General features: G+C 39.0%; 8 protein-coding genes, 7 long non-coding RNA genes and 3 other non-coding genes across 29 annotated transcripts; 11 read left to right on the top strand and 7 right to left on the bottom strand.

The window, feature by feature from the left end:
- Positions 1-1,655: 1,655 nt before the first annotated feature.
- On the bottom strand, positions 1,656-2,651 carry LOC124204057. Its single transcript, XR_006878732.1, has 2 exons — positions 2,305-2,651; positions 1,656-2,224 (listed from the first exon to the last, which is right to left on the bottom strand). It is a non-coding gene; the product is annotated as an uncharacterized LOC124204057 (long non-coding RNA).
- A 491-nt stretch (positions 2,652-3,142) lies between these two features.
- On the top strand, positions 3,143-6,335 carry LOC124205379. Of its 3 annotated transcripts, none has more exons than XM_046602814.1 (6): positions 3,143-3,303; positions 3,367-4,703; positions 4,794-5,168; positions 5,234-5,543; positions 5,615-5,809; positions 5,887-6,335. In XM_046602814.1, exons 1-3 carry the CDS (start codon positions 3,278-3,280, stop codon positions 4,940-4,942), a joined length of 1,512 nt encoding a protein of 503 aa, XP_046458770.1. In that variant the 5' UTR covers positions 3,143-3,277; the 3' UTR covers positions 4,943-5,168; positions 5,234-5,543; positions 5,615-5,809; positions 5,887-6,335. The 3 variants fall into 3 exon arrangements, with proteins under 3 accessions (XP_046458770.1, XP_046458753.1, XP_046458762.1); XM_046602797.1 differs by having other exon boundaries at positions 4,791-5,168; XM_046602806.1 differs by lacking the exon at positions 5,615-5,809 and having other exon boundaries at positions 4,791-5,168.
- Positions 5,318-6,163, top strand: LOC124207826 (heme-binding protein 2-like). The gene is made up of 2 exons (XM_046605460.1): positions 5,318-5,532; positions 5,887-6,163. The coding sequence occupies exons 1-2, from the start codon at positions 5,318-5,320 to the stop codon at positions 6,161-6,163; spliced, it is 492 nt and encodes a 163-aa protein (XP_046461416.1).
- Positions 6,336-18,607: 12,272 nt separating the features above from the next.
- LOC124204869 lies at positions 18,608-20,914 on the bottom strand. Its single transcript, XR_006879149.1, has 2 exons — positions 20,370-20,914; positions 18,608-20,287 (listed from the first exon to the last, which is right to left on the bottom strand). It is a non-coding gene; the product is annotated as an uncharacterized LOC124204869 (long non-coding RNA).
- A 32,885-nt stretch (positions 20,915-53,799) lies between these two features.
- LOC124206015 lies at positions 53,800-54,953 on the top strand. Its single transcript, XR_006879537.1, has 3 exons — positions 53,800-54,324; positions 54,395-54,615; positions 54,688-54,953. It is a non-coding gene; the product is annotated as an uncharacterized LOC124206015 (long non-coding RNA).
- A 904-nt stretch (positions 54,954-55,857) lies between these two features.
- On the bottom strand, positions 55,858-56,843 carry LOC124204874. Its single transcript, XR_006879150.1, has 3 exons — positions 56,487-56,843; positions 56,196-56,416; positions 55,858-56,123 (listed from the first exon to the last, which is right to left on the bottom strand). It is a non-coding gene; the product is annotated as an uncharacterized LOC124204874 (long non-coding RNA).
- A 4,874-nt stretch (positions 56,844-61,717) lies between these two features.
- On the top strand, positions 61,718-63,966 carry LOC124204488 (N-acetylneuraminate 9-O-acetyltransferase-like). Its single transcript, XM_046601558.1, has 4 exons — positions 61,718-62,648; positions 62,755-62,953; positions 63,122-63,350; positions 63,426-63,966. The coding sequence occupies exons 1-4, from the start codon at positions 62,148-62,150 to the stop codon at positions 63,655-63,657; spliced, it is 1,161 nt and encodes a 386-aa protein (XP_046457514.1). The 5' UTR covers positions 61,718-62,147; the 3' UTR covers positions 63,658-63,966.
- A 2,233-nt stretch (positions 63,967-66,199) lies between these two features.
- Positions 66,200-67,482, bottom strand: LOC124203005. 2 transcript variants are annotated; one of them, XR_006878392.1, is made up of 4 exons: positions 67,162-67,482; positions 66,973-67,115; positions 66,680-66,891; positions 66,200-66,582 (listed from the first exon to the last, which is right to left on the bottom strand). It is a non-coding gene; the product is annotated as an uncharacterized LOC124203005 (long non-coding RNA). The 2 variants fall into 2 exon arrangements; XR_006878388.1 differs by having other exon boundaries at positions 66,973-67,101.
- Positions 67,467-74,522, top strand: LOC124202991 (dual oxidase-like). Of its 2 annotated transcripts, none has more exons than XM_046599555.1 (9): positions 67,467-67,905; positions 67,971-68,220; positions 68,631-68,711; positions 68,936-69,097; positions 69,463-69,650; positions 70,046-70,250; positions 70,327-70,493; positions 70,570-72,304; positions 72,381-74,522. In XM_046599555.1, the coding sequence occupies exons 2-9, from the start codon at positions 68,061-68,063 to the stop codon at positions 74,258-74,260; spliced, it is 4,578 nt and encodes a 1,525-aa protein (XP_046455511.1). In that variant the 5' UTR covers positions 67,467-67,905; positions 67,971-68,060; the 3' UTR covers positions 74,261-74,522. The 2 variants fall into 2 exon arrangements, with proteins under 2 accessions (XP_046455511.1, XP_046455519.1); XM_046599563.1 differs by having other exon boundaries at positions 67,579-67,905; positions 67,976-68,220.
- Positions 74,523-76,515: 1,993 nt separating this feature from the next.
- On the top strand, positions 76,516-78,366 carry LOC124202495 (N-acetylneuraminate 9-O-acetyltransferase-like). The gene is made up of 4 exons (XM_046598831.1): positions 76,516-77,333; positions 77,446-77,647; positions 77,774-78,002; positions 78,077-78,366. The coding sequence occupies exons 1-4, from the start codon at positions 76,890-76,892 to the stop codon at positions 78,294-78,296; spliced, it is 1,095 nt and encodes a 364-aa protein (XP_046454787.1). The 5' UTR covers positions 76,516-76,889; the 3' UTR covers positions 78,297-78,366.
- Positions 78,367-80,642: 2,276 nt separating this feature from the next.
- Positions 80,643-80,715, top strand: Trnar-ccu. Its single transcript has one exon. It is a non-coding gene; the product is annotated as a tRNA-Arg (tRNA).
- Positions 80,716-81,358: 643 nt separating this feature from the next.
- Positions 81,359-83,434, top strand: LOC124206697 (glutamate receptor ionotropic, kainate glr-3-like). The gene is made up of 9 exons (XM_046604171.1): positions 81,359-81,528; positions 81,609-81,715; positions 81,786-81,873; positions 81,937-82,095; positions 82,153-82,300; positions 82,393-82,613; positions 82,676-82,804; positions 82,880-83,022; positions 83,116-83,434. The coding sequence occupies exons 1-9, from the start codon at positions 81,361-81,363 to the stop codon at positions 83,327-83,329; spliced, it is 1,377 nt and encodes a 458-aa protein (XP_046460127.1). The 5' UTR covers positions 81,359-81,360; the 3' UTR covers positions 83,330-83,434.
- Positions 83,435-84,964: 1,530 nt separating this feature from the next.
- Positions 84,965-85,037, bottom strand: Trnar-ccu. The gene has a single exon. It is a non-coding gene; the product is annotated as a tRNA-Arg (tRNA).
- A 1,188-nt stretch (positions 85,038-86,225) lies between these two features.
- Trnar-ucu lies at positions 86,226-86,310 on the top strand. Its single transcript is given in 2 exon segments — positions 86,226-86,262; positions 86,275-86,310. It is a non-coding gene; the product is annotated as a tRNA-Arg (tRNA).
- Positions 86,311-92,249: 5,939 nt separating this feature from the next.
- On the top strand, positions 92,250-92,696 carry LOC124208824 (segment polarity protein dishevelled-like). The gene is made up of 3 exons (XM_046606710.1): positions 92,250-92,305; positions 92,376-92,503; positions 92,564-92,696. Exons 1-3 carry the CDS (start codon positions 92,253-92,255, stop codon positions 92,611-92,613), a joined length of 231 nt encoding a protein of 76 aa, XP_046462666.1. The 5' UTR covers positions 92,250-92,252; the 3' UTR covers positions 92,614-92,696.
- Positions 92,697-93,829: 1,133 nt separating this feature from the next.
- Positions 93,830-95,033, bottom strand: LOC124204219. The gene is made up of 3 exons (XR_006878791.1): positions 94,254-95,033; positions 94,079-94,191; positions 93,830-94,011 (listed from the first exon to the last, which is right to left on the bottom strand). It is a non-coding gene; the product is annotated as an uncharacterized LOC124204219 (long non-coding RNA).
- Positions 95,034-96,620: 1,587 nt separating this feature from the next.
- LOC124188993 (protein O-mannosyl-transferase TMTC2-like) lies at positions 96,621-125,533 on the bottom strand. 2 transcript variants are annotated; one of them, XR_006872566.1, is made up of 11 exons: positions 125,240-125,533; positions 108,761-109,598; positions 103,990-105,058; positions 103,789-103,903; positions 103,615-103,700; positions 103,287-103,531; positions 102,741-102,881; positions 102,320-102,401; positions 99,251-99,429; positions 97,045-99,118; positions 96,621-96,971 (listed from the first exon to the last, which is right to left on the bottom strand). XR_006872566.1 is itself a non-coding variant. In XM_046581934.1 (10 exons), the coding sequence occupies exons 1-10, from the start codon at positions 125,323-125,325 to the stop codon at positions 98,924-98,926; spliced, it is 3,036 nt and encodes a 1,011-aa protein (XP_046437890.1). In that variant the 5' UTR covers positions 125,326-125,533; the 3' UTR covers positions 96,621-98,923. The 2 variants fall into 2 exon arrangements, 1 of the variants encoding a protein (XP_046437890.1); XM_046581934.1 differs by having other exon boundaries at positions 96,621-99,118.
- LOC124188994 lies at positions 114,568-116,523 on the top strand. 7 transcript variants are annotated; one of them, XR_006872571.1, is made up of 7 exons: positions 114,568-114,960; positions 115,025-115,210; positions 115,272-115,324; positions 115,406-115,527; positions 115,597-115,766; positions 115,832-116,023; positions 116,095-116,523. It is a non-coding gene; the product is annotated as an uncharacterized LOC124188994 (long non-coding RNA). The 7 variants fall into 7 exon arrangements; XR_006872572.1 differs by having other exon boundaries at positions 114,573-114,960; positions 115,272-115,315; positions 115,425-115,527; XR_006872569.1 differs by having other exon boundaries at positions 114,573-114,960; positions 115,425-115,527.
- Positions 125,534-130,114: the final 4,581 nt, after the last annotated feature.

Here is a 130,114-nt window from a genome sequence, read left to right as displayed (position 1 = left end):
CATCAATTCCTAATGGAAATTTAAGATTTAAACAAAGTTAAGTTGAAAGTGATTTCAACTTAATCACACTTATAGGTCTTTATGCAAGAAATTACTGTATACAGTAATTGCTCAAGGATTTTCTTTTACAGTTAAACAAAACTAAAATCTAAAACAGACTGAAATAAACAAAAGGACTATACTAGATGGCTAGGTTCTTATCGACCAACGAAGGAAGTCGTAGTGCAATATAAGCCTAGCGGCTATAGCATTCGATATATATAGCGATGGCGGGTACAAATCATCGTAAACAGGATAGGAAAAGCTTGTGACTAGCTACACTCAATGATCACTGATCAGTCGAGAGCAGCACCCAAAAGTGACCTCTGAACTGTCCTGCAAGTGAAAAACAGTGATGCAGTTAACAGTGTTGAGAAACTTATAGTCTCAGCCAGCCGCAGTGAATAGACACGAGCGTTGACCGGGCTCCGTTCAGCCCGTGATTACTCGTCTGGGTCGTCACGATAACAAAGTCACGAGATAAATCACCATAAAGCAAATCCCAGTTTTCAGTCCAAAGAAAACGTCTGGATTTTATATGGTGCTTCGGCTTCCTGTCTGCTTTTTTATTTAACATTTACAGCTTCTTTTTTTCTTTCTGCTGTTGTTAAACTGATTGAAATCTCGCAAGTCAAAAATCACTAATGAATCGAAGCCAAAATTTAAGAGTCCTACCTAGCGCATAGTTCAAAGTAGCTAGGGGTTTTACCACAGATGGCGGACGATTCGGGTACTACTGTGTTCCACCTAATATGACGTTAGATTTGTTGTTGGATGCCAATTTATGATTTAAAATACGAAAATCACCTCTTGCTGCTTCAGTGTGAGCAAAGAGCAACCCACGCACCGGGATCAATATAGGGCGAACGGGTTCCGTACGGGGTATATAGTCGCCACCACCGCCGCCACCACCGTCGTATCCGGCGGACGCACCGTCACTCGGAGAACAATCGATGGTAGCCTACCACTGATACCGTCTGCACCGCCATTAACGTAGCCTTGGTTTTCCGTCACTAAAGATGTCAACATAACAAGGCAGATGATTGACCGATCAAAATATACTACGTATGCTATATGATTGTTCTTCTTGTTGAATAATTGCAGTATAAAGCATTTTTTAACTTGCTCACCTGTTTTCCCTTGTTTACAACAACTATAACATAACAACGTAGGGTAAAGAAAAAAAGGAAAAAAACGCCAAAAACGGAAAACAAAGCTATAACAACAACGAAAATGGTATCCATAGTGCAGTTGAATAGATGTCCAACTCGATAGGAATAATTCGATTCGCTTGTGTACTAAATAGTTTAAATTCAGACAAATTGATGTCAAAATTCGCTACGTTTGTCTCATTGAACTGACTCGGAATCCTTCAGTTGGTTAGTCTATTTATGAATGCTGTCCGTACCGAGATAAAAATGCTTCAATTGAAGACGTCATTGCCCAGATTTGAAGCTAGTTACGTTATATGTATACCTGACGTATATATACGAGATTCTATATATGACACGGTACACATGATGACTCACAATAACTGCTCGTTACGTTGTCCTACCAGAATAGATATAAAACCGCGTCAACCAAGGCCAAATGTTATTATCAGATCCCAACACAAGTTATTAGGGAAATAATTTATTAAAGCTATATGACCATTGAAAACACATACACGTTATAAGTTGCACAATGCCGGGTTAATAATCTGGTTCTAGTTTTATTTGGCGATCCATTTGTGCTGTCGGCTTGTTCAAATAACTTTGTCCTCTTATGATGATGACTAACTGACTGGGGGATATTTCACGTGCGTTGCGATCGTTGCGATAATAGGTGTGTGATGCAATAATGAAATTCTCAGTTGCCACATTATGTCAATAAATTTACAGATTATTGCTCGTAAGCGGCAGAGTTTCTTTCTTAGTTGCAGTATATAAAGGCACAGAAAAGTTCGTCAAATGTCAAATCATTCGTCAACCAAAAATTACCGAGTCCAGCAGCACTTTAATCAATCCAAGTCCAGCAAACGGGAGTCAACCAGTCGGCAACGCTGTCGCCATTTCGTAACTTGGCGGGGGATCGTTCTCTTTGTGAACACACGTTTCATAAGAAGGAATAGGGGACAAGTTGGTGCACTGGCCATCGGATGGCAGAGTTATAAAAGCAATTCCGTCGGCATTTCCACTTACAGTCACTAGAAATGTAAACAACACAATCTATAAGTTAACGACCCTTTACAGATACTATTGTATTAACTTTGACTAGAGTATTTACCGTGATCAATAACAGGTGCTTCCGTTTGTTCAATAATAGTTGTAGTAGCACGAATACGTTTTCTGTAGAAATAATAGAAAAACGAAATCAACGAGCTGATCAAGAAGAGCAGCAATCCCCAATAAACTTCCATCATCCAGTTGGTTATGGAATCACTGCACAACTCTGCTGGATAGGAATTCTTGTAATGATTTCTACTTAATCAGACAAAAAATCGTCTGCTACAATTGTCTAAATAATATGGGAAATAACGACGAGTTCAACTGGCTTTGAATCTCTCAGTTGGTTGTTTGTTAATGCCTCCCGCACCGAGATTCCACTTCAATTAATGAAGCCTTTCTCCGATTATCAAGCCCGTGTATGTTAAGCGTCTGACCAACCACACTTGTTTTGAAGTTGGCTCAAAACAGTCCACAACCTCATTTTACAGCGGTACAGATACGCAAACCCTAGTCCAAGAGATAAAATGTAGACATCAGAACTTGAAACCGCAGGTTATTCCCCAATTGAAGTACCGGGCTAGTTAAAGGCGGTTAAAGGCATAAACCATACAACGTCATCGCCAATTATGGTAGTTTCTGGTCTAAAAGTAATTATCTGCTGATTTTTTTGCTTTTTTCTTGTCTGGGAGACGAATTAGACTGGAAAGTTGAAACTAATATTATCCTTCAGCAGGTGAGAAAACCACTTTAATTGTTTTTGATCGGTGTGTTTAATTCAATATTATGTACAGGCTACCAATCGAATCTTTTTAAAAATGCTGATGGCCAAGTTGTATCGGATAGTAACCAGATCTCGACTTATCTTTGATCTTGTACATGCCATCACATGTCCGTGAACTTTACGACGGGCAATAGTTTGCGTGTGTCTCTCCATCGATCGAGATTCGCCATATTGGTGTCAGTTGGATGTTTGAGTTTCAGTTAGTTGGTATTGCACATACTGTACATATCGCTCCTTCCAGCGCCGAAGGATGGATCCAAACCGGAATTCTTATAAGTAAGTTCATGTTTAGAAGCTTTGTTTTGTTTTTCTGTTATATCAAAGATTTTATTACATAAGGTGCTGGGCCTTTTTGTTGTTTTTACTCGTCGTCGAGTCGGCCGTCGTTAACGGCCGAGCGGATGCATCGAATTCCGGACTTCCGGTAGCTTTCGACACTGTGCCGCTTGGCGATTTTCACATCCGCACCTACGAGAAGGAACTTGGTTCTTTGAATCGATTCTACTTCGCCCCGTTGGCTCTGCTGGAGCACACGAGTGCCTCTAGCGGCCGTAATAACTTGACCGGCGAAAATCAGCTGGCCTTCCGCGTCGAGATGTGGACGGAAGAGCTGGTCCACGTCGTCAAAGAGCATCTGAGCAACGTGACTGGGCTGGACGTGGCCGAGAACAAAGTGAGCGTGTTGCCGTTCGAAAAAGTTTCGATGCGCTGCCGACGGTGCGGCAGCAGCGGGACGGGCCGGCCCGATAGCCACTGGCGATCCTTTTCGCACGGACCCAAACAGATGCAATTCCGGCTGGTCTGCCCCACCTTGGAAGAGTGTCGAGATCTCGGCCAACAAATGATTACCCATCCGGAGCAGTTCTCCTCGCAGCTGACGCTCTACTTCCGATTTGATCATAAAAGTTTGACGTCCGGGGGCTCCTTGAGGCGCAAGTCCGCCTCCGTGTCCGGCGAGCACGTTTGGAACGGTCCAATTATGGCGGATTTGAATAGGAGATTTTCCAACTCTTCTTTCGCTTTGGTGACTGCCCAGGATCGCGCCAGGATCGTTTCCGAAGCTCTGGAAAATGTTCTGACGGATGTCGAGGTGTTGGAGGATTCCGACAATCTCGGACTGGAACCCGAGGACGAAACGCGTTTGCGGAGGATTTTGGAGAATCTCATCTTTGAAAATCACATCATTCCGCTGGAGGAAGATGACGAATCTTCGTGGAATTCTCTCTACTGGGACTACGAGAACGCCGGATCGGATGTGAGGCCAGACGTCATGGCCCGGAAACTCAACAAAATTTACCAGAACGCGGATGAGAAGGAGCGCAAGTGGATGGTTCAACAAGTGATGCAGGATGAGCCTTCCGGCCTGATGGCGTCGGCGAAAAATGTCGTCAGTGATGAGACACTTCGGGCTCTGACGAACGTCTTCCAAACTTCGCCATCACGTCTTTCGAGTAGGCTGGAAGAGAGCAGAAGAACTATCCAGTGGGAGAGAAATCATTTCGCTCCCAGGCTGACGAAATTGTACCGAATCAATTTGGACAAGCTGCGCAACAGTTTCAAGCCCGTGCGGAATATTCCCATCAAATATTCGGTCGTCGACTTGAAATTGGATCTAAACGTTCAACCGACAATGTCGCGAATTAATTTCGACAGAAAACCTCAGATTCCTAAATCCAGTAAAATATTTATTGATTTAGTAAAATTTATTATTGGGTGCTTAATTGTGTAATGATGTCCTCTTAAATTCGATAATTTTACGACAGCAGGAAATGAGGAAATTCAAGAACAATCGCAACCAGCGCCTACAAGTGACCCAACAGGAAATGAGGCCGACCCTGGAATATTTCAAGGTAAGTTGCGAATTTTGGCCGCTAGCTGCCGCTTCCTCCTGTTGACAAGGTTGCTATGGGGATAGTGTTATGTAAATACCCCGACTTACATAATTTAAAACAAATCGCGATGACAACATAAAACTTTCTAGTCGTTTCCTGTCAAACGACCTGTGGTTGTAGACTTACTCTGCACGAATAATCAGTTCTTGTCATTCTTCGCTATGGCACTGTCAGGTCTGTTCCAAACGCGGGGCCATCACCGGCGGAGGCATAGAGACTGCTCCCTACACCGTTCTGAGAAAAGAAAAGGTATTTCCATTATCAGTTAAATATTTTAATTTATTTTTGCAATTTCATATGTGTGCGTTCACTAGTAATATGAGGAGAGGCTTTATCCAGCTCAGAAATGGGTGAAGACCCAAACCGAGAGCATCTCGAAAGATTCTGCTTCTTCTGCCATGTTCTGGAAGCTGTTCAACTACATTTCAGGCAAGAATGATAAGAAAACCAAAGTTCCCATGACTGCTCCAGTCTCTGTTTTCATTGAACCTGCATCTGGTCCCAACTGCGAAAGCACTTTCACTATGGCATTCTATGTTCCGGCTGCTTTTCAAGATGACACACCACAACCCACAGAAAGTGGTGTGACGATTGAAGAATGCCAAAGTTCAAGGTTCTAGCAAGGTAAACTATATCAAATTTGCCTTAGGTAATAGCTTCCTTCTGAGAGAATTCTTGTTCTGTCTTCTATTTAGAGCTTTTCAAGGCCCTTCTGATGAAACAGCTTTTGTGCAAGAGGCAGTTCTTTTCGGAGAATTGATTCAGTCAAACAAAGAAACTGGGGTTGATTTTGATACTTATTTTTCCGCGCAATATTATAATGGAGATCCCGGCTCTGTCGAGATCGAAGAAATATGGTTTAAAAAAGCGAATTCATTCCTAGTATAATTGTGTGTAATTTTTGTATACTCTCCAATTTATCAAGTGTTTACAAAATAATCTAATGATTTTTTTTTTCAAATTCTAGAACTTGTGGGGGCTTTTCAAACGACCGCGTCACACAACAGGAACGTCAAAACCTGTTTGATTCTCTGGCTGAAGAGGATAAACAATTAGTCAACCAAACCGGACCATATTATTACGCTGGATACGATCCCCCATTCAAACTTTTTTATCGCCGCAACGAAGTATGGATGATTCCCCAATCTGAATTGAACTTGCCTCTTGATGCAGAATCCCAACAGCACACAACTGTCGCAAAGCCCATCAGCTCTTGCGACGAGAAAAATGAATCGGACAATTGAAGCAATTCCAAAAACTATTCAAAATTTAAAATTCTCTTAAAAAATTTCGTTCATTCTTTTCCGATCTTTGCAAAAATTCAATCTGGCTGGTTTTTGAGTAAATCCAATACTATATACGATACACAATTGTCGCTTTCACACGACAAAATAAATAAAGGGTTTCTGAAAATTATTTTTATTATTATTATCTTTTCGTTTAAATACGAGAAATTATCGAGATGACGAGTTGCTGATTGTAATAATAAAGTAGAGGTATTTCCCTTCTTCCGGACGTTTTCTTCCAGTCACTTTTTTCACGTTCTTCTTCCGGTCATTATTATTCCAGTCCCTTTATTCCATGCTCTTATTCCGGTCATTTCTTCCGGTCATTTATTTTACTTGAAAAACTGGTCACTGCACTTCCGAACAAAATTCCCTTTCTCCCTTCCCTTCCTTGTCGCTTACTTTTTCTTATTTTTTGAAAACATTATCGTTTATTTCTCTTTGGCCTTGTACCTTGTAGCCTTGGCTTTCGCCGCCGCTTTGGCTTTTTCTTTCACCAGGTTTTCTCTTTCAATATATCAGTGTTTTCTTTCATTTTATCATTCAATTTTTCTTTAGTAGCATCGGTTTTTTTCTTCACCGTATCCTTGGCTTTTCCTACCCGCCTTTCGGAACCATCTTTTGCCGTTTGTTTTACCTTGTGGGCAGCTTTTTTCAATTCTGTTTTCATTTTTTTCGCTAGTTTCTTGTCTCTTTGTTTTTAAGAAATTTGAAGCCGATCCCAAAATCCCTTTTCTGCTGCTTTTTTATTGTTGGAATCGGAGGCGTTGCATCAACGCGTGAACCTGATAGATCTATGATAACTTGTCGCTGCCGGTCGCTGCCATGGAGACATCTTCGTCGTTTTGATCGTCCGCTTCTGGTACGTAGACATCTTCCTGTTGATGTACCGAGTCTGTTCCTGGCGCAATATTACTGCCGTTGTGGAACTAAATAAATTTTACTTTGCCCACTGCATATTCATCCTCATAGCAGCTCAAAGTAATTCTGGTTATTCATCACAAGCCGTATGCAATCCCGTGAAGAATGAAAGAATATCATTTACGAAATTGTTTGTTTGGTTCGCACGTAACTTCATAAAACAAGATATTTTCTTTCACCAAGATGCGATGGGAATGAAAAGACGGAACAATTCTTAAGTGGACTACTTTGGTCATTAATGAACCAGGTTTTTATTTGTCCGGCCTCTCCATCGAAATTTAAGATAAAGAGAAATTAAAATGTGACAAACACCTAAAAATGTAAGCCTTGATGCAATTATCTTCAAATAACTTTAAAAAGGCCATTGGGTGTCCGCCTTCGAGATTTGGAGGCCTGTTCTCCGCCTGTCCCAATAGTGAATACTGCGGGGCAACGACCCGCGTTTTCACACATTGCATTCATCTCAAAAATTCAATTGAACGTATGAATTCCTTATTATGAATACAAATAATCATTTCTCATTCTTAATCATTTCTCATTCATTTTACGCATCGATACAAACTATGAGGTAAAACGGTGCTGCGGGGCAATGCCCCGCGTTGATGCGTTCTCATGTTGCATTCGTCGCAACCATTAAATTTATTAAATTAGTAGTTAGTAAGATCACAAATAAACAATTAAACACCCACAGTCAAATTACAGCTAATAAATTCATAAATTCCCCTAGACTGTGTCATCAAACAATGTGTCAACCCCCAATTTACACTACGCTAGATGTCAGCACGCGAAGGACTTACTACAAAGTTGGCTAACGTCCGAAGTTGCGAAAGCGAAGAAAAAAAATGTGACACGAACTGGGTAATAGATAGAGGAAACTAGAGTCATCATGGTTACTGCGCTCAACGTTGAATCATGGTATAATAGGTTGAAAGGTACCTCCACTGGGCCCTTCCCGGTTGGGCCCGATTTTAGGACGTATGGTGGCGCTAGTTGATAGTGGAGTCGTAAGTCGTAACATGGGATAGATAGGAAATATCATCGTATTTTTTATTCTGTTAAGTAGGAAATTAAAGTTTTTCGATAATTGAATTTTTTTATTGTTAAAAATATTTGTATCAATGTGTTAAGTACAATATTAAAAAAAAATTAATTGTTGGGTTTTTTCGTTTTTCCATGATGAAGGGAGGGTATTAGCCGCTAGATGGCTTGCCGAAAAGTCTCCTTATCTCTGCTCCACCCTTCTCTACCGTTCTTCTTTATGATGCTTGCACAGACAAGAGAGGGGGCGCACTCTGTTTTCTTCCATAAGGGAGGCAAACTTTGTAACTGGATAGACCATGACATCTTCCAAAAGTTTAAATTTATTCCAGGCTGTATTTCAATTGTTGTCCGTCTTGTTTTGGTGACAGCCTGCAAAAACCAATGCAATGATGGCTTCGGTTAACACACTACCACGTTCAAGGTTCCAGTTTAGTAACTCATTCAACGGGAATAAAGACATTTCCTCCAATGTTGGGGGCCTCTATCGTGCTTATCCACGATATTAACATCCACACTCGCGAAGGGCGAAAGGAAGACGAATCGGCTCTTGCAATCACGATCACTAAAAGCAGCATTTTTGATAATTCGGCTTGTGGGGTGCGATTTGATGAAGCCGTTGGCTGGGCTGAAATTGTCGGAGTTGAACTGCTGGAATTAACGGCGCTGTCCACAGATTTGGCCAAATCTTCTTCGACGGTCGGTTCAGCCTCATCAGCATCAGCCATCAGCAAAAAAATCACTTGAAACATTCGATCGTCCACGAGAACCTATTCACAAGATTTTTTTAGCAACATTGGATTTTTTTTCCCCATTTTTTGTACAATGACACATGAAGAGAAGAGAATTTAAGAATACATATATTATAAGGAAACATCCACAAATCCACTTACTCCTTGGACTCCTATTATTTGGAGGCATGTAGGGACTCAGGATCTCTTTCTTTCTTTTTGAGAAAGCAGCATTCGTCAAACTTAAACCTTTTTTCTTGCACACATTCCGTGAATTGCTTTTTTCTTTATTCTTCCAAATTCCATTTCTTTGTTTTCACTCGCGGTTTCTGAATAACACTTGGATTATGTAACCTAGGATTAGGATTTTTGGAATGATAATTACGATTATTTGTTGAAAACTTAAATAAAATTATGGAACAAATTATGTTTAATAGGTTATCACAGAGGGTTTTTTGAAAAAGTAGCACAGTTCGCGCACGTCACAGCGCTGCAATGCATGAACTGTTTCTTAACAACATCACAGCAGACGAGGCATAGTTTGTGTTGTTGAGTTTCCATTTCTTCTTCGTGTTCGTCTTGTTAATTCTCGAAATTTTCAGGACTTGAATCTCGTTTGGCTACCTCCAATTTTGTCGACTCGACTATCAGGTTCGGCTTATTCGTCTCCTGCTAATCAAAGTTAACACGATTATAGGCCAACCATAGACAAAACCATTTTCAGCACAGACCATCTGTCACACTAGCTATAGCCGTTTGTTAAAACAGCACATTAAATGGCAAAAGGAGACAAAGAACATAAATGTTTAAAGTTGAAAAGATATTGAGAGGGCAAAAAATACTTGAGTAATAAATACTTAGTTGGCAATCTAGAAAATCTAGAAAAAAACATGCCAAACAGGAAAATTAAAGTAGTTATCGTATAAAAAATAAATACAAATAAGAGACACAGATCCAACATTAAGTAATACTGCACGTGTGAAAGGACTGTAAAGGAAACCAGTAAAGAAAATATCCAATCGCGTTGTTAGTTAATATTATATGCTCACAAAGACATCCACTAAAAAACCAATGGGCTCACAAAACTCCTGAACAGGAGTTATTTTATTGTTAAAATAGTGTTCGAGCACAGCTAAAGAAATATTAACAATTCCAACACAAAGACGTTGAAAATAATACCAGAAAGGTTGAGAAAAAAGTTGGTTTCATGCGCGGAATAAATCTTCTGTGAACCTTGAAATTGAGTTTCGTCCTCTATCCGTTATCACTTTGAAGGGGCGCACCGTGTTGAAGAAGCACACATGTCAAGATGCAGCTGAAGACTCCATCGAGCTAGACGGCTGGCTAGATTTTTCTTTCGCAGAAACCAACATAAGGCATGATGAACAGTGACCAACTTGATCTGAATTTCCCAAATAAAGATTTTGAATTTTTGGACGGCCCAGACCAGAGCGAGGCATTCTTGTTCCGTGGTAGCGTAGTTGCGTTCACCTGGACTTAAAGGGCGACTGGCGTAGGCTAGAACTCTCTCTTTTCACTCCTGTCACTGAACGAATACTGCCCCAATTCCGAAGCCGCACGCGTCACAATGAATTTCCATTGGTAAATTATAATTTGGATGCCCCAGAACGGGAAGAGTTATCAAGGCATTCTTGAGGGTGTCGAAGCTCTTCTGCTGTTCAGCGGTCCACTGAAAGGAAATACTTTCTTGGTAAGTTCAATTAAGGGGCCCGCGAGGACGGCAAATTTCTTTATAAAACGTTTATAATAGGAGCAAAGTTCCGTGAAACTCTGAATTTCTTTAACTGAGTCGGGTATGGGAAACATGGATTTGGCATTCACTTTAGCTGGATCTGGCGAGATTCCAGCACCGCTGACTATATCACTTTAAATTTGTAAAGACCGTTGACTGTGCTAAAAGCTGTTTTTTTCCTTTATCTTTGAGTTTCATCTGCACCAGTAGCCGCTTTGCATTTCCATGATGGAGAAGTATTTCGATTCTTTCAGGAAACTGAGGGCATCCTCTATTCGGGGTAGAGGATAGGTGTCCCGGATCGTGATAGCGTTGAGCTTTCGACAGAAACGCCACATTCCGTCTGGCTTTTGAATCAAGATAACTGGGGCGGCAAACGGACTCTGTGAGGGCTCGATGACATCATCTTTCAAAATTCGGTCCACTTGCGTGTCAATTATCTCTTGCTGTTTCCAGACGCTGTTATAAGGAGGTTGGTGTATGGGTGGATGTTGTCCTAGGTTGATTTCATGCTGTACAAGGTTGGACGATCCCAGTTCACGATCCAAATCAATCAAAAATCATCATCATCACTGTTTTCTAGACTATCACAAACGGAGTTTATTGAAGTAAAGTTGGGTGTTTAATGATTAAGTTGGGTTAATTAAGATTAATTGTTATTAATTGACAGGATCCTCTGAATGTGGTTTCTTTTTGGTTAAGGATCATATTTTTCTTTGTCAGTTCTTGTAGTACGATTGACATCGCAGATGCAATATCAGATCCACCAGGGACTTGTTCCTTGGCGGATTTCATGACGAGGAAAGCAGAGTAGAATTTTTCCACACAACTGAAATATAAAAAAAAAAAACAATTTTTAGCAATTAAAAGATTTGCTACACTTAACGTTTTCAGAACTTACCTCTAATTGAGAGTGATGTAGCAACTTAGTAACAGTTCTTTTACAGTTTCTACAGCACACATATTGTTGCCAGCTTCCACGCCGTGGCAAACATACAAAACATCCAGATTCAAACCTTAAAAGTGATTGAGAAAAATTATATTTAAAGATTAACAGGTCGGCATCACCATGTGTTTCATGCAAAACATGGTGATGCAACAGAGAAATAATGTACAAATTTTAAACAGCTCACCTGGAACTGTGAGTAACACTTTGTACCTTGGTCCCACCTTCAAAGCTGAGAGCAGAAATTTGTACAGTTTCTCCCTCATGTTGTCGTTTGGATTCATTCTGAAGTGCTGAAAAAACCAAACAACGTTAGTTTAGATTTCGTTTCAAGTCTATGATGAATTCTATAGTCTACGATGCGTCTGTGATAACCCTATGATAAATTGCATCTCAAATATTACTAAGAACTAAATGAGCTTGCACATACGAGATTCTTATACAACAACGTAACGGAAAAATGTCTTGCTTGATCTTTTGTGAATGAAAATACGACATAATAATAGAACAAAACATAATGTAGACAAAAAACTCCAATTAAAACACTTATAATTGAGTGGATATAGTTGTAATCACTGGGAAAAGGGCAAAATTTCTGTAAAAACTCTCCTGAGTTATCAGCTTAGTTATTTCCACCCACGCTTACAGACTTTGGAAACCTACTGTGCAAGACCACTGTCAGAGGAATCTTCAGAAATATATTTTAAGGAATTAATTCTAGTATGTTATAAAAGTTATTGGAAAGTACCCATAACAAGTAATTTTTTAAAGTTACAGATTTATTGTAAACAATAAAATGATTACTTCTAATTTTGCGCTGGTACAGCTGTCACAGCTGTTGTAAAACTCAAAACTATGGCAGATGACACCACACGTTGATTAGTGAGTTTATGTATTAACAAAAAACCGAATTAAATTAGGGATGGAAGCTTAATTCAAAACGAAATTTAAATGTAAATTTGATTTGAAAACATTTTTACATCTTAACAATCTACGGTACTTAAAATAGGAAGAGACTAAAGACAAAGCCCATCAGTAGACAATATTTTACTCCCATACGTACCCATAGTAAAATAAAGAAAAATCAATAGTTGACCAAATTTGGGAGATTTTCAAATGGACAAATGATTTTTAATAAAAGAATTACATTCTCACATCAGACTTTGAAATGAGTATAATATAATATCAATGCAGAAAGTATTATTAAAAAAAAATTATATTGCCAATTCTGACAAAGAATTCTCCAACAGATATATATTTAAAAAAAGAATTCAAAATTACCATTTTCCCTATGCCATAAAACCAAATGACATGGGATCACAACATTTTTTTTTAACTATTTCAGCAGCAGTTGCGAGCTTCTTGAGATCTCGAATGAAGAAGAAGTTGTTGTGCAATTCTTCTTAGAACGTTTTTCTATATAATTGTCGATGGCAATTGTATCAGTGATGACACCATCTTCAAGACATATCAGCCTACGTTGGGTCAGCATATCTAGCATAGCATAACTAAGACGTGTTAAGGCAGAGGAAATCAACCTTGAAATTAGACTTTCAAATTCCGCATTGTCTAGTATCTAGGGAAAAATGTTGAGGGTTAAATATACAAAATTGTTACGGCCTTGTCTTTCCTGAATTCTTTGTCATGCCTAATCGACGAATAGATGACTGATACTTTTGGATTGTACCACTGATTTTGCTCATGGATTTCAACTTGAACAGTAACAGTGTCGTTTGAGCCTTTTCCAACCTAAATTATAGTTGTGTTGCTACTTGTTACTACTTCGTCCCACGAAGTAGTATTTCAAAGCTTTGGTGAAGTAAGCTGGCTTAATTTGATTTGGATTTGGTTTGATTCTGAAACTATAAAGAAATGACTTAAAATGAAAGACGCAAAACATATATAGCTTGCTTCCAGTGGAAAGTACAACCAAAATGATGAACCCCTGGAAAGCACTTCTTTACAGCTTTAAATATTGCCCTTTTAAAATAGGAAACAATTTCTTCGACAGAAATAATGAGCAACAGATTTTTGATAAGTTTGAAAACCTTCACGTAGTTGACAGCTCTCCGTTTCCTCATCGAACAAAATGCCAACGTGACTTGAACAATTTCGCTGCTTTCAGCTTTCAAAAAGCCGTTAATTGAAAAAAACTTGCGTAAAACCTTTTGTTGCGATTTCAAATGTCCCATCCATGAACCACTGCCGACAGCTGCCTAAAAGTTGACGCTGTTAATTTGTTATGAAGAGATCGTGGCGAAAACGTGATGACGAAGGTCCAGTAATGACAGGAACGTGTGTAAAACGGTCTCCGTATAGTTTCGTTTAAACATTTGTTTTTACTTTGATGTAAATAATAATACATTAAAAATGAAGAGCAGTTAATAATTACCTTCAACTGCACTCCAGTTGATTTTGAAGTTGGGCTCTGTCATGTCGATCTTATGAAATCGATCTTTTTCACGGTTGATGGCCATTACAACATGATTGACAACCGAAAGTTGACATTTCAAAGCAGTTGTCCGTTTCGAAAAAAAACAAGACTTGACGATCTCTCCGGCCGTTGCAAAAGGTTGTTTACGTGATGCCTCTTTTGCTTCTCTGACAAACTCTGATCTCACTTCCGTTCCAATATCTGCTGCGTTGTTATGGGATTGCTCAGCATTATTGCTAAGCACTTCCTAGAATGGTACACTTATTATGTAGACTGTACAGTGGTTCAGTAAGAACTTTTTCAGGGATTTCCGGTAGCACAATTGGGTTTTTAACTGCATCAGACCGGCCAGCACTTCTATTTTCATCACTAACGTAAGAGTTGGTTCGATCACTACCACCGTCACTTTCACTATCGGATTCTAGAAGGGATGCACTGGAGACAAATACGTCATATTCTTCTTCAAATGTTTCCTGAATGCAGATCTAACACTAGCTTCTGTCCGTGGTTCTTGCTGTGATGACTCAGTTGTAGATGAAATTTCATTAAGCTCTTTATACTGTCTCTTGCGGGTGATTGGCTTTTAATAATACTAAACAATTTGGCTAGGCCCGTGGGATCTGTTGTCTTGAAACGCTTTGCCACTTCTGGATGCCACTCACCCCTCTGTAAATAAACAGTTTTTGCAGCTTCGCTGATTCTGTGAAATTCAGACTCGGATGAACCCTTGGAAACTGAAGTATGGGGTTTATCTTGATGGGTGACGATCTTTTCATTCTGATAAGAAAATGAAAGTATAAAGTAGTTAGTATGAAAAGTAAACTTTTTAGAATAGCAAATAGCTAGTAATGTACCATACATGTACCGTGTGTCAACTTTATCTATCAACTGTTGATCGTCATTATTCGATGCAATCATAGAATTGAGCTGTGCACGTATGAAATTAAAATTTAGTTAGTAATGTTAAGCAATTTCGTGTATTCAAGCTTATCGCAATTACCGGTTTTCAAGTAAATTTCTCTGCCTTGGATATGGGACCATTTTTTTCAACTGCTTCACTTGTTTGATTCATTTCTTCATCACTTCAATCGTAGCTTCCACCCGTGGAATTTTTATCTTGATATAAACAAGCAGTTTGACCCTGGCAAAAAGTTAGTGTGAAGACTAAAACACCTTCAATAAAAAATGATGTTATTTAAGACAAAATTTTTACATTTCGGTTGCGGTCACACTGACTAAAGATGACTGTAGAAGCTTCCGCTACTTGTACCACTTCATCGGTAGGAATATCCGGTGTTGAACTATCTCGAGGAATAAATGAATCTAATCCATAGACGTTGTCTAATAGAGTCGAATTGCGCACCAGCATCTACTGAACTAGACGCACTAGGTTTCTCATATGTCTGCATGTAGAACATATAAAGTTAACTATCTTGTCTTCCTTCATTTCAAATACATAGGTTCATTGTAATATTCCTGAAAAAAATCATAACATACATGAGAAAATTTCCATATTCTTGACCATCCTTTTTCCTTATAAATCAGGTTTCCTTAATCAGGATATTGAATGAAAAGGTAACAGAATTAATTAAGGCATTGTGGGTAGTTCAGTTTTTGATTTTATTTTCGCTCTCTCATAGAACTAAATGCCCATTCACCTTGAGTTTTCTTAACTCTTGCCGATGAGTGACTCAATACTCATTCCTGAAGGTGATTAATAGTTTTTTAGTAGTTAAGGCACACGTTGAAAACCCAACAACAATGATTTATGTTTTTCAATAAGCTTCTTTCAATATCCAGCCAACCTTGTTTTTGTCTCGCTCTCTCATAACACTAGGTGACCATTCAGCTTGAGGTTTCTTAACTCTAGCCGATGAGTTACTCAAGGTAATTTATACGTTATTAATATAGTTAAGACCCATTGAAAACAAAAAAAATACCTATTAATGTTTTTCAATAGGCTTATCGCAATATATGAAGCCAACCCTAGTTGTTTCTAGCTCTTTCATAGGACTACTAGGACTAATTCATATGCAATTATTCAGTTTTCTTAACTATAACTGAATATGCCTAAACATGGGAAATCGGTTGCTGGGTGGAAATCAAGATTAAGGGATAATGCAGCTGGCAAATTCAAATTCGGCCAATGCCAGAAACCGTGGAAGAATTCTAGTTGGGCCAAAGAAATTTGTTTGATATACAAATGCCCAGCAGTTTTCTACACCAAAAAACCTATTTGGCGGTATTGTGACGTGTACTTATGGCTATCATTCCAACGTATCGCTCGAAAAATGCTCTATGAGAACAATGGCAAGTCAAAGGAGGGATATAACTGGGAGGCTAAGTGATTATGTAAGTTTTAAAGTTTACAAAAATTTTTCCCTTATATTCATCAAATTTCTGTGTTTAGGTTAAGCTAGTGGTTGCTTCAAATCATTGCCAATCACCTAAATAATTTCTATTCCCTTCTCTAAAACCACTCACAAGCCAGTACCATCAGCTTGCAATGGGCAGATTTCAGTTCCGTTCTCTCAGCCCCTTCAGAAGATAGTAGGAGCAGTTTGTACTGAGGACATTTTTGTTCCACTCTCTCATCCCAGTCAGAAGCCAACTGAAGAATTCACAACTATAGTCATGTCAGTGTCTGGTGGTCTCTTGTCGGCTGAACTTAGTTCTAAGGATCAGTTAGAAAAGGTGACAATACAAACAACCTGACAACAAAAAAAAGCTTGTATGGCTTCCAAAAAGGTGTAGAAAATAAGAATGTAACGGTTATCAACTTTCGCTTTCTATTTATTATTATTTTTATTCGTTACAGTCTTTTACCAATTCGCTCTTTTCCCTCATTATTGTGCTTATTTTCGTTTGTTCGAACGAATTTTTACCATTTTATTATTACTTTTCTGTTTAATACAGCACAACTCAAGGTTTATCTGTACTTTTTCATTTTTAAAATTAATTACTTTAAAGTTTCATATTCAGGTAAACACTTTATCGCAAAAACATTTGTACTATTCGTACTGAAAATCTGATATCCAATCTGCAATAAATCGGTAGTAAACTGTGAGCTGAAATTTGTGTTGGTTTACTCAATTTATATCGTTTAAAAAATACGCAAAAAAAGTAAACAATGAAAAAATGAAGAACGCCATCCGAATTTTTTCGACCCTCTTCTTATCTTTCCCCTTTTCTTCCCCCTTTCCCCCCTTGTTCTACCCTTTCACCCCTTGTTCTACCCTTTCCCCCCGGAAAACCTTTGAGCGTAAAGTCTACCGCCGTGTCACCAAATTTTATAAAGTCTAGTTGGTAGACTCTAATCAATTCTTAAAAGTAAAATGAGAATTTAGTGTGGCTTCTTGGATGCTTTCTGACCGAGAAGCTAGATTAGGTTATGACAAAGAATTCACCACTTATGATTACACTAGTCAAGAAGCCAGTGCCAGAAACCCAGTGGCTTCTTGGATGATCTAACAGTGGCTTCTTGGTACTTACTTCTTGGGAAAGTAGCTTCTTGACCATCTACCGAACGAAAGACAATTAGATTACTTGACATTTGGAATCAAAATGACGATGGATATTGTATTGAATTGAGAGAAAGAGAAATATAATTAGAAATACCGTTTATTTGCAATACCGTTTATTTGGTGCATTACATAAGCTACACATTTATTTGGAAACTTGAAACAGATTTGATGGATCCCACCAAAATTACCTGTATCAAAAGCAATGCGTTATTTACTAACATTTTTCTATTAACTTGATTACCATTTAACAATTTGACTCCTTACAGGGCAATGTGTAGTTAACGCTTGAAGACAGGTTGATCCAAAGGCCAAACTTCAATTCCGGATGAAAAAAAAATGTGAGAATCGATGTTTTAGTTTTTTAAATTGCGGTTCACAATCTTTCAACTATAATATTTTTACCTTTGCTTTCCCTTGGTAAATTGTGCACTATCACTCTTTGTGGTGTTCATGATTTTTTGAAGCAGCCACAACCACATGAGTATGGTCCATTGTATGGTTCATGGAAAAAAAAACTGATGTTCGGATTCCAGATGGAAATGGAGAAGTTATTTTTAAGTGTCTAATCACAAAATTAAAAACGTGATGAAAACACCAAAAAAGGCGAAAGCCACAGAGGTCAATCTAGAGGATGACCAAGAAGATGAACCGACGGTGAAGAAATTGACTAGGAAAAAATACAAGAAGTATACTCAGAGATAAAAGAGCACGTAAGAATGATATCAAAACTGAATGTGGAGGTAGAAAAACAACACAAGAAACTTAAAAAAACAAAAAACAAATGTCCTGACAGTGCCAAAAATCAATCCGGTCTCGCGGCTTGTGCTGAGCAGGTGAAGGCGATCGATTGGTACATGCTTGACCCCAATCAATCCTGTTTATCTGATAGATCCTGCTTACTTTCTTAACCATCTTAAATGGATTCAAGTAAATTTACGACACTCCAGCCTTGCCCCGGCCTTTCTTGCTCAAGTCATTCACTAATAACCCCCACATTATAATATTCCACTAATAACGAACGGTATTATACTATCAACATCATATCACCATCAAACCATCATATTTGCTATTTATTTATAAATAACAAAAAATGTTTTGTTAACAGAGCCACTGATTGGGATGACTGGGAACCAGACTTGGGATATGTTGAGCAATGTGTTCTTGATAATTTGTGCTCAACACCCAACTTTTCCGTGGGCCGCCGTTGCTCCCAAAGCTAGTACGAATTCTTTGAGATCAAGGGAGTGCTCTTTTGCACTCTCCGCTGATATGTCAGCCTTTTACCATCGAATCAATGTCCCGAGTAAGCATCAATCTCTTCAGCGATTCATTTTTCGTGAATTTGGAATTAAGAAGCCGCTACAAACATATCAGATGACAACGTTGGTTTTTGGAGCAGTTCATGCGTAAAAAGCAGCCATCTGGACTCTACAACACGCTGTCAAGGGTCCCATTTGATTCTTTAGTCAGTTGCTTGCAGACAGGCGATCGCTGTAGTAAAACCTCCAGTAATGGAAGCTTCAAAAGCAGCTCCGTTGATACCAGCTTAAATCCAGGCTGAATCAAATTACAAGAGACACAGTTACAAATCATATATACTAAATAACTGCTTGAAAATAGTAGTAAGTTCGTTGCGTAAGAGATGTCCTACCTTAAAGTTGAAGATCAGCAGTCGTCAAAGAAACAGCCGGACGGTGGGTTGGGCGCAGATATAACTCGATAGTTCCAGTTGCGTCCATTCCATTCTTCGGACCAGAATGACATTTTAAGGTTACTATTTAAGTTTACAGACCTGCAACCACAACAAGGAAATAACGAGCATTTTGTTCATCGGGAACTGCACTAATGCCCAACTGTCATAGAAGACGTCTATGAATAGGTGCCATTTTGAAAGTAATGGTGACTACCCTCATACCTCCCTTCTACCTCTAGTAGGTGACGCTACCGCATGTGGGCCCTATTGTAAAATTTCCTTTCCAGTCTTAGTTGGTAATTTTTATGACAGGATTGCTTGCTAGAGCACAGGCTGTGCGGGAGTAAAAAAATATTTGAAATCCGCTTTTTCTCTATCTAGCTTTAAAGTTCCAATGTACTGGTGCTGCTACTACTGTTGACAGTGAGTTTATCATTTTAAATTAATGAGATGCAATTAATGCAAGTTTTGCATTTCAGTTTTTTCCCCCTCAGATGATTCTGACTTCAGCAGAACTGTTTCTTGCTTTAACCATGATTGGATCTTCCGAAGAATAATTATTATTTCAGGGATATCTTAAAGAAGCAAAGACATGTGAACAAAACAAGACGAACGAGACGAAAACAAGAAAGAAATGTTTGACCACCGCTGAGTCGTTTACTGACGGCTGGCGTAAACATTAGCAATGCATGAATGCACTAAGCACTAATTAAAGATCGGAATAGACATCCACAAAGCAGAAACGAGTGAAAAAAAAAACGACAAACCAGATGGACTACTATTTGGATGGAGAGACTAATTAAAAAAAAAAAAAAAGCGCACACCCAGCATTCAATTAATTAAGCTCCAAAACACCCAAGTTTTTAGTTCTTTACGGCGATAGGCAGGGAAGGAGGAAAGAATGAAGCAAGCAAGCTGAACGGTCAATGACTCGATCTCACCTTTGTTCTGCTTGCTTCCGAAAAATTTCTGGTTCCAATCACTTTGTTGTTGGGTGGGCGACTTACTCGCACCGCTGGTCACGGAGACGGCCAAACTAGAACTGGAAAAGTAAAGTAAATAAAATGTCGATGAAAATAATAATCTGACACAACAATCAATTATTCTGAAAATGGAGCACTCACATTGAAGTCGAGGGTTGAATGGCTCGGTTTTGCAAAGTAGCTGACGAGCCGGAACGTTTCATTGAATTGTGCCGGAGTAAATCGCCGCCCCCAAGTGGATAAGGGAGAGGTGAGTGACAGTTGTAACAATCACTTACCGACTACTCTGAGATGCACAAAGAGGCTGTGATGCGGCGTCGTACTGATCTGACATTCGTAGATGCCGCTGTCACGCGGCTGGCTCGAGTGTATTTCCAAGCCCCAATCGGAGTAAGTGTCTGTCAGACTCTCCAGATCGTCACTTTTGAGGTGCTGGACTTGCTGAAACGGTTTACTGCTGCCGCCGTTGCTGCCGCCCGAACCCGATGGCCCGGAATGCGACGCTGACGGCGGCTGCTCTCCGAAATAAGGTTTGTGAACCGCACGGAATCGCTGATCGGACGAGTACGTATGACTGGCCACAGTTAGAAAACTAATCGATAAAAAGAAAGAAAAAATGATCGATCGTTTTATTTTGTAACTGTCAGTCAAGTTTAGTCTTACCTGACGTCACGGTGCCGCACCCAAGACATACCTATATTTCAAATAGAACAAAACAATTCAATAGTTAGATATATAAAAGAATACGGCATTTGAACGTAACAGCGAGATTCTTTGACGCACGTCTGTCGAATTTATATGTCAAAAAGTCTATTTTACTACTAATTTAAATAATTATATAATAAAATATAATAATAATAATTTTTAACTTGACATGTCCTGCCTTTTTCCGGCGAAAAAACAATTTCTTGAGGGAGATGTTATTTCAGGGAATAAAATGTCAAAATCTCTCAGAGATTATGTGTCAGGGATGCCATGTCAGCTTTTACTTTGATTAAGTAATCTCCATTCGTGTTACACTTTAAAATAATTTCAAATATACATGAAATTCTTACTGTACCCATATTATTCTTTATTATATTGATTATTATATTGGTTCTTATACATTAAGCTTATAAAGTATTCAATAATATTATATTCAATAATATATTAAATTCGTTTAATTTTCCTCAAAATTCACACACGGTAAATAATAATGCGCTGGAGAGAATTAAGAAAAAATAAAGAAGAAGAATTACGAAACTAATTTCTGAATTATGCCTCGTGTATTTTGTAAGAATGTAAATAGGAGATTTTTTACTACAATTTATGTAAGAAAAAAGTAAATAGTTTGGTGAAGTAAGCACACACTTCCGCAATTTTAAAGAAACTAATTGCTGCTGATGCCTACTCTCTATCTTACCCACGATACAAGATTTTTGAAGATAAAATTTTGCAAGATGAAGGGATATGAAATTTACTCGAAAAAATCCCCGGAAGATTTTCGGAATTCCGGCCTATTTCTTGTTTGACCTTTTTTGAAAAAGAGATTCGAGAAGAACAGGGTTGGATGCTTTTGTTGTCAGGAGCTATCTGTCAAAGGAATATATTGGGATATTCTTGTCAAGATGGGAAACCATGGAGCATAAAGTTTTCTCAATAGGTAAGTCACTACAGTAAGGCTTAATTTCAAAAGTGGTCTGGCAGATTTAAATAAGGTATTTCATAAACATATTTAAATTAGCTAGAGTTATATTTTTGACGTACAGATGACAAAGACGCTACACAGACAGTGACGTGAAAAATAAGAAAAATACAAATCTACTATGCAACATTGCCAATTTTTTTATATAGAGCTGGACTGCTGGAATTCTTCAAGACGGTTTCCATTGGCCTGCTGCAACGGTTTATGTCGATATCCTCTATCTCCCATCCTCCTACTTAAGAAATTTACACTTTACTCTGCTGCCAAAAAGCAGTAAAAATTTGCGCTTTAAATAAACTGCTCCCTCACCCCTGCCTTCTAATGGGCAACCCCAAAAATTTCGTTTCCACGCCTCTTTATTCAGATGACTTTCGTTGTTCATTGACAAAATTGTTTCATTATGCACAATTTTAACCAGCTAAAAGTTTATAGGCATCTATTGAACAAGAGATTTATTTCTATTTGTGCAGCTTTTTTCAGGTGCAAAATTTTGTCATGGAAAACATTCCTCCAATTATCTTTCTTTTGATAAGTTCTTCATCTAAGAAGAGTCCATTCTTCCAGTTTGCCCTTCAATGGGCTTTGGAAGGGCCATGACGACATCAAGCCTCTTCCTCAAAACTCGCAACTGGGTAACAAAATCTAATAAATATTTTTTATGTCTGCTGCGAGATGGTAGCAGAAAAAAATTTTAGTGTTCAAAAGGAATAAAAGGAAGGAAAAGAAGGATGGGAAATAGGGAGGATCATAAATTGTATTTCCACAGGCCATTGGAAATTGATTTGTCGCGTATTGTGGAGTTGATCAACCTTAAGCTTAACATACAGAAAATTTAGCACATGTTGCCTACTAGCTTTTGTATTTAATTTATTTTCAGCGTTACTGTTTGTGCAGTGTATATACCGCTTGATCTTCAAAATAATAACTCCAGCTAGTTATTACATATGTTTATGAAATTCCTTCTTTAAAATCTTTCATCCCACTTTTTTACACTCTTTTACTTCTCCCAATCTCTGCAAAGACGGAAAATTGGTGTCTACGCTGTTTCTGGTTATTTGGAGGGGGTGTAACGTCGGGAGATGAAATGTCCTCAACTCCTCATTTAACTTGAATATTGCATCCATCGAAGAACAAAGTTATATTTCTACCAGACTAACACATATTTTCAGTAGAGAATCGAAGAGCATCATTAATTGAGGAAATTAGTTTTTGCCAAAAGAGCAACAACCACATTGATTTGTGGTAGTTGGAAAGTATTGCCATATAATAATTATTTTCAATAACTCTGTATAATGCAAGTGAAATTGATATAAAACAAAGAATAAAAACATGGCATCTCAACAAGAAAACATACCTTCAAGTTACTTGTATTTTCCAAAGTAACCCATACCGATTCATCACTAAAACATTGCATTAATTTTTTGAAGCCCCAGGATAAAAAAATAAAATGTTGGTTCTTTTTTCGCTCTTAACGGATGTGTTTACGGGTCTGTTTCTTCTACTTTTATTACACATTTTAATATCTAAACATAAAAGAGATTGTAAGAAATGTATTAATAGCTATATTCCAAAATTACCTTGAAAATCTCGGATAGAAACGAAAGCCATAACATTTCCTTAATTTTTTACATACATTTCCTTTTATTTGGGTGGCAATATATCTTCCTCTGGGGATTAGCTTGAAAATGTGTTCTTCTCTGGTTTCTAATACTTTATGAAAACCTCCGTGGGCATAGAGAGCCACCGAATATTTCACTAAAATTTCACCTCCCACAACTGAACATCAAAGTATTCTACGTACAGGGACAATCGAGGTTGACAGTTTTAGTAAAAGGTCCTTAGCGAATTCAAAACCTTGCAGCTTGAATTGTAAAAAAGTACGTCTTGGATCCAATTGCTGCGAATTCGAATGCTTTTGACTATAGAGGATGCTTGGGACGAGGGAGCTACCAAAAACAGCCTCTCTACCTCCAATTAAAGGTATATTTTGTAGCGGAAGATGAATGGTTAAAAGACGTTTAGGAAGGGTATTATAGAATCAGAACGAGGTACATTAGGGGGAGGGATTAAATGTAAAAACTGTAAACGTTAAAAAAGAGAAACTGTGTTTCTCAATTCCGGGTTATTAAACACATTGTTGCTGCATTATTCACATGCTTTACAGAAAACCCATAACAAGTCGAATTATTAAGTACTTGTGCAAAACACACACTTGAATGAGGCGTTTAACTGAAAGTACAAAAATATGTAATGATGTATAGTTAGGATTGTAAGAAAGTGTATTTTAAATACCAACATTTTAGAATTACATTTAAAATCTTGAACAGAAGCGGTGGGCTTGAAAATGTGTTCTCGACTGGTCTGCATATAATACTAAAACCTCTGATTCTGCTTAGTGATGGTAACCTAGTTTTTTAAAAGTAGGTATAAATATAAATAACTATTTTTTTTAAACTATGCACAACTAAGATACTTATCTAGTTTTTGCTTAAACTATGTACGGTTATTACTAAAACATTAGGTATTAGGTAATAGTAAAAGTAGTAAAAATAACTAGGTAAAGTTTTTAACTAGGTAATTACCTATTTATTTATGTACCTTGTTTGAAAATTGTTCTTCAAATATCTTAAATTTCTAAGGAAAATAGCAATACAAGCTGCAGTACCCACACAAAATCTAAAATTTACCACTGACTTCGATGTTTATTCTCTTTGTGTTCACTCTTTCAATTACAAAAAATATGAAAAAAATTAGGAGTTTATTTCAAATTTCTTATTGAATCAGAAAAGAGTTTGTGATTCTAGTAAAAGTGATGACATTTGTTCTTTTAAACTCCAAGAAGAACCAGATGCATATAGATAGTTCACAGGAAAACAAGATATCACGTCAATTTTTAAATCTAGCAATGGGCTTAAATCTTTATTATGTTGTCGGTGTTACTTGGCTCGGGAAGAGGTGTCAGTTCTAAAAACCCAGTAATTTCGGGAAAGGTAGTGCAACGATACACCAAGCCGTAAACGCCTTTCTGATGGTATCGCTCACACCCAAAATGTCAGTATGACCAGCAATAAATTTAAGAATTGCTCTAGCAGGGGTCTGACACACGAAGAAAGATAACTTAATTGAATAAAAAATTTCTTCGAATTGAAATCTTCAATTTGTAAAGCTATCAGTTCTTCTAGAAATGATTTTATAAAATCTTAGAGGTTTGGTGGGTTTCCCTTACCCATAAAAAGGCTGACAACAAATGGCCGGTTATCAAGTGAATTTGTTACTCTAACTAGAATGGGCCATAATCCAAGGAGTTAGTTTTGAAAATAGAGTTCCATGGATGCTGGTTTTCATGAAACTTGATTCCTTCTTTATCATTTATTTTTTTAATTTGGCAAGAAGACGTTTTTTTAATGAGAAGTGATGAAAATGCTTGCTTCGTCGAGAATATTGTCTATTTTAGAATAGTTATAGAAGAGGTTGGTATGTCGTGCCCTATTTTTTTTTTTAGTTTTGCTACTTATCCTATGCCACTAAGAGAAAGTTTCTATTTCCCTATAGCATTGCAAGTTCTTTCAAAATATCAGACTTGTTGACTAGCAATACATTTTTAAAAAGTTACCGGGTGATTTATTGATTCCTCTTACCACCAGGTGGCTCCCGTTGGTCCAATTGGAGAAAGGGAAATTTGAGGAAGTGACCAATATGTGCTTCACTTTTCCCACACGGTAGAGAATATCCTTTCGGCTTCCTAAATAGAGAAGGCTATGAGTTGATCCAACTTCAGCTTTACGAATATGCTGGAGCTCTACATAAATAAAGCAAATTTTGCAATGCTGCCTATACTAGCTTTAGTATTTTGTTTATTTTCAGCGTTCACTGTTTATGCAGCGTATATGACGCCTGTGCGTCAAAATCATAACTCTAGCTAGTTTGAATATTTTAATAAAATTTCTTCTATCAAATCTGTCAGACCACTTTTGAAACTTCGCCTTTACTTCTCTGAACCTCTTTAGTATACCCCTTTACTTCTCCGAACCTCTTTTAAGACGGGGATGTCATGTCTAGTTGTCTACCCTGTGTTTAGTTTTTTTTTGGTGGGGGGGGGGGGGTCGTTGAGGGTGGATGTAACGTCGGTGATATGCGATGTCCTTATTCTACTTGAATATTGATTCCATCGAAGAATAAAAATATATCTTAATCATACCAAGAAATATTTTCAGCAGAGCATCTATGGGCATCATAGTTTGGGGAAATCGATTTTGACCAATGGAGTGTAACATTGATTTGGGGTAGTTGGGAAGGATGGTCATGATAATAAATTAAAATAAAATGGTATAATACAATTGATTTTGATAGAAAAAAAATAAAAACATAAAACCCTAAAAAGAAACACGAGCGCCTTTATTTATAGTTTCCAAAGTAATCCAAACTGGCTCATTACCAAAACATAGCATTGCGACAAGTATACATTTTATTAAGCTCCAGGATCAAGAAGTAAATAACTGGTTCTCTTATTGCTCTTACCACATGTGGGTCAACCGACCGATGTGGTTTGATAAACATACAACATGTGCCGACCGTCTTCTCCCAGCGTCGTCAAACAGACACGGACATTAGATCTCAACATCAATCCGGTCAGAAAACCATACATACCATATTTTTTGACACGCACATGTGGGTGACGTTTAGGTATTCGATCATTTGTTCTCTATCGTATTTTACGGTAAAGTTGCAACCCAACATCACGGCGTAATCGACAGTGTGTCCAACACTGGTTTGTTGCGGGAAAACACCATCGTCGCTGGACCCATTGTCGATTCCTGTTTCTGCGGTGTTGACGACCGTTGGCGACTGATCATCATCCACTAGACCTTCATTTTCGTTAGCTTCAACGTCGTCGGTGTTTTCGACATTTTCGCCTTTTTAGATGACGGAGGCAGTTTCCTTACGTTGACGTAACGTTTTCGGACGTTTACGCAAACTTCTTCTTGTGGCCTTTGGGGTACCCTATTTTGTAAAACAGTCGTCGCTGCTGGCGTGTTGCTCGCTGGCTTATTTGACGTTGTCGCTTTTAGAGATGGCGGAGGCAGTTCCCTTCCTTTGGCGTTCCAATTTCTTTAACCGCTCAGTTTTTTCATCAAACTCTGCTAGGGTAAAGATGAACTGGATTAGAATGTACTTTGTATTGGGATGCCCTTAAAGCAAGTTTATCACATTCTGTTGTGATCTTGCGATCACATTACACCTATCGTAAAGTAGAAACGGGATGCTCAATGTCTGTATAACAATGTGGTTAAAGTAAGTCAATCAGTCCTTCTCTATCCATTACAGTCGCGCACGATTTTCACATTCAACGTTTGCAGCGTGGTGTTAGGTAACCTGCATTTTCAGTTCAGCCCAATTTTATCCCAGTTACGACATGCCGTTGTTTTGATATTGAATGGGGAATTTGGCGATGTTGGATAAGAATATTTTCCCTCGTTTCCGTAGACCAGCCAAGCCGAGTGTCATGACCACCATTAGCCAAGAGTTTGCACAATTGGGGAAAAGTTATTGAGCAGCCAAAAAAAAAATTCTAAAATCGGTGTGTTAAAAGTAGCCATGATTGACGGAAATAGGTAACAGTGAAACTCGTTCAGTGAAACTCGTTCCTGTTTCTACTTACAGGCTGTAACATATATCCGTCGTCCCGTTCCGCTATCCGATTTAGCCCCCAACGACTCCCAAAATCCGTGTCGCAAGTCGCCGACAGTCCTGCAGTCAACTACGTAAATAAAAATTGCCATGAACTGTTCTTCTAGAACATCATCTAGAATAAGTTTATGTATGAGTGTATAGGCGTCTTCCTTGGACCAACCATTGCCTTTTCCATACATGGCAAATTGTGTTACTTCTAAAATTAATGTAAAATCAAGAATTTTAATTTCTATAAAAAATATACAAATTAAATTACCGCCAGTATAGATTCCCCTTTTCTTGTCTCAGCGAGAAACGTCAGCTATAACATTCACTGTGAAGTTAGTGTTAATACACGTCCAAATTGATCCTACGACGTCACGAACTTTTATGATACAATAAACTTCGACGTATCTTTCCTAAATTAAAATTTAAAAAATTAACAATTTCTATTTGTTCCTAAGATATAGTTAGATTTACGTTAGAGCTGAAAATGTAGATGTAAAGTAGAATCAACACTGCAGGTGATGTGTTTTTCATCGAGATAACGGACAGTACGATTTTCGCAAAAAGAAACAATCTATTTAAGATTTGCTACCTCCATGGATTTAACTTCTGCCACTTTGGTGCCCAGGTGGACTTTTCTAATTTTTGTAAAAATACTAAAATTAATAAATCTTATTACAATATACAACATTTACCATAGTAAATTAACTTTTTCTGATCGTAGGAGTCTTTGTAAAAAATGATGCAAGAAGCCATTGTCCATCCCGGCCACCTCTGCCGCATTCGTGATAGTATGATTCTATGGATTTTGGCATTGACATGTAAAAAACAAACCTTACGTCTAGAACACAAAACATTATTGTCTAATTGAAATAGACATTTAAAAATGTTTAAGCGTTATTCACGATGATTTCTAATTTCCACAAATTAAGACATCCCGTGTATTTATTAGAATTACTAATGACTGCGTAACAAATTTACAACAATGAATACCATAATTTTTTATACCTTCAATTCGTCAGTCATCCATTTTTCTTGAGTCACTTTACACTGATCCACTCTAATCCACTATGATAAAATGATACCGAAAAACCAGATGCAACAAAGAAAAAGTTTTACGCAATTTTCTTTCGTGGTATAATATACAAAGCCACACTGGTTTTGAAATTCCGTTGAAATCAAATCTTTCATTTGTTCCATACCAATGTCATTAGATGTTTTACTTAGCACGACAGTTTAAGATTGCCAGAAACACATGGGAATCTAGATTGAAGAAGGAAACGAAAAATCTTAATTACAATTACCAATAAAGATTTCATTAATATATTTACAAAAAAGGCTCTCTCAAGTGAAGAGATGCAAAAATGTCGCGTTGCGTTTTCCAAGTGGCAGTTCCATTAAATGCAGTTATTGGCACATCAGGAAAAATAGTGCACAGTAAATATAATTTCCCATAATCCTTTCTAATATAAAATTTAATTAAAATCAAATTTAACTGTAATTTTAACGAATTACGGAAAGTCTAAACCCCAGGTTGTTACGCAATGGGCGTACGATTTTTCACCCTCGTTGATGACAGATCGTAAGAGTACACCATTTTGGTAGAGGACATTTAACAAATGTTTTAGCTTATTACCAACACCTTGGTCATTTAAGACAAAACATAATTTTTCTGGAGAGCAAAACAGAAATGAGAAACCTATAAAAAAGTATTGCAATAAAGACTTTATATATTGCAATATTCAATTAGAAAATAACAATGAAAGATATCACCGTCAGGAACACGTGAATCACGTCACTCATTGACGCGTTTCTGACGTAAATGAATCCATCTCAATTGCGTCGATCACAAAATTGTCGAAAATTCCTTTAACCCAATAAATCAAAAATCAATTTAAAAAATAAATAATTGAAATTATCAATTATTTCAATTACTCCATGTGTCTTGAGGTAATTAATCTTGTCAACAATCAAAGCATATTCAACGGAGATACAACTAGCGTTTCTCCAGTCTGAAGCAAACCCGGGATGAAATGGCAAGCATACTACCCACAGCCAGAAGGCATGACTGCCAAACAATCTTTACCAGCTAATACTGCATCGATCACCTTTTTCTGCTGTGGCTTCAAAATGCTAAAAAATTGATAACAATTACTAATTTATAAATTTTTGGCAGAAAATTTAGATTATATGATGAGGACAAATATGGAAAGATTACCTAAATCCGAATAACTCTATTATTGATGAAGCCATCGTACACTTTTCATCAATCGACTTTTGATCATAAAATGAGAGACAAGCTTCGATAGATAGTACATCATCTTCGTCAATCTTTATTGGTGATAAAGAATTATCTTCTTCCATAAAGACACTGCATTGAAAAATGTAAATAGATTTTAATAGATTTTTCTAAGAAAAGCAATTGCTTCATAGTAATGAGACAACATATTGAGATATTACCCACTATCTTCTTTTCCGTCAGCAGAGATGACTCTTGTTGAATTCATAGAGATCCTCTTTTCAAGAAGCTTATTCAACAGTAATGAAGAAGGCACATATTTTAATAATGTCGAAGGGAACAGTGAATTTTAAGCCACAAGATTTACTGCTACGATATGCCTGTCAAGTTCCATCATGTAGTGTTAAACCAGGCGTAAACTGATGAGTAGCAATCAAACTTTTTTATCACAGTGCCCTGAGACTGTAAAACCAACATTAATTAATATGTTACATTTCAACATCAAAAATTATACAATAAACATATAATTTTCTAAATCAAGTCAAATTGTTTTAATAATTTCGATTCCAACACTAAATCAAAATTGGCTAATCAAAGTCGTCTCACAACCTGAGTAGATACTGGAGAAAAATCGTAGTCGTCATCCATCTTCCTTGTTATATTAAAGAACCAAAAATAATATAGCACACGTTTGCTACGCTTTTCAGTTTTGTAAAATAATTCTGATCACACTTGAAAAATCAGTAAAAAGAAATACTTTGAACTTGAAAACCATAGACAAAAACACGATAGACTGATTGCTATTGCAACCAAGCAGTTAACGAGAGAACCCCAGCAAAGAATAAAAATTTAAAATATTATTCTGTTATTGGCGTAAATAAAACTGGACTGCGTTTTAGGAAATCAATAAAACCATGTTTCTTTTTAGACCATCACCTTTTATCTATCCCCTGAGAGACAAACTTCATGAGGGCGATTATCCCAATTGCGGAACTCTGAATTATTAATTTGTGAAAGAAATTGAGGATCGCTGATCCAGTCCGATGGATCCTAATTATGGAATTCCAATCCTTCAGCTTCGAAATTGTTGTCAACAAATGCCTGTAATTATTCTTTGGTTGGCTTTTTTTAAGTGTCGGTCATGAACTATGAGAAACTAGTTGAGACTATTTCTGGATTTAAACGCAATTTTGTATCCAAAATTTTTTTGAACCTTTGTATAACTCCACGTTTTGGACAGCATGCAGCAGGGGTCCATAGCAATAAATTTCGCTTAAATTAAAACTTAATTCTGGTAATAAAACAATTTCAGGCAGGCAGTTGAAAAGTTTAAGTTGTAAAGGTCCAAGCAATTATTGCTAAAACGGTAATTAATCGAGACATTAAATATGAATTTAAAATGTTTTGCTTAAAATGAATGTAAAATTTTTGAGAAACGTTAAGCATGGAGCTAAATATGCAATGAGCCAATGACTAAACGAAAAAAAAATACAAATTACTAAACGGAAACTGCGTGTTTCGTAATCAAAAGGCTATGATAGATCAAAAACTATCAGTCTTTTTTTTTCAATGTTTTTCATTACAGGTCAGATGATTGAACATTTGAAGTTTTGAAAATACATGATGACTCCCCACATAGCAAAAAGATTTCTTTTTTGGCCCTAAAGAGGTCCACTTGTCCAAAAGACGTCTTAGTCGTTAAAAAGATATAATGAGGATATTCGAATTTGTCGCAATTTAAGATGACTTCAAAATTATAACTATAAGACATCCTTTACTTGTCCACTCACGGACATCTTTTTAAAGTCAAATTTGTTACTTAAAACTGATATCCAAATTTGGCGCACTTTAAGGTGACTTCAAAATGACATCTTAGGCAAAACCATCAATGAGAGGATTGTTCATGTGCAAATGAGTCAAAGAGATGCAACCTTTTTCCAAATTTATATCGCTGGAACGTACGAAATTGCGATTTTCCTCGTCTAAGCGTTTCACTAGTTGCTGTAGAGGTTTATCATTTTTTCTAAGATACTTATTCATGAAACCGTAATGATTTTCAAATCTGTAAGCACTAAAAGAGTAAAGGGGTCCAAATCATCGTCAGCTACATGAAGCAGGGCATGAGTATTATAACATAAGAATTTTCTCCATAAAGTCTTTCCGATTGACAAACAAAGCCATTTATAAAATGTATGACTGTTCGTTATCTGTTCTGCACCACTCAGCACACCACAGCAATTTTGTGGCTACATGGAGGCAAAGGAAGTGATCATAAAAGCTTTCGGGAGATAAGGTTTTAGAACAACTACCCCGACATAGTGTAAAAACAGCCGCAATTCTGTAGCCTTCCAGCGACATAAGTGTTTGATTGGCTGTGGTTGCCGTGCAAAATCAATCCTCGAAATGTATTTTCGAAGCGAAACCAAAAATGCATCTACAGAAACTTTAATATGGTCAGGAAGAGAACCCCACGTATTTTTCTGTCCTTCTTTGTTCCAAAAAGAAAACTAAGTAATCTCCGCATAGTTCCGAGATCAAAGAGATGCATAGGATCAATCGGCACATCTTTCAACGTGTCTAAGTAAACAAGGTTTTCTACAACTGATCTCTCGTGATGATGTTCCCGACATTCTTTGTCTCGTAAACTTTGATTAGTCCTGAGAGTTGGCCAGTGTGGCAAGTTTGTGTGTGGCAAGTGCACAAACGCCGCAATTACCTGGCTGGATTCTGCAAATTGGTTGTTTACAACGTGCTGCCCATCCAATCTGCGGCCGAAGTTTTCCAACAGTACGTCAAGTATTACAATTATTACGGTGGCATCATTATGATGACGTTGGGAAAAGCCCGAGAAATCAACACAGTTAGCTGTCCTAGGACAATGTTTCTTAGTCTCTCCATGCTTTTTCATGATTTAAGTAGAGATACCGGAAGTCACATTGATCGACAATCTGAAGATTTCTTCAGCGTGAAGGTATAAAATTTACCCATCTCATTGAGAGTAAACTATAGTCAATACTTAACAATTTGTTTTCTTCATAGGAATTGGCCAAAAAATTTGCGCTTTTTTTTAACTGGACGTGGAAAAAGATCGCGAAGCTATCACTTACCTCCATAGAGATGCCATTCTTTTTGCAACCGACTCTCAAACTCAACCTCCACCCAATTTAGCATTTTTGGAAATCGCGGACGAGTTTACATTTCTGATGCTGAAAGCAGAAAAAATCTCTGTCATAAAATTTTTCTAAGACTCTTTTTTGTATTCCTTGAAAAACAATCCAATTACTGGCAAAGAAGGGGAACCTCTTTTACAATATTTAAATTCTTTGAAAAATTTCTAGCAATCTATAGGTAGGAAAATTTCTTCGTCTGATGAGATTTGGCATCATTCCGAGTGAGGATGCGACGTAGGAGTATTGGGCGAACATTCAAATTGTATTCATGTCTTACGTAAGCAACGTTTGCGAAATGGCAACTGAGCTTCTCTCGGCTTCTCTACCGTTTCCCTTAATCAGCTGATTGTCTTGATTTTTATCGTCATTTGATTTGCCATACAGTGGACGACACCTTTTCTTTCTTCTGTTCAGAATCATAAATTCTGATATTGAATCATCTTTTCCAACTGACAGGTATAAATAGTGTTGTGTATGTTATATGTATTCTCGATTTGATATCTAGAAACGCCGTTTAACTTGGAATGTGCATTCTGGTTTGGTGCACTTGTGTTAATTTGTGTTATCACAGTAATGGCATTCAGTTTCCTTAAATAGAGTATGTAAACCCGATTGTGTGTATTCATGTTGCCATATTTTCAATACATGGCTTTGATGAACATCAGCCCGCAGTTGTTTTGCTGTTGTATGTTCTTTGACTTGTCTAATCCATTTTTATCAATGTTTTGGAAGTTGCTGTCGTAAAAATGAAATCTGGAATTCAATATGCTTCTTATACCCTATCTTTTTAATGAAAAATCTCGAATTGACTGAATCTCTGATTTTACACAATCAGATAGATTTGTAGTTGTCAGTCTACCAAAAAAATTTTGAACGAATTATGCTGAGTAGATGTTTACGTGAAAAACGAAAAATTGAAAATTCACCCATTACAAAAATAATAAAAAAATTGAAATCTCATATTTCTCGTCGATTCTTTAATTCACTAAGGTAAGCAATCACTAGTGAAAATCGACCATTTCTTGTTATTATATGCTCAAGTATCTTTTTATTGAAATAGCCTACTTTTCACTATAGCGATTAAAGCTAGTGGTTTCTTAGCCTGAACAATTCAGAGAAGCGCACTATATGTGGAAATCGTGAAAGTCTATAAATATTTGAGTCGATGTATGGATGTTTGATTTTTTATTTACAAAAGAAATGTGATTTTCTTTAGTGGTTTTTTAATTTGTCTATTACAATGATTCAATTTTCCAACTAATAACAAGTCTATAAAATTAAGTGATACAAGCAACCCAAGATAGTATGGCTAGTGTTAAGACGCTTCTTTTAATTTAAATTTATTTCAAAATAAAGGAATTCTCAAAACTCATTCGGATCAAGTTTTTTTCACGTGTTTTCCAATGTTAAGTCCTTCAACGTGTTTCTGGTTAACAGCTACTGGTTGTATATACGCAGCAAAAAGGAGAAAACAATGAGAGTTCAGCCACGTAATTTATTATACAGATGAACAAATTTATTGGAAAATTGTGGTTTAACTTCTTCTTGGATACATAAATAAAAATTGGAAAACGGATCGACAGAGTAAAATGTTATTGCCAAGATGGGATGAGATGGATTTGAGACGAAATGAAAAGAAAAACAGAAAAAGAAACAATGTGGTCCAATAATTTTATTACGGTATTATGGTCGGAAGTGTTGGAGCAATTAAACGCGTACGGCGGACGCCTGACATTCCAAGGCTTTTTTTGATAGGTGGTCGAACGACATTTCCCGTTCCCGTTGACATCGATTCCTTGTTTCTGGCAAAAGAAGTCACGGTTTCTTGTAGTGGCACATAGATGGATGTTGTTGTTGGAGCTTCGTCACCTCCGAATGGGCCGTCGATGCCTTTGGTAGTTCGTCCAAGGTGCTCGTCATCTCTATGATTTTCTACTTCTTCACCTTCTGCAATAATGTAGTATTTCGAGTATCTCACGTTAAATATGTACACATACATACATGCAATATACATATATATATATATGATATGACATCACCTTCACCAACAGAAAGGGCAGCTCTTCCTACGTCCTTCACACTGTAATAGTGGTTGTAGCTGTTGTAGGCCACTTGTACGGTGGGATGAAGACTTCCTGGATGGGGAAAGGAAATGTGACTTCCATCCGGAAAGAAAACCTTCACAGATACCTGCCGAAATTATATGCATTATATATTATTGATTGATAAAAAGTAATACAAACAAACATTTGATTTAAATTTCGTAAAAAGGCATAGTCAATTGCGTTGACTCTAAAATATTTTAAAAAGACATTAACTTGAAACTACTTTACGTATTTAGAAAAAGAAAAAGAACTCACTTCGAATTCGTTGGAAAACGCAGCAAGCACGTGATTGTCACCGTACGTTCCGTCTTTTCCAAGTTCTTTAACTGTTTGCAAGTAAACAAATTTTATAATGATTTGGCAAAATTTGATTAAAAAAAGAAAACCCAATACCGTATTTGGTAAAGGGTTCATCCGATGTATGAAACTCTTCATAAAGGGCCGGGTGCAATTCCATTTGTTCCACGACGGATTGTCGGATAGAGTGATGGAAGTCCCTAACACCGTAAAACTGGAGTGCCAGAGCAGAAAACAAACAATTTCTTAAAGGAAAAAACAAATTATTAGTCAGTAGGAAAGAACAAATTGTTATTTGTAATGGATATTTACCCATCAGCCGGAACATTAACCAATTCCAAGCCAATAGCTCGCAAAGAGGTCGACAACTGCGTTTCGAATTGCATAAACTTGATGCGGTGCGCTTCGGAAGAACTGGACGAGGGAGAAAACTGACGGGAGACGGACGTGTTAGAGACGGCAGCGTGGCCATCACCAGACTCAAATACCACTGACTGACTGTCGGGTCGCACGTACCCTGAATAAGATAAATGGTGAGATTTTGAAGAAAAACATGTATATGTAATAATACGTGGTGACTAATGACAAGGAAGGAAAAGAAAACGCTCGTGTAAAGACTAACTTGAGCTAGAAGAACTGCTGGACACATCCACATCATTTCCATCCACACATTCAACATCTTCGGCTACAGGCGAAGGAGTCTGGTGAGAGGTGACATTGGAATTGAATGATCCCGTTGGATTGCTGGACTCTTTTTGGGCAGCATCCAGCCAGTCTTCCCACGTTTCACCATTCCAGATTAAACCACGATCATGTGGCAAATTTTTGGATATTTGGCCAGACTTTTCTCCCATATCAACATCTACCAATGTGTTATCTGACACGTTTCGAGAGTCGTCAACTGGCATGCGTACACCTGTTAATGTTATGAAATGTAACAAATTTTATCAAATACATGGCTCTATTGACAATGGCGGGCAGTTTAGAAAATAAGAGGCGGTGAAAATGTTCAACCCACAAAAATTGATGACAGAGAGAGAGAAAATATAAATATTTTCTTGTAATACAAAATTAATGAAAGAAAGTTGCCGAGATGTGCTGGCCCGGCTGCTCCTGCTGTTTGCCCTTTCTTATTTAAATTTTAAAAGATTTAACCAAGACCGCCAATCGCGTGAACTCTCCCACATATCACCGAGTTCATTCCAATTATTTAATAACAAATGAAAACAGAAATGAAATAAATTCAGGTTGAAATTTAATTCAAACTCACAGGTGAGTAGCGGCATGACGGCAAGGCTTCCATCCGTGCAGCATTTCGATTGTCCGTGGCAGTCGTCTTCGCTGGAACACGCGTCTGTTTGTTTATTCTCCGCGGACGTGTCAGGTGGGCATCGGAATTTACGCGGACATCTGCCCGTCACTTTTAACCCGCCTGTTATACGACAAGCCAAAAATATAAAATTACGTGATTAGATTGAAATCAAATCAAATGATCAAAAAATCAAATTAATTGGGTACGAAACGGCCTTTGGAACACCGAAGCCGGGCGTAATGAAAAATGGTCCGCGGAGCCCCAAATGGACAAGAGGAAAAAGGAGGGGGGAGTCACTCACCAATTGTTTGACGTCTTTTCTTGCGGATTTGACCCATGTGGATGAAGTTTACCACATCTATGACTGGGCAGTCATTCCCGTCATCAGACGTTTCCGTGACGGAGGCTTCAGTCATCGATTTACTTTCTGCCACCTTAATATGGACACAAAAAAAAATTTGATTATTAAACTTCAATACGTGCCAAAAAGGGGGAAAAATATCATATGAGCTACCAATTTGGCACGTTCCAGAGCTGCAATTTCTTTGTGGTGGTTACAATCAGTAGGAATCAACGCCTGCGATCGCAATTCTGATACACGTCCTTTCCAAGTAGTTGAGAAAGTATTGTGTAAGAGACTTACGTGATTCCTAATATATTGAATTTTAAATTTTAGAATTTGCGCAAAAATAAATTCTATGGCAAATCAATTCCCAGATCCCATAGTGTTCACCACTAAAAAAATTTCATGCACCTAGTCCGAAAGAGGTTAATTTTTAGCAAATTTTAAGTAAAATACGCAAATTTTAGCAAAACACGCAAATTCTATGTAAAAATAGCAAATTAAAAAAAAATACACAAATTACGCAAAAAATGTGCAAATTAAGCATAAAGACGGAAAAAATAAGCAAATTACGCTAAAAATTGTAAATTAAGCTTAATATACGCAAAAAACGCAAATTTAGGAGTAAAAAATTTACGGAAATCAATCAAAAATTATGCAAAATTTAAGTAAATTACGCAAATTTTAAGCAAAATATTTTTGCTTCGTACACCCGAAGCCCCAGTGGTGAACCCCTCGCCGGATCCTTATAAAACTATTACCAAAAAATAGAATCGTCCGGCTTCAGTTGATCCTTACGTCGGGGGGGGGGGGACGAATTGACTGACTGTTACTGTTGACGTGACTGGTGACTTGAACTCATCAGACAATTTTGCTTTGTCCTTCGTCAACTCTTTGTACATCTTACTGTATTTCTGCTTGGAAATTATGTTTCATTTCATTTTATCCTCGGGAGTTTGTTGCTAGTAAAGAGAAAAATTAATGATTCCCAAAATTGGAAAAGTAAAATCATTAGTTTATTACTTTCCAGGAAATCGCTAGTGGTTTGTTTACAATAGTCTTCGAAACCGAAAAGGCTTTATCAGGGTTTTGCCTCTGATCAGGAAACATTCGTTCGGCACACTGGAAGAGAATTTGCTGGTAAACTCCAGCCGCAGATGGCACTGAAAACGTGTTTTCCATTTTTTTTAGAATATTCCTAATGTTGTCTGTACCATGAAGTATTCTAAAAAAATTATTTCAATTCGCAAATTTTGATTAGTGTCCGTGAACTAAAAAAAAAAACTCAAAAAGCTAATAAACTCTAAAAGCTATACAGTAATCAGTGTCTAAGCTATAACAGCAGGACTGATGTTGCTACTAATCCGGTCTTCACATTTTTCATATCAACAATAGACAATTGCCCAGCGCAACCTTCTAACAAAAATCGTCCAGCCCAAAAACACTTGACAATATCGCGTAATTTCGTATAGCAAAATTGTAGAAAAACAAAGAGAGACTCGGCCACACTCGGCCATATAGATGAGGTTGGAGTGAGTGTTGGGAATTTGCATTTGGAAATGAAACGACTGTAGAGAGTAAGTCTTGTTCTGTAGGGGGGGGGGATAGATGCATGAATAGATAGAGACTCGCTTGTTTCTTTTACACCAAGGCATCCCCCACCAATTCTCAATTGCAATAAATCAAGAACAAACAAAAAAATCAGAAGCAGAAACAGAATACGAGGAGGTTCGGGGAATCTCGGCTCGTTCCCAATAAGGTGGTGCAGACAGCTCGTCTACGGCCACAACGGGTCACGAACGGAGTAAGCTCAGGAAAAGCCCAAAGCAAAAAATCGAGAAAAAGAGATTTATCTATCAGAAGTTGCCCATTTTGCAGCGGCAGCAACAACGGCAGCAACAGTTGATGGAGAGGTAGGACGGCGTGTGTGGCCGCGGGCGGCTAAACGTCGTCGGCTCAAAAGACTGAACGAACAACCACCCAGACCGGCAGACAGACAAGACAGACACACGGCAATAAATATGGAGAAAAGAAACGCCTGCCCCTCCACAACAAAACATAGCTCAATTCACCTTGCGATGATTTGCCACCCAAAAGGAGAACGGTACTCACATTGTCACCGGGTCGAAATTTAAAAACAAAAATAAACACACCAAATTTTACACTCGAACGAGCCGAGCGCACAGAGTTTTTTAAAAGTTTGGACCTCCCGATGGGTACGTACTAAATAAAATAATACAAGTTCTTGTTGCATGTTACTCTCAACTGACGACTGGCCTGTGGTAACCTGCCGGACACTACTACTACTATAACGACAAACCCCAAAAAATATAACAAACCTAACTAACCAAGAAACTAGTCAGTTCTCTAGTTGCTCCCGTTTTCTTATTGTTGAACAAGAAAAAGCGCCGATTGCGCTGTGTCGAGAAAGAGACAATCAGCAGTTTTGGAAAAGAGGAGCGAAATCCATGGTCGGTTCCGCGTCGAAGATGGCCAAAGATGGCCAAAACAACAACAACAACAGACTAGGCGGCCATCGATCCATCATTATGGTGAACATGTGTCTCGCGTCAGATTGGATGGACCGGCCCATCACCACTGCCCACTCAAACAAATCGACTAACCGTTCATTCGACGTTCCATCTACACAGGGTATGGGTGGAGGCCGGAGGACTTGACGTGTCAAATTCTTGGAGGCTTTAGACGGCTGGACAAGCTTGGCCTTAGAAGCTGTTGGAGTCTTGGAGGCTTTAGATTGCTGGACAAGCATGGCCTTGGTAGGGGTTGGAGTCTTGGAGGCTTTTCCTTTTCTAAATTTAGAGAGAGAGAAAAATTTGAATATTGAAATTTATACAAAGTTCTCAGTTACGTAATGGTGAGACAAAAGGTATAGCTCTGTGTATGGAAGTATTTAAAAAAATAAATAAAAATAACGGCAACTGCAACCCACTGAATGACATGCAGTTAATAGTTGCCTAATGTGGTATGTAGATGGGCAAGGGCTGAAATAACAGACGGCCCTGTTTCCAGTCAACAGAGTTGGCAGGGACCCGTAGTAACCAAAAAAACAAAAAAAAGGGGAACGTATAGCCTAGTATTTATTATAAGCCCTTGCATTATGTAACATGACTTGCTAACATACCGTAAAAAATAAGAGATAATTGATTTATTCAACTCGGCTAGTTAATTTTAAAAATTGGGTTGAAAAGCCAAAAATCATAATTGCAAACGCAACCTGGCGGTGAAAAAAGAAAGATGGTGCTGATTACCCGCCAACAGAGTTGACAGCAACAGAAAAAGAAACCATTACTTGTAGTAGCCAAGTATCCGTGTGTGTTTTTTTTTTTATTCTGCCTGATTCAAAAAACAAGTTTGTGTATTGTGTTGGATTAGTTCGTTCCGAAAATGTTCTTACTGGATGCCTTCATCAAAAATTTGCCCACCAATGTTCTTGAATGCATTCTTGGACTCATTTCGCTTTAAAGTGATTTGCAATCTAGCAAACTTTTCTGCAAGAGATGGTTAAATCGTCTAAGGTATTCCATGTCGTCTTTGATTGTTGTTCCAGCTTGCTACAATCTTAATTTTTACTCAAACATTGATGTGGTCATCAAATATCCAATGAGGTTTCATTCAAGTCTCAACGAAAACAACATTCACTGGAAAGCCCTACAGACCACCAGTGACCTAACTACGATATTCAAGACTCAATTCACGTGCTGCCTGCTAAAATAAATTGTGTTTCTTTAAAAATAAAAAAAATTAACTTTAATCTGTTTTCAATTCCCTACACAGATAATTTCATGTATGTATTTAGAGGGTGCTCATTAACCAATACTACATTTAACGACTTGTGAAAATTAAATCTCACAACAAGAAGTTTGTTGAGGCCGCTTCCTACAGGATCCCTATACTTCACCCAAAGCTTCAATCATAAATAATATTTTTATACCATAAATCTCGTTTAAGGCCATCACATGACTGTTTTTAGAGGCATCGACGACGCCTCTGAAGTTTGTTTGCTAAAAACGCTAATAACATCCACGTGTAGAAAATAAATAAAAAAGCTTGCACTTACGAAGGCCTTTGAATTTCACTGATAAAGTCATCGTCCTCCTCCATTGGCGCCATATTTGATGACCGTTTTTTTACAGGAATAAACGCGAGCAAGAGGAACACACTGCAGCATGTGCTGAATTCTACTTATGACCATGAGATTCAATCGTAGGCCGTAGGCGTGATGCGGTTTATCATCGGTGGTCGAATAAAGCACCCACCCACCCCCACCGTGGAGTTCATTTCAATAATCTCTGTAGCTAGATAGCTGTTTGCTATCGGCTAATGGCAAATCTATCATATGGTCCCACCCACCCCCAACAACCTGTTTCCACCACACCACACATTTTTTTCCGCCAACCCACCACGTGTCAACAGAAATAGTCACATTCTGTCGTGCGCCAAGTCAACATTGATTGCTCGTTTAAAGTGAATTTCATTTCTTTTTTCCCTTCTTTGTGTTTGATTGACTGAATGTTTGTTTGCCGATGATTGATGTCCCATTGCTGCAGTACGCCCAATTTTCGTTGTGAACATCTTCGTCTGTGCAGTTCGTCACTTTAGCCGTGTCTTCGCCACCCCACTCGTGTCCAATTGCTATAGTACGCCCAATTTTCGTCGTGAACATCGTCGTCTGTGCAGTTCGTCACTTTGTTCAAGCCTTGTTTTGTTCACACCCGAACCAGTGCATTTGCTACATAAGTGAAAGTCAAACGAGTGACTTTTAGTGCCCGTCACCGTGGCTCTAGCTGGAGCATCGCAAATAAGAGCGGCAATTTCAACTTTTACATTTTCTCCATGAAATTCAAATCCCGAGTCAAACAAAAGTAAGACCTCAGTTCGAAATTGGTCAAGACTCAAGAGTGTGTTACTGTTTTCCGCTTTTGAGTAACAATGATAAACACCAATTTCAAAAGGACGAGAATCGGGAAATAATGGAATGAATCCAACAATGACTGTGAATTGGCTGGTAGAACTCTTGTTCAATTTAAGATCGTTAAAGCCAACATATTGGGTAAGCGTCTGATGATTTGTTGCCCGCCGAACTGTGTAAGTAATCGTAACAACCCATTTTGTATACCAAAATGCCTATAATAACCAGGTTAGACCGCAAAAAGCTGTACTATGTTTCTATCGGTCTGCACTGATGTTCTTGCACTTATGGTAACTCTGGATGAAATCTTTTGAAAATGCGTAGCACCTTATCCCAGTGAATGTGATGCATTTGATTTTCAACTTGCCAAGCTAATTGTTCCTTCAGTGATGCATTACAATTGTTTGGCCAACCTTCAATGTCAGATTAGCTCGCATCTTCACTGCACGAACTGTGCGAAGAAGCCTCTGATGTACTAGAACAGGCTCTACTCGTATTACTTTCACTCACAGTAGAACACATAAGAGAATCCGTCTGGATATCAACATGATATTGTTAATGAAGGTAAAACCAAATGTAACGCAAAAACAACCCTATATACCTCGCTGTAATGTAAAATAGCCTATCACTACAATCAAATAATTCACATTCCCTCAAAGTCGGTGACGCTGGATGATATGTCTGGATGTAGATAACTGTATCGTTAATGAAAAAGCACACACGCACAAAAATCACAACCTAAATACCTCGGTTGCATTTGGAGTTGGTGGCCTAGCACTGTAATCTAGTTCACATTCTGTGAAAGTGTTATTGATTGGCCTTGTTACTTGTGCAGGGGGGATTTCACAAAAATCTAATGAACTCTAACTATCAAATCCATTGGCAAAGTTAAAAAATGAGACTTGTTTGTTACTCTCCCTACGACGTTTCCTGTAGCCATTAGTTATGGAAACAATGTTTGGGCCCCTGTTTTAACAAAAATTAGTTGAGTAAAAAAATAATTTGTATTTTAAAAATTCGGTCTGAACAAGTTATCTGTAAGTATGATTTTCCAAACATGAAAACAGAATTCCGGAAACTAAAACTTAGGCCACTTTTCAGCTTTTCGTCTTTTCGACTACTTTTTTTCTGTTTTTCGTCGCGTGATGCGTTGCAAAATGCATTTTTTTAAAGAAGACCCGTCGAAATTTCCACGGAGAAAAGACAAATGACGTAAACATTTAAGAAGGAATAGTGATCTTTAATTACGTAAACCTAAATGTGGTTACAGTCCACAATTAAATAAAATTTGCGTTTACAAGAATGATTCATGGCCTTCACATGTTTTTCAATCCCATACTTTACTTTGTTAAAGTAGGGAAGTGGTAAGAAACGTTTAAGAAAAGGGGAAATTTTGATAGAATGATTTCAGTATTCAGGTCTAACTAAGTAGCATTACACGTGTATGGGTATTTCACAAAGTGCTCAAATTGGAATTCTGCGTCAAAAAGACAACATTCAAAACTTGTTGTCTTCGAAATGATTTATTTGGTCGTGAAATTTACTGAGATTGGTCGTAACGAAGTGGTTCCAGAATGTTGGACGTTGAACTATGGAAAATGTTACTGGCCAACGAAAGATCCCCAAGAAAAAGTACGTAGAGGCGAATTGCTGAAAACTACTTGGCCTCAACATTCTATACAAAAAATTTCCGCACACACCGTAAGTTATTGTGCGATGTGAGTGTAACAAAAGCTAAATCAGGAGAAGAGAAATTTTGAAGTCTTCATAGGAAACGACGTTCAACTCAGGCTTCACGTGAAAATAGCACATAACACAAATCCCTCCCCCTCAACCCGGGACAGCAGAAAAGTAAAGGTTTCCTTTTGAAATTCTTTCATAAAAACGCATCTATTAATTCCCATTATCCTCCCATTACATGTGCGGAGAGTTAGAGACAAAGAGGAAACAATAGAAACGAAATTTCATAGTTGAAAAAGAACCTGAATCGGAAAAGCGTAGCTTGACTTCCCGTGATATATGTGTGGTATTTGTGCAGGAAAAAGCAAACGTTGCCTTGACTCAAAAGGAAAAATTGTTTATGGATTACTTAAAAGGTAACTTTTTTTGGCCTTGGTCTTAGACCAACAACTTTTTCTCTGTTATTCGTATCTGATTCTGTACTATTAGGCATTGAACATTATGTACGAACTAGAGCACAGTATGTTGTTGATGTGAAGCTAGAACAGCGAGATCAAAGGAAAATTCTCGTAAGTCTTAAAGATTACGAACGAGCATGCATTTCTTCCAGCAACGATTCAAAGATGCTGGACCTAGTGGTAAAAAACGGCACCCTGTATTCCATAAGGATTTGACTATGCCACTTCGTAAGATGAAAGATTATAGAGTATTTGAACAACAACTTGATATGCCTGAAATAAGGAACAATTTGGTAAGCTGCCGTGTCTCTTTGAATGCCATCGATGTATTATAACAATGAGTTACTCTTTTCGTTTGCAAAATTGCCAAACTTAAGATATAAGAGGCACAGGATTTTTAATCCATGGAGGTTAAAAGTTAAAGGCAAACTGTAATAGGTGATTCACCAAAAGGTGTTGTCTACATTTATATAACATTCCAGAAGTGCAGGACGCCTTTTAATTTAACTGTGGTATTAAAAGTATGTACCTTTCGGATTGCACTGTTTACATTCAAAGAGTAGTAAACAAAAATAAAATGTTAAAATTTTTTATTTATCTTTCAAAATTTTTTTTAAAGAAATTTCTAAACCATAGAGCATGGAGGTTGACAGTTGAATGATGCCCTGCACTAACGGAGCTAGAGCCAATTGACAAAGACAATGACAAAGACCAATTGGAAGAGCAACGAAGTGCAGTTGGCGCTAAAAACCAAGAACTGGTTGCAACCCAAGATCGTCTGACGTTGGCTTTGACTGCTTCTTCTAATTTGAACGTATGTTGGAAACGCGCAATGGCTACTCTATATGTCATGCAAAATCACAGTTTTCTTGTCTTGACAGGAAAAAGAAGTACGAAGATTTGATGGAAATTCAGAAAACTGGAATGGAAAAGAAGATCTTAGTACTAAGCAAGCTTGTTGAAAGCGAAGAAACCCGGTGAGTTAATCTTAAATTACTTAAATTCCACGAAATCCTTTTAACTCGTATTAATGAATTGTGTAATTTTAAAAACAGTTTGAATGTAGCAACTCAGAAAGAATGCTCATCAAACGTGTTTTACGATGTAAGCTACAATGTTAGTCCTATCGACCATATTAGAATCGACGAAGTTAACTTAGACGGAAAATACATCCGCCTATTAAATAAGAGCGAAAAGGTAAAAAGGTTTTCTTTATATAATTTTTAATTTATCCTGAAAATTTTTCGTCAATTTGCAGGAGGATGTTTACTTGTGTGTCAGTGCAGGTGTAGAATTCCTTGTCGATTAACCGCCAAAATAAGTGTGAAAAAGAACCATTGTCAAGAGCTTTAAATCCTGAGGCAGGTGAAGGTGGCTCTCACGGTACAGTTAACGAACGAGCATAAAGGTGCATGCAATAAATATGCATAGTTTTGTTTCAAAAGACAATAATAATTCTTTATATTTTGGGCAACAACAAATCCCATCTGCAATTGGGCGAAGCAATTGATCGGGAGTCAGGAGACTTTTTAGACGGTGGTCAAAATTGAGGAAGTAAACTACAAGCCTGATGAGAACCCGTTCAAAATAAAGAAAGAAAAATTGGAAACCGAGAAAGTTGTGATACAGTGTGGTGTTGAAGTGGATGACGATTTCATGGAATAGTTACAAAAGTAAAATTTGAATTCAAATTTTTCCAGAAGAACCATTTACTACCAGTTCACTAACCAAAAGAACTTCACAAACTTCAAAACTGACATTATTTTGTAGTGAACTAGATGATGTATCGATTACATAGTCCATAGACCTAAAGCAGCATTTAACAATAAAAATGTTTATTTCTTGTGAAATCAGTAGCTAATGGACATTTAATTGTTTTTAAAAAATCTGGAAAAAAGGTCACTGTTGTGTCCGGGTTGCAATCGTCAGATTGCGACTTTATTCAAGCAACACAACCAGATTTTACGATTAAGATTACACACAGGAGGGAAGAAACGAAGACATGAAGGGGGAACCTTAACGCACGGAGTCGCGAGCCTGAATAACCGCCTCTAAGCGTCTCTCTCCATTCTCGCCCGTCGCGACCGTCGCGACATCTATTCCCACGTATGGCAACTCTTGAATACATCACAACCCTTCCCGAGCCGACGTACGCTGCCGATGGCAATCAACAGCCGGATGGAGGCTCCATACATAATAAAACAAGGGCGTAGCCCAGCGGCCGTGTACACATATAGCAGAGGAATGTAGATGTTCAAATGGGTACGATTTAGAACATGATGGTTGACCAATAAAACACATTAAAGACAAAAATGAGATGAAATAGACGGGGGGAGGTAATTAGAAAAGTTAACACGGGGCTTGCGCGTTCGGGCGCTCCTGCCCGGGATGGTGGGGTATCCGCTGCCGGCTGCTGTCCGACGTCAGGAGGTTCCGTTGCCATCGCCGCGTGTTGATCGCTCAACCATGATCTATAAATAAGAGGTCTACGAACTGTAGTCTGCTAGACCCGATTTTGACGTTTCGTCTGCTAATTCTTGAAAATAAAATTGGGCATCCGCTTGGTGCTCTGGCTGTCCCGGTCAGTCATACTTTCCATGGGGAAGTATACGGAAAGGAAGGTTTTTTCGCTTAAATTTAACATTTTACGTTAAACTAATTGTTTTATATGAGCATCCATCAACTTTATTAAGTGTATCGTTCATCTTTATTATAATATACAACAGTTATTGACATTTTTCGATGTTGATGTCGAGTATATTTAAATTTTTAGAGCGCTTTTGGGCTGAATTCAGCTGAATTAAACTATTTTTCCTATATTCCGCTGTGGTGTACTGTAACTTTACCAAGGAAAACGTAACATTCATCAACAGCAATGATGATGTACACTAAATATCTGTTTTCGCTCCATTTTTTAAAAATAATTGTTGGGTGCTATTATTTGCGAGATTATTTGTTGCGTATGGTGGGCGGAAACGGCGAGACACGATCTTCACTTATATGATGACAAACTGCTTTTGTAAAAAAAAAAAAAAAAAAACTTAGCTGCTGGTTAGCTAAATAATTTACGATTTCATTGTGCAGTGCGTGATATGGCGGCGGCGGCGCTAAGGCGACGTCTTTGGTAAAAACGTCAGAGAGAGTTTGAATAATATTGGAGTATTTGAATAATAATAATCAGAAATTAATAAAAAAACCCGAATATACTAGATGGCTCGGATTGCACACGAGCGGCGTCACATATTATTGTAAGCGCAGCTCACCCGGCCGGGCTTCAAAATGTACACAGACAATCGGAGGCCAGCCGGAACACTAATGCCATTCCATTACCTATTAAGCTAAATGCGAAGCTATGTAGAAGAAAAGAGAAAAAATAAGAAGGTCCAGCCGTTTTGGTTTGAGAGATTCTTTTTTTTTCTTTTGGCAAGCTACGCCCGCATTAAAGCATAAGATGCTATGTAGTAACAGACATCATAATATGCCTTGTTCCCTTCCAGTCTCTATAAATATACAGAGTAAAGAGCGCTGGCCAACAAGTAATATTATCCATTATTATACCATATAGCCTTACATGCAAGAAATGCATGACTCTCTGTAGCATGCACTCGAATTAATAAAGCGTTCTTCTTATTCTCAGGTCTTAGCCGCCGTCAAACGACTATAATGTAATTTCATATTCCCCATGACTCGCAATGGGATTAGAGATTAAATTGCATAATCGTATAATTGCGCTCCGCCAAAAAGCGCTCTAAAAATTAGAATATTCAAAATCAAAACCGAAATATGTCAATTATGGTTGTATGATATAATATAGATGAACAATACACTTAATAAAGTTGATAGATGCTCATATAAAACAATTAGTTTAACGTAAAATGTTAAATTTAAGCGAAAAAACCTTCCTTTCCCTATACTTTCCCATGGAAAGTATGACTGACCGGGACAGCCAGCGCACCAAGCGGATGCCCCAATTTTATTTTCAAGATTTAGCAGACGAAACTGCTAGCAGACGACAGTTCGTAGACCTCTTATTTATAGATCATGGCTCAACTCTCGTGCCGCAACGTCTTCTTCTTAGGCCGCTGCCTGGACCATGGGGCGGAGAAAACGTCTGTTGTGCCAGAGCACGCTACCGCTGGTAATAAATTTCACGCGGTATGATCGATACTGGCCAACCGCGACGATCACCCCAACCTAGATCCATAATTTTGTGTTGGTGTCTTGAACACGTACCGGCACCCCGACAGGAAGAGGGGAAAGTGGACGAGCTCGTGAATCGAAACGGAATTTTGCGGCTGCGTTCACTTTGGCCTGTCGTTCTCGCACCGCCATAACCTCTTTCCATTGGCTTGTATAGGACGAGGTGTGGGCTGGCACGATAGAGCGGAGATGATGGCCGAAGACAATTTGAGCCGGCGACAGTCCCGTCACGAGCGGCGTATTCCGGAATTCCAGCAATCCAGCGAGAAACTCTTCCGATGATAAATCTCCCGACGGAGCCAGCTTCAGCACCAACTCCTTCACCGCAGCCTCGGTGTGTCCCTTGCTTTGGGGATAGAGCGGGGTGGAACTACCCAACGCTACCCCCCAGCGTTGAAGGGCCGCCTGAAAAATTCCGTCGTCAAATTACGGGCCGTTATCAGAGCGAAAACGCATTGGAACGCCTTATTCCACGAAGTTGCTGATGACGGCTTGCATCACCTCACGAGCTGTTGGGTCGCGCTTCCACTGGTGCACCACTGTCCATCCCGAAATTCAGTTCACATAAACCAGGACGTGGAGGGATTCATGTTGGAATAGGTCAGCAGATACGTCCTCAAAGACGTACGTTGGCAGTGAGTCGGCCATCAGTGGCTCCTGGCCCTGGCTCGCCAGCCGTTCCTGGAAGGTGGCACACCGCTCCACCAACATAGTGATGTCGTTGGTGATCCTAGGCCAGTACTCCGTCTGCTGCGCGCGTCGTTTTGTTCTTACGATTCCCTGGTGAGCTGTGTGCAATTTGGTGAGGACGTTGCGGAATGCGATAAATTTAATTAATTTTAAAATTCATTTATAACATTTTAAAATTCATATTCAATATTTTAAAATAGAATTAACAAAAATAAGTAATAAAAAAAACATTTGATTTATACATGCCGCTTTAGCTTTTCCGCCACACCGGCTTGTAAATGCGGTTATGCTAACGAAACAACAATCCATTTTCTGTTTGAACGTAAACTTTTTGCTCGCCAAAGACTCCTTCTATAGGAATCGGTAGAGGCCAGCTACGGGTGCTGGACACCCTCACTTTCAGAGTTTGCATCATCCGTCAAATTCTGGAAATCCCTCATAACTTACATCACTGCCACTAAACGCCTTGAATTCAAGCGTGCTGTTAGAGCTCTTCCAGCCGATCTACCTCGAGGAATGTCTATATCCACCTAAAACTCTCTGCTGCTAACCCTTCTCGGTTTAGTGTTTACGTCAGTCATCCCGGCTGTTGCTCCTGTGCCCGAATTTTTTTACATAAAAAATCCGTCAGGTCACCGGCAACAGCCTGCAGGAACGGCAAGTGGTTCATCGACGTCCTGAGAGACGTGGAGCGCAAGGACGTGACCAACGTGCAGCAGATGCACATCTTCATCTCTCAGTTCTTCCACAAATTTGATTTGCGCACGACGATGCTCTACATTTGCGAGAACCACTTCCAGCGCATCTCCAAGCGCAGCATGTTCACCGGGCCGAAGGCGGTCAACCATTTTGGTCGACCGGACAAGACCCGCGTTTTCACATATTGCAATCATCTCAAAAATTCAATTGAAAGTTTGAATTCCTTATTATGAATAAAAATAATCACTTCTCATTCATTTTACGTATCGATACAAATTATGTTAAACGGTGCTGTGGGGCAATGCCCCGCGTTGATGCGTTCTCATGTTGCATTCGTCGCAACCATTAAATTAGTAGTTAGTAAGATCACAGATAAACAATTAAACACCCACAGCCAAATTACAGCTAATAAATTCATAAATTCCCCTAGACTGTGTCATCAAACAATGTGTCAACCCTCAATTTACACTACGCTAGATGTCAGCACGCGAAGGACTTACTACAAAGTTGGCTAACGTCCGAAGTTGCCAAGTCGATTAAAGCGAAGAAAAAAGAATTGGACTCGAACTGGGTAATAGCACAGTTAAAAACCATTGGTTGATTCTCTCCATAAGAGAATTAACATGGCCAACTGTCGCCAACATTCTTGCTACCCTTCCTCCGTTTCCTCCAATCTTGGACTATTTTTCCTGACCTCTCGGCCGATCTTGTCCGTCGAGTCGGCCAGCTACGCCAGGCCCGGCGACAGGAACAGCAACATGGTAATGCGCGCACAATTTTTCAGCGTTGCCAAAAATTAAAAAAAATATATACAGTACCCACCACAGGTATTGGATCACCCCGGTCCAAAAAAGGCGTTTCATCCCGCGCGAGATAGGCCTAACGGTGTCTCGCGCGAGAATTTTTAAAAAATACTTTGATTGGTCGTACTAGGTTTATTTTTTTTAGCAGAAAGAGCAGCGTATTTTTAATTTTAAAAAAGTTTTAAGGTTATGTATTTAAATTCATCGTTCATAAATATTGGTCACCCAAAAATTTATCGCATGGCCTGTCCCTACCCGCGGCATGGCCTTAGGATATGGCAGACATAGGATTCCTTCGCGCCTTATTTTTTTCCCTTTCCGATTCCTATCCCCCTGTATCTTTTTTTAATGTTTCCTTGTTTTTTCTATATTTTAAAGCGAAATAGATGGAATGACTAGATTCTGTAAAAAATGCAAGTTTTGTCACATTTTTTACAACGAAATCTGAGTTTGTTTTCTATGGCAAGGACTTAGAAAAAAAAACGTGTTCAAACATGTTTCAGGAAAAATCCGCAAGAAGTCACTAGTGCATGCAAGGGAGACTGCTCGGACGAAGCCCTCATGGAGAATTCCTACAGGGTGGCGTCACCATCCTCTCTATCACTCTGATTTAGTTTAAAAGCCTAATTTTTGTTTCATATTTAATGTAGTCATTTTTAAGTTAAAAACATAATTTATTTGTTTGCCAGCGTTTGTCCCTTTCTTCCCCCCCCCCCCATTTCCACCCCGCGCGCCTTTTTCTCTGATAAACAGAGAAATCGCGCGCTTATGAGGGGGTGACAACCCGGCGTGGGTGGAAATGGGGGGGGGAAGGACTAGAACGGGCAATAAAATCAAAACCGTTTTCAATTCACAATTGACTAGATTAAATATGACGCAAAAAATCTGAAAATGAAGAATGTTGTTCAGCTTGTGAACCTCTTCATTTCAGAGTTTTCCGCGTCAACCTACCTCTAGCGCGTCAACCTCGTTCTTTAGTTATTCCCCTTCAAAGTACCCTAATTTGCATGGAGCACTATAGAGTGTTCCCAAACTTAGGGATCCATTTTAAACCTTCCTATCCCTCCCCTTGATAGGAAAAATCTGAAAAAAATCAGCATATTCCTACATACTATGGTTACGGCCAAAAAAATCATCGCGATCCGACGAAAATTGGATTTTTCGGATTGCAGAGAAAAAAAGCCAAACTTCAAAAGGTTCCCTCTCGCACGCGCGCGCGTTCCCAAACTTTAGGTGGGTTCTGTATCGGGGAGAGGGGGGCTAGTTGGCAGGTGGGGTAAGTTGGCATTTTGTTAGACCATTTACAGACCAAAACAAATCTAGCCTTTTACACCAAATATGAAAGAAAACACCCAGATTGTTCATACAAAATTTCAAAAGTATACGACTTCCCCAACAGGAGCTATAGCAAAAAGAAAAAAAACGGCAAAAAGTTTTTTTTTGCCTCTCAGCACTTTTTATTTTTCTCGTAGTATAAAACTCTAAGAGTGTCAGAAAACCTATATTAGCAAAAAAGAATTAATGTTTGTTTTATTTTTAAAAGAAACCCGACATTTCTACATTAATAAGTTATTTAGTTATCAATTTATTGTTCGAAAAGCACCCTGTGGGGTTAGTTGTCAGAAATTTGGGGCAAGTTGACAAGTGGCAAGGGCAAGTGGGGCAAGTTGACAGATTTTTTTGCAGTTTCTCTCAATTTCACAATTTCGTGTAAATGAACATTGTAAACAAATACGATCAATTCATAGAGAATTGAAATCTGAATCGGATTCATTCATTCATTTTACCAGTAGTGTACTCAAAAAATTCAGAAAAATTCCGAAAAAAGCACCTGCCAACTAGCCCCCCTCTCCCCATTCTTGAAATTTCCAATATTAGTACGCTTTTGCACACATGGTTAAAAGCTCAATTTTTTAAATTAAATACAGAGCTAAATAATTAGAAAAGAGCGACCTGCCCCAGGCCTTTTAGCCCCACTCTCCCCTATATTCCTTCTTGAATCAAAAGTGTTTGGATAAGCGTCGCGATATCCCGAAACCTGTTGTGCAGAGTATAAAAGGATGGATGAATTCGAAAGTTCAATGATTACTGATTCGGGATCTCGCCTATTAGTATGTACCAGCAGAGAAGGAACGTCGTTGACGGCTTTTAACCTGCATTTAACACAAGAGCCAAAAAAGTGGAAGGACCGGTAGGATGAAAATGAAAATTTTACACTAAGAAGCGATACGCATTACATATAGTGCTTCTTTTTATTTATAGTCTGAAGTCTACCCCGTCTACCCGTCGGAAATGAACTGTGTGGGTCTCATTCGACAAGAAACAAAGGTAATTGCTGGCCTTGTTAACGGTAACATGTACATCTTTGAAATGGAAATTATTTTGATACCACAGTGCCGCTTTTGGAGACCATCCGTCAGCAGCGGTGAACTGCATGATTCCTATCATGGACAGTGTCCTTATTACTGGTTGTGATGATGGGAAAATCCGGGCCATTAGTCTATTTTTACACATTGATTCTTGGAGGTAGGCCTAGTGGGTCACCACAGATTTCTAATTGAACGTTTAGACATTTCAACGTGTGGTCACTACATAGCATCTACCTCCCACGACGGACGCGTGCGGTTTTGGAATAATTCTTACTTCGAGGATCCCGAATCCCGATAAAGGTCGACCACTAAGAAATATGTCCGCAACAAGAAAGATTCGGATTTCAGCTCTAAGAGACGCAACAAAGTTGATTTTTTTGCGAGACTTGCCGAACCTGAGCCTATATGGACATGGATTCTGAAACGGAGTCGGTAGTTAGTTCAGACAGCGAAGAATAATTTATACTTTAAAATCTTTACGTGAATGATGTATTCTAAGAGTCGGGACTAATATTACAATCGCAACGTCGAACTGGTCAAAAGTGTTGATGAATTAGGCTATTTATGTTAAACATATCGTTGCAATGAAGGTTTCTGTAAACCTTTTGAGCAATCTTGTTTTCCCTTAGTATCGTTCAGACTACAGCTTCTTACGTACTACGTATAACGTAAATTTGGTTTCAGCAACCGTAACGTGGAAGGCAACCAACTTTTCGTTGTGAAGAAACGGTTGCTTAAACCAAAAATACGTTATACGTAGTACGTAAAACCACGGTCTACCAGGAGAGGTAGACTAACGCCATGGCAGCAGAATAATCAAGGGACTTAGAAGGTTCCTTAAAATGCCGCTTAATCGCGGGCGTAGCTTGTTCACCAGCTGTTGTGTGTGTCTCCCTCTCCCCCCTCCTTCCAACATGGTCTCCACGTACGTACGGGCATGTCCGTACCAAAAACCGTCGCATTTCTAGCCTTCTCATTGGCTCACAGGCCTCAGATGGACAGTCCCTCAGCAGCCAGCATCGCATTGCAGTCGGCAATTGTTTTTTTGTTTTGTTTTCTTTCTCGGTTGTTAATGGCCGCCTGCTTTCATGAAAAATGGATGGAAACGTCAGTTTTAAAAAGGGGCTTACTGCTCGCGAGTTAAGAAGAAATGCACACAGAAGAGGAATAACTAAAATAAGAAAGGAAGATAAAGCTAAAGCCCAAGGTGAACCCTCGTCAAGACCTCGTTGTTTGGGTGCTTTGCGTTCACCAGAAAATAGTGAATCTACAAAAAGGAAGAAAACAGCTAAATCATTAGCTACAAAGAAACCTCGCATGGATAATCCTGATAATAGTGTTAGTTCTCCTTCTGCAAATGTGTTTTCAACTGCATTGGAAAGTGATATTACCCAACTTGATGATAGGTTTGATGTTTCCTGTCAAGAAAAGCTTGCACAAAGTGAGTTTTAAGTTATCTTATTTGTTATCCATCGTATTCTTTTTTAATTTGTTTTTATTCTTGTGCCCAGGTGGTGAACAATTGTTGAAAACTTTATGCGTATTATGCTTTTCATTTAGGAGGCTATAAACTCTCACCGGTTAAGCTCTCCTAGAACATGATTGGATTGATTGGCCATTTAAATGCTGTTTGAAATCAATCACTCTTTATCAATGAGAATGGATATTCTACTACGGATACATGGTTGCTGGTTTATGTGTGTGGATTGATTAATCACCAATATTGAGCTAGGTATCTTGTCTTAATTTCATTATGTTGTTGATTTGTGTTGTCCCCTCTATTAATCTGTTTTTCTTTTTGTAGTTACGTGACGCTCACGGCAAAGTCTTCGTTTTCATTACAACACTACATGATTGCTGGGAAGGTGAAGACTTACCAAGCTGTTTTTAGTTCCGTCTTATTATGGAATCCTGAAGAAACTTCGAAAGTTGCGTCTACTAGATGGGATTGATTAATTAATTTCTTAGACTAGAAGTACGTGTCATATCTGTCATTCTGTGTTGTTCAGTTAACAAGGCTTGTCGCTCGATTTCACGCGAATAATTCATGAGAAATACAAATTTCGTAACACACAAATGTATTGTAGTTTGTACTGTAGGCTAGCCGTGTAAGACCCAAACAGTAGACGATAGAAAAGATGAGCTATTAAAATAATTATAATCTTAAAGATAATCACTATGCACATAAAATCAACTGTTTTTGAATTCATATGTGGTTTCCTCATGAAAAATGGAGTATGGTTCATTTTTTTCTGGCGGAAGCCAGCATAGCGTTACGTAAACAGGGGTTAAAAATCGTTCGGGGTAAATTACACGTATATACATACACAATAGACTGTTTTTGAATACATATTTGGGTTCCGCGTGAAAAGTTGAGCATAGAACACTAGTTTTATTATTATTGGCGGCAGCCTGCATGGCATTTATGGGCATCAGCGTGAAAACTCGTTCAGCGTTAATTATATGTACATGCGTATAAAATAGGGGGTTTTTGTATTCATATTCGGATTCCGCGTAAGAAGTTGGGTATAAAATATTGTTTTTTATTGTTGGCGGGAGGTTGCATAGCATTTATGTGCGTCAGCGTGAAAAATCGTTCGGCGTGAATTACAGGTGCAGGCATGCCATGCAGGCTGCCGCCAATAATAATAAAACTAGTGTTCTATGCTCAACTTTTCACGCGGAACCCAAATATGTATTCAAAAACAGTCTTTTGTGTATGTATATACGTGTAATTTACCCCGAACGATTTTTAACCCCTGTTTACGTAACGCTATGCTGGCTTCCGCCAGAAAAAAATGAACCATACTCCATTTTTCATGAGGAAACCACATATGAATTCAAAAACAGTTGATTTTATGTGCATAGTGATTATCTTTAAGATTATAATTATTTTAATAGCTCATCTTTTCTATCGTCTACTGTTTGGGTCTTACACGGCTAGCCTACAGTACAAACTACAATACATTTGTGTGTTACGAAATTTGTATTTCTCATGAATTATTCGCGTGAAATCGAGCGACAAGCCTTGTTAACTGAACAACACAGAATGACAGATATGACACGTACTTCTAGTCTAAGAAATTAATTAATCAATCCCATCTAGTAGACGCAACTTTCGAAGTTTCTTCAGGATTCCATAATAAGACGGAACTAAAAACAGCTTGGTAAGTCTTCACCTTCCCAGCAATCATGTAGTGTTGTAATGAAAACGAAGACTTTGCCGTGAGCGTCACGTAACTACAAAAAGAAAAACAGATTAATAGAGGGGACAACACAAATCAACAACATAATGAAATTAAGACAAGATACCTAGCTCAATATTGGTGATTAATCAATCCACACACATAAACCAGCAACCATGTATCCGTAGTAGAATATCCATTCTCATTGATAAAGAGTGATTGATTTCAAACAGCATTTAAATGGCCAATCAATCCAATCATGTTCTAGGAGAGCTTAACCGGTGAGAGTTTATAGCCTCCTAAATGAAAAGCATAATACGCATAAAGTTTTCAACAATTGTTCACCACCTGGGCACAAGAATAAAAACAAATTAAAAAAGAATACGATGGATAACAAATAAGATAACTTAAAACTCACTTTGTGCAAGCTTTTCTTGACAGGAAACATCAAACCTATCATCAAGTTGGGTAATATCACTTTCCAATGCAGTTGAAAACACATTTGCAGAAGGAGAACTAACACTATTATCAGGATTATCCATGCGAGGTTTCTTTGTAGCTAATGATTTAGCTGTTTTCTTCCTTTTTGTAGATTCACTATTTTCTGGTGAACGCAAAGCACCCAAACAACGAGGTCTTGACGAGGATTCACCTTGGGCTTTAGCTTTATCTTCCTTTCTTATTTTAGTTATTCCTCTTCTGTGTGCATTTCTTCTTAACTCGCGAGCAGTAAGCCCCTTTTTAAAACTGACGTTTCCATCCATTTTTCATGAAAGCAGGCGTGTTGGGAATATAATGACTCCCAACAGTGATCGACACTTTACTATTGTTATTTATGTGTAATTTGTAGGGACCTCAACAGAGGGCCCCAATTTTACCCACTCTTCCCACTCAATCTATTGTTCCCTAACCTACTCAACCCTAAACTAGCTATCGAAATCCCAAAATGATGTATATAGATCAGTGTGAAATATAAGGATCTACTAGCAACAACAAAAAAGGTGTCATCTCTCTTATCTCATTCTTGGAAGTTGAACGGTCGACACCGCCAACAAGAGTTCCATTTCCAACATGGTCCTTCGAACATTTGTTTTCTCCAACCAGTGTTAAGTTTATCCTATCACACTCAAAATTTTCTCTCGTTCTTTTTCCTTTGATTGTCATCGTCGTCACCTCTCGTAAAAATTTTTTATGATGGCTGATCAATCACTTATCAGTATTCTTATCTCTTTCTCTGAATTTAACTTAATTATTCTCGGGGTCTAGTAAGTAAATAGACCCCCTTCAGTCAGTAAATTAAATTTGCTCTCTCTTGAATTAAAGCTGAAATCTTTCAGAAATTTCGTAAAATTTAAAACACATTTTCTTAGTCAAAATTTTGAGGGGTGAATTTTTTTTTCACGCAAACTATCATCGCCTAAGTTGATTATTCTCTCTATTCTCTCGTTCATTAATTGAGCTCTCTACCTCTTCAACGTGTTCACCTCGTGTGAGCCCTAGGCGATATTCCCTCTCTCTCTCTATTGATAAGCCCCACGGCATTGTCATTGTCAAACGAATCTCAGCTGATTTGGGTTGACTTCCCGTTCCTTTAAACTGGGATAACACGGGAATCTCTTCCCTTTCAAGAATTTTTGGGGGGGCTTGCTTCCCTACCTCTTAGATTGGGAAAAACGCGGGAACGAGTTCGCCTCGTGTGAGCCTCAGGGTGAAAAGACTTTAATAGTTTCTCGATCTCTTTGCTATGGCCTTCTGCCATTTCCCGAAACAAATCTCTCTCTTATAATTGTTTGCACTTGTATTATTTAATTTCAATACTGGTGCGTGAATATCTCTCTGTCTCAGAAGACACAACGCTTCCTCTGAGTAAAAAAAAAAAGAAGAAAAATTTTCTCTCAATTTGGGCTTGCTTCTCTTCCCCTTTAAAACTAGAAAAAGCGGGAACCCTCCCTACCCCTTCAACGTGTTCGCCTCGTGTGAGCCTTAGGGTGAAAAAACTAAAAGCTCTCTATCTCTATTTTTCAAAGGCCTTCCGCCATTTTCAAAACAAATCTCGCACTCATTCTTACGCTCTTGCATTTTTTTTTGCGTAAAGAAAAATCCTTCCCTCTTTCTCAGAAGGCATAACGCGCCCTCTGAGTACAAACAAAAAATTGGGAATTAAAAGACGCCCTCTTGCGTCAAAAACTCTTTCATTCTTTTTCTGAATTGTTATTATGCCGTTGTACAATTGTGCGGAGCTTGGAAATTACCCTAGCTCCATAAATCAATTAGTTCTTGCAGATATCTTCACATAAAGAAATTCAAATAAAGTGGAAAAGAAAGCAGGATATAATTCGGCACCACGAATCTCCGAAGACCGAGCAGAACAACAAAAAAGGCTAATCAACTCAATCAAAAATTTTTTTTTAATTATCTCCTTCTTCTCGTACTCAACAGCTCTTGTGGAGCCAGTTGTATCAAGAATGGCTCCGAAATTCGCAAGAACTATAATCAAAAGGCATCTCACCCGCATTATCAACCTCGCCGAAGCGTACGAAACAACCGTTATGACGTCGGAAGCATTCAGCGAAGCCGAAAAACTAGAAAAAAAGCTAAATGGATTCCACAAGACTTATGAGATATTCTCAATCAGGATCCTAGAAGAAGAAGATTATATAGACGAAGCAACGTTCGAAGCAGACGTCAACACCATGGAACAAACAGCAGACGAGGTTAGAGCCGCCAGAATAATCGTCAAGACGAGACGGCGGGAATGGTCAAATGCTGAAGAAGTGAAAAAACGTGAGGAAGAACAAAGAATCAAAAACGAAGCTGAAGAAGTAAAATGGCGCAACGAACTCGAAGCCCGCAGAGTGAAATGCGAGAAAATAGTTCTCGAAACCAAACAACTGATGGCAAACCAGGCAGCAAACCCAACAGTCAATCAAGATCAACTAATTCGTGACATAGCCATTCAGAAAATAACAGCCATCTATTCAGTGCCCGTAGTCACTCCAGGAGCTGTCAACCAATTGCCAGCCGCCTTTCAAAATCTGAACTCACTACAACCAGTGATTGATCTGAAGGATGTCGCAGCTCTGCGAAACCTTCAATTTAAAATAGAACCACCCGATTTAAACCTCACCACATCTCAGTTTGCAGCAGCGTATATTCCAGACCCAATTCAACCAGTTAAGTCGTCGCTTGCGACAGAAAGCTGTTGTGTTTCAAACTTCCCTTCTTACCAGTCAAAAGAAAATATCCAGAAGGAAGGAATGGAGACTGGAACGACCAGTCTTCCCCACCCACCGAAAAAAGGAGACTCACTCTCGGAGTCTCCGGATGGGCCAGAAGGATATCCAGACAACAAAAGGTTTGAAAAGGATGAAATCAAAGAAAATAATTCTTTTGTTTTGAAAATAGAATACACAGCAAAACTGGATGGAGCAAAAAAAAACCCAATGGAAGAGGAGGCTGGAAGTACCAGTGTCCAACAACGACCAAAGAAGGACTATCAATCTCAGAGGTTCCGGTCGTATCCATTGAAGATGGTATGGAAGCAGTGGAGCCCGAAATTCTCTCGAGCTCCTCTAGCAACCAAAAAACTGCCTGCACGCTCAATCAGCAAGAAGCTCCAGCATTTCAAGCAGAAGCTCCTTGTTCTCTCATTTTTCAAGAAGCTCCAGCTACACCAGCAGAAGCTCCTTGGTCTCTCATTATTCAAGAAACTCCTAGTTCTCCAATTTATCAAGAAGCGTCCTCCAAACTGGCAGAAGCTCCTTGTATTCTCGATTCTGAAAAAGCTCAAGCCAATCAGGCAGAAGCTCCTCGCTCTCTCATTCAGCAAGAAGCTCAAACTTACCAAGAAGAAGCTCCTTGTACACTCAATTGTCTAATAACTAAAGATTCATGCATTAGAATTACGCCAGCTGACTCCAAAGAAGAGGCTGATTCTGTTCCTTTTTTTCCCCCGGGAAGGCCAGCTGCATCGCTGGAAGCATTGAAAGAAGATCGTCAACAAGCCGCTGCATTTGTCAACTCAACAAGTGCAGCAAGTAACCAAAAAGTCGTTCCGAAGTTTAGATCACCGTGCAGTCAAGCAACAAATCTTCCGGAATTCACTACTCATCAACATTTACTGGAGCCAGTAAAACCAGCTCCTCAACGCATCACAAGGTCACTAATCAAAGAAGAAGATTTCATCGACCAGTCGTTGTTCTCAAAATGGTTAACCCAGGTACCTAACAAAAACGTTTCACTCCAACTAAAAACTATTCTTATGTTGAAGACCATCAAAGAAAATTCCAGCACACACCAATCGGTATGGGATCCTGGTGGCAAACTTCCAAAGAGAGTCAGCCAACTCTCACTCGGAAACAAATGGAATGGACGATTGACTGAATCCGGAGCCAGTTGACGAAACAGCTCCTCGTAATCCAGGCCATCCATGTTCACTCAAATTCTCAATTCATCACAGCTCTCCTATCCAACGGATAATCAAGTCGATCAGGATGTCGAGCCAATTGAACGGGCTCTGCCGGGGAGTATGTTGGGAATATAATGACTCCCAACAGTGATCGACACTTTACTATTGTTATTTATGTGTAATTTGTAGGGACCTCAACAGAGGGCCCCAATTTTACCCACTCTTCCCACTCAATCTATTGTTCCCTAACCTACTCAACCCTAAACTAGCTATCGAAATCCCAAAATGATGTATATAGATCAGTGTGAAATATAAGGATCTACTAGCAACAACAAAAAAGGTGTCATCTCTCTTATCTCATTCTTGGAAGTTGAACGGTCGACACCGCCAACAAGAGTTCCATTTCCAACAAGGCGGCCATTAACAACCGAGAAAGAAAACAAAACAAAAAAACAATTGCCGACTGCAATGCGATGCTGGCTGCTGAGGGACTGTCCATCTGAGGCCTGTGAGCCAATGAGAAGGCTAGAAATGCGACGGTTTTTGGTACGGACATGCCCGTACGTACGTGGAGACCATGTTGCCTCCTTCTATGTATTCGGGGAATTCCACCCTAAGCCTCCAGCGGCAATTGGCGGCAATGGCAGCATTGAAGAGTTGTGACCAAGCTACGCCCACGATCCAAGCGGCATTTTAAGGAAGCTTCTAGGTCCCTTGATTATTCCGGCTGATCAGAGGGATAGGGCGTTAGTCTACCTCTCCTGGTAGACCGTGGTAAAACGCTCAAAAACCCTGTAGTCTGAACGTGGCTTTATGGTATACATACGCTAAGTATATTGTGTAAAGTTAAAGTCGATCGACAAGTTATTTAAATTAGGTTATCAATCAAATACGATAATAAATAACGAGAGCTACAATTTGCAAAAGAAATTTTTTTCTGAAAAAACGCATTTTAATTATCAAATTTTTCCGGAAAATCAGCTATTTCCAACGGCGATAGGTTTTCGGCGTCAGATGCAGACAGCGCAACGAAAGCTGCAACAGAAACGAAGTGAAAACAGATAGCAGAGTCTAGCTATAAAGCAATAAAAATTCGTTGCTTGTCCTTGAAAGTCAAACGTGAAATAACGGACATGTCCCGAAGCTTACGGCGCTGTTGAGTTGAGTTTCTGAAATGCTTTGGACCACATTTATTTATGCTTGATGTCGGTGAATGCGGGTGAATGTATCCACGTGTAGTGGATATACCCATTGATCTCATAAATGGTTAAGGATATTTGTTTCGATGATCAATGCAAACCGCCATGAACAGTGACAAGGCATGAAATTAATTGTGTTGACGAGGGCTCTTGCGGCTACACAGAGTCTCCGTATTAAGAGCGTTTTGTTGTATACAACACACAACCCGTATGAAATCCAATTCCGCATTCAACACAACAGGAGTAAAAATAGAACGCTTTCGGCTAGAAAAGTTTACGTTTGCTTTCAGAAAATAGCATTACTTATCAAACAATTTAAACCTTAGATATTTTTTCGTGGTGCACAGTCTGCAAACGGCGTTGCGTAAAATTAGATACCCACAGACGGACGTGAACAATACAACCAGCTGATCAGTTATCTGACTTTTAATTTTTTCGTTGTTATTCTTAAAGAAACCACGGTAATTGTAACATGTTTAACCTAGAAGACAATCGCGAATCGCTTGCACCGAAGCGTATACACTATTTCAATATGTCCAACTTGCTGTACTATTTCAATCCGAAGGATTTCGTCATCACATCCAAGTGCAACGTATTAATGTTGTTGGTCTTATTCAAATTGGTATTGGCCGTGATTATTGTGACCATTTGCACCCGAAATCATGTACAGTCAGGAAAAGAACTTCCGCTTTGCTTGGGGAATTTACTAGACAACCGGGAACACCATTATGCAAAAGATTCAGATGGATCGTACGATAACAGTCGAATGATATCAAAATTGGGATCGTGCCAGCTGACACGTTACACTTTTGAACGAGTAGTTTCCTGTTTTAATGCGCTTAGTGAGCGACATTACTTAGCCCAGAATAACTCTTCTAATAACCTTAATGTCGTCAACAGATTATATAAAAATTTACACTTTGCATTTATAGGTGATTCCAGGATGCGTCAACAATTTATAAACTTTCTCAAGGTAAATGCGATATAGTCAGTAAAAAAGTTTTTAACAAAATTCTAAATAAAAAAAATTTATTAATTAAAAAAAATCCATCAATTTGACTAATTTTTTTATTTGTTAGATTATTCCAGATTACGATCGGAAATCAAAACCGAGCCCCCTCCCATTTGTTTATCACGGTAATATGGAAGTTACAAGTGAAATACTGAGATTGCGATTATCCTTTCAATGGCAACCTCTCGTTAATGACACGATTATCGATACGATACGCCAGTGGGCAACTGATAGTCAAGCTGATCGACCAAACTTGATTTTTCTAGGTATAAACATCTCTGTAGAAATTTGTCGTCGTGAATTTTTTAAGCCTAAGCTAAATGAATTTTTGTATAATGTGTCATCAGTCATAAACTGACGCCATTCAAATAAAATTTAATATTACCAGACAACGTAAACAACATCTTAAATAAGATTATATGTCCGATTAACAGGTATTGCTTTGTGGTACATGATTCAAACACCCGGGGAACATCAACCTTTCCAAAAACAATTAGAGCGACTCGCTCCGTTGCTCAGTCAGTTGGCGAATGTCAGCAAGGTTATTTGGCTTAATCAATACCCAGTCATGGAAACGTATGGCGATAATGGCGCTGTGAACACGGCGATTTTTTCGGAAAAGATCAATCATTACAACGAAGACGCTCGGTCTGAACTGCAGCAGTGAGTCCAATGGCGGAATGAATTAAACACAAATCTATATAGATGTAACTAAAAATGCCTTTCTTATTCTTTCAGGAGTTATTTACCAATCATATGGGATTCAAGTAATTCGTTGGTTGAGGAATACATCCGCGGATGCATTCTCTTTCGGCAGCGCGTGCAACTTGGGATGTATCTGCTCACGGATCCGGATTATTCGTACATTAACTGCAACGACCACACACACCCGGCTTACTCGGCCCTATCGCAAGCCACTCAACTTCTTTTACACGACCTTTGCGACGCTCGAAAATTATTCTCCCCGTGACATTTGAAAATTGAGGATCATATTCAATTTTAGTAGCCTACATATGTATCTTGCACTCACATTCGGATTGTGAGCGCTATATCGACTTTTCCTTTGGTAAATGGAATCTCAAACTTTAGCAAGACCGTCAGAATCACATACAGTAGGCTACCAATTGGCAGCTATTAAATTATAATCCCAGGTGATATGGAGAAAAAAGAGAAAAACACGGAAACAGGAAACCTCTACTAATTTACTTTACATCCAGAAGGTCTCTTCTTTCTAACGCGAAATTATAGCGCTGTACCTTGCAAATTTTTAATACAGAAAGAAACGGAGACTTGATCAGCAAATTTTCATCAGTGATTTTTTTATTAAATAAATCCACTGATTCGGAAAGTTTATTCCGGTTAAAATTATTTTTTTAAATCGGAAAGGAGAAGGTCCTAAGGAGAAGAAGGAACTAAGCATATTAGATCCTTTCTGCTGGAGTGTCCTTCTCAAAACATACGCTGTCAGTTTTCAATTATATTGGAAAATTCGTTGTCGAGTTACGGTATTTTAGTCATATGTGAAGGAGAAATGGTAATATTATCTTTCGTTGTTTGTTTTTTTATTTTTTACCTTTTTTTTAACTATTGATTTTTTATTTGAATTCCAGAATCAATCGCGTCTAATAAAATTACTGATGGAATCGTTGCATGCTGGATAAAGATGTCCCTGATAATTGCAAAACGTGCTCGCAATTTTTGTATCTCCTATCAGCTTATGCAAATATGGTATTTACTTATTTAATTATCTATTTATTTATAAAATTAGTTTTTAAAAAATTTATTTTCAATGGAGTTGACAAGTGTCAACATTTATTTCAACTGGGTGCTTTCCGTAAGCTCCTAGTGTTTGTGTTGGGAGCGGACAGAGTTGGATTCAATCCTCCATCACCAGTTTTATCCCCCCGAGAAAATAATTCGAAGCCAACACCAACCGGACAAAAAAGTCTTGCCAAGCCTTTGCCAGCACCTTCCCCTACCTTTGCACTGTAAAGAAGTTGGAGTCAAACGCAAGCAAAGGATTTCCATGATCTCCATACAACGATGGCAACAATGATCCTTCATTGTGATTTGCATGCCCTTCCAGCATCACAACATCTGACAATACTGGTAGGCTTCCTACACCCCCGGAAGTAACATCAGTGCTGTATGCCTGTATGGTCAAAGTTCCGTATTTTACTTTCAGCCAGAAAAAAAAGGAAAAACATAGATTGAATGTTATTTACGATAAATTGTGCTAATCATCCAGGATTTAGTCGTTGCGTGTTGCCATTTAAATAACATAAGTAGTGAATCATCATTAATCTGAATGCTGTTGTATATTGCCCGGGGTCAGCTAGATTTCTCGCGGACTCTGCGATCTATGACTAGATTTAAGAAAAATTAAGTAACTCTGTGTATTGTTTATGTAGCACCAGTGCGCGGTTGTTTCGGGATCATGAATTGAAATTTGGCACAGCTTCTCCAAGAAATTTTGGTACTTAATGACCATTTTTCGTCTTAATTTATTATCAAGGACTTATTTTTTTTTAAGTACTTCTGCCTTTCATGAATCTTCTAGGTTTTTGAGGATGGTCTGCAGTTTAACCGACTTCAGTGCGTTATTGATGGTTTTACTGACAAGGACGGCCAGTCTGTTGAAGGCGTTTTAGGTAAAAATAAAAATTAACAAATAGCATGTAGTCCTTAATTTCAACAGTTTTTTCGCCAATAGTGTACGCATTTTCTCTTTTTCTTCTGTTAGTCCTTTTTAGTTCTGTTAGTCTTGCAAATCGCCTTCAAATTGCAAAAGACTACCTGTTGCAATCACCATATGCAAGTGGTTAAATTATGGTTAGTTAATTGGTTGAAGCAAAAAATTAAGCAAAGCTATTGGTCATCCCACGCTGATCTAAGCAATGAGATTCCAACACACGAATATTTCAACGAACATCTGCTCAGGTAGACAAAATTTATTGCTGTGTTAATTCTTAAGTGATATTTTACTGATTTTTTGTCCTTTTAAAAATTAGGTTACATTGGAAGAGGCTACAGCACTTCTGACCGAGTTTGAGTCGTCGTAGTTGGTTAGCGCAGTCTATTGAAACTGATGAGACATCTACTACCCAAGAATCTACTTCTAAATCAAAGTGTCGTTTTAGCTTAAGTGCCTCTTGAACTGGCCACGAAACTCACTTCAAGTTGGGTATAAAATGATGCTAGCAATTGTCGATGTTGTGAATTTCATAATTCTTGTTGACAAAGCGCATTTGCCTTTTGTTAAACAGTCCAAATCCTCCCCCAAAAAACTGTCTGAACATGTGCCAATTACATGTCCGCCTCGGTTAAGACACACGGATGTGAAACCCTTTCTTTGGAGATACGAATTACCTTCTAAGTAATGAAAAAAAAAAACAGTTTTAGGAACTAATGACGAAGCTCGTTTTTCTTTATAGAATTTCATTTTATCCAGAATTTATTGAATAATTACGTAAGTGAAGGCGATTGTAAAAAAACAAACAATAAAAACAAACAACCATTTGAATTCTTTTTTATTTGTTGTATTTCAGTGAGATGATTTGCATTTTACGGTTAACGAGGTTTCCGCCCCGCACGAAAATTTGTTTCAGTTTCAAATTGTTTTACGTCAGCCCGTTCTAGAAAAGCTTGCCTTCCCAAAATCAAAATTTTTTTGCCTATGATTAAAAGATTTCAGATCTTCCGCAATCCCTTCTTCTGTTTTAAATCGATCCCAATCCAGCTTTGATTTTTCCAATGTACTGAGCTTTGCTTTTTTACTTGATAATTGACTGGTAATGCTAGAAAGGCCACCGGATTTTATTTTTAAGTAGGAAGGTTTTTTCCTTTCATTTATTGGGAATTTAAAGGTCCAGTTTTCTTAACTTCTTCTGGGATTCTAAATGTAATAATATTGAAATTAGATTACACAAAAAGTGTGTGATCCAGGTAAAGCCCAGTCACTTGAAATGCATATAGACGTATAAAAAAATTACTCAATTTCTTCTCCAGCAAATTTTTACAGGTTGTAGATTTTGTAGGTTTGGTTACAATAGGTGCAACAGTCTCTTTTTGCTTCTTTTGTCAGTTTGTGTCAGTTCCCTCCTTGAAACTAGCCCACATACAATCAATCCTTTGTTTTTTATCTTCATCATTATTGGTATTTTTAAATTTATCTCCTTTGTCTGGTTCTTCAGAAACTGTTGTTCTACAAAACAAATAAAATGACAATGTAAGGCACAACATAAAACCATAAATAACGAATGAATTATAGTTATAGATAGCCTACTTATTTGATTTATTCTTTTTTAAGGGACGTTTTCTCTTTTTGGAAGAGCTTTGTTCTACAGTCATCACTTTCATTGCTTGAAATTTGTTCAGCTTCATTGGATAATTCTTCAACATCACTCTCAGTCACCTGGAAAATGTAAACTAAGATATTGTGATATAGCCTAGGTATACACTTTGGAGCAATTACCTGTAGGAATGTAATCATCATCACTGGAATCTGAGTAAAAATCTTGTTCATTCAATCAATCGCTTAACAACAACTAACTCATCACGCGAGACTCGAGTTTCTATCCACGATAACGGATAACCGTTCGCAACTGAACACGATCCACACTGTAGACAACAGTCAATTTTCGCGCTCCTAGACCCTCAGGTGAGCTGGGGAGTGGGTGATGGCCTCGGGTTACCACCTTCCCCAAAAAATGAAAATGAAAAGCTCTTTAAGAACGTTCATTGGCATCTAGCGGAAACTCATGAACTAAACTTCAGTGCGTCGACCACACTGGAATGATTTGTTTCTCCTTTATTCTTTTCCATGACAATACGGATTAACGCAAGCAGACGAATTTGTAGGCCTACTCATTTCTCAAGTTTAGATCTTTCGGCGTTTCTGCCATTGGAGGCGGCTAGTTTAGTAGTTTTGTTGAAGCTTAAGTTCAGACTGCATTGTTGGATATTCAATACCGTCAAGACTGTCATAGTCTTCTCTCTCAGGTCTCAGCTGTTTCATTTCAAGAAAAGATCTAAAGATGAAATAATTGTTTGCAAGTGTGAGTGTTTCTACGAGCTTGCCCTGATTGAGTGTTTTCTTGTCTGTTTTGTTATATTTTTTTGGGAGTGGGGGTTACGAAACATTCTGACTCAACATTGACAAGGTGACTGATCGTCAGCAGCAGGGCACCAATCCACTAACCAACCAACCATTGACAAGGTAAATTAATAATTTTCATTTGTCGTTTCTGCTCAAGAGTAAACATTATTTGTGTATTTGTGTAGAAAAGCCAATCATAGGAAGGAAAAGTTAGCGATAGCGTGTCGTACTAGTAATCGGTCAAGCAGTGATCGAGTTTCCCCCACGTTCACGCCATGGATTGTACAGCAGACCGCGGAAGATCAACACCTCGCACCGATAAGTGGCCTAGACAATGCACGACCAGCATCGTAACAAAGGGCACGATCATGTGGTTGGATTATGGATTACTCATGTTACTTCCCTTCTCCCAATTTGTTGGACAGACACATGCAGGTGAGTTTTCGTTGGTTTAATTCCATTTTTTCTTTTGGGTGAAAGCGAAGAGACATGTGTGGCAATTGTAAAGAATTTTAGTTTGGCACTAAGGACATAGGTAAAGAAGATGTGATAAAGAAGTGGTCTTTATCTGTGCTAAGGAGTCAAAAACTAAATTCAACGATTATTTTATCTCGAAAAATAAGTAGAGTAGAGTACTCGTTCTAAAAAAAAATCTGGTTTTGCACAATATTTTTATAAATGTATGCTTTAATCTGGGGCAATCGATACAGGTAGATTGCTAATAAGATTACACACGAGAGTGCTTTAATGTTAATACCGGTAGGTGAAATCCGTGGGCATTATCTCCTTTTTCGCAACCTCTAATGTAATACTAAATTCTTGTTTTTGTTTTTTTCTTTTGACAGAACGGATTAAGGGCACCTACGAAAAACCACGATACGATGGATGGTACAACAACTTGGCTCATCCAGATTGGGGATCAGTCGGTAAGTTAACGGTCTGAATTTTTTTTTTTTAATTAATAGCTACCAATGCATTTTTTTTTTCTATTCTATTCTTATGCTGTTGTTCACTTCAGTTTTCACCTGAGCGAATAGCTTAAAAGTAAAATTTTGAAATCTAAATGCCTTAAATGTGTAGATAACTTTTTTTTAAATTATTAATAAAAATGTTTTGGAACTAAATCAAATTGTTGCCATTTGTATTGCAGACAGTCACTTGACGCGCAAAGTCCCAGCTACCTACGCTGACGGTGTCTACATGATGGGAGGAGATAATCGGCCCAATGCAAGGAAACTCAGTGAACTCTTCATGAAAGGTCCCGATGGACTCGGCTCTGTCATGAATCGCACCGCTCTTTTCGCTTTCTTCGGTACGTGTTTATTACTCTGTTTTGTCCAGAAAAGAAACGCACTTTAGCAAACATTTTCTAAGGTTTGATAAGGGTGAAAACTTTCAAAATCTAAGGCTTCCTACCAAATCGCTAAATGCTGTAAAAATTACGACATTTTATTTTTCTATTTTTAAAATGAATCAATCGACATCAATCTAACTTGACTTGATATGCAAATTGCACTTGGTTTTTACGAAACTATGAGTGACTCTTTTAGCTAGATCACTATCGAGGTTCCCTGTGTCTACGTTCGATTGTTGGCGACAACTTTTGATTGCCCAATAGTGTTAGGTCATCGATCAATTTCTTAATGTATGTCGTTGTATTTTATTTTTTTATTGCAGGACAACTGGTATCTTCAGAGATCCTGATGGCCAGCGAGTCGGGTTGCCCAATTGAGATGCACAAAATTGATATCGAAAAGTGTGACGAGATGTATGACGCAGAATGCACAGGAAAGAAATTCATGCCATTTCACCGTGCCTGGTACGACCACAAAACAGGACAAAGCCCAAACAGCCCCCGGGAACAGGTATACCAGAGATAATCGCTTACTCTTTTCAGTGATTTCCTAATACCTCCAGTAGAATCAAATAAAAATACTCAAGGGAAGTTAGCCATCAAATGCATATTTGGGAAATCCCATCCCATCCAGATTTATTGTATCTAGTTCAAAATGGTGATGGCAAGAGCCTTTGGGGCTACTTTACAGTTTACATCAGCAACCGAAACGAAAGACTTGCACTTCACTTTTGTTTATGGGTTTTTCGAATAATTTTTTCAAGGGAAATTATCTCATTTAGGATAGCCCCTGACACACTTGAGTCAATTTCTTTTTATGTGCGAGAACTATTCGCATGAGATCCATCGTCAAGTTATTGAAGGCAATAGTAATCGAATTACATAAATTGGCTTTTTGTCCCTTAGATCAATCGGATGACCAGCTGGATTGATGGCAGTTTTATCTACAGCACAAGTGAGGCCTGGGTGAACGCCATGCGGTCATTCACGAACGGAACTTTTAAATTGGGCGATTCGGAAGGAATGCCCCCACGAAACAAGGATCGTGCACCTATTTTCACTGCTCCTGCTCCACACATCATGAGAATGACTAGTCCCGAAAAAATGCTTCGTAAGTAAACAAATTATTGACGGTAATTGGATTGGAGATGTTGAATGAATGAATTATTCACGATATGTTTATATAGTACTCGGAGATCCCCGGACCAATCAAAACCCAGCAATTCTTGCTATTGGCGTTCTCTTTTTCCGCTTCCATAATTTGGTCGCTGGTAAAATTCAACAAGAACATCCGGAATGGTCGGATGAGCAAGTCTTCCAAAGGGCTCGTCGTGTAGTGGTGGCAACATTGCAAGTACGTCTAAATCTTGATGGATGGTACCATCATTCAAAGCATTTGTTGTAATATTTTTATTTTTGTATGTCTGTAGAACATTGTCGTGTACGAATATTTACCGGCCCTGATTGGTGAATCTCTCGGCGAATACGAAGGCTACAAAGCCGATGTACACCCTGGAATCAGCCATGTGTTCCAGAGCGCTGCCTTCCGCTTCGGTCACACGATGATCCCTCCCGGCCTCTACAGACGTGACGGTCAATGCAATTTCAGGTTGGGACCAAACGAGACGCCAGCCATTCGACTTTGCTCGGCCTGGTGGGACGCTGTCGAAATTTTGGTCAACAATTCCGTCGAAGAATTCATCCTGGGCATGGCCTCGCAGCTGGCCGAACGAGAGGACAGTTTACTCTGCTCCGACGTACGCAACAAGCTCTTTGGTCCCATGGAATTTTCCCGTCGCGATCTAGGAGTGCTCAACATCATGCGCGGTCGAGATACCGGCCTGCCGGACTACAACACGGCCCGCCGCAGCTTCCACTTGAGACCCATCACCAACTGGACTGACATTAATCCGGCGCTAGCCGTTCAGCAGCCTCAACTCTTCCCAAAGCTGGCCGAGCTCTATGGAAATGATTTGTGGAATGTCGACATCTACATCGGAGGAATGTTGGAGTCAACCAACGGACCTGGTCCACTTTTCACGGCCGTCATCAAGGAACAGCTGGGTCGAATCCGCGACGCTGATCGCTTTTGGTTCGAAAACAGCGACAACGGCATGTTTACGGCCAGCGAAATCGAGGCGATCCGCCAAACGACCTTTTACGACGTGATTCTCAGCACGATGAACATCAGCGAAGGGGAGATCCAGCGGAATGTGTTCTTCTTCCGTGAAGGCGACCCGTGCCCGCAACCGACTCAGCTCAACGCTTCGCTGTTGACCCCCTGCAACTTCTTGGCCGGCTACGACTACTTTGCGGGCAGCGAAGTGCCCTACATCTACGGCTGTCTCCTCTTGGCTTTCGTGCCGATTATCGCCGCAGGCGCTGGCTACGGCGTCGTGAAATTGCAGAATTCCAAGCGTCGCAAGCTCAAGGCCCATCGCGAAGAAAACAACAACGGCAAATCGGTGGACAAGATGGTCGTCAAGGAGTGGCTGCATTTGAACCATAAGCGACTGGTGAAGGTGAAATTCGGTCCCGAGGAGGTGTTTTACACGGTGAACCGCAAAGGTGAAAAGCTGCGCAAGGTCAACTTCAAAGGCGTCGAATTGCTGACGATTGAAGTCACGCAAGACGCCCGCAAGAAGCCGATGCTGTTGGTGCGCGTGCCGCGCGACTACGACCTCGTCCTGGAATTCGACTCAAACGCGTCGCGCAAGCGCTTCCTCCACAAGTTGGAGACGTTCCTGACCAGCCACAAGAAGCACCTGGAACAGGTTCCCACCTACCGCGAGCAGATGCTGTCAAACGCGGAGACGCGGGAGCGCCGAGAGAAGCGGCTGGAACATTTCTTCCGCGAAGCTTACGCTTTGACTTTTGGTCCCAAGCCGGGCGAGAAGCGCAAAATGGAGGAGGTGACGAGCGACGTCGTCATGGTCATGCGGACGTCTCTGTCACGCAGCGAATTCGCCAGCGCTCTGGGCATGAAGGGCGACGACGTCTTCGTGAAAATGATGTTCAACATTGTCGACAAGGACGGCGATGGTCGCATCTCGTTCCAGGAGTTCCTCGACACCGTCGTCCTCTTCTCCAAGGGCCACACTGAGGACAAGTTGCGCATCATTTTCGATATGTGCGACAACGATCGCAATGGCGTCATCGACAAAGGTACGTTCGCATTAGCTTAATTGGTCAGACTTTTGATTGGCCCTCGAGATGAATTGATTTTTTATTTACCCAACAGGTGAACTTTCTGAGATGTTGCGCTCGTTGGTCGAGATTGCGCGTACCAACAACAGCTTGAACAACGACCAGGTGACGGAATTGATTGACGGCATGTTCCAGTCTGCCGGCCTGGAACACAAAGACGCTTTGACCTACGATGATTTCAAGCTGATGATGCGCGAGTACCGCGGTGACTTAATCGCCATCGGACTCGACTGCAAAGGCGCCAAGCAGAACTTTTTGGACACGTCGACTAACGTGGCCCGTATGACCAGCTTCCACATCGACGCCGTCCAGGAGCGCCACCGGAACACGATCCTGCGCAAGTGGGACGAGCTGACCACTTTCCTGGAGGCCAATCGCCAGAACATTTTCTACCTGTTCGTCTTCTACGTCGTGACGATCGCCCTTTTCGTCGACCGTTTCATCCACTACTCGTTCATGTCCGAGCACACGGATCTGCGTCACATCATGGGCGTCGGCATCGCCATCACGCGTGGCTCAGCCGCGGCCCTTTCCTTCTGCTACAGCCTCTTGTTGTTGACCATGTCCCGCAACTTGTTGACCAAACTCAAAGAGTTCTCGGTGCAGCAATACATTCCGCTAGATTCTCACGTTCAGTTCCACAAGATCTGCGCCTTGACGGCCTTCTTCTTTTCGATGTTGCACACGGTCGGTCACGTCGTCAACTTTTACCACGTCTCGACGCAACCCATCGAACATTTGCGCTGTCTCTCCAAGGAAATCAACTTGCCCAGCGACTACAAGCCCACCATCACCTACTGGCTGTTCCAGACTTTAACGGGACTGACGGGCGTGCTCCTCTTTGTGGTTATGATCATCATCTTTGTCTTTGCCCATCCCATCATTCGCAAAAAGGCCTACAACTTTTTCTGGATGACTCACAGTTTGTACATTGTCCTTTACATCCTGTCCGTCTTGCACGGACTCGGCCGGCTGACAGCCTCGCCCACCTTCTGGGTCTTCCTCATCGGACCGGCCATCGTCTACACCCTGGACAAGATTATCAGTTTGCGCACCAAGTTCATGGGCCTGGACATAATCGAAACGGTCCTACTGCCGTCCGACGTCCTCAAGGTGAAATTCTACCGCCCACCCAATTTCAAGTATCTTTCCGGCCAGTGGATCCGTCTCTCGTGCACCGGAGTCAAGCCTGAAGAGTTCCACTCGTTCACGCTCACATCGGCTCCTCACGAAAACTTTTTATCCTGCCACATCAAGGCGCAGGGACCTTGGACGTGGAAGCTGCGCAATTACTTCGACCCTAGCAACTTCAACCCGAAAGAGATGGATCCTAAAATCCAACTCGACGGTCCATTCGGTGGCGGCAATCAGGACTGGTACAAGTTTGAAGTCGCCGTCATGGTGGGTGGAGGTATCGGAGTCACGCCCTACGCTTCCATCCTCAACGATTTGGTCTTTGGCACGTCAACCAACCGCTACTCCGGCGTCGCCTGCAAGAAGGTCTACTTCCTGTGGACTTGCCCGTCGCACCGCCACTTTGAGTGGTTCATCGACGTCCTGAGAGACGTCGAGCGCAAGGACGTGACCAACGTGCTGGAGATGCACATCTTCATCACTCAGTTCTTCCACAAATTCGATTTGCGCACGACGATGCTCTACATTTGCGAGAACCACTTCCAGCGCATCTCCAAGCGCAGCATGTTCACCGGGCTGAAGGCGGTCAACCATTTTGGTCGACCGGACATGACCTCCTTCCTCAAGTTCGTTCAGAAGAAGCACAGTTACGTCAGCAAGATCGGCGTCTTTAGCTGCGGTCCGCGACCCTTGACCAAGTCCATCATGAGCGCTTGCGAGGAAGTGAATCAGGGCCGCAAGCTGCCCTTTTTCATACACCATTTCGAGAATTTCGGTTAATCACTGTGAGGAGATAACCTTGTCCTAAACTGCGTCATGTACATTTTGTTTATAGAAGAGTTTCTTTAATTTCTTGGAATCTTCATTCTGTTTGTCTTCTCATTAGCGTCGTGCTGCTTTTGTTATTAATCGCGTCTTTTTTTTTCTGTATTGTCCTGATGGTGGACGCACTTGTCATTTTCCCCCCTTTTGTGCATCCCTCGATTCGCCTGTCTGTCATGTTATACTTGGAAAATAAAAGACGTAAGGAATGGTCATATAATAAGTTACTTTTGATTTGCAGAGTGCATTTTCTTGAATTTTCAGGTATGATACTAATTCGTGAAGCTGAAAGCGCCAACGGGCAAACTTGGTATTAGAAGAATAGAATTGAACTCAGCACTCGATTGCATTCAGATTCGAGTATTATTGATTCATGTACTGCAAATGTCGGATTTTTTGCCACTTTCATCTCCTACCTGCGGTAACAGAATTGCAATAAAAAAAATGCTATGTATCGAGTATAATCGTTGCGTGCGTCAGTAACGTTCAAATTTATTAATTTCTATCTGGCAGATGGTATAGTGTAAGTTTATAACGAAACTTTGAAAGTCGAAAGGAAATACGAAGCAGTTATTTATCAGGTGTGATTCTGTGATCGTATCGTACACCTAATGAACTAAATTTACCTTATACTAAGTTGATGAAGCTTCAAGCATGGCGATGAAAACCCAAATGACTCCTTCCAAGTTGCAGTTAACGCCAACGAAAATGACGCCGACGAAAATTTCACCTATTCGTCAAACGGTGGTGGTCAGTCGATTGATAGTGGCACTGGCACCGGCAGCGATATCAGCGTCGCATCAGCTCTACTTAATCCCGGCAGACGAAGTCGTCAAGAGTAGTACTGGTAGCACAAGTAGCAGTAGCAGTTGTGGCGATACCGATACTGCCGGTCTGTACTTTGGGATTTGCGCTTCAAACAAAAAAATCTGCAGCAAAGATGTTCTCATCGCTTGTTAAGCTCTAGAGTTACTCGTCTAGAGGTGCGAGGAACAAAATAGCTTGCAGTTTTTTTTTCCTTTTCCCTATGTTAAAGCCTTAAAGGTAAATCTCACTTGATAAATGTCTCTGTCTTCTATGTCTGAAAAGAAAAAAAAATCCGCATGCTGAATTTAAATTAATTTTGTTTTGTAATTTGAATGTAGTTTGTACCAGCAGTGGAAAGTTGAGCGGCCTGTTATTTCGTGGAATTAAAAAAATGCAGGCGTGACTTGTTTTATGAACTCTGTAATCCAGCAGTTATATCTTATCCCAGGCCTCAAAGAAACAATTTTGGCTATCGATGATGAAGATTCGGACGAAGATACGCTTTTCTCCAGTTTCAAATAGTTACAGGTATATATTGTTATTGAAGTATTTAAGCATGGAAGTTTATTGAAACTATTTTCGAAATTTCTTATAGGATTCCAAACTTCAGTACTATGTCCCAGAGTGAAACTTAAGCAAGCCCGTCAGAATCACCATACCAATAATTGGCAGCTATTATAATCCCATGTAATGCGGAGGAAAAGTGAAAATCACGGAAACAGGAAACCCAGAAAACCTCTATTAATTTTCTTTTAGGCACATCCGCAACATCCACTCATCCAGACGTCGTCTCACAGGTACGTATATTGAAGGTCTCTTCTTTCTTACAGGAAATTAGCGCTGCTGCTGTACCGTGCAAATGTCTAGTACAGAAAGAAACGGAGACTTGAATGTCAGCAAATTTTCATCAGTTTTCTGATCAGTTTTCTGATGGTGCGTATCTAACCAAGTATAGTGATTCACTGATACATTTTTTAAATTTAATAATTCCACTGGTTTGGAAAGTTTATTACGGTGACAAACACATTTTTTAAAAAGCGGAAAGCGGCGGAAAGCTAGCATAATAGTTGGCCATCATGACCAAATTGCCTGCTAGGTAAAAGTTATAAACAATTCGCTGCCCTTGAAAGTCGAACGTGGAATAGACGGTTATAAAAGTGCTGAAGAAAGCTAGAGTCCTATATAGCTTCCCTATTCGTCCTAGGATACATGAAAATTCAGCGCAAACACATCACGACGTTTTAAACCGAAGATAGTAGATTTAGGTTCCTCAATCCTCTTACATATTTTGGGCCGTTTTTATTTTTGCTTGTCGATGGATGTCAAACAGTATTCTCACGTTTGGATTTTATTACCCACCCAAAAAGGGTCCAGAATATCTTTTTCAAAAGAGTTGGATGTAAAACACCATAAATAAATTATCCAAGGCCATCGAAACTTCCGAGAGAAAGAGATCCTGCTGCAGTTGCGTAGAAGCTGCCGAATACACAAGTCACCGTATCTAGTAGAGAGGGTGGCCACAGAACTCAGGATTTGTACTAAATATGTGAAATCGAGTGTGAATAATACAAGCGTGATCCCCAATTATGTGCCACTTTAAAATCAACAGTTAATGTTCATCTTTCAGCAGGCCAATCGGCTATCCGCCGGGTATTTTTGATGTAATAAATCGGCAAAGAAAATTAAAACTGCGCATCATGTATTCCAAAATCAGTGAAAAGGAATCTAGAAGACAACCGTGATAAGTTTAATTACTCAGAACCACATATACTATTTTAATATGCCCAGTTTGCTGGGCTTCTTCAGTCGGATGCGTTTCAATACCACACCAAAATGGAGTGTGTTGCTGCTGGGTGTATTCTCATTGATATCGGCCGTGATTATTGTGATCCTTTGTAGCCAAAACCGTCATTTTCAGAAGTCAGGCAAAGAGTCTCCGCTGTGCTCTGGGAATTTACTGGACAATCGGGAATACCACTTTGCCAAACAAGCTGATGGATCGTACGATAACAGTCGAATGATGATTTCCAAATTGGGATCGTGTCGGCTTACTCGTTATACTTTTAAACAAGTTGTTGGCTGTATTGATTCGCTTTATGAGCGACATTACTCAGCCCGGAATTCATCTAATAATCAGAATTTATTCAAAAGACCCCAAAAGAATTTGCATTTTGCATTTATAGGCGATTCTAGAATACGACAACAATTTTTCAACTTCATCAAGGTAATACAGTATGCAATAATATTTTCTCGTGAAACAAGTCTTGGACAAATAAAAAAAGCGGTGAAATGCTAATGCTTGGTTATTAAAAATGGTTTTATTATTTAATTATTAGTTGATTCCAGACTACGATCATAAATCAGTACCGAGACCACTTCCATTTTTTGGTTACCACGGTAATATGGAAGTTACAAGTGAAATACTGAGACTGCGATTATCCTTTCAATGGCGACCTCTTATTAATGACACGGTCATCGATACGATACGCCAGTGGGCAACTGACAGTGAAACTGATCGACCAAACTTGACTATTTTAGGTGATATTTTAGTATTTAGTAGTGAATTCTATAACTGAATCAAAGTAATAATCACTGATCATTCGATTAAAGCAAACAATATTAAAGTAATTTTAAAAAATAATATTGTAAATTTCTCATCAAAAGGTGTTTCTGTGTGGCACATGCTGCAATCCCAAGGCGCCGATTTCAAATTTTACCAAAAACAATTACAGCGACTCGCTCCATTCCTCAGCCAGTTGGCAAATGTCAGCAAAGTAATTTGGCTTAATCAATACCCAGTCGTGGAAAAGTTTGGAAGCACTGGCGCTATGAACACGGACATATTTTCGGATAAGATCCATCAGTACAACGAAGCCGTTCGGTCTAAACTGCAGTGAGTAATATAATTTATCGCAGGACCAAACGCATATAAAAGTATAAATTCGTCTTGAAATTGATTATTTTTAGGAGTTACCCAGATATGCGAATCATATGGGATTCAAGTAATCCATTAGTTGAGGAATACATCCGTGGTTGCGGTCTTTTTCGAGAGCGCTTGCAATATGGGATGTATATCGACTCAGAGCCAGATTATTCGTATATTAACTGCAACGATTTCACACACCCAGGTTATTCAGCCTTATCGCAAGCCACTCAACTTCTTCTAAATGATCTTTGCGAAAAATAATATCCTAGCTATAACATTGGAATAATACAGGCGTTCAATTTTTTTTTAAATACATCTTTTTTAAAACCCATTTAAACTCCCGCCTTTTCTTTTGGTAAGTGAAATCCTATACCACTTGATTAACCCTCGCAACTCGAAAAGTAGCAAAGGGGGGGGGGGGGTGTAAGAGAAGGTATTTCCTTGGGGATTGATAATATAAAGGGGAAAGAACAATCAAGAGGGATGTGGCTACTGTCAACCATACAGAGCAGCTGGCCAGCTGGGGAAGGTCATCATCAAGAAAGGTGAGAGGACAGAGTGGGACCTGCAGCGGCCTCGATGTTTAAAAGTTGTTTATGCGAAACTTGTCTTTTAGTCACTTATCTGAACTGACGTGCCAGTCTTGGTCTCTCTCCAATTTACCATAACAGAACTTAAAATCCACCAAGAAATTTGAATCTTCAATCCAATAGTGTTATAGAAACGTGTTGTTTTGTTTCGCTCAAAATTTCCAGTAAAATGAAGCTCTCGGTAATTGTGGTGTCTACTATCATTTATTGTGCAATCATCTGTGTCGTTAGCGCATCGCCCCAGATTACCGTCATCGCTCACATGACCAACACACCGAACGCTATTCGCTGGGCTCTGGAACAAGGCGCCAACGGAATCGAAATGGATCTGAAGTTTGACGGCACTCGTCCCGTCCAGTTCCACCACGGGGCTCATTGTGACTGCACTTGTTTGCTTCAGTTTTTATCGATTCAAGATCACGGATGCAGATCACTAGGCGAGGGCTGTTCCGGCTCCACCAGTGTCGCAGAAATGACGGACTTCCTGGGCAGCTCCGAGATAACATCCTCTCATCTGGCACTCATCTACATCGACGCCAAACTGGAAAAATCCATCCGAAATTACGCCCAAGCTGGAGCCAACGTAGTGCGGATGATTAACGAGAATGTCATTTCACGGGGTTATCGCGGTCAAATTCTTCTGGGTTGCTCGACCGTTTCACGAGTTGATTACCTGCGCGGGGCTTTACAGGAAGCACAACATTCCGAATACGTCGATCGCTATTTCTACACAATCGACAGCGAAGGAGATAACGCGGAAAAAGTCTGGGATAATTCTCTTCAATTGAGCACCAACAACGTCGTGTACACCACCGGGATAACGTCTTGCTTGCCCAACACTTTCTACAAAGCCATCCAGTACAGTCTCGACACGAAGGCTTACGTTTCGATCGGAATTTGGACCATTGATAAAAAGTCTTCCATGAAAAGTTACGTGAATGCTGGTGTTAATTTCATTTTGACCAACAGACCCAGAGCGGCTGTTGAAGTGATCGGCCGTGATAATATTCCTCCGCCCGGATTGGCTTTCACGCCCAAATCCTTTGACCCTTCGCTGTTGGCATTAAATTCGTTTTTCGAATGCGACTGCACTTATTTCTATCGGATTTCAGGGGGAGGTTGCGCCGTCACAAAGTCAGCCCCACCCGATCACGCTTGTCGGTGCACGTATAAAGGTTTTTGGACTTGCAGCGGCCAGACAACCGAATGTTCCGACACGAACGACCGTCTCTGTCGATTACCGGATGTTTCCAAAGAGGCTTGTTTGTTGGGTGGTGGTGACTGTAGTGGATATTTTTAATTCATCTGCTATTTAGGACCTGTAAAAATAAAGCTCAGATTTAGCAGCTCAGCTTTAAGATTTTTCTAAATTGTGATGCGTGATGTGCTATGGATTATTTAATGCTATCCGCTTATATGTCCTTTTTGAGTAGAAATTCGAAGTAAAATTATTATATTTCATATTTGTGTTTAATAAAATAATGCTATATCTCATTTACCTGCGTATTACCTGCAATACGATTGGACAAAGCCGTATTACAATTGCGTCCATAAACTTAAGCCAGACAATAACTGTTTAAGGTCATTTTGATTTCCCGGTAGAGTTTGGGATGCGGTACCAGAATTTCTTCTTACATCCTGTCGAGCCTATTTCAATCGATTTCAATCACAAATTTGTACCTGTGTTGCACACGGAGTTGTATTCCTCCAAGCTTGGCTGTTTCTTATTCGACTGACGTTTCCTCGTAACTGCGTCAATCTTCTTTTGTGTCGAAAATTTCCCTGTGGAAAGAGAATTACAAAGCTGGCATGATCCAGTATAGCCCCAGTGACACGGAATATGCGTCACCGATAGTGACAGCGCACTTTTCAAACAAATTTTCTTTTTCAATGAAATTTTTTTTTACGGTCGTAATCTTCAAAATTTCTTGGAGTTAACACTTGATAGTTTTATATACTTTACATTATTTATTTGGTGCATTCTTGATTAGTTTACTAGGTGAACAATCCTGAACAAGCCTCTGTGGCCTAATGGATAAGGCACCGGCCTCCTAAGCCGGGGATTGCGAGTTCGAGTCTCGCCAGAGGTAGTACAATTAAAATTTTATAAACATCGCTCACGGAGCTGAGCTTTCCACTACGTTAATGAAATATAAGGCGATCGCCGATCGGCTAGTGGAATAAAAGCTGAAAGCAGACAGCTAAATCGATTTTAATTGGATTCGAATTTGAATTTTGAAATAATCGAATTCGCTTTGTGTAACTGAATCAGTAAATAAACAGTAGATAGACGAAACCGCCGGCGGTTGAAGGTTATATTGTGCCAATAATTTGAGCTTACCGTTATCTTTCTACCATTTCGAGTAACAAAAGAAACATTGTTTGGCGAGAGAAAATAAACACAGCAAACCTAGAGCAAGACCCAATCGCGTTTTTCCTGACTAACTCAAATTAGCAATCTATATTCATAATTGTTCGAGACGACATGGAGAGGAAAGCAATAACCTCTGTTAGCATGCACGACGATGAACACAATAGCGCCCCATACCTGTTTGTTGAGTTAATGGAAAAAACAATTTGTGATGACGAGCTACAGTCAATAGCTCTACAGACTACAGCATATAGCGAGTGTCATGACAATCGGAATACAACGAAATGGAACTCAGTGTTGAGACTATATATAAGTGAGGTGTACGAATAAAGTGACCAGTATTCTCGGAATATCATCGCGAAGGATGACCACCAAGAAAACGTTCTTGCGCTTTCGTTTACTATTACTATGTTTGTATTTCAGATTTTTTGTCATCACTAATTGTTTCAATCCAGCGGAAGAAGGCAACATCCCGCCTAAGATATTTCGCAGCAGTTTACAAGGGAAGGAGCTCAGGATCGTCACCGGCCACGTAATAAGACAAAATTAAATAATAATAAGGCGATGTAAAGATGTATGACTCATAGCAAAAATGTTTCGATGTAATTTCAGTTTCCACCAGTGATTTCCATTTTACGGAATTCCTCCGGCCACATCATTGGGTATTCAGATCAACTGTACCTTCAATTTCTTTACTTGGCTAAGAAATTAAAGTTCACGTGAGTATATAACATTTCTTTCGGGAGATAAATTTGTCGAAAACGATCGATACTCAAACGTTTATTACAGTTATAAAATATTCCCTGCCGCTGAGAATACCAACGGAGTCAAAATCAATGGATCCTGGAATGGAATAATCGGAGCTCTAACCAAAGGCGTACTTAGCCATCTTTCATGTTGCATAGCTTACTTGGTGGCTATCGCTTTTGTCATTTCGCAGGAAGCTGATTTCGGTTTAGTCCCAGTGGCCGTTTCGCTGGAGCGGTACGAAGCTATAGAGTTCTGCGGTAGAGTAGGAGGAGACTATACGGGCATTCTAATTAAATATCCCGAGGGTAGAATTTCATTCACTAGCGCATTCGACGTTTTCTCTACAGGAGTAATAAATTCTACGAAATTTTTAATCTTTCAAAAATTAACATTTACGAATGTCTAGATATGGATCGGATGGATTATTTCCGGAGTTGTGGTCGTTGCAGTTTCCACTGTTCTGGCTTACTTTTCAAAAAGATTGGGTATTAGAGTTGGAGAAAATAAGGCTGCAAGTATTGGGTGGTACTTGTATGGTACCATCCTTTCCCAAGGTTACATGTTCATATTGAATCGACAGGCCGTGCAGCATTGTCTGCCATTATAACAATTCAATTGTCTTAGCCTAAATATTTTTTGGTTGAAGGTAGCAACTTCCCAACGAACCAATTCAAACAGCAGAAACTTCTCGCTGCTGTCTGGTGTTTCGTGGCTTTTGTCTTCGTCAACATATACAATTCCACTTTGACTTCATACATGTCAGTGAGATACCAAAAACCAGTTGTTAATTCATTTCACGATTTGGCGGCCATCCCGTCCTACCAGGCGACTATACTAACTGGATCCATCCAAGATATGGACTTGCTGGTCAGTTTAACTACGGTAGCTTTGTCATAAATTACTTATTTAGAAAATTCTTCATGTTGCAGGAAACAAATCTCGAGTATATGAAAGTCATCTACGAAAAAATCAAGAAATGCTCATCGGATTGCAGGAAATTCACCTTTCCGGAAATGGTTAATCCTGTTGTACAGAAGGACAACTACGTTTCGATAATAGTAAACATAAATTTTCCACAACAGAATTATTGTATTATTTTTTTTTTATTTACTTTTCGCAATTTTCGTCATCAGCCATGGAGAGTTGGTAATTCGTATTTGGATAAATACAACGCGAAAAAATGCCAGTTAGCTATGGCGTACGAAAGAACTTCGTGGAAGCCCATGTTTTTTGCAGTCCCAAAGTCCAGTCCGTACATTGAGGAAATTAATCGAGAGTAATACTTTCTATTTAATTGCTTTATTATTACTCATAAACAGGTGTTTATTTAAAGTGTATAATTAATTCCTGTTCTATATCGTTGATTCAGGGCCATGTGGTTCATAGATGTGGGACTTAACGGGTATAACAAGACACCCAAAAAACTGTGCCAGTTGAATTACAACAGTAACGGCGTGTCGAGCAAGACATTTAGCAGCCGTATGATATTGGAGCAGTTCTACTTACCATTCCTCATTCTTTTCGGTGGCTACTTATTGGCTTTTATTCAGTTCTGTCGGGAAAAGCTATACCCAATTCGTTAATGGTATCCAATTAGTTATAACTGAGGAATATTCTTTAAAAAAAAACTCGAGTTTAGGTTATAATCATAGTATACACGACGCAATTTATTAAATACACGAGCAAGCTGACGGAAACAGTTTTACATTATGTAATGAAGTATAAAACTTAGAGCTTATTGTATTATTTATAGTTGAAACATCTGAAATATCGTCCGGATTAGAATTTACGTTATAAAACACTATTACCACTGCAGATTTTATAACTCGAACATTAATACTCGTGATTTATTTATTTGTCTAACTCCGTGTCTCTCTCAGATTCCTTGTTGATCACCTTGCGAGATTGGCGTTTGATTAATAAAAACAACACCTTATTTTTTGGGTTTTACCGAGACTAATGGATGCAAGATATCCCTTCAAAATGATCTAATTACGGTGCCCGTCTCTACCGATGTTAATGACTTAAAATGATCTTCATGAACAGAAACATACAGTAGGCGCCCACTGTATAGTGATCTCTCTCTCTATTCTCTATCTAAAATTTAAAAAATGTTTCTATTCCTCGTTGAAATGGGGAGATTTACTATCACAAGGTCTCATATATCCAACGAAGTATGGCCGTTTATTGTTCCCCTACTAGCGTGCCTTTTCCCCCCCAGGAAAAACTTTCACTTTCTTTGCCCTCACCTTAGCCCCCCCCCCCCCTTTACTTTTTTTTTGAAAACAGAAACGGCCTGGCAACAAGCACTGTGGGCCTATATTCATTGTTTAGTTTACAGATAGTAGGCTGCGGTTGACGTGGCTGGCTCAGGACTCAGGAGTGTGTAGCTCTACTCATTTGGAAAAAAAAACAAAAAAAAAACAGCTTCACTCGTGTTCTTTTTCCGTATTTCATTCGACAAAATAATTTAGACCATATACATATATCGCGATGGGAAATACGCAAAGATTACCTTGATGGATACTATCGCCTATGAAGTAAATTCTTTTTCCAACAGTCTGGAGCAATTTGCGCATGTTCGTCTCAAACAAACGGACAATACTCGTCATCATACTAAGTCGGTCTCAAATAAGAAAACTGTGGAGAACTGTTCGGTACGTTGTACATTTGCTACATCTGGTGGGACTGAAACTCGCAACCGCAATCTCCGGCAGATCCCCGGTATAGCAGGCCCGCTTCCTTATCCATTAGACCATAGAGGCGGCGATTGATATAAAGTTTGCAATTTTTAAGTGGAATTTTTTTTCTTAACTAACTACATTTAAGCGCTGATGATGCACTTAGTGCTGATGATGATCTTAGATTATTTTGAAAAGTCTTGATTGAAGTAAAGTCGGGCTTGAATTTTCAGATTTATTTTATCCGCTTTATATTTTTTAACAATAAGATATAAAAATATATAGGCCTATATATTTTTAGATTCGAGAATTCTATATCGTACTTCGTACATTAAAAAAATCAATCACTCTTTTAAAAATTAAATGAAATTGCTTCATGGTTTTTCATCGCTCATTAAAGGACTGATTTTGCTACTTTAAAAATGCTACTCATCTTAAATAAGCGTTGAAAAATTAAAGAATCGATAAATTTATCCAAGTCAGCCTGATTAGATAAAAACCGTTCAGTCTGTGCAACATAAAAAATATTAATTATAGTACCTCTGGCGAGACTCGAACTCGCAATCCCCGGCTTAGGAGGCCGGTGCCTTATCCATTAGGCCACAGAGGCAGCTATAAATTTCGTTGATTTATTGGTTTAAATAAAAAAAAGCAGCTAATTCTGATTTTGATTCGTTTTCCCTACCAAGAAAATTCAGTCGTATAATGAAATAGGAGAAAATTAAATTTCTAGTTACGAAGAACATCGTCTGCCATCGCATGTACATGCTGGAAAACTGTAGTGCGACTTTCACTCTTCCCGTACAAGGCGGACCGGTTTGCTGCAGGCAATTAATTGTGTAATTCCTATACTGAGCCAAATAACTTAGTCTGTAGAATATCTAGCTATTGAGACTAAGCTGTTATTTTTTAAAAAGTGAAAAATGTACAAAAAGTGCTGGACAGGAAATAGGAGTAGGGAAATAATACATCCGTGTAACTTGATCTGAAAGATAAATAACGCGCGGCCTAGCGAGCAAAGTGCTATGGTGGTAATGCGCAAGTGGGATTCGTTGAACTCGCTGAATGGATAGCCATGGGCAAATCTCATTAACCTAGTTCTTATTAAAATATTCGATTTAAATTTAAAATTTATGCTTGACATTATGACAACTAGGCCTACTCACAAAAGCTTACGCCATTCCGAAACAATTGAAAAATCCTGATCACTTGCGACGGAAATTATCCAGCAATGGCATTGGTCCTTTATTTGTTCGTTTGACACTATTCATTAGATTATTATTCAGGACATATGTTACCTAAACACGCCTTAACAAATTTAAATTAAGAAAGATTGCACTTTGTAAAAGATGAAAGTGTAGCCATGACAACGTCCATGAAATCAAAACCAGTTAAAGCTGATAATGCCGCACTTGGATATAACTCAGAACATACTGTTCAAACAATCACCTGTATTTGTACTGTTGTTTCCGTAGATTACCTAATTATGGCATGGAAATGTATAAAGTTATTTGTACTTTTCTCTCTGAAATCTCTGTCTGATTTCACTTTTTCTTAGATGAAGTAGGCTACTAAAGGGAAATACAATATAGTCTAGACTTGCAGCGGACTTGTATAGTAAAATAAAGTCCAAAACGATTTTCGTTTTAATTGAATAATTGGCATCCAAAGTATAATGTCGAAAGGAAGGTTTTTTACTTTTTTACGGACGAAAAGTTTTTTTCTTTCTAAAAGTCTTCTTCTTTTTTCGGTTCAGTCGTTCTAACGGTATATGTACAAGACTATCATTCCTTGACATGTTCGTGTGGCCTAATGGATAAGGCGTCGGACTTCTACATATGAAGGCGATCCGAAAATTGCGGGTTCGAGTCCCGCCTCGAATACTTCTTTTATCAACCATTTTTTCAAAGTTTTTTTAACACAATTTTGACTTTAAGATATATATCTTGAAACGCATAAATTTAAAAAACTTACTTTACTGTTATGATAAAATTTTCATATTTGGTAAATCTAAGCAATAAATTATTTCTAAAAAAATATTTTCGCCCGAAAAGGGACTTGAACCCTTAATCTCAGGATTAAAAAGTCTCGTATCATTTAATCTGTTTAAGAGAATATTGTCGTCACCATCAAGGCATGGATCAAGAATGGTAAAAATGGAAAGAAAAAAAATTTCGAGCTGAAATGGTTTTCTAGCTTTGGTCCTAATGGCAGTATTCGTAGCAACTAGCAAGATTATTCCAATTTTTGCTACTACTACTATGCCAATGAAAAATATGGACACCATTTCGAAAATTGTACAGCCGTTTATTGTTAAGACAGCCTAATGAATAAACGTGAATAAATCACCGGCCTACTATACAGAGGATTGTGTCTCGTCATAAAACAGGTATACCAAATCATATTCATAGCATTGCAATTTCTGTAGAGAATTAATGAGGCTGAAGCGGGCAACTGAAACAATTTTTCTTAGTTTTTCAAGGGTCATTTAATATGAATAGCTAAAAGTAATAAAAGAAAAATACATCAATTGGAAATATTAATTGCAGACTTTTCAGCAAATCGTCGCGTTTTCTGTATAAAAGCCTATTGGATAAAAACACTGGCCTCCTGACAGCCCGGGGGTATTGTTGGAAAAAGAATTCACTTCAGCATAGGCAAAGGCAATAGCAATAGCACTTGATATGTATTTAAAAAGGGTCATATCCAGAAAAGTTGCTCTAGCAGCAATTTTTAAAAAAGTGTTTTATCCAGAGAAGTTGCTCTAGCAGCAATTTTTTTAAAAAGTGTTTTATCCAGAAAATTTGCTCTAGCAGCAATTTTTTTTAAAAGTGTTTTATCCAGAAAATTTGCTCTAGCAGCAATTTTTTAAAAAAGTGTTTTATCCAGAGAAGTTGCTCTAGCAGCAATTTTGTAATTTATTGTGCTCTCGTGGGTTTTCAAAATGTTTCAATTATTTGTAGGAACAATGGAAGATTTCGAAATGGCTTCAAATGTTGGGAAAAAACTTAGCCATAAGGAACAAAAATAGAAAATATATAATGCTGAAGAAATGCAGAAGTGGAAGAGAAACAAATGTAATCGGAATAATCGGAATAAAATCAGAAAAGCACAAACCCAGGAGATTGAGAGGCTGAAGGCGCTTGATATTGGGTTGCATGGATGCAACAATTAGAAAATAGGAGGGAAGCGGTAAAGTTAAGATGTTTTTTTCATTTTTAAACTACTATTGACATATGTTTGCTTTCTGTCGTGTAGCTGCTCAACGAAGGAAAAGAGAACATGGCGGCTGGAAAAGCGGCAGCTGCAAAGAAAAAGTTTGTGGTAGCACCCAGTGGGACCAAAAGGTTGCTGGATGGCAATTGTGAGGCATCATGTTCGAAACGCTACAGAGAGCAGTCGGAAAGTGAACTGGCAACGAAAGTAAGTGATTCAAACAAATGTAATGACTGCAACAATTTGTTAATTTTTATTTGTTTAGTCCTTGGCAGAGTACGAGAAAGCCAAAGCGAACCTTGAAACTCTGTTAAAAACGTGGGAGACGAAATTGTCAAAGTGTACATCATCAGAGCTACCAGGCCTCTCAAAGGACGCTGTTGCCATAAAGGAAGCTTTGATTATTGTTACGAGAAAGTCAGCAGATAGGCTCTAGGCTGTTTCATTTTTGACTTTTTTTTGAAATTTTGGGGGGACGCTCGGATTATATGTTCTTATGATATAATGAGACTATCCACCAAGTTTGAGCTAAAAAAAATAAAATTTGATATGCGCGCCTGTCGATTTTCTCCAAAAATTGGCATTTTTCGCATTTTTTTCGAATAACTTTTTTTCCACTAGTTATTTTTTTCACGACGCTTGCACATAAGTTTCTAATCTTGTTATAGACCTGCACACCGAATTTCATCAAAATCAGAACAAATTATATATACGCGCCGAGCCAAAACTCTATATTTCCTTGTTACATTTGAATAGGTAGGCAAAAAACGTTAACGGACAGATAAGCCAGACTTTTTAGTAACATCAATTTTTTTTCTGTAGTCTTCAACTACCTGCAACAGAAATTCCTGTTCTTCAACAGAAAACTTTTATCTTACACCCGTCCACGAACCTTCCCACCCGGAAAACCAAAATTCCCTGTGATTTATCTTAATACCATTGATTACCCCAAGCAATTACTTGATTTCATCGGACCAAAGAATTGGCTTCTTTTAAATTTATTGAATTTAAAAGGGAAACGTCTCGATTGGTTACAAGCTCTAGTTTCTTTTTGGGAAAAAATGTTTGGGTACCGAAGGGTAAAAATAATGGTTCGATTACTAGAAGTAGTCAATGATTGCGCGGAAAGAGCTATAAAATTGATAACTGACTTTAAGGAGGCTCTGTTGAAGAACAGGAATTTCTGTTGCAGGTAGTTGAAGACTACAGAAAAAAAATTGATGTTACTAAAAAGTCTGGCTTATCTGTCCGTTAACGTTTTTTGCCTACCTATTCAAATGTAACAAGGAAATATAGAGTTTTGGCTCGGCGCGCATATATAATTTGTTCTGATTTTGATGAAATTCGGTGTGCAGGTCTATAACAAGATTAGAAACTTATGTGCAAGCGTCGTGAAAAAAATAACTAGTGGAAAAAAAGTTATTCGAAAAAAAAATGCGAAAAAATGCCAATTTTTGGAGAAAATCGACAGGCGCGCATATCAAATTTTATTTTTTTAGCTCAAACTTGGTGGATAGTCTCATTATATCATAAGAACATATAATCCGAGCGTCCCCCCAAAATTTCAAAAAAAGTCAAAAATGAAACAGCCTAAGGCTCACACATGCCAAAGGAAAAATGCTTAATGAAGAGGAATTAGCTTTGAGGCAGATATTTGCTGATTATCGGAAGAGGTATGCCATTGTTGAAGAAGACTTGGAATTTAAACATGCTAGGGTATTTGTTCCAACAGACGTTAGCTGTTGGCTAACTGAAACAGAATTGCAGCTACAGTAAGTTACTTTTAAATTTTATGGATTTCTCTTGTATTCATTTTTATTTTCACCACCATAGAGCCCTCCAACAACCTTTGGCCAGCCACGACGTAGAAGTTGGCATTTCTAAATTAAAACAACAAAGCATTGCCGCAGCTTCGAAATCCAACATTTTTTATGAAGAAGACATTCACTTGTCAATAGAGGCTGAAGAACTGGCTGCTAGGTATTTTCCTTTGTTTCCCCCTTTAATGTAGTGTAATTCTTATTTTACGTTTGTTAGGTATGAAGTAATTTTGAAGACGTTACACGACGAAGAAGAAAAGTACCGTGATGCCAGCACAACTCTAAGAGAAAGTGATGCAATCTGCAATGAGTTGGAAATATTCTAGGAAGAGCAATGGCAATTGCACGAGTCTCTCCGTGACTCCGAAAAAGCTATCGAGGTAATGGCCATTAATATGGGTCCGAAAAAAGGAAAATTATCCTCTCTTCTAGATTACCATCGAAAACTGGAATCCTTAAATTTTCTAACCGATAAGGAAGAGAAGATCAAGCGGATTAATGGTAAACTTGTTTCATTTTAATTTCCTTGTGTAGTTCTAACAGATATTTGATGTTGTAGATGTTCGTGTTCGTGAGAAATGGATGTTACTTGATACCTTCGTTGAGACTGAAAAAACAGCATTTGAAAAGAAGGAATTGGAGCGGAAGATACTTGAAGTAGCTGAAAAAACAGCATTGGAAAAGAAGGAATTGGAGCGGAAGAGACTTGAAGTAGAAAAAAGTTCAAAGGCGTTCCTGGACCTTCCTGGACTCTATCGATCTGTCAACAATTTCCCACTTGCCCGCAACATCTTCGGAAATCCCAGCGCTAATTAGCAAAGTTGTGTCATCCAGAGACAAGTTGACTAACAACGAAAAATAGCTAGACAACCTTAAATTTGCTGTAAATGTGGAAATTTTTTTAAAAATTCCATTGTGTTGCTCTTGAAGCAATTTTTTAAAATGTGTCGCACACGGTAATGTTGCTTATCAGCAATTTTTAAAAAAGTGTGATATCCAGAGTTGTTGCTCTAGCAGCAATTTGTTAATTTTTTTTTTAAATTTAAAGATGTTGCTCTAGCAGCAATTTGTTAAATGTTTTCAATTGTAGAGATGTTGCTCTAGTAGCAATTTTTTTTATTTTTACGACCGTGCTGTAATTACTATTGCTGTCATTGCAGCAGTTTTTTAAATCAACTACCTAACATTGCTATCATTGCAGCAGTGTTTTATTTTGTTTAAACGTGATTTCCTTTTTGTTTTAGGTACATGGTTTGCCTGATCCATGTACAGATGCCGACGAACTCTTCATACGCTGGAGGATGTGTAGTGACAACATCACATGTAATCACGATCTGTACGTGTTTGATGTACAGACAGTGTCTGTACATTGAGCAAAAAGTGACATTTTTCACTTTGTTAAATTCTGGAAAGAAAGAAATATGTTTTGCGCTTTCCCCAGTCCTTATTCAAGAAGTTGAGGTAAGCACAGCTTTAAAGGTTTTCACCATAGAATGTTACAACAACGTTTTTTTATAGGGTTACCTACATGAACTTCATGTTTACGAAAATGTGGCGAAGCATTACCCAATGGAAGATGTTGTTCGTGATTTCACCAGAGAATTTTTCCAGCACCACAGTGAGAAAATGGCAGAAAAGCATTAATGAACCTCATCTAATGAGTGGTGCTTTAAAAACTACTCGTCCCATTCAAACGCCCGTACTCATTTCCTGAGGAAGCATTTGGAAGAAAATGAATCCAATGAAGATCCTGATATGGATAGAACCGCACTGGAAGACGTGAGTGACAAAAAGGCGACCAGGAAAAACTTCTTGGTCACCGATGCCATCAAAAGTGAAATTAGGTAATAGGGTTGTTCGACATATTTTTTACAGTATGGTAGTATGTATCATTTTGATTCTATTAAATCTCTGGTCTTCTTCGACTTATGAAACGCAGCATTGGAATCTCTTTCCTCAAAATCTCCTCTCGGATAGACGACAGAGAGCGAGAGACATCGACCTGTCGATGGGAGAGCGGGACGTGTTCTGCCCTGTTTTTAGAAGAAAGGAAGAGGGGTATGGAAATTGGGGGGTGAGAGGAGGCAGCTAAGAAATGAGGGGGTGCAGCATTGCCACATAAATTTTGGGAGAGAAATGAATATTTAGGCGTTTTATCTGGCAACGCAGCGTGGAGAATCAGGTGCGGGCATGATTATTTTCAAAGATCATGGAGTAAGAACAAAGTGAGTAAGCTCGCTCTACTCCTTTGTTTGGTGCACGCTTACACTGTTCTTGTTTACAATTGTTCTTACTCCATTATCGTTGAAAATACATATGATACTTGAAAATACAGCCCGAAAAACGCCTAAATAAAACAGACGCCGAAGAGCCCTATAGACCGCCGCCGCATACAAATTGCGTTTGGTTGTGTATACGGCGGCGGCTGAGTGAACTATTGTGGAATTGGCAATATTCAAAGCTGAATAACTTAATAACGATAATCTATACTGTAATGGCAAACATATTTTGCAGTCTGAAACTTATTTTAACTATTTTTGTAGAAAAATAGAAAAAAATTTAGGAAAAATGCATAGCTAGGAACAATGAATTTATGGAGGGACTGACCATAAGGTCCCTTGTAAACAGCTTTTCGTGACTTGACGAAATTTTCAGCATAGTCCTTCACGATCACAACACTTAACTTGGCAATATGATGAAAAAAGAATAAGGAACATTTTTTAGCTTTAAAAATAATTTTATTTACGTAAATTTATTACATTATACTAATTTTTCCAAGGTTTGAAAATATGTCAAATGACGATGCCGTTCGCGTTTTACGAGAAGTTGTCCAGAAACCTAGGTAAGCATAACTGTTTTTTGCTTTCCAACTTAACATTTAGTACATTGTGTTATTTATTTGCATCTGTCAGCCCAATCAAACTTGTAGTCGCCAAGTGTTGGTATCCTAATCCAAAAGGATATTTCACTTTACCCCGTACGGAACCCGTTCGCCCTATTGATCCCGGTGCGTGGGTTGCTCACACGGAAGCAGCAAGAGGTGATTGTCGTATTTTAAATCATAAATTGGCAACCAACAACAAATCTAACGTCATATTAGGTGGAACACAGTATCCGAATCGTCCGCCATCTGTGGTAAAACCAGGCTAGTCGCGGGGCAATATGTATTGCTTAGTCCACAATCGTGGCTGCTCTTTTCCTTATGGCAACAAGCAGTCGAGGTTCCCGGAATGGCCACTAGTGTCACCTTTTTAGGTGAATAATCAAGGGTGTCGGTAAAGTGCAGGGTGCAGGTGCAGGTTGGACGGGGGGTAAGTGCGGAGTCTGGAGTCTGGAGCCGCCAAAAGTTTTGGTTTTGCAGAATTCACGTTGACAACTTTTCAAAATTTAACGAATTAATTTTAATTAAAAAAAAATTTTTCAATGTAATTAAATTATTATCTGTTATTGTCTGTATGCATGAACCAATTTATTGCATACAAATATTAAACTGAACTCTCCAGTGTTTTTACTTCAAGTTGCTCGAAGGAAGGTTTGAAGTGCCGATAATGACCGACTCGTCGGATGTCTACTGGGGCAGTCTATTTTCGTTCCCTTATAGTTTTGAGTCTAATTCTGGGTTAATAAATGGCGGCAAACCGATAAAAGCATCTATCTATATGAGAACTACATCTCGCCTGAATTTTAATAAATTCCCGCAAGGGAAATCTGCCGAAAATGAGGCTCAAAGATGATTTTCTTGGAATTTTAGCCGCCAAGAAGCTGGTTTTTATTTAAATTTAGGGATAAATAGCTAATCAAAAATAGTTTTAAAAAGTGAAACAGATAGAGTATAAGAAAGACAACAACATACTGAAAATTGAGCAACTTTCTTTGGTTTTTAAGATACGAATAGGGGTAAAAAACAAAAAAATTAAGAGAGCGCGGAAGAAAATATTCTTTGGCCGTCGATTACACATGCTTGTGTACATATTAGGCTGATTCTGACTGCATATTTCGATTATTTCGATTAGTATGTTGTTGTCCTTCTTATACTCTATCTTTATCACTGATTAAAACTATTTTTGATTAGCTAGTAACCCCTCAATTAAATTAAAAACCAGCTTCTTGGGCTAAAATTCCACGAAAATCATCTTTGAGCCTCATTTTCCTCAGATTTCTCTGACGGGAATTTATTAAATTTCATGCGAGATGTAGTTCTCATATTGATAGATGCTTCTATGGGTTTCCATATTTTATTTACGCAGAATTACGCTCAAAACCATAAGGGAACGAAAATAGACTACCCTAGTAGACATCCGACGAGTCGGCCAGTATCGTACTCCAAAACCTTCCTTCGAGCAAATTGACGTAAAAAACTGGAGAGTTCAGTTAAATATGTGTATGTAATAGATTATTCGTTCATGCATCACAGACTTCCAAAACAAAATTTAGTAATTTGTTCATGGCTCGATTGTTTGTGAACTCCGACAAAATCTGCCTCATTGGCACATCGTTGCTCGCCACATTCAGCACAAGTGAACTGTGGGAAATGAAGATCAAATCTGCCTGCATGGATAATAAAACAAAAGATAATATTTTAAAAAACATGAAAATAAGCAAAATAAACACATACCGTCTTTTGTAATGATCACTACTCTCTTTTTACCAGCTGTAACTGTATAAGCTATTAAACACTTACACTTCTTGCAATCAAATAAGGCTGAGAAGCATAAGGAACTGGGATATCTGCAGATAAATTTTAAAATTACAATGCAATAAACATGATGAATTACTTTTATAATACACACCTTAAGTCACAACATCACCACACGAGATAAATTCTCTGGCTTGAGAATCATGGAAGTATCTTCATGGTACGCAGGTGAAATGGTTCTGATTTGTGAAATAGTTGATCACATTTTTCACATCTCTTCTTTCGACAACTGCTACAGCAAATGTAGTGCTGCAAGACTGGATCTTGGCAATCAGCACACCAAGAAGCTACAAAACGTTGTGAAGAGACGAAAGCTTCAAGAAAATTCTGCTTAACAGATGCCCAGTCTTGGTGGATTTCACTCACTCTGTGAATCCAGTCTGATTTAGGATTCAAACTTTCTTCGGCTTCCTCTGCAATGTAAGACTCTTGGCTTTCAATGAAGTTTACTTTTCATTAACATGATTATAACGATCTTCAGCAACATTGTCAACTGCTGATGGTATACTAGACTGAGACTCAACTAAAGAGCCGTTCAACGTATTTGGAATATTTACGGTTGAAGTGCATGATGGTTCTGCTGTCACTTCAGTATCACTTTTCTTCTTTTGATTCGAAACTGAAGGAGTGGTTTTTTTCTTTTGATAAAGACCACGTAATCGCATTCCTGTTCCCGCGGAGGCACTTAATATACGATCACGCCTTTTTTTTCGTTTAATCTGTCACTTCTTTCTTGTGACCTAAGGAACGATACAAGATCTTTTTGAATTTCTTTGCTCATAGCCATAGCGTCCAAATTACGTTACGAAAGAAGCAGGGCGTCCCTAAACTGCGAAAGCGAAACGCGAATCGCGAAACGTCTAAAATGCGAAACAGCTGTGCGAAACGGACCCAAAAGTTGGGACTCTGTTTCGCATTTTAGTCTTTGGGTCCGTAGTACTAAACTGCGAAATCAGTGTGTGCGAAACGTCGCAGTGTAAACGTCTTGGTAGCAGACGACAATGGACGCCATCAACAAACGAGTTTCGTCATTTCGTGCACCTTATGGCCGGTCTATTTGTGTGTTGACCATGAATACGGAATACCTTGAATGCAATAGGTGTTTTTAATTAAAAGATTGGTATAAAAAAATTAATGAGAAATTAAATTCATGTATCAATCATATTAACATTCTTAATTTTAAGGAAAGTTTTAGCCGATTAAATTTGAGCTTGATTTGGAACATGGGAGGGTTGGGAGCTTTGATTTTTAGCTTGATTTAAGGCACTCATGGCCGATTTTTGCCTTGATGCCCAATTTTTCTTTGAGCACGTAGCCTACTAGTTGATTTAAATAATTTAATGTAATGTATAGTAATCCCTGTGCCATTATCTAATATATTATTATTTACAAATATAAATATCACCATACCGTGCTGCTCTATGTCTTTTATTTGTTTAATCATAAGATGCGCATTAAAACATACAGGGGTAGTGGCGAAGAAATCGAATTTGATTGCCCCCCCTTCCTCCTTTAATGCCTCATCATAGCGGGAGACAATGAAAAATGGTGGCAATCTCCGTCAATTTGGACCTCTGTGGGGAAAAGGAAAACTTTTTGTTTCGCAAGATGTTTCGCTCTTTAGTATGCCCTCCGGCATTTGGTCCCGCGAAACGGTCCCAAAGTTTTGGTCCGTTTCGCACAGCTGTTTCGCATTTTAGGCGTTTCGCGTTTCGCATTTCGCTTTCGCAGTTTAGGGACGCCCAAAGAAGCAGACAACGTAAATAATAACAAAAAAGACAAGCCCTATCGGCCACTTCGCACACTTCGTACCCTGTTCCGGCCACAAGCAAAAGTGTAGCCGTGATTGTGGACTAAGTAGTACATATGGAGTGAGACCATGTTCCAAACGACTTGTTTCCTGACCCAACTCAACCCAACCCACACCAACAGATGGCGTTGTTCCTCTCAGTGAGACTGTGTTGGTTGGATAGGAAAGTTGTTTATTTCATTAATGTCTTATACGTTTTTTTTCTTAGAGTTAAACAATTAGGAAAATGATCATCTTGTGCAAGACAAGGTTTTACATGGAGCCGTCGCATTTAGATTTTTATATTGCGACGACATCATAATTATAAACTCGAATATGTGTTTTCGTGTTTTATTAAACTGCCGTTAGATGGTTCTGAGTTCTAACGCATTGCTATAAAGCCGTGCTATATAAACACAGCCTATTATCTAGTCAACTCGGTCTACTCTACTGTTTTCTGTTTGGTCACGCCTATTGCACTCCGGGGTCCGGAGCGCTCTAGTGTCAAAAGTGGCTATTGCACTCCGGAGTCCGGAGTCCTCTAGCGTCAAAAGTGGCTATTGCACTCCGGAATGGAAATATGTAGTACTTTCATTTGGCGACCGATGGCATTATGTTTCTGTGTTTTGAAATTTGAATGGTTTAGATTTGAATTCTTTGGAAATTCAAAAGTTAAGTTTACAAGTCTTTCACGAAACAAACTTGCTTGTCGCTTTTGGTTATGCTTTTCTTCTTACCAGAGATAACACTTGCAAAATTTATAAATATACCAGGGAGCTTTTTGGTAATTGTTCTAGTCTTATACTAAAATCAATCCAGGGTGTATATGTGCGATGAAATTGACTCTGCAGTGCCTTTCATACTTGTGAGTTGATATCTCATGGAATGGAATACAAAATACTCTGAGGAAATTTATTGTCTTTTATTTTTTTTCTTCAAAAAAAAATCTTATTCTTCATCTCTTATGCAACTATCAACTATCGGCGGCGGCGACTCTTTCCTTATCGTTGATTTGTTTATTGACTGGATGGGAATAAAGTAAAAGAATATTTTATGAAAGCTTTTTTGAACATTTAAATATGGTATTAGGACTTACTCTCTTCTTCTGTGCTGTGTTTACCCTCTGCAATAACTATGTCCAATTTGATCCTTTCCACCATATTTTTCTGAATCTTGCCTCTCAGGCAGAGGCCAATAAGGCTGGCAAGTGAACAATGAGGAACTGTAGGATTGAAATCTATTCTAACCAAGTAACCATTTTCCTCAAATGGTTGTACTTGAACAGATTCATCTGTAATATAAACCAACAGCCTCTTTTGACACTAGAGTTCTCCGGAGTGCAATAAATTTTACCATAAAGGATAAAGGGAAAATCGGAAAATCAAAATATAGACTTGAGGAAAACTATTTTCTAATTGTTGGACCACTCCTATCGGGAAACTCGCGCGCGCAGCAAGGGATTTCAGTTTGAGCCCAAATATGCGATAATAATTAATAAACAAAGAAGATTCGTCGATAAGGCCTTATATTTTCAAATAACCTTTACTTACAGTTAATTAACTATAAAAAGAAAGATTTTGTTCTTTTTTTTTCTTTTTTGTATTGCATTTGTATGTAACCCAGGGGGTGTCCGTATTCATTGTTTTTACAACTATACTATTTCTCAAGTCGACAGACTTGCCGTGTGATCTCTGCTGCTTTGACAACATATTGAGCAATTCAAATCATTTCGTAAATGTAATCAATTTCAATTCTATAACTAGGTGGCGCGCAAAATTGATTGAAAAATTGATTGTGATTGCGATCTAAATTTTCCACTTGATTGAAATATTTTTTTATTTTGATTGGGTTCGTGATTAATAGAAGATTCCTATCGTGGCAAGTCTGCTTCTAGAAAGTATGTGTTGAGCTTCTAGAAAGTATTGTTTCACCTCAGCATCCTTTGAAGTTGTTTTCGATAAATACATAATAATGCATCGGCTCTTTTAAAAAGTGTATTTTATTTTGATTTTTGTTCTGAACACGTAGCCGTGTTCTGATCAGCCATTGGTTTGACAACAAAATGACGAAGGACTACATTAAGGAAAGTATTGCTTTTCTTTCATATGAATCGAATTTGTTAATAAAGTGTTGATACGTTGATACTTTGTTTCTGTCTAACCAGCGGGAAATGTGGATTTCATGTAACTTGCTTCTTTTTTGTTTTGTTTTTTCTTTGGTTCTTTTGTCGTAAAAGTCTTACAAAATTCCCCAGGACATCATTGTTTTAGTCGCAAAACTTTTAAAACAAACAATTTTAAATAATTTGAACGACGAAGAAAAAAATCGTGACAGACTACATTTGGGTTTACGTACATTTTGATTTTTTTATTGTTTTGTTTTGTTTGTTTTGTTTTTTTGTTTGTATTTTTGTTGTTTTTTTTTCTTTTTGTATGATTTTTTTTATTGAACTGGTCCCAAATTTGAATACGAACTTTTGAAATATAACATTCTAAAGTGGCCGAGAAAAATTAACTGTATGAATCTCTAAAAAATCCATTTATAGCGGTTTAAAGGCAAATTGTGGCGAGGAAGAAATTTATTTCTTTAATTTATATAGCGCCTTTTTATGTGGGAATAAATACTACAGAGAGCAAGAAACTAGTCAGAATGTCAGAATTAGTCACTGACAGTACCGGGTTCTCTCATTCTTAGCAAAGTGCGCAAGAGTTGGTGAAAACTGAAAAGGTTTACGTATCATCAGCATACGTGACAGGGAGTTATGTACTAATACACATCGTACAATATTCTATCACAGGTTCGATTGGTTCGACTCTCCTCACGTCTTTGTCATGGGAAGAGCATGATCAGCGAGCCATCGGCCAAGGAAAAATGATAATCCACAGTGCCCAGTCTTCTGGGGGTACACAGCACGCGATACAAGGGTCACCATCACGCGAGTTGGCGTGTCATCTCCGTCGGGCCCGCACCATTCACTAAGGGGGAGACGAATGAGAGGAAGAGGACACGATACCTTTCTTCATCAACAGGTGACGTAACTTCTGCAAGTTCATCCGAGTGATGTGATCGTCTGGTTTGAGCCGTAAAGCTTCTAGATAACTTTGCTCGGCTTCTGTTAACTTGCCATTGACGTGAAGCATCGCACCCAAGTTCATGTGACTTGTCGCTTCCTGTAAACATTTATTTGTTTTATTTAGTATTTTTCTTTTTCATTAAAATAAAAACGAACATCCTGTGGTGAAAACAGGTGGAATGTATATATGTTATGTCTATATTTTTTTTCCAAACTTGGATAAACTTACCAAAGGCCGGATTTTAACGGCGGATCTGTAATACTGTTCAGCCTCCGAGTGCCTGCCTGCTTGGCGAAGCGTGTTGGCTGCGTTAAAAACGGTTTCATATTCAGTTGGCGCGAGTGAAGCAGCTCGGACGTATTGCTCTGCCGCTTCGGTGTGTCTCTCACATTCCGATAAATATTGACCTGAATTGCCAAAAATTGGTCGAACAAAATCGTTAGCAATTGTCTGATTTTATACAAATTTATGAATTTACACATCTTGTTCAATAACCAACAAAAGTTTTTCTTCTAAATGGCCACGATGTCTACATTGCTTATTGCTTATCACCTTTTTCTTTGAAAAAAAATATCGACCACGGTGCATTTCCCGGTTTGGTTGCTTAAGACGAACTGGGAAAGGCTATTCGGGAAAAATAAAATGTAAAGATAACTGTAACTGTGGCGGAGTTATTTCGCACCCATACTGAACTAAGGTTTGTTACGCGGTAAGTATGATTCATACAGCAATAAATGTTGTCTTTGTAATTCTTTTAAAGGATCTTAATCGAAAATATTTGCTCGGAATTTTTATGGAGGATGATGCTCTTTTTGGCGCAGAGAATATTAAATATATAGGACTCATTTCATATTTCATAATTGCTTGGCTATAATAACAACATTCGTACGGTTCGGCCAGGGGTTAGAAAACAAGGAATTAGGCTCTAAAAACATGTTGCTTCGGATGTCGAAAAGTAAAGAGAGGGTTTATTTTATTTCGACTTTTCTCATGGGTAGTGGTGGGATATAACTTGGAGCGATGGTGGGCTGGGTGGAAGCAATTTGTGAGGCGCCAGGGCTGTGCTTTTGGAAAGAAACTTTCAGCTCACCATACCCGCCTGAAGACCCTAGTCTCACGTTATGCTCCTCTAATGAGCATCACTCGTCTGTCATTAAGTCGAACAGTCACGTTTTTTTTCTGCTGCTGCTGCTGCTGCTGCTGTTGTTGTTGTTTCATCCTATCCACCTTTTTTCTCTCTTCTCGCTCGGTTTCTTCTCGTTCTTTCTCTCTTACGACCTTTCTCCTTTTCACATACAAGAGATTTCTTCGCTTTCTCACCTCATATCCCTCCTACTCCTACCGCATCGTGTGCTATGTGACCAATAGCTTTCTTTAGGTTACATCCCCATCTCCATTAAAAAAGGAAACTTTATGCATGCGCCTTCGGGTGGGTGCATGCGTAAGTTAAGCTAAATTATTTCCCTCACGAATTTCTAGGCTTCACAAGCTGCACTGCGTTCGATTCCTAGATCACGGCTGAACTGACCAAAATTGCTGTTCACTGATCCCTCATAGTTTTTAGGCGAGGCAACGTCTGTTGGAATGGAAAAATATCCTGTGAAAAAAGCGATCACTCCTTTTTTGCTGCTTAAAAGAATTCTTCCGTGCACTTTTCAAATGGTATTAATACATTAAGTAACATATATTTTATCTCGGATGAATGAGGTACGAATACGACTACAACATATTGAGTTTTAGGCTGTTCAGTTGCCGTTAAAAAAAAGGTTCATCTCCTGGTTCTTTATTTTATTTTATTTTTTTTTTTATTTATTTTTTTTTATTTTTTATTTTTTGGTTTTTTGTTTTTGTTTTTTTTTTTTTACTTTTTTAGCCTCCCGCAGTTAACGAGGAGGTTTCTTTATGGTAAATTCTTCAGAGAAGTGTAATAGAGACCGCCACGGTCGTCGCCGCCGTGAGTCCACCCAGCAGTCATTTTTATTTGCCGTAACACTGAGAATTCGATTACAAATCAGCGCCCGTGCGAAGGAAGAATTTACTGGTTCTACTTTATTTTTAGTCGAATTTTCAAGCTTAGTACTCGGTTCCGCCCCGTTTGTAAAAACCAGAATATAAATTTAAAGTTGCAAGCATGAAATTTTTTGAAAAAAAAAGGTTTAGGTCTTGAAGAATTTGGACCTATTTTTGAGTTGGAAGTGGTCGTTGATGAGAAAACGGCTACAGAAATAATGCGTTTTAACAAATATACGCATCATATTCTATTGCAGTTCTTAAAAAAAATCCTGAAACTATTTTGCCTTAAGTGGGTAATCCAAAGAAAGCGAAAATGCGTGGCTGATTGCAATAGACGAGCCCGGACTTTTAAATCTTAAAGCTTCTCATAACGACAGGATGTCAAAAGAGCCAGTATCCCCCATCAGTTTTTTTTAGTCAATGCGTTTGCATAATGGAAGTCGACATGCGATTACCGTAGACGTCGATGAGGCTGCTACTGGACTGTGCGCGTAAGGGTCTAATTGAGCCCCTTGACGAATTACAGGATTGCGTGTATATGTGCACCTACCCCACAGAAGTTTTCTTCCTTTGCCCCCCCTCTCTCACTCGACTGTCAGTGAAATTATTTAAAAATATTATACACATTAATAACGATTCTCTTTAAGATCCTCAGGGAGCCCCGAAAGAAAAAAAGAATTTCTCAATGGCAGGTATATCAAAAATACATTTGTTGGCGCCAAATAAAATTTTTTTCTTTTTTAAAGATGGTCGAAACCGACACCAAATAGTTTTGCCATCCAGATTTATTGTGGCGCAAAGTTAGACAAACGAAAAAAAAAAAAATCGCTGTTGCGGCTACAAATAATAAACAAGTCAGCTGTCTATAATTTCGCTATACATAAGAACAGGGGCTCCTGTTTCTGTTTTTCAGAGTTCTTTTAATTATTTTTGGCGCACCGTGCAAACGAGACGCAGACAGATGCTCGTGAATATACACTCTAATGTAGAGCTAAGAAGACCCTTGAGCTCAAAAAAGAAAATTCTCAAGTCTAACCTTTTCTCACACTGACTGATTGTTGCTTTTCTTTTATAGTTTTTCTTTTTTCTTTTTTTACTTTTTTTTGTGGCCACGTCGTACAAGAATCTTAATGCTTCAGGACACGTAATTCCTGTCAATTAAATATCAATTTTCCCCGAGTTTTTCTTAAGCATTCTCCGTACAATGTGCACCGAGTTACACGTCTGAGAATTCTTAGTGTACAAGAATAATCTCCCGGAGGTGTAATAGTGGAGTTAACTCACCGTAATGCTGATAGACGGTCGAATCGTTGGGTGACAGGGATTTCGCACGCAGGAACATGTCCTCAGCCTCGCTGAGACGATTCTGAAAGAAAAAAAAAGGGATGGTGTGATTTTTTAAATGAATATGCGATAAGATTTTGGAAATCAACGCACGAACGGCGCGACAAGGAATAATGAATTAATGAGTAAACGCTAGTCGTTTCCCAAGTTATACACACACAGAAGAAGGTGGACAAGGGATGAGAAGACTTTGCGGACAAGCCCAAACAGTCAGGTCAGATCACAGGCAATCCGTCCCCAAAAGAAGATGTTATCTGATCTGAAAATTCTGGTATATTTTGAAGGAAGCGAGACTCCCTACACGCTTTTTTTTTCTGCCCCAGGTTCCAATTAAAGTGACGGTCCTCATAATTAAGCTTACCATTTTGGTGAGAAGTTTCCCATAGGTCAGATGAGCCGGAATGTGATCGGCTTTAGCGCGGAGGGCTTCACGGTACCAGTGTTCCGCTTCCTTCAGCCGATCCAGCTTAAAGTAGGCTTCCCCCAGCATGTTGTACAGCGACTACACGGATGAAACAAATTCATTGTTAAATATGACGATCGACAAAAGAATATCACTTGAGTTTGCTGGTTTGAGAGAAAAAGCGATTTAAAATAATATTCTGGTTATTGCGCTTTTGGTTACGAGAAAAGAAACCCGCGGAAAAAAAAACTAAGAAATTGGACATAATTATTAGGGAAGACAATGGATGAGTATTATCAACAAAAGCAACTCTGACTCTAGAGTAGACGTGTAGACTTGAAAATATGCGAGGCAAACAAGAATGAGACTACACAACAACTTGGACATAACAGTGAGCTGCAAGAGGGCTAACGATAATGGCGCAACGGCAGCACTTTCTTAAGGCTGTGCTGCTGCTCACAGCAGCTCACACGACTGCAATTTCTACGGGATACGTTACGTCACCTGGGGCTGGTAATGTGTCGGCATGCGTTGAATAGCCTCGTTGTAGACGTCGATGGCCTTTGTGTACTGGCCATCGTCAGCGTGAAGACGACCCAGATTGAAAAGGGCCGAAATCTTGGTGGTCTCGTGGGTCCGTGGGTCCTTCAAGCCGGATCCGTCGAGCTGCGAACAGCGTCTGTACACCTCGATCGCCTCGTCTTTCATGCCCATCAAAGCCAGGACTAGACCCATGTTCAAATGAGCCACTGAAACGGTAGACAACAAATATGTATAGCACTCTCAGCCGTATATGACTTCAACGTTAAATCAATAACTGGATGGGACATACTGGCCATTCGAGGACGATAGTGAACCGCCGATCGGTAGGATTGTATAGCCTCTTCGTAACGTTTCTGCTCTTGATACAATATACCCCTATAAATAGTGATACACCGTTCAATATTCAATTAGAATTTCCACATTCGATTGGTAAAATAGACAAAAGCTAAAGAAAAACAATTACAAATTATAATGGACGTCCGCCATGTTATTTCGATAGCTGAGAGCCTTCTTGTAAGCCTGTTCGGCTTCATCCTTACGTCCGGTCGAACTGAGTATGTTTGCTAAATTTCCGTATGCTGCGCAAAGGAATTAGACCCCCCAAAATCAACCGTTAATATGTCAAATGGCGTACATACGTATTGCAGGATCATTAAGGACAAACCTTTTGGAGGATTGACGCTGATTCCCGAGCGGTACAGAGTTTCCTCCGTGTGCCAGTCTCGGTTTCGCTGGATGGTCCTGGCCGAGTAGACGACGAGTAGAAGAACAAATGCCCAGCGAAACAGGAGCCGAAGAGAGTTGCTGGCTTGCATCTGCTTCCACCTGTGTCGCTCCTTGTGCTGCTGCTGTTTGAGTCGCACTTGCTTCTGGCGGAGGCAGTCGTCGATCAGGTGGAAGCCCAACGCCACCAGGAGGCAATAGCCCATGGACGGGATGTAGAGGACTCGCTCTGCCACGACGAAACCCACGTAGAAGAAGAGATTGGTGGCGGGGATGAAGGGCAACACCAGCATCGACAAGGCTATCACAGTCAAATCCACTCCGCTCTTCCGGCCGGCGCCAGTCCCGTCCACGTCGACGGAACTGTTGGACGACCATCTCGTCCTCTCCGATCGAAGCGAGGAGCTACTGCTGAGACTGCCGCTTGTGCTGCCGTTGCCGTTGCCGTAGCAACCCACAGCCGACGACGGCGACGAGTAGCAGTGGACTCCCAGAACGGCATCCGCCACCGACGGGACGCATCCGTTGGTGCCTCGCACTAGCGAAGAGGAAGACGAATCGCCCGGCAGGGGCGAAGAGATCAAGTTGCCACTGAGAACCGAAGAAGCGGAGCCAGGAACGGGCGAGGCGGAAGCCGAGCGCAGATCTCCACAATTGTCGTCAAAGTCCCGCCGCCGGAACAGGGCGTTCCATCCGAGATAGGCTAGAGTCAAGTAGAAGATGGCCGTGGCCAAATTGCGGATGTCCGCCAGGCTGTGGATCAACGGGATGGCCTCCATGGACCAGTCGAAGCTGAGGACGGTGGGCTGGACGAGTAGCCACAAGTTGAAGGCCGGCAAGTAGAGGAAGGTGAGAGTGCGGGTCAAACGCGACGGGCAATCGGCCGACGGGTTGTCGGCAGGTGCGAACTCGGGCGCTTTGGAGCCCATTAGCTGCAGACGGACGGCCACCATCAACAGGGTGCCCATGAAGAGAGTCGACAATCCTTCAGATAGTCCTCGATACTTTTCCTGTCAAAGAAAACAGAAAGAAAATTTATTATGGACATTCTGGACTATGCGGTGTAATGCCCATAGCTAAAGCCTACTTTAATATACATTAAGTTGTATCTAAATAAATTTTTTACTTCAACTGATTATAAGTTTTATGGATTTCGTCCAGACTAAAAAAAAACAAGAAATGGTTCGTCGGGGTTTTTTTTTATATCGTCATCCGGGTAATCTTTTCGTTGCCTTTTTCTTCTCCAAAGTAGATGCACATACCATTTACCTTTGGCTTATTTTTAGCTACAGGTTGACACAGAGTATAGACAGCGATTAGATTGAATGCATCACGGAAATTGGCCAGAGTACGGTATGTAGACGCCGCAAAGAGAAGCGGTGACTTCTCCATTTTTCCCCTTTTCGTTTGGCGGGGTGTTGCTGGGAAGTGCTTAAAAATCGTTGCGAACCCGGGTCAGGAAATAAAGTAGAAGAGAAACATTTACACTAGCAGGAATCGCTACTGCTGGCGCTGTTGAAACTAATGTAGGCACTCACTGGCCACACGCGTTGTGAAATTATTTGTAGTTACTTTTTTTTCGTTTCAGATTTTTTAAAGAAATAAAAAAATTGAGACAGTTTATAATAACAGTTCATAGATTTCCTGATCGTGTGAAAACGGAAAATCTGCCGTGTCAGTGTGTAATGTCTTCCCAATCAAAATAGGTTTAGACTTTTTTTTTAAATCGGCCTATACAGCAACATGATCACCGATGATCACCAAATGTAAAATCTTTAAATTGTGCTTAAATCCGAGAATTTGCGCAACGAATTGCTCGGTGGTTCAATTATTGTTCACGCTATTATATGACATCATGTAGAAGTGTAGAACCACCATAACATTAATGACGACCGTCGTTCCACCCATCTCCACACCCATGTTGATTCGAAATGGACGCGGCGGAATTGTTATTTAAGCAGTATCAAATTGTTAAGTTATTATATTTGGAGATGCTGGGTGTTTCTCTGTCAGCGTATCTAAAAAACTGTCAAATTAACTCCGGATGACTCCATCATTTATTACTTCAAAAAAAGGTAAGTGGGTTTCTACAATTTTAAATTTTTCCTCAAAATAAGAAGACGGGGTTGCATAAGAAACTGGTGAAACTCTTTCGTCCACAAAAGAAAAACAAACCAATATAAATAAAAAGAAAAAAAAAAGAAAAAAGAAGGTGCAATAAAAATGGAGTCGACAGAAGGCCGCGTTTCTCTCAATCTCGTTCTCGCTAAACTGAAAGCAAATCACGGCAATTCTGTTGATTGAAAAGTGGCGTATATTTCTCTCGTCTGGTCTCCGGGGGAACAAAAATAAAAGGGCAGGGAAGAGCTATTGAGCCAGTCGAGAATATGGAAATGAGGAGGAAAGTGACCGTGACTAGTATACGCTGAGTGAATTAAACAAAAGGAAAAGCCTACGGCTTTATTTCTTTTTCTTTCCCTCCCAACTGCTTCGCGTCTTCTTCCAGCTTATGCCCAGTTTACCACACCATCACCCTGGGTCCTCGAGTGTATAGTATTAAAGAAAACAGAAATAAGTAAAAGAAATAGAACTCTCTGCTTGTGCGCTGCCGGCTGCTGTTGTTGTAAGGAAATCGTTCCAGACAGAACTAAGGGCTACCGCAAATTAGAGTTAATAGGGAGAGAGACCCGAGATACATCCGTCAGCTCTCTTTTTCTTTTTCTCTCAGCGCAGACGTGATGTTTAAAAAAATAAAAGACAAAACAAAAAAATTAAAATATATACCATATGGCATTCGCTTGTTGGCTCGCACTAAAGAAACCGCTTTTATGGGGCGAGGGATGTTTTTTTTTTCTTCTCCCTTATATATACCAGAATATTATAACCATTTGTTATGATCAGTCACCAACGTTTTTAACTCCCGAACGTTTTTACGACATCACGCGAAAGTGGCATTTTCGCTGCATCGCGCACTATAAAATTTTAGTCTTTTTTTTCTCGTCTTTTAATAAGTAAAAGTTCATTACGAGACAAGCAGTTTCATGGTTCTAAAATAACCCGAAAGGCGTGGTTTTGGTGTCACGTTCTCTTGTGTGTACCGGCCATTAAATTAATCATTTATTCCTCCCTCTTTTGCGCGTTCCACTTTTTCTTGTATCTGACTAACCGTTATTACTCATTGAGAATTATTGGGAGGAATATTTCAGATATAAATTTGATACGAATTTAAATAACTAGACGGTACATACATTAGTATAGTACTTCCTGTTTACGGTATTCATTTTGATGGCGATTCTTCATAATTTCTTCAAAAGTTATTTGAGTGAAAGCAGAAGAGAAATAAAACGATTGATTTGAAGAAGGAATAAAACCAGATTTGGTTGCTCAAGCCTGTTCGACAAGTCGTCGCCCAGAAATCATGTTTGTTCAACTTTTTGGGTGAATGTATAAAATATATAATCTGGCTGGCTTCGATATAGTGTATACGGTAATTCATTTAGGCTAATAAATGTTGTCCATTAAATATTCGTCATCAATTGAGTACTATACACTGCAAAACCAAAGATAACATTTGGCTTGAAGTTTTTATTTACTGTGAGGCCTGTGAAAATGAAATTAACTCGAGTTTTTTTTTTCTTCTTCTTCTTCTTTACCCAAAGGGAGCTGAGGTGATTGACCATACAATAAATATTTGTTGAACGCCGTGATAGAGCTAGACATCTGGTGTTGGCCATCGATCATTCCGAAATTCTTTCGGCTGGCCACCGAAGAATGAAAAATGGGGTGGGCTTCGTTACGACCGTCTATTTCGTCAGGTGGCAATGATGATGAATCTCTAAGAGATTTCCCTTTTTGTGTGTGTAGTCTGCCTCGGGCTAGGAAAGGAAAGCTCCCAAGTCTCTCTAATAAACTATCTCACCAATATATATATATATATAGTATATAAGACCGCATGAGAGCATACTTAAATCAATCAAGCGACACGAATTCAATTTTTTTTTTTCATTTTCCTTTGACCAGTTTTTTTTTCTGTGAAGAAATAAGACGTTGACGATGAATTTATCTGCTTTGTAATGATGTCAGAATATAACCAGTACGACGAGTTTTTTTTCTTCTTTTTTCTTTTTAAAAACAAAAACAAACGTCTGCGGTCGATCTGCCGATCAGATTTTCGGTTTTGGGCTTCTGGCGTTAGCTTATAGTTCGATCGTATAGTAAAAACCGTGTCTCATTCATCTTTTCTCATCTGAGGTAATTGGTTTTCCATGTGAACTGGCCATTTTCACTTGTCGCTAGAATTTCGACGCTACAGTGAAATTTATACAGTGAACTTTCTTTGGCGAAAAATGATAAGAAAAAGGCTTGTATGGCAATAAGGCAAACTCGTTTTGCCTTTGATGATTAGACGTCAAAAGCAGCTAGCTCCTTCGCTCATTATAGCTGGTGGTACAGTGTTTTTTCGGTTTTTTCGATGACGGAATCTTAGATGACAACTGATGGATATTGAAAGGACGGACCCAGTTTGACAATGCAAATCAATCGTCTGGTTCTAATGAGGTAAAAATCGAAGGCGCCATAGGATAACAAATTCCACCGCTACACAACCCAGTTTCTTTTTTATTGGCTAATTACATAACTAAACTCAATTCCATTAGATAACCAAGGGCGATTAGATCATTACGTATATACATAGTATAGCCTATTAGCCTTACCTGGAACAGGACGGACGAAAATAAATCCTTAGGCTTGAGTCGAGATTGAACGAAAACGTCGTAGACGGCGCAGACGGCCAGAACGGTGATGCCGTGCTCCTTGGTGAGCATGGAGCAGGCGGCGAAGAGGAGCGTCACCAGGAGCCACAGCCACTTTCTGGCCACCAGAACAGTCAAATTGGGTCCTCCACATGCCGGCCCGCCGCTTCTTGGCAGGGTGTTGGGTCGCAGTAATTCTCCGCCAACTTGATCGTCGCCATTCCACTTGATGGACGTAAAGATTGCGGCCGACAGGAACGAGCGCAGCGGCGGCAATGAACTGCCGCCGCCGCTACCGTGGCTGTTATTGTTGCTACATTTATGGCTGGAAATTGATCGCGTCGATTGGGTCCTGATTAGCTGCTGTCGGCGCAGGTGGGCCAGGCCGGAGCGAACGGCCGTGTAGCGTCGGTACGAGAGGAAGGCGAGAATGAAAAAGACGGCGGCGCCGATATCGGCCCGCCCGACGATGCCGGCCACGGCCTCGGTGTGGATGGGATGGGCGGCGAAGAGACAGCCGGCGATGGCCGTGGCCAGCCCAGCTTTGGGGGGTAGGAGGGAGCGCGCCAGGAGGGTGAAGAGGGCCGTGGCCAGGCAGTGGAGCACGACGTTGAACAAATGATATCCAGCTGGCTGCAGCTCGTGCAGCCAATGGTTGAAACGGAAGGAGAGAACACAGAGCGGGCGGTAGGACTTGTGCGAGCCCGAATGGGTCAGCGGCGTGCCCCAGAAGTCATTGAACAACAAGTTGATCCACGGCGTCGACGGATTCACATCCGGATTCGTTTTGATTGCCCGGCTGTTGGGAAAATAAGAAAATAATGGAGAATTAAAACGTTGGAAAATTAAAACGATCTTATTTTTTTTTTTTTTAAGATAGCATCCGTTTTTCCGGGGAATTATTGCAACTAGCTATTGATTTACATTTGATCAGCATTTGATAGATTTGGTCTCTAGGTGTTCACTCCTGAGAGCGTGGGTATTATGAATGAATCTCGTGAGCTAAAGGCGCCAAGATGGCTGCGCACGATTTCCCAAATCGAATTGAAAAAAAAAAAAAAAAAAAAAAAAAACGAACAAAATTTCCAAACATGATGCGGGTCATTTTTTCGCCCGTCTGTGGGAAATGTCCAATGGGTCATCGAGCGCCGGTTAAACAAGATTTCCATTTATTTTATCATCACTGATGCTGATGGGTTGAGGCGTATTTCTTTTGTTTCCCCATATATATACATATCTACTGTCTCAATGTAGAGGTCTAAGCTAACGACTTAAGAAAAAGAAGTGACAGAGAAATGAACATCTCGATCGGCTTATAAGGTGGGAGAGCTGATGATGCGTAATATAATAACAGCGAGCGCAATGATGCAGTGCCCGGCGGACATCATCCGTCTGGATTTTTTTCCCCCCCATTCGTGCCGAGCTGCTGGCAGCTACTGTATGCATCGAGGGCTCTCCGAAATGATGTCTTTGAACAGTTTCAAAGCCGAGAGCAATGAGCTTTCAAGCACTGGCTTTCTTATATTTATATATATATATACTATAGATCGCCTACTATGTAAATTGGAGGGGAGAGAAAAAGAAAAACAGTAGTTGGGATTTATTTCCCATGCCATGCAAGCCCATATTTATCATTTTTCTTTTATTTATTTGACTTTAAAGTTCATTTTTTGTTGTTGTTGAGTCGGTGGGCGTTAGGGTCATCACTAATGAACTTGGTTGATTTTCACGTTAGTAAAGTTTACTGTTGTGTATACTAGCTTTGTGGCTATTCGCTTTGAAATACTTTCTTTTGATTTCCTGGTATTTTTTTCTTTTGTAGAAAACAAAGTGAATTGGTCACATTCCACAATCAATTCCATACGCCAATGCAAAATAGGTTCGACTAAAATCCTGCTTTTCTGGCGTCCGGTTCATTTTGCTGATAAGGATTTTTTGGGGGGGGGGGACGAAATATGGTGTTTGTGTTTTCTGTTGTTTAGACTTAATTGCGGTACTGGTTTCCCCCCAGCCACCCCACCAGCCCTCCCGTTTTCCTTTCTCTTCGGGCAGACCCGACGATCATTTGTGGAGATTCATAAAAGCCGAGAGACACCAAGACGTATCAAACGATTATAACAACGGTGTGGAAAACCGGATAAATTGAATCTATATATCTCGAACAAATCTGAAGGCAACTCTACTACTACTTCTACTACTACTGGGGGTTTGGGGTTTTTTTTGTTTTTTTTTGTTTTTACAACAGGACGGCGGTTTATAATACACGCCACGTCATTTGCGTGTAGAAATAAATAAATAATAAAAATAAAAAAAAGAGTCCACGACCGTGGAATGTGCACGATTTCTTGGCCAAGACCAACCAATAATCTCTCAGCTGAGATGGAGCTATCAAAACCGGATTGGCTGCTGTGCGAAATGATTCAAAATTTCTCGGTTGTTGTGACATGAGATGTCGATTACCCACCACCATTAGAGACTTATGTTGATTAAGTTAAAAAAAAAACAAAAAAACCACCGACTAGGTAAAATTGCACGGCTGGAAAATCTCGTTCCGAAAAAAACAAAAAAGAAAACAGGTAAGAATAGTTCTTCGTGGTAAGAAGAATACAGGGAGGGAGAGGAGGGTTGTTGTGTGCGCGGGTGAAAGAAAAGAAAAAACCCACAGAAGAAGAGGAATCGACGGCGAAGAAGAAGAAGAAGCAGAAGAAGAAGAAGAGGAAGAAGAAGAAGAAAAAAAGGCGATGGGATGAATGCCGAGGCAGAAAAAAGAGAAAAGAGTCTGGCCCCGTTGCGGAGCTGCGCGACCGACTCCCCTGTAATTAGCGTCGATGAACGGCCAAGCCCCCGGCGCTATCCACTCTTCTTCTTCTTTCTCCCATTTCCCTTCTCTTTACTTACATTTTCTTGGCTTTTTACTTTTTTCTTAGATATACCTTTCCGTCTTATTTTTTTTTCTTTTCTTCACATCTTTTTTTTTCGGGGGTAAAAACAAAACAGGAAAAAACCACGAAAAAAAAAATCAAAAAAATCAAAAAAGCAAGAAGAAACACAACAAACCCAAAAAAATATGGTGGTGGTTCACATACGTTTCACTTCAGAGGGCCCCCTTTTCTTTTTACAGTGTCTAACTGCTTCGACAGCTCGGCCATCGAGAGCTAGAGGTTTATATCAACGTAGATATATATATATACGTGTATGTATATGTATTCGACTGGAAGAAAGAAGGAAAAAAAAAGGCAAATGGTGTGTGTGTGTGCTGTGCATCTATCTTCACGCTTCCGGGCATCCGTCAAAGAGGCGCGCCGCAGCGAGCGCAAGTCGACCTTTTTTTATTGGAGCTGTGATGCTCGGAGCAAGTTGATCAAGCTCTTTTCACGGCTCTCAGCGCAGGTGTGAACCATTCGGGGCACTTCCCATTTTATTGGGCATTTTTCCGTTTATTACTTTATTATTCGAGATTTATTTCACTGTGTGATCATGTTATTTTATTTTTGCTTAGTCCTTTTTCTTTCTTTTCTTTCTTTCCTTTCTTTTTTTTTCTTTCTTTCATTCTTTCTCAACAACCTTATTTTCTATTGCTCCGAATCCAACCTATACTCTTTTACATACAAACATGATCGCCTTTTCTATATATACTTTGATCTTTCTACTTTTTCGAAATCGTTTAGGTCGATAACTTTTATTTGGATTCAAAGTCCGGATGAAATTCGTGACTCATAATATATTTTCTATAAGATGACAATAAATGTCTTTCAATAAATTGTTTCTGTCTGAAACAACCTATACTTTAGGCTACTCATTCGAAAAGAATGAATGGACATAGTATAATTACTGATTATTGCCATCCTTCTGGGTTTCCAACTTATTTCTTGCAAAACAAAATCAAACAACAAATATCAACATTCTTTGGCTCCATTAAAGAAGCATCCTAACTGTAACATCGCGAAGAAAATAAATTTCACCCGAATCGATATCAGACGGATCAGTTCACTCTAAACTGCCAATAAAAATCCGCATTTATTCCAATTTTCAATGAAGAACTCGCAGGAAAATTAAAATTTGATTCCTTTTGTTCTGCTGCCAGCGTAACTAAAATAAAATTCACGATCTATCCACAACTGTTGACAGCAATATCAAACAAATGAAACATAAACAAATCTAATAATATCAAGTAGACCTAATTCAAATAGTGGTAGAATTTCGTCTGTGGTATTCGAGCGATTCCATTGCCTTCTTATAGCAGTAGGACAAGACCTTGTAGCTTTCAACAACGAGTATCCACGTCTCATTTGGCTAGATTACGTAACACATCAGTCTGAGACCACCGTTGAAGTGGGAAAAAGCGCCGAAAAAATTTAATATGAAATAAGCTCGGACAGAAATGTGTTATGATATATAAGCGGTGTTGAAAAATATCGAAGGGATTGGAATCAATCGAAAAACAAAAAAAATGCCCTGACATCAATAATACAAAGTCCGGTTGACGTCGCCTGCTTTTCACACCCCATTTGAATCGTTGATGAGGAGCGCAGACAAGAGAGAGAGAGGGGAAGCGAGATGGAAGAAATGGTACGCATGAATAACAACCATCAAGCCCAACACGTTAGACACACACAGCACACACACACACTGAGGAGAGGGGGGGGGGGGTTCAGAGAATGCTTGCTGGACGTATCTATTATTTCACTGTGTCCAGGGCCAGACCGCTAGACTCAATCGAAAAAGAAAAGAAAGAAAAAAAAATAAGGAAAAAACAACGCTGCCATTATAGGAGTTTTAAGTGCTTTTACGTGTCAGCTTCACCGGATAAACATTTCAATTTATTACTCGTTCAGCTTTTCCCACTTTAGTCCCTATCTGCCTTTTTTCCGACCCTTTTCGAGATATGTACTCGGGACTCTAGATGTCCACGTCTGTTTGCCACATGAACTTGTAAGAAGACAAAACAAAAACTATTCCAAGTAACAGATTAGCGCCGATCGCGCGACTCTCTCCATCAGACTTTTTTTTTTACCTTTACGAAATTTTTAGCCACCATCGGCTAGATTCCACACCGTCAAAGTGATTTTACAACGGAGCTACAAAGGAATATTTTCCACAGATAGATCATTATGCATTCGGTCTAATGCGTAACAAATCTGGAGTAAAAATAAAACTTGCGCAATATTAACTGTGACATACTATAAAGTGTTAAGGAGAAATAAATTTTCATGATCGAAGTTGAATAGATAAATTCAGTAATAGTCTATTTTTAGCGCAAAAATATTATCATTTCCTGCAGTTTAATGTTTGTTTTATTCAATTGATGTAGATTTGTAAGAGGCCACAATATTTTATACTGGAAATTGTTTCTAACGGTATCCGGGTATGATTTAGATTCAATCAAGCGAGGATGAGTTCATTTTTCAATGAATATAGTAATTCAAAGAGTTGAATTTTAAACCTTTGCATTGCCAGCGAGGCACTCTAACCACTTCACTGTGGCTGACAAAGTTGGGATTGTTACATAACCTTCATCACTCTATATTTTACTTGTCTTAAACTTTAAACTCCATATTATTGCAGGGATAGTGCAATAACGGGACTAAGTAGGCCTACCACCTAACTTGCACTTAACTAAATTAACGGTATCGATATTAAATTAGGTGTGTTCTCTAAAAACAATGTCCATATGTCCAAACGTCTTTGGGTATACCCCATTCTTGCACCATACCTTAATTATTTGTCTAGCTTTATATCGTAATTTGGTATTTGGATATATGTCGTCGTGGCTGTAATTCATCAACAGTCCGTTTTCTTGTTCGACGTCTAAAATAGCAGTGCAAGTGAGAACATTTTCTATGTCCAAATTTGTCAACTCTTTCGTGCACTTTGGGGTGGCATGGCTTCAGCCTCTGAGAAAACAGTTGAATAACTTGACTTTAGACTACGTGATGATGAGAGGCGTGATTTAACTACATAAAGTCAAAAATACTGCTCATACTTGTGATTGTGATAAACAAAGAAAGCAAATTTGAAATTTCGTGTCAAACTGTCAAGGGATTCTGTTTAACATCACGTCGACACTTAGCTGTCATCTGTCAATTTGGCTACAATCTCGGATCGGTTAACCATAGGATCGGATCTTTTTTCTACATTCTTCTATTACTCAATATTATAAGGTAGGACAAATTTAAGACGAGGACGTTGTATTGTGTTATTTATAAAATATTTTCGAAAAATTAGTCCAGGTCAAATTCGTATGTGTGAAGTTAATCTGTACACATGAAGTCATTACAGGAAAATACGACCGTCAAAGAAGATTAACATAATAATTTGTTACTGTTAGCACTGTTAGTATTCAAAGATGTATTAATCAGGTGTTCAGTTCAACAACATCACTATGGAGGAGACTCCTCATATTCTCGTTAGGTATACTTTGGTTATAGAAAATGGAGTTTGTTTAATTTAACCATACCATTTCTATTTGCAGCTGGTCCTGCAGTTATCAGGTACAAGCTAGTGACAATTTGCCTGGTATTAAAAGTAAACACTTGCTATCTTGTAAAATTTAATCGAAACTATTTATGGCTTAAATTTATTCATGTATACATTGTCCTCAATCAGTTGTGTTCATTTTTTACAGGGGATTGAGTCTTTGTCAGAGGGCATCGTTTGCCACCAGTCAATGTTGAACAAATTGGCCGGTAGCTGGGAATTCATTCATAACTTTGAAATTTGACAAGCAGGTAAAAGTTTCATTTGTCTAGTTTTGCGGTTGAAAATTTGTTGTTTACTTGATTATTGTGATTCTTTAGGCTGTTTCTATCTTCGACTAAGCTAAAAGAAGTCATTGTATCATCAGCCCTTACTGATGAAATTCTTTTGAATCCCACAATAACTATGACCACCATCTAGCCTTTCCAGTCAATGAGCTTCGAAAATTAGCAAGCTGTCTGAAAAAAGGGGGAAAACGACTAGGGCTCAAGTAAAGATTCTATTAATCCAGCAATAGAATAGTTTGCTGATGATTTTTATTAATTTGTGATTCAGGACTTGTTCTCTGATGTGATCCCCATTAGTACTGACACCAAACTCCCTGCTTTGTTGATCAAACAATTGGTTCTGAGTGGAAAACTCACTGAGATGGAAGCACATTTATGATTCTTGTCCTACCCTACCATCTGAGCAACTGTTCACCTCACGGGAGAATCTCTTGAAAGAGAGCCTCAACATAAAGATCAAGTAGGATTGACGTTACATTTTATCCGATTTTATTATAATATTTTTCTAAATTGGTTAATTGTAAAAAATAGGGAACCGATACCATCAACAAGTACATCATAGCATCATAGCATGTCGTGCAAGTCGTCAAAGATCCACACTGCGTACTCCAACTTGATGCCTGCTTCACTCTACGTAACACCAACTTGATCCCTGCCATTGAGCAATATGAGCATCTTATGGAAATACGCATCTTGAGCATCTCACGTCAAAAGCGGCTCCGTTCTTCACGCTGTCAACCTCACGTAATCTTTGCTCTGCAGGCTGCAGCCCATCGTCACCGTTAACCGCAACAATTTCTTGCCTGCTATTCTCTCCCTGATTCTGAATGCCACCGAGATCCGTGTAACCGCTTTCGTTCACCTTGTTCTGCCGGTCTGCGTTCATCCCACTTTCCTCGAGCTGTTATCTTTCCCCGTGTCTGTTATTTGTTTATAAAAATACAATCATTTGCTAACAAACCTCTTTCGTATTTCTTTGTTAATATAAAGATAAAATGAAAGCGCTAATGTACGCAAACTTTCATGTTAAAATTTCTAATAAAATCTATCTTAAAATCTAAAAATTATCCAAAAATGATGCATTACTTTCTATAAAAATCTGAGTTCAGTGAACGCTTTTTGAACGGATTCAAAAAATGACTCCAAATCTAGCTCAGAAATAGAGAATTGGGTCATATACTGCGTTCTTGAACTATGGTTTGCCGCATTTCTTTTCACTTTACAAACGCGTTCCCGCCAAATTGCACGCGTTTTAAATGGAATTAAAATGCATTCCCGAACAGATTTTACCTCCACGGGCAATTTTTTGGGGGGTCATGGATTGTTCACAGTTGTTGTTGTACATGCAACTGTTGGTTGGATTCGTAGGACAAAATCTTCACGGTTATTAACATCGACATGTCAACAGAAGTGAAGGAATTTAGCACCTGCTACAATGACTGCGACCACGGCGATGGATGACGAAGCACAGTACAGTATAAAGTTTCTTCCCTCACTGCTGCTCAATTCAGTCAACTCAAGCTATACTCTTCCATTCCAAAATCAGATTTTTTTTTCTCTTTTGAATTATTCGCTAAAATTTCCAAATCGAACACAAAATGGCCTGCATAGTAAAAACCTTTCAAAGATGTGGACACACTTTGGTGGCGTTCATTTTGATAATTTATTATTATGTTTTGGGCTCCATAAAGTCTATTCAAGCTAAATAATGTATCTTTTTCAAAAACACTAAGGCCTTTCTATCAATCCTGATGCGAATCAATTAATGTGAGGATTCCGGTGATTGCGCAGACGATTCCCAATGATTTCTCCTTGGATTTCTCACGCGGTCATAAAGGCATCACTGCTGCGTAATTCCGCACCTGGCAGTAGGGTATATACTACATATACAAAAGATCTCCAAACGTACATATAGATGTTGCCTCAAGTCAATCGGCCAGAGACGGCCAGAGAGAGGTTCGCCGGAGGAATGAGCTGCGGGGCTCTCAATACGACTTCAATTGCTGCATTTTTTTTACTTGAATAAATACGGATAACCTCGCGGTTTGGTTGGGTCCGTGCATCGATTTTCTGACGGAAAAGGGCGTCCCTTTTCAACGTCCACTTAATCAAGACCGATGGTGGCGACCCTCTCTCCCTCAAGGCACATTTCTACCTCACAGGTCTCATCACCTCGGGCCGACAGACATCGCTACGTGCATTCAAATTACACTTACTTCCCAAGGCCAATCCAATTTCTCTTTTCTTTCAATTTTCCAATATTGAACAAACGCAACGCATTTCAGCGCCGAATTGTCGGGGGAGGCAAACGAGAAAAAGTCGAAAAAAAGTCGCACAACTGAGCCGATTGGCCGTTTGTTCTCTATATTATGGCAAATCAACTTGAAGATTCAATAAGGGCATGGCCGCAAAGGCTAAATGGCCAACAGAAGCAAAGCAAGGGAAGCAAGGAAACACCGCACGACATTTCATTTTAAATGGCTGGCGCATTTAAGTAGCTAATTGAAAAACAAGTTTATCCACCACTAACATAAATCATTGGCTATCTCTCGGCAGCTCATCTGCCTCTGCGCTGATGTCATCACATGCAGGACGCCTTCCAGCTCTATACAGACGTTTTTCTATTTTCTTCCAAAGTTTAAATGAGTGGCTATTGCATAAGATGCCTCATGCCTGCCAGTCGTTTTGGCCTTAATGTGACAAACCTTCACGGAACTCTAGTTTTCTTCTCCAGCACCAGCAGGTTATATAAGACAAAGAAATGATTGTTCTGTATATATTCCCGAGCGGAATCAAAATAATGACAAATGGCTGGAAGGGAATCAAAATCAAGAAAAAAGAAAAGAGAAAAAGAAAAGAAAAAAGCGTAGGATATGATGAGCGGTTGCGAGCAGAGCTGATGGCGGCCAGGAGGCATCCGCCAGTAGCTTATGCACAGCTGGGGGATCACAGTTAGGGGCGGGATCGATGAAAGTCTAAGCGCTCTACAACTGCACAGCCAGCTCAGGTGAGTGATAAACACTGGTGTTGCGCTCGGTGTGGCGTTACGTCACGGCGGAGTCAAGCTGGGCTGCCGTGCCGTGTGTGGTGGCGGTGGTGGTAGTTGGCCGAACGCATTGGTGTAGAAAAAGTGATGCTTTGATGCTGTCTATTGAGACTCCTCCCTCCACTCCGCCTTCTTTTTCCAGCGTATACCGTCTCGAATGCCCACGAATGACACTTCTTCTTCGCCCACTCAATCACTCGGCTGTCGTGCTGAAAGCATAGCCCAGTGTATCCACTATCCACACTTTTAAAGATCCGTTTGGGTCTCTCTTTCTTTCTCTCTCTCTCTCTCTTTCTCGGCTTGGCTGTGTGTTGCCTGCTGCTCGGTCGGTCGTATCAGTTTTATGTCCATGTTTCTTCCATTTAATGGAATTCTGGCCACCTTTATTTGACATCCCTCCTCGACGACGGAGACGGAGCGGAAACAAATCTTCGTGCAACGAGTTCGGCTCAATCAATCAAGTTCCTCGCATTGACAAATTCCCGTTTTCAAAAGTCAATTGGGCATCTTTTTTGTCTTTTCTTTCTCTTTTTTTCTTTTTATCCTCGTCCTAATAAATAAACGGCCATTTTTTTTTCGACTTGGTCTAACCCAGCCAACTGTTTTTTTTGTTTTTTTTTTCAGAGGTGTGTAATCGCCGAGTAGTCATCTACATGTGAACCCGAGTTGCCAGCCGACTGGAAAAAAAGGGCGAAAAGACAGCTTCCAATTTTTCTTGTTCGGTTTGCTTTCGATCGCTATCCCAACTGTAATCGATTCTATCTGTAGTTGAAATCAAAATCGGGGAGAGAGATAGATTTCAATGCCGTTGGAAAAGAGGAATTCTTTTCCACCCTTGAACCTGATGGGTTGTGACAGCTGAACAAGCAAGCATAGTGCACATAGAAACTACTACACAGTATGCTTCAACGCACAACATCGTTCAACAATATCGAATATCAAGTCGAAAGCAATTCACTCCTTTTGATGGACTGGTATTTGGTTCAATCCGTTACGAATCGCGTCAGACTAGTCTCAGGGGCCATGTGAATGAATCGGTTCACTTTAACGGACGTTCTATAAAAAAACAAAAAGAATATTTACTTGTATCGATTTGTCGGTGATGTTGTTGCCTTACACAAGATTCTTATCGTATCAAAGGCTAGGCTTCGAGGAGCAATTGAAATCATTTCCTTCCAAAGTAGAAAGATTGCGGCTCTCTCGAATATTTGATGCATAAAATAGGTATAACTGCCGCGATGTGCGGTGGAATGGCTACAACATATGTCTTTTCGTACTTTGTTCCCTATTATTTTAGTTTGAATGCCTACACTTTACTTTTAAAAGTCAAACATGTTTTGACAGGTGACGACGGAGATGAACAAAGTTCCAAATCGGCAGATCGTTATTGATATAGCTATTTCACTGTTGAACAACTCAGTCGCCACTTATTATGAAAGCTGTTGATGTTGTCAACAACACACACAAACCCCAAAACAGATTTCAAGAAAAAAAATGGGGAGCGATGACCAATGTGACAGTCATGCCGTGGAACTGTTGAAGCGAGAGCGTAAAACGTCATGATGGCACGGTAAGCCAGTTTTCGTTTCCCCCCGTCAGTTGATATGAACACTGAACATGCATACCACCCACCGCGCTTCGTATATTATTTCGTTGCTTCTTTTTTTTATTTTTAGAACATCAGATTTAAAAAAAAACAGTGTTTTTTTTTCTTATAATAAATGGAGAAAACGACGAAATTAGAAGAACTTCCGAGCGAAAATAGATTGGATTGCGCGGAGAGAAAGCCAATTGCCGTCGGATTTTCGTGCAACCGGTTTATAATGTATGAACAAACGATAAAATAGAATTACTTAAATTTTTGGATTTTAAATTTGGCTCAGGGTTCATTACAGTCTGCCGTTGCGAAAGTTTCTATCACATAACAAAATGAACTTCAATTTCGGCATGAAAAGTAAAGTTCTTTGAGCTTCAACTATAAGATGTTAAACACTTGAATACAACCTATCATTCTAAAATGTTCTTAATAATGTTCGAGCTTGATTTGATCGACGAAACATTGATGGCAATAGTTAGTATATAGTTAGCGGTGATTTATCGAGCAGATATCGACGGACAATGTGAATGATATTGGACGCCTCAAACTCTGCCCGAAATCAAGACGTTTGGCTCCAAGTTGAGACGTCTAATACCCGAAATAAAAGTGAAGAAAAAGTTGTCAGGAGTGTAGCTAGCATTGACATACAATGGTTCGTACGTGTAACACGGACTAATGTGTCGAAAGCTTTAGGAAAATAGCTGATCCTTGTATCGATAAAAGAACCTATCGGCATTAGAATGCGAATGTCTGGCCTAAAGATGATCACTCACGGATGACCTGGGCTGGAAGAAAACAACTTAAAAACAAAAGAAAATCAAGCCACACGAGTTATAATAACACATAGGAAGAAGCGCGGAGCCATTTCTTATATAGGGTAAAACAACGAATTCCGGACAGCATCTCGGATACGCGAATGCCGGACAAAAAAGTCGATTTTTTCAATTTACAATTATAAAAAAACGACGAAATATTAACGAAAACTAATGAATGAATTTCAAAATATGACAGGGGATACACAATTGAGCCAAAGGGCATATAAAAATACGCTGTATTAATTGAGTTATCATGAAATGAAATTTCTCAATTTTTCTATACGGCTGACAACTTTGGCTCTGTGTTGTCAGTTAGTAAACATATTTTACGGGGTAAGGAATTTCTAAGGTTAAAACAAGAAAAATCCCTTAACTAATTATATCAATCGATAGAGAATTGAAAGATCTACAATATTATATAAGGTTTTGTCGTTATTTTTAAGAATTTGCTTAAATATCGATGAAAATAGAAAACAGGCCAAAACGCGAATGTCGGACAGCTGACGCGAATTCCGGACAGAAAATTTTGAAAAATTTCGATTTTCTGTTTTTTAATATGTCTATACATCAATCGACGCAGAATTGTAAGGCGAATCGATTGATGTGCAATGTTTATAAGTTTTTTTGTATAGTTTTTCCATTATTTAAAAAAAAAGATTTGAGCGACAAGAGGATCGAATCTTAGCAGATCCAAAAAAGCTGTCGTCATAATTTTTCTTTCCCGTTCCACTTGTTTATCAATATATTTAAAAGGCGTAATAATTCAGTAATTTTAGTGAAAAAATTTTTGAAAAAAATCGAGCAGTTAGTTTTATAATGACTACCATTCCCCAAAATGGTGTATCTTTCGTCCGGAATGTTTCTTATTGTAAAATAATTAAAGTCTTTGTGATTTTTAATTTAATTCCCTTGCCCGTAACCCCATTTTGCTTGAAATTCCCCCAAAAATGTTCGAAGGGCGTAAATTTTTTTTCAAAATCACTTATATGTAGCGTCAGTCTTGCTCCCATAAGGAGCCATGATGCGAATTCCGGACAGACTACATAGTCCGCTCGGTAATCGATCTTTATAGTTTTAGACAAGTATCGTTATGGCAGTGTGGGTTAAGGTCCGCTTGTAAACGTGTAGGTTGAACGTTCAAATCTCATAACTGCAATAACGTTAAAATTAAATAGCGTGATGGTAACAGTTAAGATTATTTTACTTATTTCAATAATTGTTACAATTATGTATTATTGAATATATTTATGGTTTAAGTAGAAGCCATTATTACGTATGAACCTAGCTGATGTCCATATTATTTTTGTTTCAATATGTCTGTTGCTTGCTTTGCATTTCTAATTGTATGTACGACTAAAAGATTTTACTAAATCTTTTAATGCAGATTTACCCTTTGCAGGTATCGAACGTCAGTCCTTCCGCATGGTAGGCAGATGTTATACCGCTGTGCTATGTTGTTATAGATACGACGGATAAAGAGTAATGCAGTGTCAGTCATATTTTTTCCGTCTGCTGTCCAGAATTCGCATCAAGGGCTTTATGGGGAAAGAACCTTCATTAATTAGACGAATTATATTAACGTCATGTTACCATTATGCAGCTAGACATAAAGAGGACTTAATTCTACATTTATTGATACCAATTTTTCTATAAAAATCTTAACTTAGAAATTCTAAGAAAATTTTCAAATTTCGGTGGTTTTCGGACATTCGCGTCACGTATGGGCGACTTTCTACTTTAATTTCTCCAGAATTCCAATACGGATTTCAATTTCGTTTTTTGTTTTAGAATTCTAGGCCTATTTGTTCTTGTGAAATTTAGTAAACGAAAGGGATTTTCAAAATATTAATTTTATGTTGTTAAGTCGTTTTGATCCCAGGTCGAAAAGTCTTGGCAGACGAAAACAGTTTTTGACAGCTCAATGTTTTGATTTTTTAAATCGAAATATCTCATAATACTTTCATTGCACTGTACTATATGTCTTAAGCAATTTTACTAAGAATTAAAAACTGCATCGATTGATATAATTAGTTTTTAAAAATATTTCTGTCCGGAATTCGAAAAAATGTCCGGGGCATTCGCGTTTTGTCCGGAAATTCGCATTTCGGGTTTACACACAAACGCCATAAGTCGGATCGCTGTCCGGCATTCGCTGTTTTACCCTAGTTTGAGAGGGGGGGCTGTTGTGTGAGAATGCACGCAGCTTCGTTTGGGAGAAAGAAAGAAAAAAAGAAGAAGAAGAGAAGACGAACAGGGAGCATCAACAACGCGTCCTAAACTGGTGAGTATTGGAAAAAGCTAAGAAAGGTGACGTGTGACCCTTAAAATACTCTACAAAAAGCTCCAGCTCTCGCATTAGAAGGACACGAGCAATTAATCTGATAGTGGGGAGAGGGGAAGATACTTTTCTTTTATTCTCTGGGAAGAAGAAGAAGACGAAGAAGAAGACAAAAAAAAAATGCTGAGAGAAAAAAGAAGAAGAAGAAGAAGAACTCTCGGAGGAGAGAGAGTGAGAGGGAGACGGGAAGGCGCTAGCTGGCACACACCTATAAAACCCTCGCGAGCCGCGCTCATGGCCTTAGGTGAGGAATGTCTTCGTCTCTCTCCTCTTCTTTTTTTTTCTTATAAGAAACTTTTCGTCGAGTTTCTCCTTTCTTTTTTCAAATGACACAAGACTTCTTCTTCCTGACAAAATGTCTTAAAATATTTTGCTGATTGCTTTGCTCCCGAAGACAAATTTTTTGTCGGTCGCCGGTACGTTAATTACAAACAAAACATCCATGATCGAATATAAGCGACCCACCGACGGCGACAGTACGCTTAGATTTTCCCGGACCTGTTGAGTACGTGTGTTACCTTATTAATTTATTAGATTCAATAAGTATCTCTTCCGAGGAAACGGGAATTGAATGGAAAGGAATCCCTGCTGGGGGATATGCGATGTGAGCGTGGTAACTTGATATTGAGTTGGCAGCATGATTAATTTATGAAATATTGACTGGAAACAATTTGCCGTGTTGGACGTGTGATAGGTTATAGCCTTTTACGCCGTCAGGTGTTGACATATCAAGGAATTTAATCAGTTCGGTCCAGGAATTTGTCTGCGCTTGAACTTGGATTGAAAGGAAATTTTTTAGGCCTGGCACCTCCCGGGATAATTATCACGTTTTTTCGTTTGTTTTCTTTTGTCGAAGAAAATAGGAACAAATGATTTAATGCCGCTAGAATTTCTGTAATTGATTTGAGCTCTAGCCAATAAAGTGGGAGAGAAAAAACCCGCCGGTCTGTTTTCATAAACCGATAAATAAAATGCGAATTACGTCAAATGGATTCCTCGGCTTAGATTTAAGAAAAAAAAAGTACTTTTTAATTGACTTCTTTAACGTCGGGCCATTTAAGAACAATGGCTCTAAAAAAATGAACAAGACAGAAGGAAAAAAGAAAGAAAAAAAAAAAGGGAAAAAATGGGTGACAACCCGTCGTTACATTAACGGCTGTAACTAAACTTCTTTCTCTTTCGCTGTGTGCCCTCCCAGTGTGTGTATTCCTCCTGCTGGGCCAACAAACCCAAAAGGTGCTGTGCTGTGTGTGTGTGTGTGTGCTCCTGTTGCTGCTGCTGCTAAGACACACAAGTGTTAAGTGCTGTGAATTTTGTCAGCTTCTCAGCGGGTGCGCACACAGATTGAAGGGGAAAGCCGGAAAGCCCTTTAGTGCTGTCTGCTGTGCGCTTATACAAGAAAAGAGCTCCGACGGTGGCGGCGGGCTTTGATTCTCTCTCCGTGCCGATTTTACGCTCTCATCAATTTAATCAGTAATACTCAATTTGGACTCTCTCTCTCTCTCTCTCTCTTTACAGCATCAACAGAGGTGCATTAAAACCAAAACAAAAAAACAAAAAAAAAAAACTTTTTTTAAAAACTGCGACGGCAGTTTTTCTTTTCTTTTGGTTGTTGGAATCGTTTTACGTTTTAACAGCCTCAATAGAAGACGTGTTACTCTCTCGGAAGTGAGCAGCCATATAATATGCCACCCTCATCCGTCAGAAGAGAGCAAATGCCGCGATCAATTTAACGGTACACTAAACCACTTAACTGACTAAATATTTTGACACGGCCAGTCAAAATAAATCAAATGAAAAGACAAACCAAAAAAAAAAGGCCAAAAATGTTCGACTCTAGATGAATGATAAATATTGTTTGTGTTTTTCTAGTTCCTTACCTGTCATCGTATGCAAAATCGGCGTGCAACGTATTGTAGTAGAGGAGGAAGGCCGCCAAAGTACAGAGCACCACTGTTTGATCCATAAGAGGAGGGCCATGCTCACTGCTGGAGCGAGGCGGCCAAACTGAGCTCGGGAACGTCGACACCAGACATCTCCTCCCCACTTGCCAGCCCCTTAGTTCACCGCGTCGCCACTTTTTACCTGCTGCTGCTGAGGCTTCAGACTCCTTACTAGCCACCTTGCTAGCTGGCCAGCCAGGGCGACTTTGAAGATAGCAGTGCCTTGGCTGCGTTTTGGCCTTTCCTCTTTCACGGGCGCCTCCATAAAATTTCAAAAAAAAAAGAAGAAAAGAAGAAAAAGAACTTCAACATTCAACCTCTTTTTCCGCACCACAACGTTATATAAAGCCATCCGGCAACACTGTAGCCGTCTTATTTTTTTACACGCAATACCCAGCACCAATGAGGCAATGACCCAAAAAACACTCACTCCTCCCTCTCTTTTCCTCCCCCCCCCCCACATTTCCCCCTTGATAGTCTTGAAGACATAAAACCGAAATTAATTTATTTTCGTGGTGTATACAAAATGTATATGCGTAGTATATCCGGTCGATAGTTTTGAGTTTTAACAGCTCGGTTCAAACCGATGATGGGTTCAAACTGACTGCGATGTAATATCGATGTTTAAAATAAATCAGAATATCCCGTAATTCACTTTAGATTCTCGCAGGAAGATTTTTGCATTCTGTGTGCATGGGGATGTTTAAATAGTAAAGTATACCATCTAATTATTTCATTGACTGAATTTAACTCAAAATAATCAGAATGATTTAGGAATTGAAAGATAGCAACCTGACTGCTTCTCGATCAGTCGAATCCTTTTATTTTAAACGCATCACAATTCAAATGAAAACCATCACGCTCGTCCGGCCGCACAATATTTCTCAGCGCATAAAGAAAATTCGTTTCATTTCTTCGCGCTATGTATTTGACCAAAGTAACCTCGATAAACTTGAGAAACTAATGTATCAAGGGAGCGAACAAATAAAATTTTATTTTCACCTAGCTATCAAAAAGTCGGAGACTAAGTAGTGGCTTGTGGAAAATTCCCATTTTTGGATAGAAAGGCTATCAGTGGTTTCTTAACCGGTTTGCTTAATATAATAATATATTCCTCTCATACTCCTTTTTTTCACCATACTTTTTCCAAACTGCTACCAAATAAAAACTGATGGAAATCCCTTAGCGGTGGGAAATTTTTATAAGATTCAAAAATAATTTACGATTGAATTTGACCCAGGCAGCACTATTATATGTATAAGCTTATAAATTTTTTTTTGTACCGATGACGAGTAATATTTTTTCGCATTTTAGATGGGAGCTCAAATATTTTAGCGAACAGCAACAAAAGCCAGAAATATGCTTAGAGCGAGCTGAATATATCCCATCTCACGAAAACGGGCATTTCTTTTTGACGACCGGTGTCAATTGCGGTGGCAGCAACATCTTTACCACGACTTCAGTCGAGTTTTATGGTCGTTAATCGTTATATTTATTGCTTTCAGCCTCCTGCTTGATCCGTTGGATTTTCTTTTACCACGATAGTTTATTGTTTTTATATTTGCGCTAGAAAAAAATGTTGCATCACGACAGTTGAAGATCAAACCAGACAAATGACTACACCAAATCGATTTAAAACGAAAATTTGGATATTACATAGTATATCTAAAGCTATTTATGTGTTAGATGTACACTGTGTGCTATATTGCTTCTCCTCTCTACTCACATTTGAATTCTCGTTTCCAGATTTATGCCGGGGATATTTGCCATACGCCATTTTGCGACGGATTCCACCACCCAAGCCACTTTGTTTGGTCAAGACCGGAAAGGCCTTGACGTTCGGACAAAATTAATCTGGAAATTAAATCGCCTAATAAGTTAGAGCCAATGAAAATAAAGAGCGAGAGAGAGAGTGACGAGAGAGTTATGAACAGTTCAAACTTGATGTTTACTTGCAGTTATTTAGACCTATTATGGTTAAACCAGGCAGCGTTGCTAAGGGAAGTGCCAATCACTATCGAGAGTCAGATTTATTCTAATAAACTTTTAACTAATTAAAAAATGACTATTTATTCACATTTTCCTTCGTCAAAAGCGGTAAATATTTTCCGAAAGAATCGTGCAAATATGTAACAGTCTATGAAAAGTTCACGAACAAACACTAAACTTTATTTATTAAACTACGATAGGATGCACAATAAGGCATGGTTGAAGAAATGTTCTAATCAAATCTAGATGCAACAACTTTTTATTTTAAATTGACTTTTAGGCCTCTAAGCCCTGTATATAGATTATTTAATAAAACTGGTAGATCTGAAGGTGAATTTGTATTTTTGTATTTTTAAAATGGTACTATTAACAAATCAAATCAAATCAATTTGAAGTACTAATTGAAAATGTTACGTACCGTATTATATATAAACTAGATGTGTAAATTAACGCTAGCTAGCGCTTAGTAACGAGTGGATGCATTTCTACCGACAATTTTTTTCTTGTGACGGCTATTTCTGGCCTTTTTATCATTCTGGGAATGAGTAGGCCTGCTAACTACTACTACTTTATTCTCTTATATCCCACTAGGAGGAGAATATTATGGACGCTAAACATTTGGTTGATTATTACAAAAGATATCGCTATAATTGTGGAAGTTTTCTCAGTTTTCTCATCGTCCTTAGTCCGTAGTACACTAACGATTTTATTTAAAATATGTAACAGTTGTGTAATATAACATCAATGAACTCTTACAATATTTGTGTTTGCAACTATAAGGAAAGAATTTGATTCTTTTCCATTGATTTCAATATTTTCAATTTACATGCTTTGCTTAATGTAATGAAATATCATACGTAAATTTATGACGCTAGCGTATGTCAACCTTCACAGACGAAGGTGATTTTTTGAAGCTCAACTGAAAAAAAAATTGACGAACCTAATTGACATTGCGTGACTGAGATTCCCTTGATCCCCTTGATAAAGGCCAAGAGCAGATTTTCAATTTGATTCTACTGTGCTACGCATTATTGCACTCTTCGCTCTACTGTTTCTCAGTAGAACCGAAATCTCCCTCCCCTCTTGGCGCTCAATGAGACCCCAAGAGCGCCGCCTTTTTGCTGTTTCCTCTCGGAAATCCAATCATCCTCAATTTCTTTGTCGAGGACGAGTGGGAGAGAGCTGGAAAATAGGAACGCCGAGAAACGATTTAGGTCGTCTGTGAACTGAAGCGCTTTTAAAAAAGTTAGTGGATTCCACAAGACTACTAGCTACTGCATGTTGTTGATATTTTTCAGATATATCAGTAATTATTATGCTGCTTGAATTTTTTGAATTGCATTCAGAAAATATAGGGTTGCTACTACTCTTTTTATCATTACTTTTTTAAATTTAAAATTAAATCGTACATCGTCTTATAAATAAATGTGGTCGGTTTTATTAAAGCGCTCAGATGTATAATAAGGTAGGCCTTTCGAGTTCTCGCTAGTTGCGAACGTTAAATAACATTCGGTCAGCATTCGGTCGTTGCAAACGTATTCTTCGTCGTTAAGCCCGTCGTTCTGACTATTGCTATATGCGTGATCCATCCTTTCTAACATACTTTTTTTTTACAATTTTGGCGGACCGTAGTCGTATTATTCCACTTCTGGAGTTATATGCTGTACTCAAATGTTGAATGTGTTGCTGATGTGTGCTTCATTGAGAATTTCTTATTTTACAAAAACCTTACCATAGTTACCAACCAACCTACTGTTCTTATTCATAAAAAATGTATTTTAATTCAAATTACCTCTTAAGTCTTAAAAAACAAAATGTTGCTGGTATCAATATTTTTGTGTTTAAAAAAATATATAGCCTATCTGTAGACAGTTGCAACTGGTTTCACCACTTAACCGGCACTTATTATCTCGAAGTTTTAGAACTTTTTTTTTACAGCAATCTCTTTGCAGCTTTCTCGATATCCCTTTACCTTGGAACTCAGAAGCAGCTGGTGAGATGATAGAGGGCGAAATGGACGCAACATCTTTTGTGTCGGAAATAAAAAAAATAACTCTTTGTGTTCCAACTGTTATTTTCCCATTAGCCAAATCAATGCCACGGACGCACCGAGTTTTAGCCAGCCTTTCACTCTTGTTACTGGATGGTTATAATTGTTGACTAGTTTACTGCGCGCTTAAGTTCCGACTCATTAATATTTAGTTTTATAATGATTACGTTTTCAAATGAATACTTACCGTACTTTATCTCAAAATCGACAATTTGTCAAATTCAACTTCACGAAAGATCAAATGCATCTACCGGTACCAGTTTTTAATTCAATTTTTCATTCTCGAGAGTAGACCAACTCTGATTTGTCGTTCCTTGCCATCCGAGTGTTCCATGTGGTTTTGAAATTGCTCCATTCATATTCTCGAAATTATTAATAAATAACTAAATTATTTTTTTTTCTACGAGTTCCTACATCAAGTGTTGTTTTTATAAGATATCACCAATTTTGATTTCAAGTTTAATTGGGTAATAATAATTTTAAAAAAATAATAGCAGATACAAGTCATACAACAAAGCTTATAACTTACCTCTTATTATTTACTAGGCCTAGATATCTTCTAAAAGCTAAGCCAATGTTTTTCCAGACTAGTAAATTTTTGAAAATTCATTTGATTTTATAATACTGTCTTTACGATTTCCCTAACATGCTCTCCCCAGATAATTCCTTCTCTGCATCGCCTGCAAATGATTATATGCATGTCAAACATTTTGTATTTTGTGTTTGCCTTCGAGATCCGTGTTGAGTCGCATGAACATTTTTTGAATAGCTAT

The sequence above is a fragment of the Daphnia pulex genome, chromosome 2 (genome assembly GCF_021134715.1).
Source record: "Daphnia pulex isolate KAP4 chromosome 2, ASM2113471v1".
Lineage (NCBI taxonomy): Eukaryota > Metazoa > Arthropoda > Branchiopoda > Diplostraca > Daphniidae > Daphnia > Daphnia pulex.
The sequence above is the reverse complement of the archived record's forward strand: the minus strand, read 5'-3'. Positions and strand labels throughout refer to the sequence as shown.

Coding starts and splice junctions, on each gene's coding strand:
- LOC124205379 (XM_046602806.1), top strand. CDS start 3,278: ATGGATCCAAACCGGAATTCTTATAA. Junction 3,304..3,366: donor CCAAACCGGAATTCTTATAA/GTAAGTTCATGT, acceptor TTATTACATAAG/GTGCTGGGCCTTTTTGTTGT. Junction 4,704..4,790: donor ACCTCAGATTCCTAAATCCA/GTAAAATATTTA, acceptor ATTTTACGACAG/CAGGAAATGAGGAAATTCAA.
- LOC124207826 (XM_046605460.1), top strand. CDS start 5,318: ATGTTCTGGAAGCTGTTCAACTACATTTCAGGCAAGAATGATAAGAAA. Junction 5,533..5,886: donor GAAGAATGCCAAAGTTCAAG/GTTCTAGCAAGG, acceptor TTCAAATTCTAG/AACTTGTGGGGGCTTTTCAA.
- LOC124204488 (XM_046601558.1), top strand. CDS start 62,148: ATGTTTAACCTAGAAGACAATCGCGAATCGCTTGCACCGAAGCGTATA. Junction 62,649..62,754: donor AATTTATAAACTTTCTCAAG/GTAAATGCGATA, acceptor TTTATTTGTTAG/ATTATTCCAGATTACGATCG. Junction 62,954..63,121: donor ACCAAACTTGATTTTTCTAG/GTATAAACATCT, acceptor TCCGATTAACAG/GTATTGCTTTGTGGTACATG.
- LOC124202991 (XM_046599555.1), top strand. CDS start 68,061: ATGGATTGTACAGCAGACCGCGGAAGATCAACACCTCGCACCGATAAG. Junction 70,251..70,326: donor TAGTCCCGAAAAAATGCTTC/GTAAGTAAACAA, acceptor ATGTTTATATAG/TACTCGGAGATCCCCGGACC. Junction 72,305..72,380: donor CAATGGCGTCATCGACAAAG/GTACGTTCGCAT, acceptor TTTACCCAACAG/GTGAACTTTCTGAGATGTTG.
- LOC124202495 (XM_046598831.1), top strand. CDS start 76,890: ATGCCCAGTTTGCTGGGCTTCTTCAGTCGGATGCGTTTCAATACCACA. Junction 77,334..77,445: donor AATTTTTCAACTTCATCAAG/GTAATACAGTAT, acceptor TTTAATTATTAG/TTGATTCCAGACTACGATCA. Junction 77,648..77,773: donor ACCAAACTTGACTATTTTAG/GTGATATTTTAG, acceptor TCTCATCAAAAG/GTGTTTCTGTGTGGCACATG.
- LOC124206697 (XM_046604171.1), top strand. CDS start 81,361: ATGACCACCAAGAAAACGTTCTTGCGCTTTCGTTTACTATTACTATGT. Junction 81,529..81,608: donor TCAGGATCGTCACCGGCCAC/GTAATAAGACAA, acceptor ATGTAATTTCAG/TTTCCACCAGTGATTTCCAT. Junction 82,614..82,675: donor TCCAAGATATGGACTTGCTG/GTCAGTTTAACT, acceptor TTCATGTTGCAG/GAAACAAATCTCGAGTATAT.
- LOC124208824 (XM_046606710.1), top strand. CDS start 92,253: ATGTCAAATGACGATGCCGTTCGCGTTTTACGAGAAGTTGTCCAGAAA. Junction 92,306..92,375: donor GAAGTTGTCCAGAAACCTAG/GTAAGCATAACT, acceptor TGCATCTGTCAG/CCCAATCAAACTTGTAGTCG. Junction 92,504..92,563: donor TCACACGGAAGCAGCAAGAG/GTGATTGTCGTA, acceptor ACGTCATATTAG/GTGGAACACAGTATCCGAAT.
- LOC124188993 (XM_046581934.1), bottom strand. CDS start 125,325: ATGGATCAAACAGTGGTGCTCTGTACTTTGGCGGCCTTCCTCCTCTAC. Junction 105,059..108,760: donor TTTCGTCCGTCCTGTTCCAG/GTAAGGCTAATA, acceptor TTTCTTTGACAG/GAAAAGTATCGAGGACTATC. Junction 103,701..103,788: donor GCGGACGTCCATTATAATTT/GTAATTGTTTTT, acceptor CACTATTTATAG/GGGTATATTGTATCAAGAGC.